Genomic DNA, 121,896 nt, shown 5'->3' with positions numbered 1-121,896 from the left:
GGCAGATGCAATGCGCGTAACAGTATTAATGGTGGTGCTGCCATCTGGTGGTCAATATCAGTCTGCTCATTTTCCCGAACATTTCATTCAAAACGATTTCAGTCGAATGAAGAATTTTGTGATACCGTCAACATTAAAAGCTTTAGACACCAGAAAATTGAAGTAAAGTAATTTAATGTTAACATCACATGCTTCAAAAGTGAACTTTTACACAAATCCATTTAAATAAAAGAGACAACGTTGCAAGACACACACAAACATTTTATTGTGAGAAACATGAACGTCATCCTTATCATCTAGAGCTCTGAAGTCATGCCATGATCTTTAATGGACAAACATCTTTCCACTCAAATCTAACTAACACATGAAACACTCCTCGCGCTAAACTATTTTCAGGCGATTGTTTTTCTACTGTGTGAAATGTTCAAGTTTCAAATAGTATTCCCAGCCACATATGTGGACTTCAAGGCAGAACGATTTATCTTAAGTTTCAACCAATTGCATTTTTGCCTCAGGCATGATAGGAAACGCAAAATGGTTTAGGCCATCAGGAAACACATGATTGTCTTATAAAATAATCGTTGAAAATAATGCCAAATTATGAGCTACGAGAAATTGATACACATGATAAAAGACAACCCAGCATTAGTACACGTACAATGTGAATATTTGCATTTAAATAATACAACTTTGGAGACTTTTAATGGCGACTGACAAATATTAATATGTAAAATTGTTTTAATTTATTTCCTGTGAGGCTAGATTACCTCAACATATTAATCTGCATCTATTAATTCATGTGTCAAAATATACATTTTTATAACATTTTTGCAAAGCAATGTCACTGTTTTCTGTATATTGTCAGTAACAAAATCACTGGCAAAGTCTCATGAACAGCAGAAAAAAAGGTTTTAAAGGGAAAAAACGAAAAAAAGGTTTTAAAGGGAAAAAACTAATAAATCATTTAAATGTAAAACACAGAAGTCACATGATTCCTTACTGCTTTCATATTATAAACCCAACATCCGCTTTTCTTATACTGTAACCCATAATGTACCACAAATGTACTATAAACACTACTTTTGCAAACACCTCAAAGTATATTTCATCCATGCATGATTTATGGCAGTCTATGCCCTTATTGGCTCTAAAAGTTCACTCATCCTCATTAAATGTTTGCAACGTCACAAAAATTTCTTGGCATCTCCTTAGCAGGTCATATGCAGTCTATCAAATGGCGTGGTACGTGCCGTTTCTTTCTGTCGATCATGCCGTATTAAAACCAATAAATCAGAAAAATCGTCTGGATCATCAGTGAGGGTTATAGAGAAAATCATCATAAATCTTCATAATAACCATAAGACCAAAAGGCATCTGGCTCAATTTTCTAGTTTCCTGCACAGAATTTAGACATCTTGGGGTAAGGATTGCTACTTTTCACTATTCAACCACCAAATTTATTACCCTGCAAGTCTCATTAATGCACAGAGAATTTAATTTCCAACTGTTTTACCTTGTTTTTACCTTGGCAGGCTTATTGCCCTCTACAGACACACAGGCCAGCCAAAATGCAGCACTTTGTTTTTATTCTAGGAAGGATGTCTGGCATATCAATGCATATCATCTACTGTTTCGGAAACAAATATAGCCAAAACCAGCTGTTTTCTAAAGGCATTTCTGAGACATAAACATATATATGGCTTCCCTGCACTCTTGGGTAGTTCTGCAGGGTTGCTGGTGGGATAAAAGAAGGCTCTGAAAAACAAGAAATATTTTTTGGCACTTTTCTTTCATTTTTCAGTCAGCATCTACTGACTGTTTACAGCATACAAATTCAATCTATACATTACCGTTTAAAAGTTTAGGATCACTCAACTAAAATGCTTCTCATGATCATAAAAACTTTTGATCTGAAGATTTTCAGTATTAGCTTTATAGACAAAAACATAACTAGGACAACTTATTAATTTCGAAAATAAAAAAAATCTATCTTCATTTACCCTCAAGCCCTCAAGTTGTTCCAAATCTGTATAAATTTCTTTGTTCTGATGAACACAAAGAAAGATATTTGGAAGAATGTTAGAAACTGACATTTCTGAGGCACCATTGACTACCTTAGCCGGAAATATTATTTTGAAGAATGTAGGGAAGCAAACAGTTCTGGGCACCTTTGACATTTTAATTTTCCCAACTATGGTAGTCAATGATGTCTCAGAACTGTCAGTTGCTTACATTCTTTCAAATATCTTTCGTTGTATTGAACAGAACAAACTAATTTATACAGGTTTGGAACAACTTGGGGGATTTTCTTTTTTGGGTGAACTATCCCTTCACATCTAATAATGGAGTCGATAAGAAGCCCGAATAGATGGGAACTCCCTCAATTTTGTTTAAAAAGCATCTCAGGGTAAAGATTCTGCAGATTTATTGTTTTAGTCACACAATAATTTTTAGAGTATTTACTTTATATAAAAAATAAAAGAATGAATGAATAAGTGACCATGAACTTTTAAACGGTACTGTATTTAAACTTAAGGCAGTATGAAATGATCCCTGGCAGACCACCCATCTCTGGTTCTATATAACATTAATTTCTGAAGTCTAAAAAGAAAATTTGTGCTTATTGAATCTGAAACCCTTTAAAGTGTTAAAGGGGACATCAAGACTGTATTTGAGAATCTTTGATGATTTTGCCTGAGGAAAATATCCCTTTCTGTCATTTTAAATGCTTGGCCTTGATCCTGAAAATAGTGTCATTTTCATTTAATTTTGGATTGTATCAATTGTCAAACTAGAATTTCTTCTTATAGAAACTGCACATACAAAGAGCCCTTTCGAAATATATCAGAGCTTGTTTGTAATAATTATGTTATAGATGTTTTCGACACTTTTAAAGTATATTTTTCAAAGTTTTAGACCCGTGAATGACAATCCCTAATATTTCCAGGTTTCTATGACCGCGGGGAGCCCGAATATAATTTATTTAAGTTGTAACTAATATATTAGAAGAAATTCTGTTACTATTATTAAACATGCTAAGAGTCAGTTATATTTGCTCACAGTAAATCTTCAATCTGGCTCAATATGGAAGGCATAAAAGTACGAAAGACATGGAAATAGACTCTTATTGTAAACTGCTATCTCAGGAACTTGGATTAGCAATAGTCCGAGACTACTTGTGTTTTTATTATCTTCAATCATTCATCTGAGCTCTAACAGGATCTCTCTGTGTTTGGAAAGTTTATCCCCCCATATAACAGCTGTCATTTGTAGCATCATGCCTAAATGATTACATTTCATCAACGCATAGCACAAACACTTCTAATAAATAGATTTTCCAAACCAAGTCAAATGTCACACATTGTCAGCAATAGATTTATAGTCAGCATACTAAAAGATTTCTTGTGCATAAAGTCTGGATCAATCACACTTTTAAGTTCACAGTCGGAATTTGAGCAATGTAAATTTCCCAGAACTGGAATGGCACACTTGGAACATGCATATCACTTCATTTAAATTGTCCCTTCCTTACAGCAACATTCTCATAGACTTGTATAGGCCACGTTGTCATGAAATCAACATGAGTAAAAAATAAATTCTTTTTGCATTCTTATAAGTCTGTTCTTTTCTCACATTGTACTATATTAGAGCTCACAGCCTTTAAAACTGAGAATACTAAATACTTCAAGACTGTAAGACATAACACAGAATGACTTCGCGATTAGGACAGAATCTCAAAATCAGTAAAAAAAAAACTGGAAAACTGACAAACCACCAACATGTCAAAACACAATGTTTTAGCTATTGAAGTCCACAGCAAATTTCCTTACTAAGGACAATATAGTATATTTCATTCATTCAAGTCCTCTATACTTTAGAAAGCTCTTGTGAACAACTGTTAATCTGTCAGAAAGCTCTGTAGCAGTTTAAGAATCCAAAATGTCATGCAATGAAATCACAGACACAAACACACCACAACCAGGAACGCTTACAACTATCATAACTGGAAAAGCCTTTCAATAATGTTGTGATTGCAAAAGCACGCAGTTATTACATAAACAATAAACTCCACAACTGACTCTAACAAGAGTATTGTAGACATATTTCTGTAATAATGTTAAATCAGCCAAAGGAATATATAGAGTATTACTATTCCCACCCCACCCATCACAAATGTGTTATAGAAGTTACGCTTTTGTTGTGCACATCCTAGTACAATTGTGTTTTACTAAGAATCTAAAAATATTTTGTCCAACTAGGCTAAACTGAAATTGTACCTTTGGAATTCAAAGTAAAAAAAATCTCCTGACACACATTCAGAATGAGACAAAAATTGTGGCTTTTGACATGGAGTCCCATTCCAGTCAACCCTGAATAAAGAAAATTCACTTCAGAATTTCCAGCACGTTTACCCGCTCTGTCGTCCGTTGTGCTCTATCTAAAGTTGGATTTCTATCTTTGGGGTGATGTGGTTCAACAGCTCTCGTGGTCAAGTCGAACGCAAAGCTCAACCACGGCACAGTGCATGCAAGCCAGTGTATTTCACCAGTAGCTTAAATATATGTGCAGAATCACTGGAAATACATATCATGACTAAATATAATGACGGAAAAAGAAAACAAGCCGCGTGAACTACAAATTAAGGAATAGTAGACATTCGAGGACTAAGTTAACCTAGTCTCTAAAGTGATCAGTGGTTATAAAGGCAGTGTAAACCAAAGCAGTGCATCAGTACCACCGCTAAAACAGCAAAAAAGGTGAGGAAACATAAATATAAGTTCTCACACAGTACATAAAAGCATCGTATTATGGTGTGGAAGCCGACACCTACACTTTCCTCTTTGTTAAACCCAAATGTGTGAGTGCCTATATTCACATATATGATCTTGAGTAAATCTTAAACATTGATACGAATGAGATTGTGAGGTTATCCACTCTGAAGAACGGAGCGCAGCTTCTCACTGCACAGTTTGGTATAAATAACCCCTCTTATAGGCACTCAGTGGGTAAAACGTAGCGACCACAAACTTGCCGTCGAACGTTCGGCCCGTCAGCAGTCTCTGGGCCTCTTTGGAGTCTCCAGCATTTGCATACTCCACAAACACCTGCCGACAGAGATAAGTGATGGATCGTGTAGGAAAAATCGGAATTTTCAACTTTCATCCTAAATTAGGGTCTTACCTGACCCTTGCCGGGATTCTCTTTAGGAATCAATAAAGACACGACGGTGCCGTACTTCTGGCATTCTTCTTTCATGTCCTCAACGATGTCTACAAAAGAAATTCAAAGTATAATTGTTATTTTGAGGACTGCTACACTTATGCACATTGAGAAAAAAAGAAAAAAAACCCTCACCTTCATACTCATCTTCGTTATACAGGTGACTGTCATCTATTACGTTTAGTAGTCTTAGAACAGGTGTAGGCAAAAGAACCAGATCTTCGATATGAGGTGCTGAAACCCAAAGCACTTTCTTACTCGTGTCGCGTGTAATGATATACCGCGATCCAAAAAATGACTTCAAAATCATAAATTGACTTTCATGATATAATGTTTAATCCAATTGGTTTAGCTGGTAACACGCGTGACTTGCAGCAACTGAATATCTTTCTTAAAGTTCATCCAAAAATTTAAATTCTTTCATTATTTACTAACCCTCTTGTGATTTCGAACCTGTATGACTTTCTTTCTTCCACGGAACACAAAAGAAGCTATTTTGAAGAATGTTGGTAAGCGGATCCCATTCACTTGCATTGGTTTTGTGTCTGTACAATAGTAGTGAATGGGGGCCAGTGCTGTTCGGATTCTTCAAAATATCTTCTTGTTTTCTGCAGAAGAAAGTCAGCCATACAGGTTTGAAATGACAAGAGGGTGAATAAATGATGACAGAATTAAAACTATCACTTGAATTCCTTTTTAATTGATACATTTGAATTCATAATTTTCTTTGGCTATTATATTGTGAACCCAGTATCATGTACTGTATATCATTACAACGCCCCTTTAAAACGTACTGAGTTATACAAACCAAAGGGAATGCTGAAGAAAGGGTCGACTAATGCCACGTCCGCTGTGCTTCTGAGTTTAGGGTCATTGTGGAGCATGCTAGGAACGAAAAGGCACATATTCCCTCAATTTAGCTGATATTTGATTGACTGCTATGTTATCACATCAGATGTTTTTTTCCTACCTTTTGATGAGATCCCTCAGATGATAGACAGGAATAGCAGGGTAAACCAATGCATTGCTTGAAAAGATGTGGTCTACTATTGCAAAACTGTTATCCTGTAGAGACACGGCACAATGCCAGAGTTTTAGCAAGCAAATGAGGAAAAGATCAAGAAAAATGCTATGAGGGTTGAGACGTGCACTATGATTCGATTTAATTCAGGGAGTCACGATCCAATTCCAAAAGTATTGTATCTTAATTTTCCGTAGTAAAGGTGCCATTTCAATTCATTACATTTACAAGATCATCCTGGTTTGCAATAGTCCTATTTTCTGTTTTACATGCTTAATCTTGTTCTGACCTTCCATTCCTGAGACTTCACAATTTCTTTTAGTTTGGTTCCTGAGAACATCTCCAGAAGAACGATGCCCAGACTCCACAGGTCCACGGCAGTTGTGCAGCCGGAGTCTCCCCCCAGACCCGCCTGAGCCAATGAGTTCTGCAGCTCAGCTTCAGGGGCCCTGTAGCCATCTGTCTGGATGTACTTCACATCCTTTAAGGAACCGACAAGAACGCTCAATGCAACGCGTGTGCGTAAGTGAAACCAAACGGCAAAGTATCTTATGCCACAGTATCTTAACTCCTCACCTGGTGTCCCTCTCTGTAGCTTAGGCCAAAATCAATGAGCTTAAAACACTCGTCATCAGCGCTCCAGAGAACATTACGGGGCTTGAGATCGGCATGCACGTAACCTTCTCTGTGCAGGAAGCTGAGGGCCTCCAAAACGTCACGGGCACAGTGCTGAATCAACCACATGGAGTGCCCCTGGTTACTGGCCCTGACCAGTAGATCTGACACGTTCACATCCAAAAGCTCTAGTAACAGGCAACGAGTGGCCACACCAAATGGGTTGTGATTGGTGAACACACCATAGAGGGTCACTGCAGAGAGAATGGCAAGCGTGAGACATCAGTTATAATCATGGGGTGGGTTTCTATCACGGTTCATTGTTTATTCAACAGAGCATGTGTTTACCGATCTTTTTGTGTCCCTGTATGCTCTCCAGCACGGATCTTTCCTTAAGGAACCCGTAATCTCCACCCTGCGTGTCTGCCTGAAACTCCTTCACCGCAGCGGTGCTCGCCCGACCGGAGCTGACCCGGTACACCGAGGCCGATACGCCCTGACCCAAACGAGCCTGCACGTTCCAGATCTCTCCGTAAATCTCGAATAACACCGGGCTCGTCTTCTGATCCACAGCCCCCGGAGTCACCGCCATCGTCGACGTGCTGACATTTGGACTGGACATTTTTGCACCGGAGCCAGAACTACAAGCCATGATATTACTGAGCATCTGAGTCAAATATCATCAGGTTAATAATAAGTAGTGTTTGCTCCATCTGGAGAACGACAGGACGGGATCCGATTTCGCAGTGTTGCCCTTTGCGAAAACTTGCTAAAGGACATTTGCATAGTACTCGTCTGCAAAACCAAGTTTACATTCACCTACCCGCTGCTGACGAACGTGGATTTAAGTGTCATATTTTAACACCAGCGCACCAACATGCGCGACACGCCACGGAGAATCGGATCTTATGGATCCGAAAACCCGAGGTGGCACCTTAAACATAAATCGGATCCCTAAAACTAAGTTTGGGATCAAGTTGACAAATACTTGCCGCTGTTTTGACGGCCATGATCCCGGAAATTACGTCACGATGATAAAAGTCAAACGTTGTAGTCCTTTAGTATTAAAGAGGTTTTTGAGTATTTTTTAATCAAATTATATATTTTGTGGTGATTCTTACGGGTTTTTATGGTCAATTACATATATATATATATATATATATATATATATTAATTAATGTATATCCAAGGTAAAAGGAATAACTTTAGGGTTTTATTGTTGATTTTTTTTGTATTTATAACAATTATATGTAATATATTACATTTTATTTTTTTATTAAAAAATTTACTTATCCGAAGATTTTTGCTGAAGAATTAGATCTTATCAAAAGCTAGGTTTTAGAAACTACCGTCTTTGTTTTATTTAAATATTTAATCAATGTATTTATTTTGTTTACATTTGTTTTATTTGGTGAATTCTGCTCTTTTGAAAATGTATGAGTATCTGTCTGGATTTCATATTATTCGCGCGTGTCTGCCAAGCTTTCATTAAAACAATAGTCCTGTATTTAATGTTGTTAAACGACCAATGGATTTATAAAATGTTGTAGTATAATATTTTTAGTAGTCTCATAATTATATCTGTATATTTATTTCTCATTTTACTTTTGTTGCGTCCTTGTCCCGCCCCTGACCTGCTCGCAATATGAAGGACTTCTCAACTGCCAATCGACGGACTGCTTAAAGTAGCCACGCCCCCTCTTCAGCCAATCATTCCACAGGAGGTGAGACTTGTCTGAATATGGGCGGGGGAAAAGACCGTGCGTCTCGTTTGACTGGTTGGGGGTTTCGGTTTGTATTCTGCCACGTCAATCTGACGGATATAGGAGGAGGCTCCCGGGTGAAGGCGGTGCTCTTTTAGAAGATGTTGCTGTGTGTCCTATCCAGTTAAAGTGAGAGGGAAGTACTGAATGACTAGAAGCAGCTCCGAAGGTAAGAATATGATAAAATGGTTTAATATGCCTTCATAAAACATTTGTAGGCTCCTCTGTAGACAGCGAAATAGTGAGTGGGAGGCTACAGTGGCAGTCCAAGCAATTTACGTCAGTGACTGACTGCTGTAATCTACAAAAATGTAAACAGATGTGATTAACCCTTTTTATATATTACTGGCTATTACGTTAAAAGTCTTTTTTTCTATATGAATGGATATGATGCTCCTTGTTACCTTGCTGCCAGTATTAAGATAACAGTTAAACCTTAGGCACAGAATAAATTGTAGATATTCATTGTAAAACCCCAACCGGATTTTATGGGGCAGGTGTAATCCTCAACAAGAGATCGTCTCTTATAAAACTTTATTGAACAATATAGATTACCAGAAATGATCTTCTTCGCATTCCTGCCAACCATAAATAAGATATTTAACGTTATCTCTTCATTGAGGTTAAAATGACTTCAGCCTCTGCCCACCCATAGTCTATTTGTCTGAACACGTAGGCAGAGCAGTTATCAGTTTATGGGTGGGCTAGTATGGATGCACGAGCCAAGACTTTCAGATAAACAGTGTCACTTCCACTTTATTCCATCACTGCACTTTCAGATCTGACAGAGACCATGGACACCAAGAAACTTGCTGAGAGACTTACTGAAGCTGGGCAGTCTCACATCCTGCAGTTTTGGGACCAGCTGAGCCCGGAGGAACAAGCCGAGATGAGTCTTGATGTGGAGAACATGAACTTCATTGAGATTAATAACTTTTTCCAAAATGCCATGAAGACCTCTGGTCAGATCTCCCAGGAGAAGGTGGATAATAGGATGGAGCCGGTCCCCCGAGAGGTTTTGGGCAGCGTAACACGTGATCACGAGTGTCTTAAAGAATGGGAAAAAGAAGGTGAGTTTAAATGATTCATCGCCGTCATATTATCTTGATAAGAGTTCAGAAAAAGGGCAGCTTAAACTAGCCAAAAGTGGTTTAGCAGGTCCTCCAGCCTCACCCAGCTTTGGCCAGTGTGACGTTCTGAATATAACGTCCTATGTTTCGTTTAATTGAACAGAAATGTGATTAAATGCGCATTAAAAAGCGAGAAACAAATGTTGCTAGGAAACCTTGCAAAACATGAGTGTTATAATACCCTCCCAACCCAACTGGACCTGTGAGAATGGGGCTTACGTCATGACACCCGAGTGAAAAACAACTATTCTCCAGAGTTAGTCTAAAGCCACTCTAATATTGAAAAAATAGACCGATATGGAATAGAAAAAATCATTGTATATGGTTTATATCCCAGTACTCATCATGGGGGATGACGCTCCAATGAGGAGTTAAAACATCTGGTTCTGGTAAGGTGTGACGCAAATTGCTTTCCTGAATCATGTTGATCTCATTCAGCATCACATCATCTTTAATCGCTTCGTATTGCTATGGCACCCGAAAGACTTTTACTGTATATGTCGTGTTTGTGTGTGATTTGTTCAACCATTAGCCTGTTTAAGGCTGCGTGTGGGTAAGGTCATAAGGAACATAACTGCAATTTATGTAAGATAAAGTGAGTCTCATAAAAGCAAAGGATAATCACCCCTCTTATCTGTAAATAATTCAATAAAAACTGCTGCTTGAAAACCTAGACATTTAATATGCTTTTTGTCATCATAACTGGGTAAATAAAATGTTAATAATGTGGCATATTTAAATTGTGTTTAATAACAAATAATTTGGCAAGAACTTACGTTTGCTGACACAATCACCTTTTTAGTGACTTATCCTTGCATTATGTCACACAGGCCTGCACTGTATATCAGAGAACAAAGTGGCAGTTCTTCTGCTGGCTGGAGGTCAGGGGACACGGTTGGGCGTGCCATATCCTAAAGGCATGTACGACGTGAGCCTCCCATCCCACAAAACCCTCTTTCAGATCCAGGCCGAACGCATTCGTAGACTACAACAGCTTGCTGAGAAGCAACACGCGAGGAAGTGCTGCATTCCATGGTAGGATGTTCATCAAACACACAATTGAAGGTGATTCGGTTACTCTGCAAGTACAGTTAAAGCAGTGGAAAGTAAATAAAAAGGAAAGGTCAGTCAAATATGGTCAATGATTGTTGAATGTAGTTACTTGGGTTACCAGACTTGTTTTGATGTTGAGGAAGTGTCCGTCCCGTTCGTAATGCAGGTTTCCCACTATACAGTAAATGTCTTGAGATAAATATTTGTCAGCATGAAATCAGGATGACATCATAACAGCACGTCAACCTCACGAAGTTAGTGGGTTAGTAAAGCTGCTATATTTGTATTTTTACAGAAAAAAAAGATTTCTGATTAAAATCTGATTTAATACAAAATTTTCCTACGAGGCCATAGAATGTACATGCTGCAGAGATATTTCTTTGTATTATTAGGAAGAGAAAGTCATTTTTATGCACTTCAGTTGACACAGACATTGTTTGTATCAGTTTGCCATATTATGTAAATTGTTGTATAGAACCAAATGGAAACACTTCCTTGAGGTAGAAAAAAATCTGCTTTATACTTAAAGGAGTAGTAATAACTTTAAATTATATAAAATCATTTTACTTCATTACTATGGAAAGTCAATGGGGGCTGATTTTAAAGTGAACTGCTCCTTTAAAAACTAGAAAGTTTGTGCTAAAATGATTTAAAACTACTGATTTTGCAATGGCATGATTCATGTTTTCATTTCGTAGGTACATCATGACAAGTGGCAGAACAATGAACATGACCAAAGAGTTCTTCTCACGAAACAAATATTTTGGTCTGAAGGAAGAAAACGTGATATTCTTTCAGCAAGGCATGCTTCCTGCTATGGACTTCAATGGAAAAATTATTCTAGAGGACAAAGGCAAACTAGCAATGGCACCAGGTGACTTTTTAACCCATTTATTTGTCCTTCAGCCAGTGTTCATGGGTCAAGTGGGCCCAAAGCATTATTTGCATTTTAAAGAACGGTTAACTTATAATAATATCATAAGATAAAGCTTCCTGTATACACATGATTGGGTGTGGGATTTTATATGCGTCTCTTATAATCTCACCACTAAATTCCTTGTATTAACAGCAGTCCTCTTGTATTTGCTATATGTAGCGAGTTCTGGATTTTTATTTAATTTTAAAAGAATAATTTACATTTATTCATTTGGAAGACGCTTTTATCCAAAGACAAAAACAGTCAAATCTACTAGCAATTTCTTTTCTTTTCTATTCCAGCATTTTGTTATATACAGTATATTTTAATAATAGCAGATCTAATTCCTCTTTGATTAATGTTTTGCATTTTATTTTTTTATAGTTCTTTATAGAAATAGATGAAGCGATAAATTTATAGCAAAAAAATGTGCAGCTCCCCTTACATATTGGAGTTGTGAATTTTGGAACGTAGCTACAGTATAACGTGTCGAATAAAAGCCTCAATACCTGTTTTATTCAACCTCTGCATTTCAGATGGAAATGGTGGACTGTACAGAGCTTTGGGCACACAGAAAATAGTTGAAGACATGGAGAAGAGAGGAATATCCTACATCCATGTCTACTGCGTGGACAACATCCTTGTAAAAGTAGCCGACCCTGCTTTCATTGGCTTCTGTTCACTCAAAGGAGCAGACTGTGGTGCAAAGGTCAGGCCTTAACACATTCAACCCTACCTAAGTATTTCCTGTTCCACCATTACATACTACACGAGTCATTGTGCAAATATGTTTCAACTCTGAGTGCTCACAGTGGACGTGTTTCCTCAAGCTTATGTACCATGACCGTGTACAATTAGTTTTTTTAGCATTAATGTTATTTATCTTTACATATATGTGACCCTGGACAACAAAACTGGACCCATTGTCTTATGGGTCAATTTTTCGAAATTGAGATTTTTACACAATCTGAAAGCTGAATAAATAAACTTTCTATAGATATACGAGTTGTTAAAATAGGACAATATCTGGCTGAGATACAACCGTTTAAAACTCAGGAATCTGAGAGCGCAAAAAAATCAAAATATTGAGAAAATTGCCTTTGAAGTTGTTAATCAGGGGCACTGTGGCAGACCATCCACTCACAAAAATAAAGTTTTATATATTTAAGGTAGGAAATTTACCAAATATCTTCATGGAACATGATCTTTACTTAATATCCTAATGATTTTTGGCATAAAAGAAAAATCGATCATTTTGACCTACACAATGTATTTTTGTCTTTTACTAAAAATGTTCCCGTGCTACTTAAGACTGGTTTTGTGATCCAGGGTCACATATTGTAAGGTGGTGCTCATTTCACATTATGTATGTGAAATCTACTTTATCGGTCCACTAGATGGAGAAGTTGGCTTAGGCTAAAATACACTACAAGACTTTTGCTCAGATTTTCAGTCTGGACTTGTTGCAGAAAGTCTGTGCCAGTCTGCAGATTTGATCAGTTAGTGTGTTTCATCTGAAACTTTCAAAACGTCTGCAAGTGAATGATGTCTAGTTTAAAAAAAATCTGTTCAGATTTTAAAAGTCTTGTAGTGTATTCGAGCCATTAGAAGTATTGTAAAACTTGGGTTTTATTACACTTAAAAGAAGTATGACTGCATATACATCTGAGAACTTGCTCCACAACTCTAACAACACACTGAACTCTCCTATAGTCTCTTTTACAACAAACTACTGGATCTATTTAATAACATAATCATGATATTTGCATTTCATATTTTTGGTCGCACATCCTATAGCAATAAAATATTAGCAATACAATTATTAACCATTACTTTTACTGTAGTAAAAGTGGAGCAACCATGTTTTTGACAGATTGATTACCTTTTGTATTATCACAGTTAAACTACAAATATCATGTTTAAACTATTGTTATTACAGTGAGACCATGGTAAATTAGTGGTTACCATGGTTGTACTACAAATAAAGCCAAAAACCTATGGTTGCTATAGTTAAACCATGGTTCATTTTCATAAGGGTTCTTGAGTAACATGTTGCTTGTGCGTTTGCAGCCTATGTACTCGACAGCAAACACTTTTTACAAGGAACAGTGGTTATGGAGGAAATTTAAATAGTCTGCAGTCAGGAGCTTAATTGCTTTTAAAGCTCTTATATAACAAGCCTGGTGATGCAGGATACCAATTAATTTAGCCATTATTCTCAGCGTAGCCTCGCAGCCTTTGACGTATTCGAGAATTTAATATGATGCTCTGAAAAAATTGGCCAAGTAACCATACTGCTAGCTTCAACCAAATAGCCAACATTCAGGGTAGTGAGAGCATTCTAATTTCGAAGCATGTATTTAGTCTTATTTGTTGACTAGCATAAGTACACTGTGCGGCCAAAATTACTATACACTGTACGTATATATATATATATATATATATATATATAAACTGGAATTGCTATGATTGTCCTCATTGGTACTCAGTGAATCACACACATCCGATACATGATGCAGAATATGATGTCGTAAATGGCATGTCGCAATGTTATGTAGGGCTGTCACGATTATGAAATTTGGCTGACGATTAATTGTCTATTAAATAATTGCTATGATGGCGATTAATTGTCTGTTTTAAGGCTTTGACAATATAACTATTAATGACCCTTAATTTATTTCATGAATTAATTTCATTTATTTCATATTTCATTGCTGTGAAGATGCAGCAAGTCTGAAACAAAACAATCAACACAAAACATTCAAAGCTAATACAGCTCAAATGATGGAGAAATGTCTTTGAATGTAACAGTGAGTGCAGATCAAGGACAGTGGATGTAAAATGCAGCAGATCACCCTTGTTTTCAAAGGATTCGCAATTATTGCGGTTATCTGAAATTATTGCGATGAGACGGTTATTTAATAATTGTGACAGACCTAATGTTATGTGGGTATGATAAGGAAACTTAGTTATCACTAGGTGTGTTCTTTATGTGTAACTATTAACATCAAAGTAAACTGACCAGTTTTTCCTGTGTGACAAATTGGAGTAATCCAGAAACTATGTAGTATCTCACAGAATCAAGAAGTACTTGTTTGGTTATCTAAAAGAACGTAATATTTCTTCATATTTTAACCATATTTATCTGTAAAGATTATTTTTCACCATTTCGTCTAAATTCAAATTTTTCACTTAGTTTTTATTAATAGTATGAGGTGAGGGATTATTTTGTATTTCTGATTTATCAATTTATCAGTTCTCCAAAGATGCATCCTATGACTCAATTTCCATTAATGTGCAACACGTGATTCATAAAACTATTTGCACGTGATATAAACACTTAACAGCTGGGTTTGAATACCACGCTCTTCTTATAAGCTGCTAGCAATTAAACAGTTCCTGCGTGACAGGGGGAGGGAGCTAAGAAAAGCCAAACCCACCCACTCCTCATCATTTCTGAAGCATGCACTTAAAGTGGCTTTTCCCCCAGTGCTATGCCTTCATCTCCGAAGTTTGTAATTTGTTACTCCGATGAATGGAAAGGGTTTTCTGCCTTTGCCTCTGCTGTAATTTAGTACAGAAATTCAGACCTCAGGCAAACACGGCAAGGGATGGAGTGTGTGGTCTTCCCCATTTAAACACACAGGGGGGCTTATTTTAATTTTTAAACTGGCACAAAAGTGACATTTTAATGTTGGTAAATTTGTCTCAATTCACATTTTAATAAATTAATTTTGAAATTGTTTAAATTTTAATCAAATTTTTTTTAGTATTATGATATCTGTTGTTATGATAAATTGTTGTCAGTTAAGATCTGTGCTGATACAAGCTTTATGACATTTGATAAACGCCACAAACAAATTTAATTATTAACACAGGTTTACACGTTTATTTAATGTGTTTTTTTTTCATTTGATTATCCAGTATTGAAATAAAACGGGATTAGCTTTTTCAGTGGATGTGTGCACTTAAATCCACACCTTCATGTTAAAAATAAACCAAAACATTAAAATCATTGTTTAAAACTGTATTCTTGCCTTGTCTCGATACACAACAGTAACACCGTGTCTACACCAGATGCGACATGACACACAGCTTGTTCTAATGGGATTGTCGCGCCGTATCCAGTGTGGACACAATTAAAAATTATAATAGGTTCTAATGCGTTCTATTGTCTTTTGTCGCGTCGCATCACACCGCGTCCAGTGTAGACACGGTGTAAGTTTTAAGTATTGGTTTATAAGTAGGGCTCAGGTACAACTTTCCAAAATATCAACAATTCAGTGCATCAGTGTTTGGATAGTTTTCTAAAAATCTGCTTCTGATTGGCAGGTTGTAGAGAAGACAAATCCCACAGAGGCAGTGGGCGTGGTCTGTAAAGTAGATGGGCGTTATCAAGTCGTGGAGTACAGCGAGATCACCTTGCCAACGGCGGAGAAGCGCAGCCCCGATGGACGTCTCATGTTCAACACCGGCAACATAGCCAATCATTTCTTCGCCCTTCCATTCCTTAAGGAGATTGTGAGGTGCTTTAACCTTTACATCAGTGTGCCGCTATTTATTTTCAGTTTAATTCAATCAGTGTTTGCAGTCAGATTTTGGCAGAGTAAATCATTTTCAATTACTCAGAGCTGAGGTATTTGAGCTTATTTAGTTGCTAGGCGATCAACTTTAAAACACAAAGTATAGCTACGTCTATGAGCTAAGGTTTGCCATCTTGTAAATAGTAGACAGGATGAAACTGACTTTAATGTGCGCTGAGAATATGAGGGAAAGTCAGGAGAGGAACATCTGCAGTTTTCGAGCGTCTGGTATTTTTAACACAGATGGCTTTGCCAGACATGTTCTCTTATTGTCATTTTCCTGAAATTTTAACCCAAAGAACATGCTTCACTTTTCGGGTCTGTCTCGGCCTGCACAGCCGTCCTCCCGTCTTCATCTCTCTATCTGTTTTCTAGGACTCACGAGCCGCAGTTGCAGCACCATGTGGCACAGAAGAAGATTCCCTATGTGAACCCGCAAGGACAGCTAATCAAACCTGACAAACCCAATGGGATTAAGATGGAAAAATTTGTCTTCGACATATTCCAGTTTGCCAAGTTAGTGCCGGGACTTTCCATCCCTGTTTTAAGTATATGGGCCATTGGCGACAAGGTCTTCCTGATTCAACCGGGTTGAGTGAAGTGTTGAAAATTGGTTGGAATGAGAGGATCAGAGATTTTGTAGTATTAAATGTATGAGGCCATGCAGCATAGTACAAACCTGATGCATTAACAGTGATCGAGCAGTTTTTTTCAGACTCTAAATGAGAGAATTATACTGAAATTCCATCTCTGCCTTTTTTTAGTAGTGTGCGTTTTCTCAGTCAGGACAGTCATTACGTCGGTTTAAAGTTATTGAGTTTTCTTTTCTTTTGCCTAAAAGGAAGATGCACGAGCCTCCCAAATCTCTTAAATACTGTAAAAGACCTATACCAGACAACAAAGAATATAGCGGTTGCCAAATGGAATCTAGCAAACTGACCGGAAAATCTTGATCAAATCCAGATTTTCTTCATTTTTAAAGTATTATGAACGGTGACTAGTGTTAAAAAAAATAAGTGTCTGTATTGTTCCTGTCTACATAGACCCTACAGTGTGAAAGATTTAAGTACATTTTTTGGTCCCCATGAGGAAAACAGCTTATAATTCAAACTAAATGATGCTTATTTGAAAATGTAAAAATGAAGAGTGGTTATGAGATATAATATACAGTTTGTACAGTATACAAATCATTTTGTATACATTTGTAACATGTGTTTCAGAACATTTGTGGTATATGAAGTTCTGAGAGAAGATGAGTTTTCTCCTTTGAAGAATGCAGACAGTCAGGATGGGAAGGACAACCCGACTACAGCTCGCCACGCCCTCATGTCCCTGCATCACCGCTGGATCTTAAATGCTGGAGGTCATTTCGTTGATGAGAACGGAACTCGCATACCTGCTATACCTAGGTAAGACACCCATCCACACATGATAATGCCATTCCAAACCTGTATGTTGGTATTCCTTTTATTGAACACAAAAAATAATTTTCAAAGATTTGCCAGAGTTGCTGCTAATACAAGGGACTATTTATACACACCATTGCTGTCAAGATCCAAAAAAGACCAAAGAATGCCAACAAGAAGAACCATTAAGTAGAATACCCAAGTAGCCTCATCCACTATATTCAGTCTTTGTAAAATATGCAAAATATGCAATATTTTTTATTTGTAAAGAGCATACCAAAATTTAAGTTCTTTTCTGAAATCGTACCATGTTTATTTAACATGCCACGCAAACAAAAGTGTTATGGCATCTGATGTGACTGTCTAAATAATTTTTAAATGGTACCTTGAATAAAATTGTTGTCAAACAACTTAATAAAAGAAGTGAAATATAGCACATAAATGGTACTTTAGTTTACTTTTGTGTTGTGTTTTCCCCCCAATGTTTTTGGAGGTTGACAGTCTTGATGTAAACTGTCCTATATATTCAAATATACAGTATATGATATATATTTTTAATATAATTACATTACATTCATTTTATTCATATTTATATACGTATTTACATTGTTACATTACATTATACAGTGTTCTCTGCAGCATACAGGTTTGGAATAACATGAGTATATGATCCCAAAATTTTCGATTTAAGTTACCTTTTTAAATCCCAGGAAGTCTCCACTCCTTCATTGTTGCATACATCTCCTTCCCACCTGTGGTGGTGTATATTCACCAAACATCTACACTGCTTCACTGAGGTCAAGTTCACAAAGATCCTTCTGAATCTGTCACATTCACATTGTTTTCTTCACTTATACATTTCTAGACATGGACCAGCAGGGACAGTCACACCTGAAGTCAGCCCGAAGTAACTATTTTCACTGTCGTATGTACATTTAGTGCATGGTGATGGGGCTTCGCTCTTAGCACAGCTGTTAGAACTCAGTTGGTGATGGTGTCAAATCCGAGACATGACCGTGGCAAAGGTTCGCATCTTTTAACAGGCTCTGACCCGGAAAGCAACTACTAACAGGCAGAATAACACGCATGCTGGGAAGTGGGCATCGGGCATGCTGAGCAATCTGGAACGATTTTAACAAATGATGGGAATAAAACGCTGATAATCAAGTGTTATGATGATGGCTATATTTAATTTAATGAATATTCAAATGCAAATTGCATACAGTTATTTAACAAATTCATTGTCTATGCTTATGCTATGATGGATAGCATTATTTCATCTGGTGAATTTTTATAACGGAAAGGAATGTAAATGCCATATTGCATAAATCATTTCATATCATTAATCTGGACAGCCATGGACAGTAGATGCATATCCCATTAACCCATTTTGATGCTCTGTCCATCACAGCCTCAAGGACGGAACAGACCTGCCAATCAAATGCGAAATCTCCCCTCTTGTATCTTATGGTGGTGAGGTAAGATTCAATTGTCATGTATATGGTTTATGTGCAACCGTGTAAGATATGTTCAACATATCTGCAGTCCTGTGATGTTGCATTTGAACTGTTATGGGGCGAAATTAAAACCCAATCGTTCCTTGTTTCTAAGGGGTTGGAACATTTGGCGAACGGACGTGCTTTCCAACCCACTCTGACGATCGATGAGAATGGCGTCCACGAGCTCGTGAAGAACGGGCTGTAAACCCGGAGCTCTCTGCTGCACCTAAAAACCAAAATGAAGTCATCTTCATCTTACTTCCTGTCAGGGTGGAGGAAACTGTGAAATTCCTGTGCAATAAAAATGAAGGAAGGGGCCACCTGGCCAGTCATAATCGAACCGTTTTATGATCAAACTATTTATTTATTTTATATCGGTGCACATTGTTTCGTTTTTTATTTCTAGAACTAAGACATAAATGATACACAATGTGTGGGTTAATTAAAATACTTACAGTTGCATGAATGGATACTGCTACGATTTTAGGTACTACCTGCTTTATTTGGTACATTCTATGTAAAACTATAGTAGAAATGTTTTGTCTGCTCTATGCATCTGTCTGTCAGTGGCAGGTATGTTTTTCTTCCAGAAAGTGACATTGAATCAGACATCGAAGCCCTTTTGGAAGTTTGTGATCTTTGACTCTCCCATATTCTCCTCTTCCTCGCTTATGCACTTGTTGTGTCTTTCTTGTTATCTTTAGCATCTTCTTTTGGATTAGTCATTCTCCTGAGCTATATAGCAGTATATTTGTGCACATGCTTGTATAAAAGAATTAATTTTGAGTCATTTTGTCAGTCACCTTTATTTATTGCAGTTTCAAATAACCATGTTAAACTTTAGCTTCAGTGTTTGGTCATTTTTTGATTTGCCCCATATTTGCACACAGGGGTTAAAAATGAACTTAGTTTCTCATAGGTATTTGAGAAATTGGAATCATCCACATTGCTGAAATGTGTTTTTCTGTATCACTTTTTACTCTACTCTCCAGAGACAGACATGAATGATGGCCAGATTCAATAATGTGATTAGTATAAACAGACATGCTTTCAAAATCTGCTACAAGCATAGAAAATACTAAGCGTAAGAATTTGTTTTTCACAATTCTTGTTTTGAATTGCTTTGGAATCACACTAATCATTCATCCTTGTGTTCCTTTTTAGCATGCATCAGTAAAAAAATGAATGAAAACTTAAAGTGACCAGGACCAAGGCAAAATATCCATACAATTAAACGTATTAAGAATTTAGAGAATTATTTCTGTTTAATTGTAAAATGTCAAGGACGAAAATTAAAAATTGAACAAGACTCTAAATGCAAGTGTTTAGAGACTGGGTGCTTGGGGTTCAGAAGAGAAGATGACTTAGCAATATGTACTTAGACAAGTTTCATAAACCCAAGTTACAGGTCTGTGCAAGAAATATTGTAAAGGTTAGCAGCATGTATGGTAAGTTGTAGGTTTTCAATTATACTTAAATTAAGTGCAGAATATTTATTTTCTCAAATAAATTTTAAATAACAGTTTTTATTGCTTATGTTTTCTCATTTAACAATAGTTCCATATCAGTTTTCCATCTATAAATTATCATTTAATATTCTGTTTCTGGCCAAAGCTAACGATAAAAAAATGGAAACATTTTTGGGACTGCTTTTCTCATTATCTGGCAGAAAGATTTCCCTCTATATAGAGGCGGAGGAAGAATTTAAAGAGAAATGCAACCTAAAGTCACAAGTCGCTCAAGAAATAACTAAAAGTTGTACATAACTTTAAAAACTAATATTGGGCTTGCTTAACTTTTTAACTTTTATTTTGGCGTTTTGGGTTAAAAATGCCAATCTGACCATTCATAAACAATTTAGCTATATCGATGTAAAACACGCTTTTATATTAGTTTGCATACTACCCAAAACCAGCCCCAACTTTAAAAAAAAGTGTTTAATAACAAAATAGTAGATGTACATAGGGAAAAATTCACTACTTCAATAGCCTACATGTTTAAATAAGTACCTCCTTCCACCACATGCCAGCGGAAAATACCTCTGATCATAGGCATAACATGCTCATCATCATAGAAAAATAATAATAAACTGAATATTGTATTCTCTTACTGCTGCTCTAAATCAGCATCTTTACTAAATTTTGTTAGGCTGTCAAAATGGGAAAAAAGAAAGAGAAGGAATATTTAAGCAAATCTCTGACTGGTCACTTGAGTCTGATTTAATTGAAACCTTCTGTATGGCATGAAGAATTCTGGGACTTTGGCAGCTTCCCAGGAATCCTCAGAATGTTCGTTTTTCGGTCTCTCTCGCTCGCTTGCTTTTGCGCTCTCTCTCTCTCTCTCTCTCTCTCTCTCTCTCTCTCTCTCTCTCTCTCTCTCTCTCTCTCTCTCTCTCTCTCTCTCTCTCTCTCTCTCTCTCGCTCTTCTATTTTTTGCCTTCATCCAGAGGTGTCTTACATCAGTTTAGTGCGCCTGAATCTGAGAAACTTCTGAGCGAAAGAAAGAGGCTTGTTTCTCCCCTCAATCATTTACGTTACTTGGAATTAGGAAAGTACGGGACAAATGGTTTAAAAAGGCAACCCAAACAGTAAGTTTGCATACTTTCTGCAAAAACAGTACTTTTCTTTAGATTATTTTTTTAAGTTAAAAATGCCATTACCCATATCTGACTTACGACATATGTCTATGATTTATAATGACGAATGAAAGAATATGTGTAAAATGTGTCTGAATGGTGTGCCGTAGTCTCTGTGTGAAAACTGTTTGCATGGCAGGCTAAAATAGCGGATAGCAGAGCAACGTGATCCTTGATACAGGGATTGAACTGATTGAACTGTCGCAAACCAGCTGTGCTGCTAAATGGACTTTTTAACAAGGTAGCCGTCAGCGCATGTCGTCGCTTGTTAGATTTCACTAAAAAGTTCTGGATTTTGCTCACATATAGTGTGCTGTTACAGTATCTTACATCAGGGGAACTGACTCAATCCACTAAAATGATCTCTACAAAAAAGTTAAAGCTCAGCAAAGCCATAAGAGCTTAAAAACTGTAAACTTTACTTAAACTATCATTTGTTTGCGGATGCTACTTTCGTTGTATAATGCAATTGCAAAGCGCTATAACGTTTTTGAGTGTACCTTCCCTTTCGATTTATGTATGTGATCTATGTTCACATATCACATGGTTCATGACCAAGAACCATTTCCAGCATTAGGCAGTTATGACCTCTTCAAGACCTCAGCTGTACAGCCAGTTTACATCTGTCTATATTCTTGTGTATTTAGTGCACATTGACATGCCAACGCATCTTGAGGTACCAGCTTCAGTGTTATAGGTGCCACTGATTTAGGTTTTAGGTTTCACTGAATTGTTCCATTAGCGTTTAGAAGAAATTTGGTTGTATTAGACGTGTGTATATCAGCCCACAATATTTGAGTAAGAAAGCACTGACAACTTTTATTGAGTCTTGTATGATTCAGCATGTCGTAATCTCTCGCTTTTCTGAAAGGAAATGGAAAAATATTTTTTTCACCGACGCAATGGTTAGATATTTCTGCGTGAAAGCTCAGGAGACGTTCCGATGTGTTTCTTGCAGGTGCACAGATAAACCAGAAAACAACTGCGTTCCAACCATGACCCACTGGAACTGAACCACAGTCCATATAGCTTTACTGTTAATAGCACTCCTGTATCAAAATCTCAATGTGACCTTCAGTTCCAGGAATTCCATCAACTGACAGCTTATTTCATTTAAAATCCTTTAAGTGTACAGATGGTAATAATTGTGTAGATCCCCAAAGCCCTATTGACTCATAAACACCTATCGATTCATTTTCTTCAGTTGGCGTTCCATATCTTGCATGTCTTATAAAATATCCTTTTGACTTTAACCCTTGTGGTCTTTGTTGCTTCCAATGGTAGTTTATTATATACTAACTAGAGTGCTTTCAATATCAGCTGTCTTTTGTAAACTCTGGAATGTGCCGTCTTTGTTAAACGTTCAAAATTCTGTTTGGAAATTTCAGTCACCTGTGCTGAAAAAGTGAAAAACAATCCCTCAACCTCATGATTCTGTAACATGTGTCGTGCTGCCTCTCCGCTGCACTTGCATCTGTTTTTACCATCACCTGGATCTCATTTTGCTGGAACTGCCACTTGATTTGGATTTATGCATTCCCATGAAAGTCAAATATCTTCAATGCTATGGCCATTGCTTTAGGGAGAACCGAAAGAGGTTTCAACTAAAAACACATGTTCTTTTCATGCCTAAATTTACAGGTGTGTGAATATCAGTCTGGCGAGTAAGAGCCATAAACTTTAGCACTACATAGTGGCTCATTTCCGATGCATTTTATTTGGCATACTACGACAAAGGGACCAGCTCTCTTGGCTTGTGAGTGTTTAGGGAAAGTTGGTGCCATCCGGGGACTTTTGGGAGCCCTGAGTGGTACAAGTGAATCCAATCCGTGCAGGACAAAGCAAAGCATCCATGCTTTACTTCATGCTGTGACGCATGATTTCCATTGGCATCGTTTTTTAAACGTGTGATTAAAGTCTCAACACTTGCGTGCAATGAGTGCATAAGGGCGAATCTAACCAAACGTGCTTTTCCTTTTCTTGAAAGGTGACAATCACAGCGCCAATTGAAAACAGATTTTTCTCGTGATGAGGAGATTTACAATCTATACAACAGATATTCTAATATTCTCCAGTTTGTAGACAAAATTTTATGTAATGAAATGAATCTTTATTCATATTTCATGAAAATATGCTAGTTTTTGAATGTTTGCTGCTACATAAGTCCCAGTATGTATATAAATTCAAAGAGCACACTGTGTCCTCACTGCAAAATCACTATTTTTGACATTCATTTCCTCCTTCCTGATACGGGCCTCATGATGTTTATGAAGTAACCCGGCTCTGTGCAAGGCCACATTTTACTTAGAAAAAGTCTTTCGCCCACTGCATGCGAATCATGTTGACCGTGGGGCTCAGAAGAGACAGTTTAATGTGTAATTGATGCGTTTTGCCAGTTTGCACTGAAGAGCCAGTGTTGTGGATTGGAATCTATTTAAATCCCTATATGTTTACATGATGCAGTCTCACAAGGGCCATTGCCTCTTTACTGTTGTGTAAGGATTTTGTTTAGAGCTTATTCCGATTATTTATTGCTTTTATACATATTCTTTGAACATTAAAGAAAGCCTTTTAAGCATGATTTTCTCAGTAATAATATTGTAACTCCCTTTGGTTTATGGTTAGGATAGGCTAATTGCTCTTTGGGATAATGTTAAATTCTTACCACAAACCGTTTTTAATTATTAATTGTTGTATATTATTTTTATTGTATTTTTTATGTGTTTTTAAACGGGTATACTCATTGTATTGTTCAGTGGTTGCTCTTTCATAGCTCTGGAGATTTTATGGAGTTCTCTCAGTTGTTTTTCATTTAAGCATCAATTAATTAAGTAACGGGTATTTCTCCCAAAAATTGCTTATGATAAATAAAAAAGGAAAAACTGTTGCTGTATGATTACGAACAAGTGGCAACCCTTGGACACACATCTGTATTTTGTTTTTCATTTTTAATGTTCAATTAATGAAACACTGTGTTTTTGCTGAACACCATTCCAAAGCTGGTATGGCAACTAGAAAGTCGTTGACACATTTGAGACACTAAAGTTGTGACATCAAGGTTCATTGATCAGCACTAGGACTAGATGTAACTTGCTGGGTTGTTTAAAATTTAATTTGGAAAAAAATAGCAGGATGGATTGCAGTATGGTAAAACATATTTGGCAGTTCTTTGTATTGGCATTCCCAACACAATCTCACATCAATTTGTGGCTATTTTACGATTTGTCTAATTCGTATTAATGCGTACGATCTTATACATTTTAGTAGGGCTGCACGATAATTTATCGCGATACCACTAAATCCTATTGTAATCGAGCTGGCTGCGATATGCAACGTGTCGATATTTTTTTAATGCGTAGCTTGTCCGTGAAGCACGTCTCTGGGATCACACTGAACAAACGGTTTCATTCAACCAATTAAAATATTTTAGGGTAAGGATTCAAATCTAAATTTTATAACTTGAGGCAATTAAAAATATATACCTTTTCTTTATTATTTTTCATTGGCTTAAGTTATAAAATATAGATGTGAATCCTTACCCTAAAAAATTTTAATTGGTTGAATGAAACCCTTTTTTCAGTGCAGTAGGAAATGCTGCTCGATCTAAAAGCAGTGCGAGTTTGAGTCGCTTATAATGTGCATTTGAAATAGCAACACCTGTCAAACATGATCATTATAAATATACTTTATTATCATATAAATACCTGATGAGGCTTGAGTAACAGTGATAAAAAGACGTCCGTAGGCATTTCCTAGATTCTAGAACATGTTATGGTCTTCTTCTGCAGTGCGTATTTGGAGTTTCCGCACGAGCGCGCCCTCTGGCTTTCGGATGCAGCAGCACTTTCCCGTACTTCACTCAAAAGCTGTGCATAAATCACATGATATTTATTGTCGGTTTATCGTGACAGCTCTACATTTTCGTACGGTTTGCTTTCATGCCAGTGATGTTAGGTTCAGGGGTGGGGCTTCAGTGTTGCTTTTTTCAAATAACCATACGTTTCTTTACAATTCACATTGTATGAATTCATATGAATTAGCCACTTCATAAAATAGTTATGAATTCCTGTGAGATCAGACTTGCATTCCATGGGAATTAAACCACTGACATTGAGGAAAATAGTAGCGTGCTTTACTATCTGAGGAAAACTGATATTAATCTGAGCTGAGAGCACCTGAAAACATCTTGAAAATATTTTTGAAAACAATATATAGCCTAACTAATGCCTTGTTTATTTTTTATTTAAATTTTTCCAATTCGGTTAAATTGTGTTTTATGTGGAGGCCTAGTCATTACTATTTTGCATTTAAGCCAAGGTTATTTTAGGCAGACTGTCCCTGAAAGATGCATCTGTGTGATGCCGAAATTAAACTGCCTTCCAGATCATGATTCACCTCGTTGCCCATTAGGTTTAAGAATTAGGTTTGGGGTAGTGTTAAGTTTAAGTAAAACTTTTCTCAACTAGGAAATAGGAGCAGTTTTCTCAACCAATTTCAGTGGTTTATGATTTTGCCCTGTCCAGTATGGCGATATTGTTGACACAACGCGGCAATGAGCGACAGCACTCAATGTGGTGTCGTTATTAGAGATGCACGATGTATCGTTCAATCATAGTATTCAATAAAAGCAATTTTTCACACTTTTGGCTATCGGCCGATAGTTTAAAACAGGTGATGATCAGGGCCGATATATCCTGTCAATCAAAAGAGGACAGGACAAATGTATTGAATTTCTGCTCTGTATGTAGAACATTTTTAGAAACATCACAGTTGTTCAGGATTAATAGTCATTATATACATTCAGAAAGAAATATTAATTTAATCCTCAGAATTGGCATAGGCAGATATTACTCGAATAATCTGCTATCGTATTGGTGGAGAAATTTTGTAGCATTGCATCTGTTGTCTATATTTCTATGGTACAACCTACACCAGTTCCCAGGGTTATGTGAGATGACAAAAAAAACACTTTTTTAATATTTTAATAAAACTCAAATGAAATCCTGTAGCTCAGTGGTTAGAGCATGGCGCTAGCAATGCCAAGGTCATGGGTTTGATCCCAGGGATTGCACATACTATCAATTGTATAGTATAGTATAATGTAATGTAAGTTGCTTTTGATAATAACGTTTGCCAAATGCATAAAATGTAAATAAAACTGTGTAAAAAATATAGCTATGCGTGCACCCTGAATGTGTACAAAAATGCGAATAACTGTTCCAGTTAAAATAGCCATTTAATAACATTACTGGTCAAGCGTGATATGTTTGCGTCATACATTCGGCATTTACAAATAACTGGATTTGTTATACATTCTCTGTCACATACCAATTTATAAAGTGTGAAAGTTTTACTGAAATGTCTAAACGGCTCTTTATATATTTTTGTGATGTACAGAATGCTCTCCTTTTAGGAAATGATGTTATAAATATATTACTGGAGAGTTCTCAGCACTTACTTACATAAAAATTAAATACAGACGTCTGCACAACCTTCTCAATTTTATTTAAAAATTCTAAAATTTGGAAAATTTCCTGTTGAAATGTCCTGTTTCCTGTTCATGTAAGAATGCTATTTTTAACAAAGTTAAATATGTTGTATGATTATAACATTTAATTGTTTAATATAAGCTATACTAACTTGGTATATTTATATGATTCATAGTATTCATTTAATTGATGCCAATTAAATAGGATTAAAGGAAATACCTACTTCTGAACTACCTCTAGATTGTCTTCTCAAGTTATTTGACTGGGTCGTGACAGCTTCACAATGCAGTATACCACTAGCATACACACACACTCACTTGCAGCATTGGTTTTAGACACAAACCCTCTTATTACTTCCCCCGTTGTGCCTCGTCGCCCGTGTCCCCCTCAATCATTTTCATCTGTCTGTTTCCAAAATCACTCAGTGCGAACGCCATGAAACGTGACATGAGGAATGGCCTCAGAGGGCTGGTACCAATTTCAAACACCACAGGCCTTTTAATCATATAGTATGCTGTAAATGTGTGGAGCACATATGAAGGGCCCAGTGGCAGCATTCCAGTATTTCCATATGTTAACTAAAGTTTCAATGTGACCTAGATAATGTACTCTGTTCACACTCTGTCTGGAATATGTTCCAGGATAAAAAGAGAAAAACCTAAACTACTACATGTTTTGTGCAGTATGAGAATATTTCAGTTGCCTTTGAAGCTAATAAACTTTCTCTATAACAAAAATCTTCATAGACTTGTCAGAATATGGAAATAATACTGTTCTTAACTGATGATCTCTCAAAAGATCTTGCTGAAATGGGCTGTTGATTAAGTGTTAAATAGTGCTTGGAAGTTAGGAATGTGACTTTGGGATACGCTGGCAAAATAACACACCAAAGAATCCTCTCCCCACTGTGCTCTAACCCCAGTATGCACTGCAGAGAGTATTTGAGGGTCCGTGTAACCCAGGTCATGACTGCTCATTCCCCTCTAGACTTGGAAGTTCACACAGAGGTTTGCAGAGTCACACATGTTAACAAAACAGGACTCTCCCTGCCTGAAAAGACAAAGAACATTATAAGAACCACCAAAAAAAAGTAACAACTGTGTACTTAAAGAGACCTAAAAAAACCCTTCCTTTCTTTTGTCTAGCCAAAATACAATGTTTTGAAGATATTAGTTCTTGAAAATATATTTTTGCATTGATACAGTATATACCTAACTGGGACGAGTTAGTTAGAAAATGACAGCAAAAATGGCAAAGAAAAGGGAAGCTGAGACAAGGCTATATAATAAATTTTAGGGCCACTCTATACGTGCATAACATTTAAATGACTAGTCACCCCATGAGGGAGGTCTTACTGTGCATTATTTCCATAGTGAATGTTCAAAAAACGTGTTGTATTACGTCTGTTTAATCTTTAACGGCCTTGAAAGATCTTTTTAAAAGCACAAACTGAAATGAGACAGAAAGGGCTGAAATATGCCTGATCTCTACATGCTCATAACACACTTATACTCGAGTGCTGTGAGGAACGTTTTGTTTGGCTGATGATGAAAACTTTTCCTGGATTTTTAAAGCATCCAACAGAGATCCAACGTCACATTTGTTCCAGCATTAAAGTCTTTAATCTGAATATGTATAACTTGAATGAATATGTGTGTTGTTGTTTAAGTTAAAGGTGTCCTGAACTGGCCTTTTTTATTGTTTTATACTGTTGTCTGAGGTCTACTTATGACGTTCGCGTGGTTTTTACATTCAAAAACATCAAAATCAATAATTAATAGGCTATTTTCTACCCCGGTTTTGAGGCTGGCTCAAGAAACACTCGGTTTTTAAAGGCGGGCCGAATTGAAGACTTGGAAGTAAACGCCCCCTGCTATGATTGGATAACAGTTCCAAAAGACAGCAGTGTGCCCTGTTATGTACATTTCTGTGTCTCATTGACAAGCTACGTGCTTAGTTGGAGCTTTCTGTAAACTTGGTTAGACACGTAGGTTACACATAATCAGGACATATAAAGCGATCTCTAACAAAGCAATAGTAACGCATCGTACATATATTTTTACTCGCATAAGATTCCAGTCGGATTCAATATTGACGGCACAGCATTGCTTTTTCATTTCAGTCTCTCTGCAAATCCAGCATCGACATGTGCCTTGTTTACAAAGGAATCCACGGTGAAATGCAGCGAACAAACGCTCAATGTTTTACCCACGTGAGCTGGAACGTCTTTAAAAATAAACTTCAACCACGCATTCCTAATATCAGAATCCGAAGGAAGCAACTGTGTTCTTCCACAACCAGGTGCTGCACAATGTTGCATGTGTGTTGCTTGGTCGCTTTAAATAAAAATAACAGTGAAAGAAGTCCTCACTTTTGCACATATGACACGGGGATAGCCGCTCTCGAGAGCACTTCACTAAAGTGACAGGGTTGCCAGATCTTCACAGAAAAAAATAAGCAAATAAAGACAAGACGAAAATAAACCTTAAAATGCAAATTGTTTTTATATTTTATAAGACCAACTGACCATAAGACCTAAGTGCCAAGGCTTTTTGATCTAAGACCAAATAATAAGCATAAAAGCGCTTAATAATAACGAACATGGCAACACTGCAAATGTCTATCAGTGGTAGTTTAGTTTAAACTGACGGACAAAACAAATATTTAGCCGAAAAATATGTCGCTATGGTAACCAGTTTGTCAATCATCACAAATGTGGGAGTGTGTACTATGTGTACATGGCTAAAGTCATTCGCCAAGCAGTGGGCGGGACTAGAGAAGCAGTCGTTGATATTCTTCTGTGGAGGCGGTGTTCAACCTATCAATGACGTCATTGAAAGGTACATTCGCTGGGCATGGTGTCAATAAAAGTTGTCATTTCATTAACAAAGACGTCTTCAGTTCTGACACTTACAGGATGTTCGTTTGAATACGATGAGCTTTTATATAACAAAAGCTCAGGTTAAAATTGATTTCTTAATTCATGACACCTTTAAGTTAAGCAAAGTACTGTTTAGTTTACTTAATAGTACCATTTCATTAACTTTTACCTTTAGTTCATTGTATATATGCAGTATGGGAGTTATGTTGTGATCAATATTTTGTCATCTTTATTGTGGTGTAGTCACCCTGAAGCCAATGTACAATAGAAATCTTGAGGTCTCACCCCTCCTATGCTATGTGATCTTATGGACTGTTTCTAAACTATTCAAAGTCGTCCATTCAAAAAGAGTTTTATTCAATAAAACCGTAGTTTTGCAATAAAATAACTTATTTCTGATATTTGCATATGCCTTTAGATCAATTTTACGAACAAGAGAAACAAATTCACTTAAGGGAGCCTAAACTCTTGAACAGCAGTGTATAAAATCTGTTCATTTTCTCCTGTCTTCCTGTTCGTGTTGCATAACCCATCATGAATCATGTGGGTCATATGCAGTTAAAAACAAGTGAGTAATCCTGCACTTGTTTACAATCCTGCAGGAACCTCCAATTTTCCCTTTATAATTAAAACCATTTTAGTCAGCTGTGGAGGTTTTTATGAGACTATTTAAGATCTATATTAGGATATAAATCATCATGGAAACAAGGATGTGCTATTAGTGAGTTCTGTCAAATGACATATGAAGTACGTAATCACCCGAGTACCATATAGAGTGTATGCAGTTAAGTTGGTCAGATTTTGTTTGATGAAGGGATCTACCGTACACTGTCAAAAATGGTCAAAAATGTAACCAAGCTGTCACACAAATTTAATGAATTTAATGTGCAACACAAATTTAGTAAATAATAAGCTCTCCTCACTCATCAAAAACATTTACAGCGCAGCTGTAACACGTCAGAGGAGAACTTGCCCTCCCGGCTGAGACTGGTTTCTCCCAAGTTTTTTTCACCATTTATTCATCATTGGAGTTTTGGCTTGCTTACCGGGAGACTGCTGATATTAGATTAGGTCAGGGTTCATAAACATTGCTTTATTAGAATGGTCTTACTCTTTCTATACCATGGCATGTACTGTATACTGTATTCTACCCTTTTCTGTGTTTTTCTTTCTGTTTTGTTTTCTTCCTGTAAAGCTCCTTTGAAACAATGCAACATTGTAAAAAGCCCTTTATAAATAAAATGGAATCGAACTGAGGTGGTACCCTTTTAAAAAGTACACTTTGTACCTAAAGAGTTTATATTAGTACCCCAGAGGTACATATTGGTGCCAAATGTGACAGCTTGGTACATTTTTTGACCATTTTTTTCTGTGTAGGATTCACCCCATGAACTAAATGACTAGATATACTGTAGAAGTAGGAATGCGAACGTCACCTGGCTAGAAGCTTTGCATGCTGGTTAGAAATGTTGTCTGACTTTAGGTTGTGTAATAACTGAGTATTCTAATTGTAAGGGAAAAGACATCTTGACTGGACTGGTCATTTTTACTGGCACTAACACATTATCTGAGGTAATGTCTGACCTACAGTCACACTCTTCATTCACGGGTCACTTGTATCAAAAAATAAACATGTATGGAAAATATTGTACCTTTCAGACAAAGAAACTAACCAGTTTTGTGTTTACTAACCTTGAAATAAATCATCTTCCTGGATGAGTGAAAACAAATGGAACCTAGTTTTGTTGTGCATAAATGTCTGCGTACAAAGGAGACCTTCATAAACAACTCTACTGATGGTCAGTTCTTGACGTAAAAGCATATTTCTTTCTTTGAAATGAGTTTTTTTGGCTCTAGCCACAATGCTTTGTGAGGTTTTCCCTACAGTTTGTTTGATGGAGTAAAGTCAGTGCATTAATGAATAAATGGAAACTCCATTATTCACTGCAGGCAATTATTGCATCTTTATTGACCGCGTTAAAACCATACCCTCATTAAACAAAATGTTTTCCTATTAAAATGTGTCATGAATTTTGACACGAAAAAAAAACAAAAAAAATGAAATAATGAGAACCAGCCATTTGAAAGCAGTTCCCATGTGACCCATAATATAAAATACGACATGAGTATTAGATTATTAGCTAAGGTGTATGGGCATGTGGTGAAATGCTGTTGGTTCAAATCTCAGTTTGGAAATATCCTTAGAAGTAACAACACTGCCCTTGAGCCTGGGCTGAACTCTTGTTGGATTGCTCGGGTATACTGGAGATGAATTATGTGGGCTACTGTTGGAGCGACTCATAGATTTCCAAGAATTTCTACATTAGGTTTTCTAATCCTCTAAAACTCTGTTCCTCATTCTCCAGGAGTGAACGTCCCGTCTCCATTTGAGATGAAGCAGCTTTGGAAGATGCTCTTTCCGCTCCTTATTCTCCTGTACCTATTGGGAGCTGTCCGATCTCAAGTAAATCCAGGTAAATATGCTGCTCTCTTTGAATGATTGTAAAGCACAACACTAGTTACCAGTTACCAGCAGATCCTTAAAGGGACAGTTCACCCAAAAAGAAAAATCCTGTCATCATTTATTTACCTTCATGTCTTGTATGTGTCTGGAAGAGAATGGAAGATATTTTGAGAAATGTCTCAGTGGGTTTGTGTCCAATGGAAGTCAATGGGTGTCAATGTTGTTTGGTTACCAAATTTTCTTCAAAATATCTTCTTTTGTGTTCAGCAGATGAAAGAAAGTCACACAGGTTTTAAATGACAACAGGGTGAGTAAATGATGACAGAATTTTCATTTTTGGTGAACTATGACTTTAACTTGTAGTTCATAATAGTATATTGATAGAACAGCCAGAGTAGTGGGGACATCGATGACAGAAATTAGCTATGAGGTTAAACTCAAAACCATGTTTGAAAATATATGAGACAAGTCACTGTGGAAATCGGTTGTTGTTGTGCTGCCACTAACAGCCAGCCTGTGGTAAAAGCATCAGATTTTATTCTTCAAAAATGTTTTTTTTAGGTCAGCATGCTGCAATCTGCATTGTTATTCTTGATGAAGTAAATCACTTGTAGAGGTTTAGTAGTTCATCTCAAACTCATAGACATCAGCATGAGAAGTTCTGAATAAGGTTTGGAAGAGACTCCATTCTTCCATTCTGGATCTCATGGTTCTTGCTTTTTTATCTGTGTCTTTCAACTCTAACTCTTTTCACTCTAGCATGGGTGGTTTGCGGGGAGGAAAGTGTGATGTCAATGTGAGGTTCAATTATATTTTACAAGAAAACCAAAAGCCAGCTCACGGTGAGAAGCCATACTGTAGAGACTTAAGCAAAAATCTGGATGGCAGATAATACCACCATGGCCAGAGGCAATTTCATCTGGGATCCCCCAGGATGAAAACCACATTGTGTTCTTGTACTACATGGGTCTTTATAGGGATAGTTCATCCAAAAATAAAAATTCTGTCATTATTTATTTATCGTCACGTCAATCCAAAGCTGTATGACGTTTTAGTATTCTGCAGAACACAAAAGAAGATATTTTGAAGAATGTTGGTAACCAAACAACATTGGGCCCCATTGACTTCCATTGTATGGACTATGGACACAAAACCACTTAGACGATCTTGAAAATATCTTCTTTTGTGTTTCACAGAAAGAAAGTCACGTTACAGGTTTTGACTAAACTGAGGGTGAATAAATGAATGATGACAAAATGTAAATATTTAGGTGAACTATCCCATTCAGCAAAAGTTTAGCTTGAAAAAGTCTGGATTTGTAGTGTTGTTTGAGGTTCAGTAGCACGCCGATGCAATAAGTCAAGGAATGCATAATGTTCTTTACTGCTTTCTTTTATAGATGTATTGTGCTTTAGTGTATATGAGAGGAGGATACCAGTCCATCCATATTATTTAATTGTCCCTTTGCTTGGTCAGACTACAAAGTAATGTTTGGCTTGTTACAAAGTCAACACATACTATGTAAAATGCTTTGTTAAAAAAATTGGTTTGTGTGGTTTATGCTCAAGGAGTCAGAATTGTTTAAAAAGTCTTTAGATGGACTGCGGTATAGACAAAAATAACAGAATTATAGTCAGCTGTGCCTTTGCTGCCTAAATGTTCTTGTTACTTACTAGAACTGTGAGTTGAGAGACAAGTGTGAAAATGGACTATAAAATTCTTGCCCACTTTAATTTCTGAGGCTAATTTTCTCATGAGCTGCATGTGGCTGCTGCACCGTACAGTACATGTTGACTAATAGATGGTGGATGATCAAATAGTGCCTTATCTTTAATCTTTAACAAACGTGCCAGGATCAACTCATGTTTCTTTATTTTTTTTCTGAAAGAGGTTGATATATGACAGTTTATAAAAAGGTGCCATTGGTTAAAGGGGTCATATGGCGCGAATACGTGTTTTTCTGTGTCTTTAGTGTGTTATAAGTTGCCCATGCATGTGTTAGACACGTAAAATTGCAAAAATTTAAGTGTCGGAACAAAAGATGCATTCTATCTAAAAGCGAATGCTCACCCAGACCTGCCTGAAACGCCTCGTGTAACCACACCCCCACAAATCTACATCAGTGCGTGGTATGATTTTACTAAGACCGCCCAAATGTATACGCAAGTAAGGTGGGCGTACCTGTCAGTACAATTGCTTTGGAACCTGATGTTCCAAATATGGTAAGAAATGTTACATTTCCATCACACGCTTGCAGTATTCGACCAATCACCACGCACTGGTTGACTGGCCAATCATAGCACACCTCGCTTTTCAGAGCGATGAGCTGTGTTAAAATCTGCGCGTTTCAGAGAGGCGGGGCAAAGAGGAGATACAAACATGCACGGACAGCGTTTTTGAACCTTAAATCGTGTATACACATTACATTACATCTAAAACAAACGATAATATTCGTTTTAGCCGTGTCATATGACCCCTTTAACATTTAAGCGTAGTAGCTACATTCTGGCTTTGTGAAAAACGTTTAACTTGGTAAACGTTTCACTTATTGAGCAATTGCTTTCTTATGACAAATCGCTTCATTGTTTTCTAATTTCTTTGTAAGTCATTTTGGATAAAAGCGTCTGCTAAACGCCTAAATGTAAATGTAGTTAACAAAAGAAGATATTTTGAAGAATGTTGGTAACCAAACAACGTTGGGCCCCATTGTCTTCCATTGTATGAACAGTGGACACAAAACCACTGAGAGGATTTTGAAAACAATACGAACTAACAATGTGCAACATGTCTACAAAATGTTTTTTTTGTGTGTGTTAATTTGACCAAATACCTAATATATGTTTTAAATCAAACGTAGTCATAATAAAGATTAACAAATGCTGTGAAAATATTGAGCTAATTGTTGGTTCATGTTAGCTAAATAACTAATGTTAATCAATGGAACCTTATTGTAAACTGTTACCATTTTATATAATTTAAAAAGGTTACAAATATTATCCTTATACACAGAATAAATGTGATATGAGTTTTTTAATTATTAAAAAAGTCCAAAATTTGTCACCCAGAACTATACTTTTTTAAACTGCTTTACTAATATTTTATCATTAAATTATGTTTACTTAACATTTTTATAAAATAATAAATTGTATAGTTATGACCTTAAGATCGGAAATAAAAAAATGTTTATCATCAGATATATTGCATTGTCTTTCTGAAACCTTGAATTATTGCCATAATTCATTGTTATTGGTCACCCTCTTTGTTTGTCACTCGGTTTCGCAAATTTCCAACCAATAAAAAACATGTAAAAGTGTTTGTCAATTTGACAACACAGTATTTAATTATTTAAAAAGTACAGTGTTTTTCCATTTCCTGGAAAACAGTGAATTTGGATATGTGAGGTTTCAGAAGGACCGCGGTGACATGAAAGTCAATATGATGACATTCATTGCCATTCTTTAACACACTCTCAGAAAAAAGGTACAAAAGCTGTTACTGGGACGGAAGTCTTTAAACAAAGTCCCAATATTTACAATTTAGGTACCAGTGTGCACCTTTGAGGTACTTATATAAACAGTTTAGGTGCAAAAGTGTTCTTTTTGAAAGGGTACCACCCCAGAGAAAGCTTTTGCACCTTTTTTTCTGTGAATAAACTTTTCAGTGTTTGCTCAAATCGACACTACTACAAAGAGTTCCTTTAGCAATACATCACGGTATCCCAAGTAAAGAAACTGAATATTATTGCTTCCCGTCCCAAATCTTCAGTTAAGAGTTGTTTTACAGGCTAGTGGTTAATAAAGAAAGAACAGCATGCAAAAGGAGTGATGAAATGTAATGGGACAGAATCCATCAGTCAGACCTCATTGAACTGCGTGTGAGATCGTTGAGGATCTGACCTTGCTTTGAGTATATTATTGAATGTAGTAGGAGAGCAAGCGTGATTGTTTACAATGGATTCAACAATCAGACTGGAGTCTGTGGCTTGTACATACCAGACATTTTGACAACAGGAAAGTAAATTGAATCGGCTATTATTTCTTTTTTCTTTCGTTTTTGCTCCAGAGTGTTTTTTCTTTTGTAGTTATTTGTTTCTTCAGTTCTTAACTCGTGTCTTTCTCACATGACCTCAACACAGAACTGCATGTATAAATATATAAAGTTTATGTTTCAGACGCTCAAAAGCTTTTCTCCAAAGGTGATGAATTTCCGATTCTTTCCGGAGAGAGAGACTGCCACACACTTTAACCCCCGTAAATATCTGTTCTGCTCCTTTATATTTCCGCTGGAAAGAAGAATTTTTTTTCCTACTTCTGGAAAAGTGTGCTGCAGAACTTTCCTCTGTTTAAAATTCCCAAAGACTGTAGTTATACCATCCTACTCTCTCCTTTTTTCCACTTTGAGTAATAGACTCCTGCTTTTTTTCTCTCATGTAAAAAAGAAAGGAACTGTAAGTGCCACTCCTAACGGTTTACACATAATTACATGTGTGTGCATGTTTGTGTACATGTGTGTAAGGTTTTGGAGCCTGCACTTAGAAAGCAAACACTGAGAAACAAACGTGCCATTCACAAGGTATTACAGATGGAAAAAATGCATTGGCGAGGGGGGAATAAGCATCACTTTGACCAATGAATTACTGCAGGAGCCTAAAGTGGCCAATAAGAAAAGAGAGAGAGGAAGAACCGTTAACCACCATCCCTCTTCAAACAGCGTTTAGTGTTTTTCCACCTTTCTGAAGTGAGGGATATTTATAGGCTCAGTAACTGAACGTTTACACTATCTGATACTGAAGTTGTAACAGTCCATGCATGAAGGGTAGGGAAAAAAACGTTAAGAGCTGTCAGTATGGTGAAAACCTTTGCTTAAAAAAAACTCTTTTTCATTTTTAATTTAATTTAAGAAGGTTGACATTTGCATAGAATTGCCTGTTATTTTTTGTGTTAACTAGTGAATTTAGCATATATAATAGTCCTCACTACTAGAAACAGATGTGCATAAAAAAGTACAAATCTTTTTCTAGACTTTAACAAGGCAACTTACACTAGACTAAACCATATATTTAGTATATATATTTTTATAGTATGTGTGGTCCTGAGGATTGAACCCACAATCTTGGAATTTTCGTTGAGCTACAGGAACACCAGGAACACCTTATAGGAATGACATAAATCTCTGACTGCTATTTTTTAGACCGTATGTCAACACACAGTTGGCTCTGTGTCTGCAGCTTCACTGTCCTGGGCCTTTGCAAGACTTCTGATTCCTTCATGTGGCACTCCTGTGCCAATTGTGTAACACTGCTTTGCCTGCATTCACAAAGCTCTGACAACTCTCCACTAAATTACGATAACACGCGCATACGCTTCAAATGTTTGAGACCACACTGGAAAATGGTGCTTTCTAAATCGGGAAATAAACAGAAAGTATTATGCTTTTGCAAAGTTATGACAAAAGATATATTTATATTTAAGACTTTTTACTATTTTGTGTCACTGTCAAACTGTGACATTCGGCAAGTTAAAGGGATAGTTCACCCAAAAATAAGAATTCTGTCATCATTTACTCACCTTCGAGTTGTCCAAATCTGTATAAATGTCTTTGTTCTGATTAACACAAAGAAGGATATTTGGAAGAATGTTTATAACCTAACAGTTCTTGGACCCCGTAGACTACCATAGTAGGAAAAAATACTTTATCATTTCTTTTCTTCTGTCGAACACAAAAGAACATATTTTGAAGAATGTAGGAAAGCAAATAGTTGTGGGCACTTTTGACTAACATTGTAATTTTTCCTACTAGTCAATGGGGTGCAAGAACTGTTTGGTTACTGACATTCTTCCAAATATCTTTCTTTCTGCTTAGCAGAACAAAGAAATGTATACAAGTTTGGAACAATATGAGGGTGAGTAAATGATGACAGAATTCTTATTTTTGGGTGAACTATCCCTTTAACTACTTTGAATGAAATCTCAGATTTTCAATTTTAAAGTTACACTGATAGTTTTGTATATTGACAAATTCAAACACACTTATGACAAATCATAACTATTTTGTAATTCATCATTTGATTTTAATACAATCTACTCACACTCCATTGACAGTTAGCTTTGGGGTGTGGTTAGGGGTGGAGCTTCATTTTTTACGTTTTGAATATAAATTGTGTGTTTTCACAAATATGTAATCACCAGCTAAAATATATTGAAAATATGTGTCTTTGAGTATAATTTTATGTGTTAAAGAACCAGAGAGAGAGAGAGAAAGAGAGAGAGAGCAAGATGGGGGAGGAGGATGTCTTTATTTTACATCTGGAAGAGCTTTTTGTTGGGCGATTCGGCTCGATTTGGATTATATCAGCTCATCATTGCCAAAACCAAGCCTCTGAGGTTTCCCCCATCTTGACTTTTAAGCAAACATTTGGAGGAGAGACAGAAAAAAAATGAAAAGGGAGACAAAAAGTCCTTCACCACTATCCTTGCTATTGCTGGCAGGTTCACAAAGGCTATTTTGTTGAAATGGAGGGGCCAATAGGAGTGTCCTTCTAAACTCACATGTCCGGACCTTCACACTGACACTCAAAGAGAGAGATATTTAGAGAGATCAAGAGAGTTTATTAAATGCCATGCCACACGATGACCGTATTAAATGATGTTTAAATCAAAATATAAAGGAATGTTTCTTAGACATATACAGTTCAATCAAAAGGATAGACGGTACCATTCAGCCGGTGGTCAAAAAACATGTTTTCTTCCGTTTAGACAAGGGCTCTTCAAGACAAATCCTATCTTCTTATTGCTTTCTCACAGAGCAATTCTGATTGTATATGTAAATTTAAGCATGTATAACTAATCATGTTTGTGTGGTATTTTTATCAAAGTTTCTGAAGATGGAAGGTTCAATATTATTTTATTGCTTCTCTGTTGCTCAACCAGTCCTGACCTACAATATTTACTATTATAAACAGAACATTTACAGTAAATAACTGTAATCGGGAAGAAACATAACAACCATTAGAACAAAACACAATCATCAGAACATCTTTTAATACTTTTATACTTGAAAAGCGTAAAAACTGAAACAGGAAGTGCTTATGTTGATTTCTTAAGGCTAATTCACATTTATTCAACAAACACATTTTGGACAATGTTCTATATTTTAATAATAATAGTAAATATAATAGTAAATATTTTGAATCATTTAAAAATAAAGAAATATCTTTATTAAATATAATAGTAAATATTTAAAATGTTTATATAACATATATTAAATATAATTTTAAATATTAGTAAATAAATACAACACTAAATAAATAACTATAATAGTAAATATTTAAAATATTTAAGCAAAACTTTTAAAAACAAACAAAAAACTCTCTTATTTCTTGCAACATATGTTTGTTATAGTCTGAGTCTGTAAATATTTTCTATTCTTCTTTGTGCATTTTTGCACCTGCATAGAATATTTTTCTCAGCACTCATGAAATTGTGTATCCAAATCTAATATATAAACAATGAATCATAATAATAAAAAGCAAGTGATTTTTTAAATTTCTTTAAAGGTCTGGTTGAACGCGCAGTTTCTGCCAATCTCGTATTAATCTTGAGTACCTCTAGAGTATTATTGCATACTTTGTATCTTCGAAGAGTATTTAGTTTGATCACATTTATAAAAGATAGATATAGCTTTACGATTATTTCTGAAAACAGACGACATCCTGGGGGTGTGCTGGCCGCGGGGGAGGAACTAAATCACGAGCACACAATACATCATCACATTATCCCTGCATAACTGTTTTGATTCACTATAAGTTTGTGTCGTTTACATTATGCACGTACGCGCCGATTGCCAACAAAACACAGACATATGACTTAGTTTCACTTACCGCGTGCGGTTCATGTCTGACATCTTTTAGTGCTGGGACCGCTCCATCTATCAGTTTCAAACGATATGCAAATCCAGCATTATATCCACCGTTTATATAACATCCATCACTGAAATGCCCTGAACAAACAAACACACCTCAACTTCTCTCACTATCGCAAGAGTAACGAGCTGCAGCTGCAGGCCAACAGGGCAGCCAATCTTGATGGTAAGCGGGTCTTCCTATCCCTCGGCGGTTGACACATGAGCACGCTATTTCATTCGCCTTGCCGTGGGCGTGCTTTTCCGGGTGAATTGCCCAATAAGGGACTAAGAAAAGTTGTTACAAAACGGTTTTTCATGTTCGAAAAAACTTTCCGAAACCTATACGAACCTTGGGGGAGTGTATCGAGACAGAAATACTACGTAATACGCCCAACTCATTTTTTGACAAGTTGACCATGTTAAGCATGAGAAGACACCACGTTTAACATAGTAAAGAACTCAGAATGCATGAAACAGCGTTAAACCCCCTCTGTAACTATCCAATCTAAGCAACAACAAAAAAAGAGAACTTTCAGAAAATGAGTTTTGGATTAATAATGTTGCCTGTTGTTGCTATAGCTAAAAGCTTTTATTTCTAATCACTGTATTTTATTTATTTATTTCCAGGTGTGTGTCGCTCTCCATTAGGAATGTCCGGAGGACAGATCTTAGATGAAGACATCTCAGCTACTAGTCAGTGGTCCGACTCCACTGCTGCAAAATATGGCAGGTATGAGCACACATGCCTTCTAAACACACACAGACACATTGTTTTTTTTCATGAGCGGCATTGCAGGTTATCTTAGTGGGAGCAAACCACATCTGAGCAAATGTGGGTGGCCTCTTCCCAGCCTCACTAGAATAATATAATTATGCTTCCCCCATAAAATGATACTGTCTTTCCCCTCAGTCTAATCCTTCCCATCAACACTCTTCTCATTCACACAACATTAACAGCTTTAGACTAATTTATGAGGGAGCACTGAGGCCAAAGACCCATCCTCGCTGTAAATGAATTCCATGTGTTTTTATTTTCCTCTATTTGCATCTCTGAATTTACTTTGTGTCGTTCATGTTAGATTGGACTGTGAGGAGGGCGATGGTGCCTGGTGTCCTGAGACACCGCCAGGTGAACCAGAGAATCTGAAAGAGTTCCTGCAGATAGACCTTCGTTCTCTGCACTTCATCACTCTGGTGGGTACGCAGGGGCGTCACGCCGGAGGCATGGGGAACGAGTTTGCCCAGATGTACAAGATCAAATACAGCCGTGATGGTAGCCGCTGGATCTCATGGCGCAACCGGCAGGGCAAAGAGGTTTGTACCGCTAATGCCCACTCTTGTGTTCCAACCAATGACAGCCCAGCAACATGTCACTTTGCATGTATAGCCACATAAAATGTACTTGACTTGAAAACAAATGATGATCTATCTAAACAACTTTTTTAAGTTCAAATACTTTTAAAATGAGATGTAAAAAGGATAGTATTTTAATTCTCTCATCATTTATTTACCCTCACGCCATTCAAAACCTTTAAATGACGCTTTCTTTGGACCAAAAAAGATGTTTTGAGAAATGGTTTTGTGTTAGAAGTCAATGGGGGCCACTGTTATCTGGTTACCAATGATCTTCAAAATATCTTCTGTGTTCAGCAGAATAAAGAAAGTCACACATGTTTGAAAGCTGAGTAAATTATAAAAGAATTTAAATTTTTGGGTAACTGTCCCTTTAACAATGGTTAGGAATGCATTACACAGTATGTCTCAGTAAAACCTCTGGTGTGTCCTCTTACAATCATTGTAAAAACATTGCTTGTGCCTAAAGTTGTTTTAACTAGAAAATCTAATATATCCTTTATACCATTAATCAAACGTTATTTACTTACAACTCCATTTTGATCTGGAGAGCACACACTAAAAATATCCAGTTAAAAAAATGATTTTATTAAAAATATTTCATTAAATAATTTTTTTTCTTGTAAAATAACATGGTTTCTCTGTTTTTCTCATACATTTGCAGAAATTGTAAGCTTTTTCAGAAATTTTACGGTTTTTGACAGTATTTCAAAAATACACCAATCCTGCAAAAAAATAAGTCAATTTTCTGGCAGCTGGGGTGCCAGAAATATACCATAAAAATAAGTTTTCCGTAACGTGTTTTTCCTGTAAATTTGCCGTCTTCTACTGCAATTTGCCGTTTTTGATCGTATTTCAACAATGTGAAAATACTGTTAATAAAATTGTAAAATTCTGTAAAATTACCTTCTACAGTGCAACAGAAAACTACATTTGTATGTGATGTCGATACAGTATGTCAATAGTATTGGATCTTCTGTTTTGAAGGTGATTGAGGGGAACAGGAATGCCCATGACATTGTTCTGAAGGACTTTGAGCCACCCATCATCGCACGTTTTGTCCGCTTCATGCCTGTCATCGATCACTCCATGAACGTTTGCATGCGTGTGGAACTGTACGGCTGTGAGTGGCTGGGTAAGTCCAAATCAATCAGTGAATTCAATTATTCATTTAAATCGCCTGACTCTATATCAAATAGTTGTTTGAATAAAGTTAAGATTGAATCTTTTTGTTATTAGTACAGCTAGAATCAGAATATTAAGTGTTAACTGTAATGCTGGGATTGCAGTAATAACTTCCATTAAAAGTTTAAAGTTTATACAAAAATATGATGAATTAGACCATATTTGTCATGATACCCTCGGGAGAGAACCCAATTGCAGGCAGCAGGGAATTAAGGGGTTAACAAATAAGATTTATTAATAAAACACAAAACAAGGGCCCACGGGGGGGGGGATGGGGTGGTGGGGGGGTAAAACAATAATACAGTAAACAGGAACACAGACTGACTACACTAAACTAACAGAGACTACAACACTTGGTAAGACTACAACAGAACTAATACTAAACTAGATTTACTTGACTTGACAGAATAATCACAAACAGGAACACGAGCGTGGGTACCAGTAAATGGCAATGAACAAGGCACAGGGGTATATCCACAGACAAGCACGAGTGAAACACACACAATGACCGAACACAGGACAATGAAACATGAGGACTATTTAAAGGGGAGCAAATCAAGAGGGAACAGGTGCGGGACATGAACTAATTAACAAGTAATAACGAGACGAAAGGTCGGAAACAGAGACGAGACCTGGAGAGAGAGAGTATGGCGGTCCAAAAGATCCAAGACTGTCTCTCTCCACATGAAACAAGGGATCCTGCCAAGATTCTGCCACAAGACCAAGAAATACCTGACATGATGAGGCAGAATCATGACAATATTTCATCAGTAAATTCGAATTATTTATTTTCATTAACATCTACCTAGTTTCTTCTAACAAACACTGAATTATAATATTTAAAGGGTCATTATGTATAGGCTAATTATGTACTGCAATTTAACAGCAACATTTTAGTAAGAGCCACAATAGCAATCATGTACAACTCTTAAACTCTCAATGTCAATCTTAGAGTCAATATGACAGCTGCTCTGGATCTCAAATGGCAATTATAACACAAGTGTTGCAAAATAGTAAAAAATTGTAGACACACGAGATATGTGGGTTATATTTCGTTCTTAGTTTGTAACTTTAGTTATTCTGCGTAATGTCATTCTGTTGCTCTTTCTAGATGGCTTGGTTTCATATAATGCTCCGCTCGGCCAGCAGATGACTTTCAATGGACAGAATGTTTTCCTCAATGACTCTGTGTATGATGGAGCCATGAGTTACAGGTTAGTAACTCCAGGAGCGGTGACGTAACAAACCAATTAATGTGTTTTCTGTAAATGTGTTGCTATAATCCTTCAGAATAGTTTAACAAGAAATAACACAATTATTTCTTACTTAAGAATATCAGTATATATCTTTTCCACTGGCAAAATAGCAACTGGCACTGGGAAAATCTGATCCCAGATCAGTAATGTAAGACACACATACAGATTGGAGCTGCCTTGTTTTTGCCTGATTGCTATGGTGACGGCAGCGCTCCAGGATGGGCAAGGGTCACAGTGGTAGAAGTTGACTCATTGCTTCCTGAACAGTACCTTCCATGACACAGTGCAAAGTGTGTTTACATTGTGTGTGTGTGTGTGTGTGTGTGTGCGTGCGTGCGTGCGTGCGTGCGCGCGCGTGTGCGTGCGTGCGTGTGTGCGTGCGTGTGTGTGTGTGTGTGTGTGTGAGAGAGAGAGAGAGAGAGAGAGAGAGAGTAAGAACTAGAAAAAGTACACAAAGTAAAACCTCACACATTTATAGTCATTAAACTACCACAACAGAAACAAGTGTCATTGCTGGGGATAAACAAGATGTTGTTTTATTAATATAATTCTGCCATCTAGTGGTGATTTTGGATAAGCAGCTCTGATACGCCAATCCAATGCAAAACCTTAAAGGGATAGTTCACTCAAAAATGAAAATTATTTCACCATTTGTTCACCCTCATGTCATTCCAAACCTGTATGACTTTCTTTCTTCTGCAGAACACAAAAGATGATATTTTGAAGAACGTTGCTAACCAAACAACACTGGGCTTCATTGATTTCCATTGTTTGGACACAAACCCACACTGAGACATTTCTTAAAATATTCTAATTTGTGTTCCACAAGTCATATACAGACATGGGGATAAATAAATGATGGCCTAATTTTTATTTTGTATTATCCCTTTAATAATTTTTTTTGTTTAGAAGTCATGATGCATTACCATAAATCTTAACTTCTTTGTTATATTTCTTTGCATTTAGAATAACACAAAATATTATTTTTTATGTAATAAAAACTGCAGCAGAAACAGAAATCAGCATGCTTTATTTTTCTCTTGCAGTATGACAGAAGGTCTTGGACAGCTGACAGATGGTATGTCTGGCCTAGATGATTTTACACACAGTCATGTGTACAACGTATGGCCTGGATATGATTACGTCGGCTGGACCAATGAGAGTTTCCCCAATGGTTTTGTTGAGATCATTTTTGAATTTGACCGCATCCGCAATTTCACCACCATGAAGGTATGTACGTAGATTTTGTGGCTGTCATGTCTTACATTTCTAGTTGCCTCTTCATTTATGTATATTTTATATATGCTTCTAGAGAGTGAAATTATATGAATTATGTATTAAAAGGTACAGTCCATAATTTCTAAAACAATGTACAAGAATAAATTAGAAATTAGGGAGTGTTGCCATTTCCTAGTTGCATAGTTTCTAAACTAAAATGAAACTTATGAATGCATTTATTTTGATCATAACATCATTTTCTGTACTGTGTAATCCCAAACAGGTACACTGCAACAACATGTTCTCACAAAGGGTGAAGACCTTTCAAAAGGGGGTGTGTTATTTCCGCTCCGAGTCGGACTGGGAGGCCACGCCCGTATCTTTCAGCCCTGTGATGGACGATGTCAATCCTAGTGCCCGCTTTGTCACCGTGTCTCTCTACAATCACATGGCCAGTGCTATTAAGTGCCAGTACTACTTTTCTGACATCTGGATGATGTTCAGTGAAATCACCTTCCAGTCAGGTCAGAGCAATTTTTGAGAATTATCTTTTACATTCAACCGTGGCTCATGTCCAGCTCCAATGTGGACACATAATATAATAAAACAAACCAACTATTCCAAATCTTATGAAGTAATTTGATATGAAGTTTAGCATATTAAAAATTTCCAAACCACTGGATTGTGAATAAATTGCTCAGTAAAATTTGTCAGACGGATCAAGCTCCCTGTCCATCTCCATGATTTTACAAAAGCGTGGTCGTTCTCACTGTTTGAACATCCTGTGATTTCAGATACAGCAATGTACAACACAACCTTGGCTCCACCTATAACTGGCCCTCCAAGACAACCTGGTCAGATTTCCCACCGTCCCTGATTCACTCATTTCTTGCATTTAAATACAAGTACCCCTCATCTCTCCTGAGTGTCCTGTCATCAATAGCTACCTTTCTCTCTATCCCCTTCTTAGGGGATAACCCCACCCACAAAGTAGATGACAGCAACACCCGGATCCTGATTGGCTGCTTGGTGGCCATCATCTTCATCTTAGTGGCCATTATTGTTATTATTCTATGGAGACAAGTGTGGCAAAAGATGCTTGAGAAGGTGAGAGAGTTTAAATGAACCTTTTGTAAACCACACATCCTCTGAACCCAGTGTGTAAATATTTGGAAATGCATTAAATAATGTGAACTAACAATGAACAATATATTTATTGCAGTATATAAATCAGTATATTTTATAATTACAGAATTTATCTTTGTTAATGTTAGTTAAAGGACTAGTTCACCAAAAAACGAAAATTCTGTCATCATTTACTCACCCTCAAGTTGTTTCGAGCCTGTATAAATGTTGTTGTTTTGCTGAACGCATAAACATAATTTGGAAGAATGCTTTTAACTTAACAGTTCTGGGGCACTATTAACTACCATAGTAGGAAAAAATCTAATATGGCAATCAATGGTGACCCAGAATTGTTTTGTTTCCCAACATCCTTTAAAATATCAAATTTTGTCTTATACATAACAAATAAATGTATACAGGTTTAAAACCAAGTGAGCGTGAGTTAAGCCCATTGCACATTGAGTCCGAAATTTCCGCACGTTAAAAAATAAATACGACCTCACGTTGTGTCAATCACATTTACACACTGCCTCCGATATTTTCGTCCGTCATAAAAAATTCGGACCGGGTTCGATTTTCTGCGTTTTTCGCATCCGTCAAGCATTTTGAGTGGCCTTTTTTAACAATTCAGAGAACACCGTACAAACGAGAGGCAAATCCGAAAAAAACGCATACGAAAATTTTGGTGCAAAGACCTTAAATGTTGACAGAATTTTTATTTTTGGATGAACTATCCCTATACAAATATAGTTAATTGTTTGTTCATGTTAGTTGTACATTGTAATGTTAACAGATACAACGTTTTATTTTTAAATTCATGTAATTTATGTTAACTAATGTTAATGAATGGAACCTTATTGTAAAGTGCAGTATTTTTTACCATATTTTGTGTACTATAATAATGCATTTTTCACAATAGTATTATTCTCAGCTTTGTTTTCCAATGATTTTCCCTCAAGATCGCCGTGGAAAATTCTATTAAAAAGTCCCTAGATTTTGTATGGACTTGTCTGAAAAGTCCTCAATTTCACTATGACTCCATATGATGTCATTGTCTCTGAATGTTCCCATATGAACTTTCCACTCTGTGCATGTCCTTTACAAAGAGAGAGGGAGTGAAGAAAAAATTGCAATGAAGAATAATCCTAACTGTTGCTATTGCATTGCAGACTAAATATATTTCACATTGGCACAGTAAAGCAGCAAACTATAAGTTGTGGCCTTCTTAACTAAACATCCTTCATTTCAGGTGTCTCGGAGGATGCTGGACGATGAACTAACTGCTAGTCTGTCAATACAGAGTGAGACCTTCACATATAACAACAACAACAACACTTCTTCAGTGTCCAGTGAGCAGGAATCTAACTCCACCTATGAGCGCATCTTCCCTCTGGGACCCGACTACCAGGAGCCGTCACGTCTGGTCCGCAAACTGCCTGAGTTCTCCCAAACATCAGAGGATGCTGGTGAGTCCAAGGCATTGTATGAATTTATTTGAATTCACCAATACTTGCTAATTACCAAATTATTATTTTAACATAAACACACAGCAGGCTTTACTGACCAATCAGCATCAATTTGTTTAACTTTTTCTGCAGCATCGACCAGTACAGCTTCCAAGACTCCTCAGGCCAGTACACAAGAGGGCGTCCCACATTACGCTGAGGCCGACATTGTCAACTTGCAGGGGGTGACGGGGGGAAACACGTATGCTGTTCCGGCACTTACCATGGATCTACTGTCAGGGAAGGATGTTGTTGTTGAAGAGTTTCCAAGGAAACTGCTCACCTTTAAAGAAAAGCTGGGAGAGGGGCAGTTTGGAGAGGTCTGTTCTATATTTGTTCTGCAGAATACTTTGATTTCTTAGAACTCGCTTTAATAAGATTTAATAGGACTCACCCTCGTGTCATTCCAAACCTGTGAGACTTACTTTCTTCTGCAGAACACAAAAGATGATGTTTTGGACAATCGTGATGAACATAATTGGCTCCCATTGACTTTCATTATACACTAAACCACTGAGACATTTCTCAAAATATCTTTTGTGTTCCACAGAAAAATAAAAATCATGCAGATTTGAGGTATTTGTATTCAATGTGTGAACTAACCCTTTAACTATCCCTTTATGACAAATGTCCTGGATGATTCTTTGTAATGGATTTATGTAACAGTGATTTTAATGCAAATGTATGAAGAATATTTTAAAAAACTGAATATCTTTTTTTGTTTGTTGTCAGGTGCATTTATGTGAAGCAGAAGGAATGCAAGATTTTATGGATGAGGACTTCTCCTTTGATGTCACTGAAAACCAAACAGTGCTTGTTGCAGTTAAGATGCTTCGAGCGGATGCAAATAAAAATGCCAGGTTTGATAAAGCAAATGTCACAGTTATTGTTCTTTTAAATGCCTGTAAGTACAAATAAAATAACACCCATTCTTACCTTGATGATCCACAGTTGTACAGTTCAGTAATATATTCAGTAATATAAATTTAGCCCCAGTTAAATTATTATCACTTTTCCCCCCTACAGGAATGATTTCTTGAAGGAGATAAAGATCATGTCGCGGTTGAAAGACCCCAACATTATCCGGCTCCTGGCGGTGTGTATGAGCTCAGACCCTCTGTGCATGATCACTGAGTACATGGAGAACGGAGATCTCAATCAGTTCCTGTCCCGCCATGAGGCCGAGGGTATGATCGCTCTACTCAGCAATGCTCCCACAGTCAGGTAGATATTCTAACAAAGCATCTACCAACAACATTGAAGAAATGGGTTAAAGTTTGTGAGTAACACTGTAAAAAAACTCCCATAAAAAACAGCTGGGGCGACAGAAATGAAACTGTAAAATAACAGTTTTCCCTGTCAAATTACATGTTTCCCTGTTTTTCTTGTAAATTTGCGATCTTTTCTGTAACTTTACGTTTTTGACCGTATTTTTAAAAATACATAAAAAATCTGTTAAAACAGAAAAATTCCTTAAAATTGAAAAAAAAACTGTAAAAAATACAGTGTAGCTAACTTCAACAAGCAACAATACTTTTTTATTCTTCATCTCAGTACATATATTTTAGTATACTTCCGAAAACCTTTAATGTCCTAAAACACAGTACATTTTAAAATGATTAAATACTGTATTGTCAAAGTTGACAAACACTTTTTGATACATTTTATTGGTTCAATATTTGCAAAACCCAGTGTCAAAAATAAAGGGTGACTAATAATGATGATTTATGTAAAAAAAAACATGAAATATGGAGATGCAAGGTTTCAGAAGGACAACAGTGACATGTTGCATTTTGTTTTCATGTACAATGACGTAACATAAACTAACTGTATTTGTAAGAACTATTATTAACAAAGACTAATAAATGCTATAAAAATATGTTGCTCATTGTTAGTTCATGTTAGCTAAAAACTAATGTTAATAATAAATAAATGAGATCTTATTGCAAAGTGTTAACAATTAAAGTTGAATCATTTATATTATATTTTAATATTTATTAAATATTACATAACTATATACAGTACATTATATAATATATTGTATTATTATGGTATAATTGTATAATGTATGTAAACATTTTGTTCTGTGGTAAGTACTTATGTAATTAAGACTTAATTAAAGAGTAAATAAAATATCAAATGGTACAATGGTATAAAGGTTCAAATAAATACTCCTATTATCTTCTTATTATAGGTTAAAATTATATAAAATTGCAGTCAGCAAGCTAAACAGGATTTTCAAGATGATGATGACACAATTTATTTTTTACTGTCTTTCTCAGCTATAGTAACATACACCACATGGCCACACAGATCGCTTCAGGCATGAAGTATCTCTCCTCGCTAAACTTTGTGCATCGGGATTTGGCCACTCGCAACTGCCTAGTGGGAAAGAATTACACGATCAAGATCGCAGACTTTGGCATGAGTAGGAACCTGTATAGCGGAGACTACTACCGCATCCAGGGCAGAGCTGTACTGCCCATCCGCTGGATGTCCTGGGAGAGCATTCTTCTGGTGAGACTCACATCCCTAACCTAGAAATACAATAAATCAAACTGTGATTCATTTGAACGATTCCTGAAAGTACATCATCATAGATGCACAGTCAGATATTACATTGCATTTTTTTATTTTAATCTGGGAAGAACAATCAAACACAGTATGTCTACATACATTGACACATTATGAATTCTGTCCACCGCAGGGGAAATTCACTACATCCAGTGACGTATGGGCTTTTGGCGTGACCCTTTGGGAGATGCTCACCTTCTGCAAAGAGCAGCCGTACTCACAGCTATCAGATGAGCAGGTCATTGAAAACACAGGGGAGTTCTTTCGGGATCAGAGGAGACAGGTACAGGAATGCTTTTTTTGATCTTATCACGCCTCAAAAGCTTAAGTTTGGTATTTAACTGCTGTGAGTATATTATTATCGTCAGATATACCTACCCCAGCCACCAATGTGTCCTGACCCCATCTACAAGCTCATGTTGAGCTGCTGGAACAGGAACACCAAAGAGCGTCCATGCTTCCAGGAGATTCATCGCACCCTACTGGAGTGCAAACCATAGTATCCACTTATGTGCCAACCGCATGGCACTTCCATAGACTTTCAGTGCCCACAGGACTCCAATTGACCAGGCACTTATATCTTCCCATCATATATCCATAATTGTTCTGTTGCAGTTTGGACAAATGATTGAATTATGCAGGGTTATTTTTTACATTGCCCCCCGAGTGACTTTGGCTGAAATGTAATGAACGGGCAGCACTAGGCCCAGAAATGTAGCAATGAATTTTGGCACCTTTAATTCAGAAGAATTGGATTTTTATACACTGTGTATTTTCTTCAAGTACCCTACTTTTAAATGATGTTAAATAGAAAAAAAGCTCAAGTAAAAAGGATAAAACAAACAGACATTGGCAATGGTGTGCCTTATGTGAGTATTTCCATGTTGTTTTCCGTATTTTAAGGCAGAAGACAGCTTGAATGTAAATAAAAATGTTTTTTAATTGACATTCAGATTTACCTTTGGTTTTGTTGTGATGTCTCAAAATTTGCATACGATCATCTCATTTTTGAAAAATCTAAACATACTTTGTTTTACCTTTTTCCTCTGTAGTAAGCGGAATTTTTTTTTCAACCAAGTTAGTTCACAATCACAGAAGTATATTTATCTGTTTTTTTACAGAATAGCAAAACCAGTTTATAAAACCAATTCAATTTTTTTAATTGATCAAAACTCATTTTTTGAGTGACATTGTAAAATGTAAAATATTGGCATTTTGCAACTACCTATATATTGTGTTAATATTTAAATGTATTGCATTGTGTACTTTTCCTCTTTTTATTCTGAATTCTTTTTGGTGAAAATAGTGTTTATTTAAAACTTGTAATATTGAAATCTGTGTTTTCTTTTCTCTTTTATTGTCTTGGGTTAAAACCATTTTTGACATTTCAGCATTCTCATTTTTATTTGTAAAATCTATGAATTTACATAATTTACAGAAATGACTTTCTTATGATATTTGCATGAACTTGGATGAAATCCAATGTAGTAATATTACTTTGTCGTTTTGTTTTATGCCATTTGTAGTAGAATTATAAAAGTAGACCAAAGGGAGCAATACTAATTATCACCAGTTTAATTTTGAGTAGGCTATGCATTGAAAATATGAAAGATGAAAATAAGCTTATTTTAAAGCTGTTTTAAAGCAGTCTTATTTTTATATCAGAGTATATTCATATAGGGTGGCGTTGATGAGTGAAGTGTTGTTGGATAAATACTGGATCAGATGCACTGTGATGGTTTACAGTATGTTGTGATATGTTTTTGCATGTGCAAAGTGCTGCAAATGGGATACACGGAAATCTTATTTGCAATTGAGTAACTTGTATACTTGTAAATCTTTTGTATGGTGATTGTATAGGCTGTAATATTGACCAATTGTGCACCTTTTGTTGTCAGTTGAGATATCTGCCAATCCTTAAGAAGTGATTCAGTTGTGGGTATAAAAATCTCTGGCAATCGTCTATGTATAGCTGAATTTTAACATTCTTGACATGGCTTATTAAGTTGCATTATAAGTATGCTTTATTTCTTTATGCACTTTTCATGGGTTTAATTGTTTTATCAGCTGGTTTTCTGGCAGCTGGGGCGCAGTTTTGAAGTTTACTTTCTTCAAACATTACATTTTATTACCCACAAGGTAAATAAACTCATTTTCTCTAAGTTCTACCGCAATGATGAGAAAAAGAACTGGACCTCTTTGTTCATAGCAAAATATTCATCTTTAACTCCTTTGTCATTGGATTCTGTCTTTATACGCTCAGAACTTTTTTCTGTACTCTTTTTATATCAACCTTGACTTTTACTAGTATTGTACATTCTAGGGAACTGTACATATAATACATTTAATAAATTGATCAATCTTGAAAATTGTTATCTAAACATTTTCGAATTAATAAAGCACTTATCTGATGCTGACAGAAACCGTATTAAAGCATATAAACAGCTGCCAAATTAAAGCGTGTGTATTTGTGTGTATGTATAAATGATTCATTACATAAGAAAGATTAAGAAGTGTTAACTGAATTGGACAATTGTGTAGAATGTTGTTATGGACGTATTAACACAGCACATATTTTACTCAAAGTTATTCTTGTTAGATACATTTGATGTATTTGTTGATTACTTACAAAACGGAAATTTCTTCATTTAAAAACATTTGGTCAACGTCGACCGTTTATGGCTAGAAGGGATACAGCTACCTCCACTGGGCATGCGCACTTCATTTTTGTCTCGCTGACAACAGTTAGTTACTATTTTGTTATTATTGTAAGGTTAGGTTCAGGGTTGGGGTAGGTGTAGGCTAATGTAATTTATTGTAATTTTATGGCGAGATTTTGCATCACTTCCGGCCGTAGCTGTGTCCCTTCTAGCCACAACATGACTGTCACATACTGTTCGACGATTGGTTGAGCTCGTCTGACTGTAGCTAAAGCTTGATTGGACTGAGCAGATGTCACGTCACAGAATGGAAGCCGGTGATTGGTCGTTATAAGTATGACCTCCAATCACACCATGGCGGCGGTGCAAACTCCATCCGTACACAGACGCATGTGAAAAACAGCGTTAGAAACGGTTGCAGAGGCAGAGTACATTATCACCAGTTGTACATCATACAATCTGTATACGAATGTAAAGACAGCATGAAGAAAGTAGTGTTGGTAACCGGTGCAAACAGGTAACGTTAATGAAACCGTGTGTGTCTTAATGTTTTCAATAGTTTTACACCACTTCTTAAAGTATACGAACATGTTTTATAAGCATGCTGTTTTCGTATGAAAACTTTGCACAGTGATTTTGAAATCAAAGATTGTCACAAACATTTTTGTGAAAAACATAAAGGCATAAAAAGTTTTTTAAAAAGCAACGTTTTTAATATTTAGTTTTTTTTTGTATTTTTTTAACCTAGTAATCAAAGTTTTTTTATTCGTAATTTATCTGTGGTAATACAAATGGTAATATCTTGCTAACCTACGTCATCTATCTGTTAAAATGACCTTCACTGGATATATAATAACCCTGTATGCATGCATGTGTGTTTGTTCATGTGTTCAGTGGTATAGGTCTTGCCCTGTGTGAGCGTCTGCTAAGTCAGGATGTGCATCTGCAGCTCTGTCTGGCCTGCAGAAACATGCAGAGAGCTGAAGCCGCCCGTCAGGCTCTTCTTGCGTCTCATCCTAGAGCTCACATTTCTCTGCTACACTTAGACGTGGGTAACATGCACTCAGTAATCCGGGCTGCTGAGGACTTCAAGACAAAGTAAGAGATCTCAGTCTGCATTTTCCGTTTCCTTCTTGTTTTGGGTGCGTTACAGGGTTAGTTTTGTCATCATTTATTTTTCCAAAGTGACTAAAACACCATAAAGTTGATTTTAAGATACTCCTTACAATACTATATTTTGAGTCTTCTGGGGCCGTACAATAGCTTGGCATAAACTGTAAGTTTAAAGCCTTTCAAGTGGTACTTGCTGCAGAGCCAAATGGACGGAGCTTGACCTCCAGCTGGCAGCTACCCCTGGCTGTACTTAGTGGGTGGGGCTTGACCTACTCCAGCTCCACCTCTGTGGACCTAGTGATGTCATCATGCAAACATGTTAATGTTGTTTTTTTGTACAATGTTCAGTCTAATAAAGTGTGCATAACAAAAACCATTGAGACCAAACACACAGCTGGAACTTACATACAAAGTTATCAAAGATCAATAGTCAGTCAACATCCTATAGGCTGATTATAAGTTTGTAAACATTCGCGCGCATCTTGGTTGCAGAAAAACCTGGAAGAGATAGCCTTTATAACGACTAGAGAATTACACGGATAAGGTATACAAAATAGTTAGACTTAGAAAGATTATAGAAAACCTTACCTGAAATAAAATAAACACAGATCCGGATGATTTCGTCAGTCCAGCCTGTTCGTTTAATGACTTGTTTAGCTTAAAATGGCATATTCAACGACGGTATTCCGTAGGAAATAATACCATAATTTTTGCCATTCCTATTCTGACATTCAACAACACAAAAACACGTTTTTGAAGGAATTGTCTCCTCCGTTTCATTCATTGCTGCCTTTTTTCCACCGCTTTTTCTTCAACCAGTATGCGCTCGCAGCTGGCAGTGACGTAACCGTGACGTCGACTCCAAATTGGTCTATAGAGTGACAAGTGCAGCACATTTGAAGAACCCAGGCTGACTTTATTTAACTTCACTTCAACTGTTTATTTGAACAGATACAACAGATTGGATTATCTGTACCTCAACGCAGGAATCATGCCTAACCCCAGAGTAGACTTCAAAGCCTTTTATAAAGGCCTGTTCTCAAGGTACATTTAATGCAAGTCTTTCTACTGTATATAGCTGTGCACTGTATGACAGAACGCTATAATATAAAACATTGTATATTTCTACCCTACAGAAATGTGGTTCGTATGTTTGCAACGGGGGAGGGTATTCTGACCCAGGAAGATAAAGTCACACCCAATGGTTTGCAAGAGGTGTTTGCCACTAATCTTTTTGGTCATTTTCTTCTGGTAAGTTGCCAAACGATATCAAAGCTAGTTTGTTTTTCACAACACGTCAATTATTAACACATCTAGACTTCTTACCATTGTTTCTGTGACAGCATAATATTGTTGTGGTAGGGGCCATCATCTGTTTCTAGATTTACCATGAAACGCACTGTCAAATGAATCACCAGTGTCATCCTTTTGCTTTGTATTTTATCCTCATATAAAATGCCACATTTCACTGTTGTCAACGTCTTGTTTCCTGGCAGCCGCCCTAATCAATAATTCATCTGAACGTCTCTGGCATCAAGTTATTTCTGAGTCCTTGCAACCCTGTGCTACCTTGTTAGCTAATTTAAGCGCTCGTTCATTGGTATGCAGTAAGACATCTGGTCAATAGGGTTGAAAGCTGCCTCTACACATGCTTCTTCATACAGTGGAGCTATTGTGGTTCGGGTGGCTCTGACATTAAAGTTGAAGTAGATGTGACACTCTGTGTCCTCGAAGGCCAGATAAGAAGTATTGATTTTCTGCTGGGACTGTACAGACTGAGGAAGCGTATGAGGGCTTGTGTTTCTAGTAGTCAAATACACCTCTAATTTAGTTTCATACTTCAGTAATTTACTCTTGTGCTTTTCGAATTATTGTCACGGTATTCATATTAATCGCTTCCTTTTTGCGCAGAGCACCTCTCAACAACAAATTAATTACATACAAATATACAGTAAATTATCAAAGTAAGCCTGTAAAATATGACAAATGGCTTATTCTGCATATAACATTAATTAATATTAAATTCATTTAAATGTAATTATTAATTAAAGTGCATAATATATCATACCTTTATATATAAATGGTTATATGCTACCTTTTAAATATTTAGAAAAACGAACTAATTTTTATTTTTTCATCCACATTTTATAATAATAATAAAGTCATCAAAACTAACACAAATGTAACTGTCGGATGAATAATATTGTGACTACAAGGTTCCAAAAAATCTCAACTTTGCTATACTTTCCATCTTAAAAGAAGCCATCCTTTGCTTTAGACTTTATAACAAATTTACTGTTGACATTTTATCAGCCAGCTTTCCATTTTATCTTGCCATGTAATGCTTTTCAAACAGTATTCGAAGGAATTACTATCTATTATGGGCTACTATTGTTTTGGTCATCAAATTCCAAAATATTTTTGAATAAAATTGTAGTTTTCTTGTAAAATAAATGAATACGTGCGCACAATTATACAGCATTGTAAAGGTATTTTCAAACTTTTAAAGCAGGGCTGACATTAAGCATTGACATGTGGTTGTCCTTCGGACAAGTAAATTTGTCATTCACTTGTCCGAGTACAAATATTACTTGTCCGAAGATAAAACTAAATAATATTTCATTTGAATTCTCATTATAATTGTTTCGGATTTAGATTGGTCAAGTTTGCTTCTAAGCATTTTAACTAGTGTTTGGCCGCCTGAATTTGGTTATAGGCCAGCAGTAATTAGTATTAGTGTCAATGCTGTAAGGTTTAAGGTTTGGTAGCACAGGCCAAACAGTAGTAGCACAAGTATAAATAATCTGTTGTCATCATTAAAAAAATATGCAAGTGCAGTTCATTATGAATGGGCAGGTAACTGACAAATTACATTAATGTTACATACAGATGGATACATTAGGGCCATATCATTTTTATCTTACCTAGATTTGTTTTAATTTTTCTTTTTTCTTAAGTTCTGTGTTTTTCATTTTTGTCTGTACAATAGTGGTATATTTTTCCACATAAATTACTGTAGTATACTATAGTATTTACTATAGTAAACTTCAGTAAAATTCTTAGATACTATAGTGTTTTTGAACTTTACTATAGTATACAGTGTTTATCAATTTACTACAAGAGCATTACAATTTTCAATACCAAATACTATAGTACACTACAGTATTTTTTGTCTGAGTGTTCAATTTAACAGGACTTTTATTTTGACGGGTACTCGGGAAGACGCTTGAGTTTTTGTGTGTTTGCCTATAGCTCCACTCAAACAGTAAAACGGTAGTATAATACACTAGCAACTCTGTAGACGAAGTTGATGTGTTCATATCCTCATACAGTCCTCGACCATCACTCGTGTTGTATGTTAAAATGTGCCCATAATTCACTCAAACACGCAGAACAGCCAGATGACTTTCAAATAACAGGATTCCGCGTCTGCATCTAGTTACATGCACTCAGTGCGGTGCACCATTGATTGTTGTCACGCACAACCACGACAAACGCACTTCACACAAACACGCATGCTCTGTCTGCACATATTCTTATTATTCTACATATATGTCGCACTGTTTTTATTTTTTGTTTCTAGTTACTAGTAAAATTCTCTCTCACTTGCCCATACAAAAGCATTCACTTGTCCCGGACAAGGGGACAAGCATTAATGTCGAGCCCTGTATAAAGGTCCAGTGTGTCATTTTTTGGGAGGATCTATTGACAGAAATGCAATATAATATAAATAACTATGTCTTCAGAGTTGTATAAAGACCTTACATAATGAAGAGTTATTGCAGAGAGTAGAGATTCCATGTGCAGGTTGTTTATTAAAAGCCAATCGGCAAACAATCCAAAGACAGCAGGCAAATCATAGTCTAGGGCATGCAGGTAAATCCAAAAACTAGTGATGTTAGCTGTGACATCAAAGCTCCGATGCGTGTGTCAAAAAAATGAAGCGATTTTCAGTGAAGCTTTGTATCGATGCTTGATTCATTCTCTAAAAATCATGTGGGCGTTGACGTCCGAAGCTTCATTTCACACACACCCACGTGACTGCTTCGTACTCCGATTCAAAGGTTTAAAAAAGTGCAACACAGGGTGTGCTCTCTTGGGTTGTTGAGGTGTACTGTATTGCTTTGCATTGAATTGAATTGTTTGATTAGCCTACTGTAGGAGTTTATTGTTGCGAGAATTTGGGACTTATGGAACCTGTTGCAAAGAGACATTCTCAGATGTAAGAACACTTTTATTTGCTTTCTCCCAATAAGGTTATTATGATACTTGCCTTTTTATGTGAATCATAAAATGTATTACTTAAATCACTATCTTTTGGAAATTCTATACTGGATATGGCTAATTATACAGCTAGACAAAGGTCATGGTTTTAGTGGACCCTAGACTACCTCATAATGAGTGCTGAAAAGAATTGGAACATGTCTTCATTTTTCATAGTATTGTTTTGAGTAGTAGTGTAATCATCTGGGAAATAGCTAGCATATAGGCCTTGCTAGACTACAGTGAATTATTTGTATTTGAAAAATGGGCCAAACTGTGTGTCTGCATTAATTTATTTTATTCATTAGTTGCAATAGTTTACAAACAAGAAAAATGTCCACACCCACAATACAAAACGTTATCTTTATTGTTTTGACTTAAAAGTATGCATTGGAACAGATTGTTGTCATGAACTTCATATACTGATTCCTTCATTTATTAATCTCATTCATTTTTGCATTGGTCTGTTGTGAAACATTTTGCGACACAGCTCATTCCCTCACTTTCACCAGCAGAGGTCCTAGTCGAGCTCTGATTTGAAAAGCTTTGAGTAATGAAGCTTTTTCCAAATCATTTTTTTAAAGCCTCAGTGGTTCAAAAAGCTTCACGTCGCCATCACTACCAAAAACCATGAGACAGTCCAACCAAACGACAAAACAAGATGGTAATCCAAAAGAGTAATCCAATAAACAGGCACAATGGTCATAACAAGAATCCTGGACATGAACAATAACAATGAACAGTGAGACGCTCGGTACGCAGATAAACTGACAATACTTTGCAATGGGTAAATGGAACAGGCATGGCTTAAATACTAAATGAACAGGAAGTGTGTGAAGAGTGAGAGGATGTGATCAGTCAATGAGGTTGAAGGGGTGCCAGCTAGTGCTATCGATGTTTGGAAAAAATGCCCATCCCGTACATTACACCACGGATCCCCTTACATGGAATTCGCCATGTTGTTTCTACAGTAGCCCTAAACGCACAAACTGCTCTACAGAGCGTGTTTTGTAAATACGTTATCTCCTTCGGCAAATAAGCGAAAACGTGACGACATTATTGTCCTGTGTAAGCCTGGTAGTCCTTCCAAAGGGAGAGGTGGACTGAGCCGTTGGTTGCAATTCGCAACCTCACCGCTAGATGCTGCTAAAATCATCACATTGCTCCTTTAAATATATACTTTCAAATGAAAGATTTTTGAGATTATAAAAAACATTTCAGTCAAGTGTTCCAACATTTTTAAACGGTAGTGTGTAACTATATAGTTATATGGAACTATTGTAAATATACACTCACCTAAAGGATTATTAGGAACACCTGTTCAATTTCTCATTAATGCAATTATCTAATCAACCAATCACATGGCAGTTGCTTCAATGCATTTAGGGGTGTGGTCCTGGTCAAGACAATCTCCTGAACTCCAAACTGAATGTCAGAATGGGAAAGAAAGGTGATTTAAGCAATTTTGAGCGTGGCATGGTTGTTGGTGCCAGACGGGCCGGTCTGAGTATTTCACAATCTGCTCAGTTACTGGGATTTTCACGCACAACCATTTCTAGGGTTTACAAAGAATGGTGTGAAAAGGGAAAAACATCCAGTATGCGGCAGTCCTGTGGGCGAAAATGCCTTGTTGATGCTAGAGGTCAGAGGAGAATGGGCCGACTGATTCAAGCTGATAGAAGAGCAACTTTGACTGAAATAACCACTCGTTACAACCGAGGTATGCAGCAAAGCATTTGTGAAGCCACAACACGCACAACCTTGAGGCAGATGGGCTACAACAGCAGAAGACCCCACCGGGTACCACTCATCTCCACTACAAATAGGAAAAAGAGGCTACAATTTGCACGAGCTCACCAAAATTGGACAGTTGAAGACTGGAAAAATGTTGCCTGGTCTGATGAGTCTCGATTTCTGTTGAGACATTCAAATGGTAGAGTCAGAATTTGGCGTAAACAGAATGAGAACATGGATCCATCATGCCTTGTTACCACTGTGCAGGCTGGTGGTGGTGGTGTAATGGTGTGGGGGATGTTTTCTTGGCACACTTTAGGCCCCTTAGTGCCAATTGGGCATCGTTTAAATGCCACGGCCTACCTGAGCATTGTTTCTGACCATGTCCATCCCTTTATGACCACCATGTACCCATCCTCTAATGGCTACTTCCAGCAGGATAATGCACCATGTCACAAAGCTCGAATCATTTCAAATTGGTTTCTTGAACATGACAATGAGTTCACTGTACTAGAATGGCCCCCACAGTCACCAGATCTCAACCCGATAGAACATCTTTGGGATGTGGTGGAACGGGAGCTTCGTGCCCTGGATGTGCATCCCACAAATCTCCATCAACTGCAAGATGCTATCCTATCAATATGGGCCAACATTTCTAAAGAATGCTTTCAGCACCTTGTTGAATCAATGCCACGTAGAATTAAGGCAGTTCTGAAGGCGAAAGGGGGTCAAACACCGTATTAGTATGGTGTTCCTAATAATCCTTTAGGTGAGTGTATTATTTCTGTAGACTTAACATTAATACCACAGCTGTCTTCACTGAGCTAAACTTAGTTTTTGCAGTTCTATTTGGTGCTTCTAGTAGGGCAGAAGTAAACAGGACTTTCTCTGATTCCTTTCTCTGTTTTTTTTCCATCTGACAGGTGAGGGAGCTGGAACCCTTATTGTGCCAGACAGACCACAACTCTCTAGTGATCTGGACATCGTCCAGTAATGCTCAACGCACAGCCTTTAGTCTAGATGACATTCAGCATCAGAAAGGCTGTGAACCCTACAGCTCCTCGAAATATGCATCTGACCTGCTAAGTCTAACACTAAACCGTCGCTACAACCGCCAAGTGAGTAAGACATCAGTGCTTAAGAGCATCCCTCACAGTTTGTTTAGAATAAATGTTACAATTTATTGTTACAATAAGTGTACATTGAAAAGGACTTGCCTTGCATTGTGAGTTTTTTTTAAATATGTGTGATCATAATGCATTATTTTATAGATGACTTAATAAACACTACTAAATAAACAGTAGTAATCCCTTTACAGGGTATGTACTCATCAGTGATATGCCCTGGATTGGTTATGACTAACCTCACTTATGGCATTCTACCCTCATTCTTCTGGACCCTCATCATGCCAATAATGTGGCTGGTATGTTACCAGTTTGCTGTTGTTTTTGAGTATCAACTACATGGCGTAGGCTAGAATTAATGTCTGCTAACCTTTTGTGTGTCCTGTTTTAAAAGATAAGGATATTCACCAATACGTTTACCCTCACGCCTTATAATGGAGCAGAAGCATTGGTATGTACCAGGACCCCCAAAATGTTCATAGCATCACTCCAAAGAACCCTTACTGACAATCAAAAATATTTTGTATTTCTTGGAACAAGTCTTGTAAAACATGTTCAACACATTATAATTGTATATAAATTTATAAACGCATGTTTCAAGTGTTGCATGCCGGTTGCAGAAATGATTCAGCTTTTTTCACGGTTGTCTGAGCGTCATAGCTCTCCTCTAGTGTCAGTTTTCATCCATTGTTTTTTATTACACAGTTTTGGCTGTTCATGCAGAAACCTGAGTCACTGGACCCGATGGCTAAATACCACAGTTTGACCTCTGGGCTTGGAAACAGTTACACTCATCCACGCAAGGTCAGAACTGACAATCGCCTGTAGCGTTGCCTCTCTTCTCTATTTATTTGAGCCTTTTTGTTACAGAATTATACTTCAGGAAAAACTGAGATTTATATTGTAAATTATAGCCTGAAATATAGACTGTGTGTTCAACTTTTAATCTAACTTTCTTTATGCCATTTATTAGCCATGGTACTTAACATCATTTCACTGTCAATTTATCTTGTTATATATATGTTTCCAGATGGATATTAATGAAAACATGTCAGAAGCCCTCTATGTAAAGTTACAAGAACTTGAAGATACAGTGCGGAGGAAACTAAAAGAGGAGCATCTCGATATCAAAGAAAAAAGCTGAGGCACACTGATGACTAATGGAACCCTAAATCTGACCTTTCTGTTCTTATACCTAAAAGGTCTTATTCCAAGTGCTTTAATAGGGGCAAAAAAACTCTTTTAACAGGCCTTATATACAGGGGTTGGACAAAACAATATGAACAAGCGATGTTATGTGGGTTGATATTAATTGTGTGGGCTACTGTGGAAAAAATGTTGCGGAAAAACTGTGGAAAAATTATCTTCTGTTACTTTATGTTGTCTAGGTTGCTTGCCAAAGCAAGGCTTTAAATGTGTTGTTCCAGAACAAGTGTTCAGACAGGTAATTACAAGAAATGGGAGACTTGTCAGATTTCCAAAGGGGACAAATTATGCAAGGCCATTTAGCAGGAACATTTGAGCAAAAGTCTCCACAATTATAAGAGGAGTGAGAAGCAGGTTCCCTGTTCTAGTGTCCCACATTGAATGTAATGTATATGGTGTTTACATTATTTTGTCCAGCCCCTGTGTGCGTGTGCGTGTGCGTGCGTGCGTGCGTGCGTGCGTGCGTGTGTGTGTGTGTGTGTGTGTGCGTGTGTGTGTGTGTGCGTATACAGTATATACAGTATACAGTGGATATAGAAATGAATCGCCCCCCTTCAAAATAATCACATTTTGTTGCTTTGCAGCTTGAAATGAAGATTTACACAGTTTTTGTTTTATCCAGCTGTATTTACTGAGTGAAACTTATAGCATCCAAGAGAAAGCCATAACACCAGCATATTATTAAAAAAACAGAATCACTGAGTTGGAAAAAGGATCACCCCCTACAAATGACTTGCAAACTCAATCAGGTGTAGCTCATCATCTTACTAAATGGCACACAAAGCCATTTAACTTACAACTGTAGTCATTTTGATAAGCTCAGCATGAAAAGAGCTTTTCCTAGAGCATTTCAGTCCTTTATAGTGCCTCAAGCAAACAATCAACTATGGGTGGCAAGGCACTGTCCAAAGATCTCCGGGATAAAGTTGTGAACAGATACAAGTCAGGAGATGGATACAAAAATATTTCCAAGGCTTTATCAATGGCTAGAAGCACAGTGAAGTCTATTATCAAGAAGTGGAAGGTGTTTGGTACAACACAGACCCTCCCCGGATCAGGACGTCACTCCAAACTGGATGAAAGAGACAGGAGGAAACTGGTCAGAGAGGCTACCTAGAGGCCCACATCAACACTGAAGCAGTTGCAGGAATTTATGACAAAGAGTGGTCACTTTGTGCATTTGACAACAATAGCACAAATTCTCCACAAATCTGGCTTCATGGGAGGGTTGCAAGAAAAAAGCCACTCCTCCAGAATGGCCACATGTGGTCATGACTGAGCTTTGCCAAAACGCACCTTGAAGATTCTGAGGCCACATGGAAAAAGGTATTTATTGGTCGGATGAGACTAAAATTGAATTATTTGGCCTCAACACTAAACGTTATGTCTGGTGGAAATCCAATACAGCTCACCATCCAAAAACACCATTCGTACCGTGAAGCATGGAGGGGGTAATATACCGTTATGGGGGTGTTTCTCTGCATCAGGGACTGGAGCACTTGTCAGGATATAGGTGAGATGGATTGTGCAAAATACTGTCAAATTCTTGAGGAAAATCTACTGCCCTCTGCCAGAAAGTTGTCTATGGGAAGAAGGTTTATCTTCCAACATGACAAAGACCCAAAGCACACAGCAAAACTGACCACAAAGTGGTTAAAGGAGAAACAGGTGAATGTCCTTGCATGGCCTAGTCAAAGCCCAGACTTGAACCGCATTGAAAATCTGTTGAATGACTTGAAGACCGCAGACCACAAAAGGTCACCATTAAATGGAACTGTTTTTGAGCAGTTTTGCAAGGAAGAGTGGGCAAAAAAAGTCTAGATGTGCAAAGTTAGTAGAGACATTAATTAATTAAAGCAAAAGGTGGTTCAACAAAATACTGACACAAGGGGGTGATCCTTTTTTCCAACTCCGTTATTCTTGTTTTGTTTTGTTTTTCTGACATGTTGGTGTTACGTCTTTCTCTTGGATGCTATAAGTTTCGCTGAGTAAAATACAGCTGGATAAAACAAAAACTGTGTCCATCTTCATTTCAAGCTGCAAAGCAACAAAATGTGATTATTTTGAAGGGGGGTGATTCTTTTCTATATCCACTGTATATAGGGTAAAATGTTGAAATCACTATAAATCAATATAAAGCTGTTATAGGGGACCTTATGCTTTGTCTTCATGTTTCTGTGAATGATACTGGCTGTGGAATTGCTGTCATCATTCTCCATTCACTTAGCAAACTGTTTGAAATTGTTTTGACATTTCAATTCGGTTTCAATTTTATTTATATAGCACTTTTCACAATTTTCATTGTTGCAAAGCAGCTTTACTTACATTCCAATTTAAAAAATAAAGAATAGATAAGTAAATAAAATAAAGATGGTATATGCTATTACAATACATGGTACTATTTCTGTCGATTTTTCAGTTTAGGTATATTATTTTTAATATACTGTGCTGTTTTAAAACATTTTTGAGACTTTTAAGTTGTTAAGTTTAAGTTGCTCCTCATTCTGTCATTCGGTTGATATTCACTGATATGTAAGAATGGCTAAGACATATTCCAAAACAAACTCATTTTTATCTAGTGCAAAGAAAATTATATAAACTGCAGCTGTAACAACTTTTCATTTAACTAACAGCATTACCAAAGACTTGGCAAAATCTATTAATTATCCTAGAGGAGAGTCTTTGAGGCAATGTAAAAGAGGGATTACTGGTGATGCTTCCCCTGTAAATAAAGAAACATTCATACATGAACCAACTTGATATTTTAATGTTTTATAAATAATTCGTCTATAGTTAAGCTATTTTTGATCGTGAAGACATAACAGAATGGCAATGTTATTACTAATATAATGGTAATTGCTGTATTAGAAATATGAGCCACACTAAGTCATAAGAATTAATTCAGATAGGTGTCCTGGCTTGTTTTAAATGACAAATTATCACTTTGGCAGAACGGATAATAAAACAAACTTACCTCTGCCTTAAGTACTCTTGATCTACAAAGTTTGTTGATATTGTTGCATAAGCTGTTTTCATAAAACATGAATTAATCCACAATATAGGACGAAGCGATGTAACACCTCTCTGTCAGTTGATCCTGATATTCAGAGAAGGCTACATTTGGCGCATAAATCACGTTAGTTGTGTTCATATCTCCAGAATCTGCAAATATTTCTTGCAGAGGGACTTGTGAAAAGCCGTTATTGTCGCACTCTGTTCCTTCTGCGATGCCACTGAGTTTTGGGTTGCAGAATGCCCAGACCATGCCACAAAAGTACACAAAAAACGCTGACATCACCAACAACATAAGCGCATAAGACTCGATCAACGCCTCCGTAACCACATTCGGCATCTCTTTGACGTGTTACACAAGCGTCTGTGCGAGTAAATATGCAGCGATTTCAGCAACCCGCGATTTGATGGCTGAATGTCCTCACATAATCACAGGCGTCTACTTCAGCCCTCAAGCTGACCTTGGGCAAGGTTTGCTCCTGCTGAAATTCAATATATGCAGAAATGCTGAATAAATGCAAAACTGAACTGGTCTCTTCGTTTTGTCCGTGTCTGAACATATACAGTATGAGGAGATCCTCCCCCCTCGATGTAAAACGCTTCGAGTACCCAGAAAAGCGCTTTATAAATGTAATGAATTATTATTATATAATATCTTGTTTATATTATGAATTTATTATTTTATTCTACTGTAACAATAGCAAATTAAATGAGAGTTATAATAAAATACATGTAGGCTATCTGGAATTGACAAGTGAGGCGAAAACTTTTGAATGTTCTTACACACAGTGAAACATGTCAACATAAAGATGTTTAACTAAAGCACTAAAGCAAATTGTACTAAAATGTACAAATGAGATTTGTAAACTAGTTATGAGTTGCAATGAGATTGCGTCAGACAGCTGACTGTATAACTGTTGTAGCGTAACTGCGAAAGACGATGACTGTTGTAAGCAGGGGCGGTCCTATGGGCTAAGGGGGCTAAAGCCCTGAAAGCTTTCAGTAAAGCCCTGAACGTTTTTTTACCATGCCCTGCAAAAATCACTTACGGGCTGTTCACATTTTGCATCTTTTGTGCGTTATTTTACACATATACTGTAGATGTGCGGCAAGTGCGCTGAAATAGACAGCGACTTTCTTTCACAGGCACCGCAGTGAGTTGAAAATTAATTTAAACATTTCTTGGTTGTTGGAAAGGGAAGGTCTCTGGTAAAGGACACTCTGCCTCGGAGTGGGTGTGTGCCGCACAGAACCCTGTATAGTGTCACTCCAACCAACCAAATAGTAGCTGGTCCTGCTCGGTACCGCCTGTAGAGGAACCATTCTGGTGGGAAGTACTTCACAGTGCCTGCAAGACCCAAAAAGGCGAAAAATGAACAAAACTGAATGCAAATGTCTCGATCCTAACAAACTGCAGGCATCAAAACACCACCAAACACTGTCAGTGTGATCTCTTTTGATCTGCAATCACCCACCTGAAATCGTATTGTAGTAAAAGTTCTTCAGCAAGTCCCCACAACCAAAATCCAGCAGCTTGATGTTATGCATGTCGGTGTGGAGGGTGATGTTCTGGTGCTTGACGTCTCAGTGCAGGACTCCCTTGGTTTCCCTTGCCCCCTTGGTCCTCATCCAAATTTCCCCGATCTCCACAGAACTCGCTGAGATCTTGGTAGGGATCAGGGCATTCCAGGATCATGATGTAATGAGTGGGCCTTTCGAACCACTCAATGAGGTGCAGGATGTTGGGACAGGCTGGATCTGAATTCACACGAATCATCAGAGCCACCTAAATGGGCATGGAACCTTGGCCTTCCTGAGCAACATTAACAATCCTGGAGACATATTATGAACGAGCCTTGCCGTAGCAGTTATGTTCTGGTCTGCCGTATGGGTTGTAGGGCTCTGCTTTCTGTGTATGTCCAGTTGGTCAGGACTTTTTCTTTTCTTTGAGTCTTGGAGGATGTTGCTTTCTTCACGGAAACCATGATCACAGCGGTGAAATGGCATGCAATGGCCTCTCAGTAGTTGGCACTGGCAGTTCAGAGAACTCTGGGGCGGAGTGTTCTGAGAAGCCTACTGGCGAGGGGAGTTCTAGGAGTCTCATAAGCAAGGGCAAGGGCTTGGAATCAGTTAAAAACTGTGGACTATGGATAAGGGGGTCAAACTCCCGAAGGAGTATTTTGTGAGGGGAAAAGGCAAGAAGCTTGTGGGGGGATTCCTTTCAGTGAAGCGCGTATCAAGGCTTGTATCGCTTTAGACCACTGATGTCATAGATGACGTTTGAAGCCTCGCTTCCGCCTGAGTGGTTCAGTAAGCGGTTTGAATCTTGCCGTGACATTTTGACAGCCATATAAACCAAGTTACACAAGCACATTCACTGCCCTCTGCCCAGTTAAGACCAGACATCTTCCAGTTTTAGAATAATAATATTGCCCCTTCTGCCTATTAGGACCAAATAATTGATTTACACACATTTGATAGCCCCATTCATTTCAGGCCAATACGTTTATTACACAGTTATGTTATACAGTACAATCATTATATACCACCAGAAAATACACATAATATTCATATAGATTAATCTATGTGGAAATTTATTTTTTTCTTCACTGTTATTTCTAAGCCTTAACTGCCGCAAAATAAAGTGTATCAGAGACCACATCAGGCACATCTGTAATGTATCTGCTTGTTTTACACTCTTTGGCAACCAGGTGGTATTGTGAACAAATGAAGCCTCGAGAAATGAACCCTTTTGTGAACCACTTGGCTGAAAAGCTTCAATGCTTCATGGGGCTTCATCTCACCACCACTAGTAATTTCAGAAACAGGTAAGTATTCCTCAAAAACGTTCAAAAACAGACTTAATTCCACAGATAATCCAATCATGTCTCCAAAACAGGTAATTCCGAAAACAGATACCGACAAGAAGTAAACAACATAAGACAATAAGACTTGACAAAGAAAAATGGGAAAAGGCAAACATATACTATATGGTCCAGGTAATGTGTGTCAGGTGCGGGTGAAATCAAGGATGGGTGATGGCGTGCAATGCATTATGGGGAATGAAGTCCATGGGAAAAAAGGTCCAATGAAAGGTAGTCCAATTGGTAAAAACACAGGGAAACTGGCTGAGAACACAAGGGGGCAGACAGAAGCGTTACAGTATCTTAATACCGTATATTCTCTTTAATTTTTTCCCTGGTATTTTTTATTATTATTATGTATGTAAAGCTGCTTTGCAACAATGATAATTGTGAAAAGCGCTATATAAATCAAATTGAATTGAATTATTGCCTGTGAAATTAGGATTTGACAGATTATTATGTTTTAGCATGTTTTCTTTTAGAATAAATAAGATAAATATTTTCTATAATGACTTAAAATTCTAAAAATCCAGATAGCATGCATAATCAGTTTCAAAACACAATTCATATAGGCAGCGCACCGCTGTCGAGCTTGCGCGCACGCCACGATCAAAGTTCAAAATAGTTCAACTTCTGATAGAATAGAAACGAGGCATCCAAGCGCAGAAAACAAAATGGATGAACAGCTACTGTGTCGGAATTTTTGGAACTGCACAACACAAATTTGCGCTTGAATAGGGACATCGGGAGAAACCTTGTGTCATGGATACATATGTCAATTCAAGTTGGCATGTTAGGTGTGTTTTAAATCAGATATCTTGTTGTAGGTAGGTAATATCAGTGTGACATGGACATGGGCAGCGGCAGAATGCCGTTTCCCCCCTCTTCTAGCCTCCTCCACTACTTTGAAATAAAGCTCTTTTGCTGTAGAAAATGTATAGAACTCCCACTGTTTTGAAAAATTCCGCCTACTAAAATTTTTTGTTCTGATGAACACAAAGAAAGATATTTGGAATAATGCTTAAAACCAAACAGATCTCGACACCCATTGACTCCCATAGTAGGAAAAGTACTTTATCATTTTTTTTGTTCTGTTGAACACAAAAGAAGACATTTTGAAGAATGTAGGACAGCAAACAGTTCTGGGGCACTTTTGACTACCATTGTATTTTTTCCTACTATGGTAGTCAATGGGGGTCGAGATCTGTTTGGCTGTAAGCATGCTTCCAGATATCTTTCTCTGTGTTCATCAGAACAAAGACATTTATACAGATTTGGAACAACTCGAAGGTGAGTAAATGATGACAGAATTTTAATTTTTGGGTGAAGTGTCCCTTTAATATGCGAAACATTGATTCATTAATGAAGAAACCGTTTTTATGAATGGTCCAGTTAATAATTAACTCCCTCGAGTCCTTGTCACTGAAGGACGGACAAAAAAGACAAAACTGTCTCTATGCACTGTCCTGACACGAAAAGATCATGATAACAAATCCGTTCATAAATCGCTCAGTGTGCGTGTGCTGACGACTGAGTTCGCTAATGTTAGATACTCAAACATGCTAATCAAACACATTTAAATTAAAAATGAATAACTTTAATTATATAATATTGTGAATAATTCGACAGATGGCGAGATATTATTACCAGATTAAAATGCAAACAAGAGGTTATACAGTAATTTACAGATACCTGATACAGCAGCATCTTGCCGTTGTTGCCGATGTTTACTTCTTTTTATTTGTTGAAGAATTTTGTCAATTTTCGGATAAATTAATCTTGTCGACTACACACCAACGAACCGTCAGTTTCCAAAAGATCGAATCTCATTGGCTGGATCGCTTAGTTCTTTCAATTTCTTAGTTATGCTTGGTCAATTTCCATGTCAGTCAGTTGTATTAGCCCGAGTGGGCGGTTGTTGTCGGGGTGAATGACAGCGTGAGAATCTCCATGTCAGTGGAGATCCGGACAAAACCTTTTTAAAATAAATAAAAACAATATTTAATTGCTAAATAAACGTTTCATCTATTGAGCCTGGATATTAAGAGATCCAATGTTTTAACGGACCAATTATTTTTCATTCAGATCCCAATAGAGCTTGTTAATCGACGTCACGCTGAATGTTGCGCCATCTTGGGAGGATGGCTGCTAGTGCGTTCAATGCAGTGTTTTGTTTTTCTAGTTTAATTAGGAAATATAACTGTGGTAGGTCGGTCTTGCTGTGTTAAAAAACTGCAATAGCATTACGCAGAGTTGTTCAGGAAAAGTCCATGGTTCTTTCACTTTCGATTTCTCCATATATCAAACAAAACAATTAACGGTGCATATCAAACAATAATAGCAGTGGAGTATTTTCCTCCCAAGATGGCGGCGCCACAGCAACCTGCAACCTAGGGTGTGACGTCAGCTTCACATTCTCTATTGTAAGCCTATGTAATGGAACAGATACTGTTGTCGTCTTAAGAGATGCCTGATTGGACTGTTTTATTATTTCAAAACAGGAATCCACTAAAAACATACAAACAACAAAATTACTTGGCTAATAGTCATTTCAAAGTTGTCTTTCCATGCATACCAGAATTCATTATATTTTTAATCAATTTTCCAAGTTGTATAAAGAAGGACCAACATGCCACAGACCTGATGTAGTTCAGATTCACAGAGTAACATTCACGAATAGTCTACAGTATGAGGGATAAGGATAATAATTTGCTGCATTTGGTTTCCTGCAGAGTTGTAGTGAAAGTATCAACATATTAGCTACTGTCCTATAAATCTTTGTTATTCTTCATTAATAAGGTCACCCTGAAAGGCATATTTAATTTGTGCAGAACAAGGTAGTTGTTGTTTTACTAAGTAAGTTATTTAGTCATATAAGAATATTTGAATTCTATTCATGAAAATAGTCAAGGCATTTTACAGATTTCAGACGCTTTTATCCAAAGCGACTTACATTGCATTGTATTATACATTTTTTTGTTTCTGACTATGTGCAATCCCCTGGGATCGAACCCATGATCTTGGCATTGCTAGTGCCATGCTCTAACCACTGAGGCACAGGAAAGCTTTTAAAATAATCTATGGTCTGGTTTAGCAGCTTCGAACTTAGAAAACCTACAGAAGACAACAATAAAGAGACGAATTACAATCAACATTTTGTTGTATAATTCTGTTTGTCAGACATTCCTGTGAAGTTTCTGTAAAGTTGTAAATGTGCAAATAAGACATGTATGTTTGACCTGTGACTAAAAATGTTCTCAGTTCTGCAGGTGTTGCACACCAGCAAGTAAACTTTATTTACTCTACTTTAGGATTTACTCTAGCCTACTTTGCCTATTTTTAGCTGTTATTGTAGACGTATAAACCCTCTCTCCCTGGTTCCCAATCTATAATTAACTTTTGACATGACACATTCAGTGACACAGACTTGTTGTTACACTGCTGTGTGGTTGCTTGCTTTGTTGGCCTGTGCACCAGAGTTATTTTAAGTTGTTTAGAGAGTACGCTCCGAGGTGTCTCGGTGTGTATATGTACTATAACAGACAATGACAAATGTTTTAAGTGGGTCCCACGTTTTTGGAGGCATGTGTTTTAATGTGATGTTGTGTGACTACATGTCCCATAAGGCCTTGCGGTCCGAGTTCCGGATGTCTATCGCGCCGGAAGAGAAGCGCGAGTCTTTCCCAGCCATCTTGTGGCAACTAGAAGCGAAGTGCTCGCTCAAGCCCCGTAGAATCGGAGGAGAATCCTGCTGAAAGGGCGCCATCATGCCCGGACATATGCAAGAAGGTTTCGGCTGTGTCGTAACCAATCGGTTCGACCAGCTATTAGATGATGAAGAGGATCCGTTTGAGGTGTTAAAGCTGGCAGAAATCAAGAAGAAGGACGCGACCGCTCCTGGTGCCGCCAAGACCGCCGCGCAGGCTGCAAAGCAGGCCAAAAAGGAGTCACAGAAAGAAAGAAGAAACCCAATTCCCGACAAAAAAGAAGAGACGCAAGCTCCCGTCCCTATCAAGAAAGAAGGTAAACCGTGCTTGCACCAGACTTGTTATTTGTCCACACTTCATCCAGCGATCAGTCTGCAAAAGGGACTGCTAACGTTAACCCATGAGGTCACGCACATCACTGTTGTTTGCGAGCTGCCTGACACCTCGACAACTCGGATCTCTTTAAGAAAAATGCCTTTATTATCACCGTCGTATCCACGCTACGCACGTAGCATAACCTGTTGGTGCATTATTGTTGTGTAGATTTGTGAGGTGAAGGCCCAAGGCTTTGCTATCCGCACCATGGGCTTCAATATCGATAAATGTTCTGTGTGGTTTAGAAACAAGCATTTAGTACTAAATACTGTGCACTGCGTCTGACAGACGGTAAATGCATAGTCTCCGGGACTTTTAAAAGCACGGCTGGTGAGGACACTGAAAGCACGCTGCTAAGAGCTCGTGCAGTAACGTTACAGCGCCCACCTCGTGTTTGGAGAAACAGGGCTTGTCCGTTTCAGACATGTCACTACCGTTAAATCACCTGATCTCGGCGTGCGACATATTTTGTTCTTTTACGTTATTGGTATTTACTAAATAAGCAAACCCACCTTTCACTTTATTACGCACTTTCATACTGAAAAGTTCAATGTAGCAATTGCGTAAGCTAATGTTAAAAGGGCTGTCAAAAATGGCAGAACGTTTTCGGGTGTCCGTGTTCCTGTTGTAGTGATCGGGATGAGAGTAAGCACTAAGCAGCGGGTGATCGAACAGGTGCGCGCGCGGGCAGGCGGGACATCAGGCGGGCGATCAGCTGTTGTGGGGAGAGTCTATTTCTGTAAGTGGCGGGTGGGATCTGTCACTCACAGGAGGACCAAACCCTTGTTATTGACTCTCACATCGTGCAGTTTAAAAAACGTGAAATATACTAACTCACAGTGTTTGATTGATGTTGGGTCAAATAAACGAGACTCTTTATTCTTATTTACATGTTTCCCCATTTAGGCCACTTTGGTGTTGCCCATAATTAAGGTTCATTATTTTTTAACTTGAGTTATTTGTACTCGATTGGCAACTTTAATGAAAACTAATTTAAAATGAATCAGACTCCTGTTCCGCCTGTCTTGTGGTTTAGTCATTATTTGTAATTTTTTTGTTACAACATGAATTAGCCTAATTTTTATTGTGTGTGTGTGTGTGTGTTTTGAAGGCGTGAGGAAAATGGGCCGCCGGCCGGAGCAGCAGGGTCAGCCAGGGTCCCAGCAGCAGGGGGGTCAGGGGGAGGCTCGTCCCCCCGCAGACAGGCGGCCTGACAGAAGGCCACCACGTGAACGACGCTTTGACAAACCCGCTGATGATAAACCTGCTGAGGGTGGAGAATTCTCTGTGGAGAAGTGAGTCAATGGACCTTGTTTATGTAGTAATACAACGTTGATGGTTGGTGTTATCAAGTTTTCTTTTGAAATTTATGATGCACTAGAAGTCTGATCTTTTCCGTTCTCGTTTTAATTTTATTATACTTATTTTAATAGATCAAAATGGGGTCTCCTCATTATAGATACTTTACAGGGATATTTCAGAGGCAAAACAATATTTCTCCATGTTTTACTCAACCTCAAGGCATCCTGACTGAATGTGACTCTTCTTGAAGAATTATGCAGTCGGAGTTATAATATCACGTTTCATTTTTCTTCCAAGCGGTAGAATGGGGGGCAATTTTTGAAGCTCCAAAAAGTGCATCCATCAATTAAAGAACTGCTCGACACGACTCCGTGGTCTTACCAAAGGTCTTCTGAAGCGAATCGGTGCGTGAAATATCCACATTCATAGCGCTATTAATGATAATGTCTAACTTGCGTTATCCCTCGGCTGCGTGTGACCTAGAGGCTTGTTTTTCCGGCAAATGACGGTGACGAAAGCTCCCGCACAGAGGAGACTGTATACTATTTGAACAAAATGAAAAATGCAGCTTTCTTCACCGGAATTTACAATGCCGGAAAAACAAGCCTCAGGTTCACGCGTAGCCGAGGGATGACGGAAGTTAGACATTAACGTTAATAGCACTCTCAATATGTATATTTCTCTTAAACAATTGCATCGATTCGCTTCAGAAGACCTGTGTTAAGACCACGGAGCCGTGTTCTTTGATCAATGGATGCACTTCTTGGAGCTTCAAAAATTGCCCCCCATTCACTCCCATTCTACCGCTTGGAAGAAAAATGATGCGTGGTATTTTAACTCCGACTGCATTATTCTTCAAGAAAGTCATATTCAGTCAAGATGCCTTGAGGGTGACTAAAACATAGGGAAAGGTTTTTTATCTTTTAATAATTGGTAATTTTGTAATTGCTGTGTGTTTTGAATCTAGATCATAATACATCTCAATTACTAAATTAAATGAAAATCGTCCTACATCAGGGCGGTTGGTGACAGGCCGTTCCGGGGCCGTGGCGGTCCCAGAGGAGGGCGTGGAGGCCGGGGCAGAGGCGTCGGCAGGGATGGCTTTGACTCGCGTGGCAAACGTGAATTTGACAGACACAGCGGCAGTGACCGATCGTAAGTGATTTGAATCCACTCGTAATGATGTAATGGAGCTTGGCTGTGACATCTCAAAGCTAAGTGTTAGTTTTTGTTTCAGCAGCCTGAAAGCAGAAGAGAAACGTGGAGGCAGCGGATCGCATAACTGGGGCACGGTAAAGGATGAGATGAGGTCAGTGACACATCAGACACATCTAGCATGATTGTTATTTAGAGTTTCATGAAACAGATGAATTTGATTCACAAACCTATTCAGATGTGTCCAGTGTTCAAACCTGTTGTCTCATGTTAATCTTTTAAAAGTTGGATGCGGTTTTTTTCTTTTTGTAGTGAGCTTGACCAATCAAATGTCACCGAGGACACCCCTGAGGGAGAGGAGCACCCACCTGCTGACTCTGAGAACAAGTGTGTACGCTCACAGCTTTTAATTAGAACGACACTGCTGAGTCATTGCTCACCATTTACTTCCTGTTAAATTAACATAAGCTGCTACCTATTGTTAAAAATAGCCTTGGGTTGATTTAGGAGCACATGCAGGTGTAGAATAGACATATTTCTTCTTCTGACTTCACGAATTGAAAGCCGTGTAGTAGCTCTAACTCAAATCATGTTTTTATGGGTTTCTCCCAGGGAAAATGAGGCTGAGGAAGTTAAAGAGGAAGGTCCTAAAGAGATGACTCTAGATGAATGGAAAGCCCAGCAGGACAAAGATCGAGCCAAGGTGGAATTCAACATCCGCAAGGCCAATGAAGGAACCGACTGGAATAAAGGATATGTTCTGCATAAATCTAAGGCTGATGATGAAGATGATGTATGTAAATCTAAAGATCTAAGAATTTTTATTAAACCATAATTTATACAATGGTTCGTACTAGGGTTGTCACGGTACCATAAACATGTCTTACGATACTATACCAGCTGAAGTATCTCGATACCAAGTAGTATCACGATGCTGTGCCATATAATTCAAATTTATACAAAAAACACAGATTTAGATTAAACATTTTGTATTTACTATAGTAAACTGTATTATACTTTGCACTAGAATATGTTGTTGTATTAACTGTAGTAATTGGATAAATTGTAGCAAATACATTTACATTTAGTCATTTGTAAATACTATAAATACTGTAGTATACTTAAATATTTACTATAAGACTCAAAAACACTAGTATCTATGAGTTTTAGTAGTTTACTGTAGTAAATACTAAAGTACACTAGATCATTTTTCACGTAGGAACTAATTCAAATGTTGGACAAATTTAATTGATACAGCAGTCTTTATAAAGGGAAATATTAGGCTTACTTTAAATGCAGAACTAAAACGGCAAGTAGGTGGCGTCAATTTTCCACTGAGTTAGTGAATCATTTAACCAACTTGTTCAAATCGCCAATTTGAATCATTAACTTGTCCCAGACATTCAAAGCACACATTCATTTTGGAGATAAACACCGCAAAAAGGCAGATGTAAGTGTTCAAATAAATATTAATGCACATATGCAACATTAACTACGGTACTACCGTTTCAAAAATACAGTGGCATCGCGGGTATTTTGAAGCTTTGGCATCGCGATGCTACCGTAGCACCGGTACACTGTGCAACCCTACTTCGTACAACAAATTGCTGCATGTTGCTGTTAGTAACTGATGCTTTATTACACAGAATTTATGATAAATTCTATATTTGTCAAACTATGTCCCCCAGTGCAGCCCCCTTTTGAGAACCCCTTTAGTGCATAAAACAAATGTTTGAATGGTTTGTAGGACCTTGGTGTTTCCACTCATGTATGTTACGATAATATTGTTCTGTGTATGTTGACTTCCTGCAGGTGTCTGCTGATGACATGTCTGGGGATCACCACTTCCGCAGGCCCGCTAATGACATCACATCTCAACTGGAGATTAACTTCGGTGACCTTGGCCGCCCAGGGCGTGGCCGCGGAGGTCCACGAGGTGGAAGAGGAGGTCGTGGGGCCGGTGCCACTAGACCACCTCGTGAACGCAGGCCAGACAAGGTACTGTTTCTTTACAGTCATTTCGCATTGGAGTGCAAGTTTGCCCTTTGAGGATTTCATACATCTTTAAAAATGTCACTTTTGTGTTTTGAATGGGCAAAAGAGAGGGTCACTTTAATGATGATTGTCAGTTGAAGTGCTCTAGCTGGATGTAAGCACTTTCTAAGCGTCTTGTTTGATGTTTATTATACAACGTGTAGTTTGTTTTTTTATTTTTGACATGATATTTTGTGGCGAGGCAAGGTGCCTGGTGCAGAGTGATCAACCATGAATTGAACTATGGCTTTTCTGATTGCCAAAAATCTAGAGACTTGTTCATTGACCTGCCCCAACTACAATTCAGAGCTGCTGTTGTGTAGTGTACGGTAATCGCTGTAATGACTTAAATGGCCTGTTTTTCTGTATCTGCTTTTAGGCAAGCGGAGCATCTGTCCCTAATGTGGATGATCCAGAGGCTTTTCCAGCCCTGGCTTAAGCTGCCCCGGTGGTGCTTAGCTCACCCAGGAGGGTCACTCCTCCACGGGTCCTTGTCTACGAGGCTTGCATGTTAACGGATCCTTCAGCAGATGAAATGATGGAAGACTGTCATCCATGCCATTCACCCTTGAGGACTGAATTTTACCCGTTTTAGAGAAAAAGGAAACGTTTTAAAAAATAAAAAAATGAAAAGAAAGGACTACTTGCTATTCTGAAGCAATTATTGGTTGAGGTTTTGTATTTAGAAACAAGGTAGCAGGGATGTTTTCATACAGTGTTTCTTTTGTTGTTTTGCTTTTTTTCCCAGAAGTTATGCATCGTTCATGGATACTTTTTTTGTACTGCTGCTTGAAAATATGCATTTCCAAAAATAGGTGTGAAAAGCTCACCGGGATCCCACGGTGTCCCCTTATCTTGCTTGATTTTGCCTTAAAACAAGGCGGCCCTTTTTAGGAAAGAAAAGTTTTGTTTTGACGATTACACATCACGAAGGAAAGTAGACAGCTGTTTTATTGAATAGAATTAAAGACCTCTGTCCTTAAAAGTGGCTTTAGAATAACATTAAATCTGAAATATTTTTGATTAAGTGAACCATTTCTGTTTTTTACCTTAATGCCAAGATTTGATTCAGATGATTCAGTTGCACTCGCCATAAGAAGTGTCTTATTGAATGACCACTGTAACGTTGACTTATTGACTCTGGTAACTCAGGATAGTATCGTACTCATTAAATTAGCATTTAAGGAAGCAAGTTTACACACCATGTTCTTTACTGATATGTGAGCCAGGTTAGAAATAAATTCTGTTAAAGACATTTTCTTTCTGCACCATTGCTTATTCCAGTAGTGCTACTGCATATTTGCTCTGAAAGAAACACCATCTTGTTCAGTGTGGAACAACTGAGTGCTATGATAATGTGTGAATTCCAACCCTGCTATTAGACCTCTGTCAATAATTAAAAGATTGTCGATTCATACCAAGTTTTTGTGTGGACTTTTAACTTGAGAGATATTTTTACGATTTGTTTGTGTTTGCTCTCAGGGCCGGTGTTGTGCCGAGAAATGCACCCCTGCCAGATTATGCACCTCCGTCAATAACACGATGTCCGATTGGCTAATTCTGACCCATCCCCACACCTAATCTTAATGCATAATCTGTCAGGAGTGCATTTCTCGTCACAACACCGGTGTCGTGCCGAAAACACACTCCCTGCCAGATTATGCACCCCCCTCCCCACAATGGTTAGGGTGTGTTTTCGGCACAACACCGGCCCTGGGCATAGGCGGTAGTGGTGGGCGGATCGATCCTTAAGTATCGATACTGAGGTTGTACAGATTTAGCATATTAATGATGCATTCATCTGATAAATCATGACATTTCATTTACAGGAAAGTAAATGTAAGTTCAAGTGAATGCTTTTTAAAAGTAAAAAGTATTGGTATCGAAATCGAAAATACTGGCCCTGCATTTACTTGGTATCGGATCGATACTAAATTTTACAGTATCGCCCACCACTAATAGGCGGAGTAGGCAAATGCTAGGGGCGCCAAAATGAGTGAAGATTTGAATTATAATTCATCATTTTAACGCGTTATTAATTATGTCACCTAGTGTGATCTGTGCAGCTAATCTCACTCCCAGACTACAATTTACATTGTTGTGTTCAGACCATCCTTGCACTTAATTACTCGCGGGAATATTTCGTTATTTTGGCGCAAGGCAAATTTTTTCAATTTGCACGGAAGACGCGATTTACGCACGTTCGCAGCCCGTTTCGCATCATTCACATCGCCTCGTTTGCGTCTACTTCTTTACGTTGACTTTGTATGTAATTCACTCGCACAAATAACTTCATTAGCGTGTTAAACCTCATATGAGTATCTGCGGCCTTGTAGTTAGAGTGTCTGTATCACAATTTGTAGTTCTCGCTGGTTATCAGTTCGAAGCCCGCTCGGAGCAGTTTTAGGTAGGATCGGTTACACATGTGCAAACAAACCATTTATACAAAACTTTTATACAAAGGTGAGTTAAAATAAAAAAAAACATCAGATGTGAAAAGGTAGGAAACAAAAAATGTTGCAATATAGAGGTGCAAATTATAAGCTACAATTGCTTATTTAGAACCACTCTACTGGTAACACTGATGCGTGCTGTATTTTACTGCTGTGTGGCACTATAGCATGTGCCATTTATTTAAGAAAATCCAAAACAGCATTTGCGCAGAGGTTGACAAAATGTATAAAAACAATTTCTCATTAACCCTTATCTAAATAATAATAACAATCAAATATTCGTTTTATGAGCTCTAATATTCAAATACAGTAGCCTATTATTGAGAAAACAATTAGTTTTGTTTTATTTGCAACATTATTTTCAAACAATGAGAAGGTAATTAGAAACATTTTTATTACAAATATTTGTAGTTGTTATTTATTTACTTTTTCTAAAATATGGTTGGTAAGATTTTTTTAATGTTGGTACAGTAAACCACACAGGGTCCAGGAAAAAAGGTTTTTTTACTTGAAAGAGTGGCATGCATATAAAGGTTAGGACAGTATACCATAGTTTACATTGTTCTTTATTAAAAAAAAACTTTTAAAAGAAAAACAGTTTGATGTATGTTTGTATTGGGTCAAAAATCTTGTATTAGAGTAGATATAATTACTGGCTCTGCCAGGATATTGATGTGATTGCGCAATTGTCCTCGAGTACCGTATTGTGAAAGTTGTAGTGGAATGAATGGTTGTCTGTACAATTTCCTGAAAATGTACATCAGATAACTACATCAGAATTATCCTCCTTTTATTTACATCTATTCATCAAGTTTGTCAGAGATACTCTCCGTTTTCACACTATCAGCATAAATAGTTGTGGGAGGGCCATGTGTCCTTTAAAGCATGTTAACTCAAACCGGCTTTTGTTACAACCTGCTATTTGTGTAGCGCACTTCTATTTGCAGGCCCTCAAAATCTCTGTAAGATCTGAAGTCAACTCACAACCCTCATGCCGAGTCTGGGCTTGTCTTTGACAGGTGTTGGACAAAATGTGTTGCGACTGCTCCAGCCAGACACCACAAATTGTCTTTCGTTTACTTTTCAGCACCCGTGCAGGACGTTACATAATCACAGTCTGGTCATATTTTAATGCCCTCGGACAGTCACGTGCCATCCAGAAATTCACAGCAGTTTATTTTCACTACGTCGAGCGTCAGCCTTTCACCAGATAAAACCAACGGTTCTAGGAAAGGGCTGCTGCATGGTAAGAATCCAAATTCATCCAATAACCTGTCCTCCTCATCTTCCTCTTCTTCCTCCCCTCCGCTTATGGCTCCATGAGTGCAGATGTAATCCTCTGTAATGTCTGTGCTCCTGGTGATCTGGGTTCCGTCAGAGGTGCTGGACTCTTGAGAGAAGCTCTTTTTGTAGGTGCAGATGAAGCTGGAGGGATAAGGAACCTCTTCTACCTCCACGATATCTGGTTCCTCACTCATGCTGGAGTCACACTGGTGGTGGTGGAACTGCATTTCAAGTGACAGAGTCAGTGGCGGGGTTACAGGTGTGGAACAATATAATATATTATGAATAGATTAAATAATGTTTCTAATTTTAAGGTCAACAGTACTATCTCAACGTTTACTGATATTGCCGTTCCATACTGTATTTGTTCCCATTTAAACATTTTTTCTTATGTCAATCCAAACCCTCATTCCTTAAGTAAAACACAGTTTCATACAATATGGTCATATGGTGACTTGGGGCTGTCAGGATTTAAAAATAAAATAAAAGTGGTCCACACGACTCATACACAACATTTCAAGTCTCTGAAGACAAATGAGAAATAGAATTAAATTTAATGTGCTTTTCATTGAACATCGAATATTTTTAATTGTGCCATTTTGATTGGTCACATACGTTTGGAAAGACATGAGGGTGAGTTTTTGTGTGTGTGTGAACAAATACAAAGTATTTTTATGATGCCTACACATGCTGTCTAACAAGCGCTTTATTTTTTGAAATACTGCATTTGTGCACATACCTGCTCAATGGCATACTCCTTTGCACATTTGCTGTTTGCTGGATCTGGAATAACAGTAGGCAGCAGGCACTGACAACAGCTTAAGAATCTATGGAAAAACATTCAAACATACATGGGAGTTTCACAGAAAATAATGCTTGTTTTTTAGATCCAAAACATTCTGCTGTTCCTGACCTTTTCTGGACGGAAGAGAACTGGCAGATGCACAGAAACATTAGGCAGATGAGAAGAACGGCTCCCCCGGCTAAGATCACTAGGGATATTAGTTTTTCAGCTGAAAGATGAGAACATGAGCTCTTATCAAACTGGGCAAAAGAAACATATTCAAGTTTAAATGAAACAAAACAGGCGTCGATTAGGAATAGTCAAGTAAAGTTGTGGATCTGTAATATACTGACAAACAAACAAACACATACAGTCTGTTGGTGTGCAGACCGGAAGGCAAATTCCTCTGGGTCCCTCCCCAGCATCCGTCCAGGCAGTAACCCACAGTTTATAACACTGTCCTGGTGACAAACCGCTGATGGTATACTGTTTCTTTGTATTCTCCACATCTACAATTAAACACAAGCACCACAACAAAGAGCTCATAATAAAGTCATGTTATTTATAATTCTGGTTTAACCAAAATGATGGAATCATTTCATATAGAAATATCTGGACTTGCTACTATCTTTAAAGTTCAGTTTTGCACTAGTACTTGTTTAATGTAATGCGTTACTTACTGTAATGTTTAATATCTTTCGAATCGTCCTCCAGGTAGATGCTGTATTTTCTCAAACAGCCTCTAATCTTGCTTTGAGGGATTTTAGACCATTTCACCTCCAAGCTTTCACTCTCTTTTAAATTTGGTTGGAGCCCGGGACCCTGTTCTGGAACTGTGAAGAGAAACATGGTTATTGTTATTATTGTAAAATGCAATATCCAGAGATTAGGGCATGCATCTTTATGTCATACACATAGGCCTCCAACCTGACTGCCATGTGGAAATGTCTTCAATGGACGCCATTACAGGGCCTGATGAGCGCAGGGCAGTAACTGCACCCTGATAGCATTTTTCAGGTTGTAGATCTGTACAGACACCAAAGCAAAATGTGCAACAAAGAGACGCTCATTATTTGTTTAGGAACTAACAACAACTGTAAATCATTCTTCACATAGATCAATGTGCAAATTTTGGTTTAAAATTAATATTAAACTTGCCTGTAATGTTAGCTGTGGTATCCACCACTCTGATCCACTGAATCTTTTCTTTAGCGCCAACTGGATACCAGTGCACTACATACTCAGTTCTATTGCCTGCAATAGCAATCATCGGCCAGAAGAGGGCAATACTTTTATTTGAGAGAATACGTGACACTATACGTAGAACTAAACCTGCAAAAACAAAGCAACAGAATTATTAATTTTGCTTGATTTATCATATGCATTGAGTCATGTTTCACATTAAAGTGATGGTTCACTCAATAAGGAAAATCCTGGCATCATTTACTCACCATCTTGTCATTTCAAACCTGTATGACTTTCTTTCTTCCACAGAACACAAAAGAAGATATTTTGAAGAATGATGTTAACTGGCACCAATTCACTTGCATTGGTTTTCTGTCCATTCAATAGAAGTGAATGGGGGCCAGTGCTGTTCGGTTACCAACTTTCTTCAAAATATTTTCTTTTGTGTTGTGTTCTGCGGAAGGAAGGAAGTCATACAGGTTTGAAATGACAAGAGGGTGAGTAGCCTAAATAATGACAGTTTGTTTTTTTCATTTTTGGGTGAACTATCCCTTTAAATCTGAGTGAAGCTACACTACACTTTTGTGACTCGATGTTCAAAATGGGTTTCTATTGCATTGCTGGAAAAAATGGCTGAATACCAAGCAAGTGTGTACTCCTCTTTGCTTACCTGGAGAGCGTAACTCAATAAATTTAGCAGGTGATTGACCCTTCAAGTTAATGGCAGACACTGAGACTGAACAGGGATGGCAACAGATAATATGACTGGTAATGTTGGAGGCCACAGTGGTTGAGTTCATCTTCTTCTGCGTCTGGACACTTATATTATATCTTTGAATCTTTCCTTTGGCTTCTGATTTGCTCAGTTTCTAAAACAAAGCATAAATGAATAATTTACTTTTTATCATAATGCACCGATTCTCACATTTGTGTTAATATTTTCATATCACATCCATCATTGTCAACTTTACTTCTTAAAACAAAAATTTTGGTTGATAAAGGATTTTGCATGTGTGATTCAACAAAATATAATCAATAAAATATAATCTGTTATTATAATGTTTCACGGTGGTGAAAATTCTAAAGATGTAGCAAAAATGTTTAATAACCTTTCTGCAGTCCTAATTCTGTGTTTGTAATAGGAGCTATATTTGCAAAAATAAATATTTAACATGACAGTACACAATATTATTGCATCTGATAGTGTCAACAAATGTATCTTTTGTTGACGCTATCAAATGTAACAAGGAAAAAGTGAGCAAAAACACATTTTATGAGAACCTGGAGGCTTAGCCAAAACATATGAATTCCCCTAAACATCAATAATTATCCAAAACAATTTTCTGTACATTCATGTCTAATGAATCAGTGCTGGATCAATTGAATTCTTCCGAATGCACATCAAACAAACCGTCACTGTGTCATTAACATGACAAAAGAAACACCTCTAAAAGAATGAGTTCTCAAATCCATCATTTCCTCTAAGCCCCTGCTCGGTTTTTTGTAAACTGAAACTTGAACGGTGGCTATCTTTTGGTTTCAGGCTAACACTGTTTGGGAAGATGCAATTCACACTGTGCAAGCCATTGGTTTGACCTTTAAAAGTGAGAAATGTTTGGGGGATGGTGTCCATAGATCTGTCCACAGAATACAATACATGTGCCCTTGAGTTAAACAATGCAGATGGTGAATATTGGTTGGTGAAGTGTTGTTGGTTACTTGCCTTCCAAAATATTCTGAAACACGTTTCAGATTTTGGCTCCTGGATGTACCAGACATCAAGTGGCTTGTCAGGAGCTAAATAAGGAGAGATCACGCAAAAACAAAACAATAGAAACATTTATTTAACATTCACTTTATATGGATTTTCCAAAAGACATGTCAATTGAGCATAACCTCTTCATTTCTACTAAATTAGCTGTTTTTAAAGATATCTGTTGTTTTTCTAAAGTTACTTTTTAAAGCAAGACATTTGAATTACCACTACGTGAGCATTACAAACTTGTGGTTATATGACACACATTCTTTTTGATAAACGCTTTAATCTTTAAACCTTTCATAAACACCTGTAACGTGCGGACAAAAAGCGTTCCAATCCTACGTCACTAGAGTCATCTTATCTAACACCATCTTAGTTCTAAAGCACTCTTACCAGAACACAACATTCATTTGACTCCCCTTACAACTTCTGCCTGTTTTTAAAGTACACACGCAAACTGCCTTTGAAATCCCACACTGCCCATTTTAACAAAATTTTACAAATTAGTTGTATGAGCAATATTATGTCATTACTTACCTTCCTCTTTGGTTTCTGCTTCTTTTGCCCGACTCCAGTCGCTCCATAGGCCCACTGTATGATTTATTTTTCTTCTGATCTGGAACTCGTATGTGGTATATGGGCGCAGTGATGATATGTTCAAACTTCTCCCAGCGTAAGTCTGTAAAGAAAAACAGTACAATTGGATGTGTTGTTAACGGACCATTTGTTAATGACTTTCATTTATCGCTCTGGCATATATATAGATATAGGACTCTCTCAATGTGGATAATATGCTTACTTCATCGTAATTGCTTTGTAAAGCATTGCATAGAATGATTGTGCACAAATATCTGCACCGACAGTGGCACCAGGTTAGCAAAAATACTTTTTCTTTAAGCAAATTTTTAAAGGTCCAGTGTATGAAATTTAGCGGCATTGCAACCAATGGCTCACTCCCCCCCTCCCTTTCGTAGCACTACGGCAACTGAAACAGCACAAAGATTTCGTCACGTTTTCGCTTCTTTGTCGAAGGAGAGAACGTATTTACGAAACGAGCTCTGTTGAGCAGTTTGTCCATTTAGGTCTACTGTAGAAACAACATGACGAATTCCATCCAAGGGGACCCGCGGTCTACTGTATGTAGATCGAAATAGCACATTCTAAGAAAATAAAAACATAACGCCTCATTATGTAAGGTCTTTATACACCTCTGCATTTCTGTACCGATAGATCCTCCAAAAAAGTACACATTGGACCTTAAAAATACTCCACCGATCCATTGGGCAAATAAACTGATAACCCATCCCTAAACTCATGTCATTGGTTGGATCTTGCCAAAATTGATCTAAACCTTTTTTCATTTTGTATTAAAACAAATGGAGATCTTAGGCAGAATGTAAACACTTCTGAAAATCTTTCTGAAACACATTCAGTCACACAGAATAATGAAAAGATACATTGTGGGAAGAAGAGCACCGAGTCAGTGGTTCAGTTTCTTAATGATAAGGGCAAAGAAAAACCCCTTTCTTGACATTTCATGTTCCAGGTTTGAGTCATCATGGAGGGCTTGCGGTCTGACAACCCAACTAATCTGTGAGGTTTTGTGGGTTTTGCCTGTCATCATGAATTATCTGCAACTCTGCATTTTGCTTTACCAACTTTACCAAAACAGATGACTGATAGATCCGGAGATAAAATTAAGCGGAATGACTATGATTTTGTAACTGAAGATGGTCTGATCAGTATCATACTTTGAACATCCAAGTTTTATTACGCATGACATTTTGCTGTACCTTATGGCAATGCAAAAGTCATGGGTTCAATTTTAGGGAAAACTTATACTAATAAAATGTGTGCTTTAAATGCACTGCAAGTCGATTTGTGTATAAGTTAATGATAAAAATTCTGGGTTATATTCAACCTAGTGTTGTGTCAAAAAGGGACAAGCCCAAGCGTTGGGTTGTATAATAACCTATGCGGAGTTTCAACCCAAAAATGCTGGGTTGGTTTAACCCATTGTTGGGTCAAATATAAACATTTTCTGGGATAATTTATCCCAGTGGTTGGGTTTGTCCCTTTTTGACCCAGTGTTGGGTGGAACATAATAATGAATAACATTTTAGAATCAGACGTTGTACCTCGAGGCTCTCCCAGATCTGATGTTTCACTCTGTATTTGACTTCAACCAAGTTCATGCTGTGATTGTCTGTGCGTAGGTGGCACCGTCGGGAGAAACATTCGACATGACTGATATTAGGCCTTGAGGGTTTTACTGTAAATAAACAGAAAAGTAATTCAGCATTTTCATTCCACTACTTAACAGCAAATATATACTAAATAGGTCAGTCAAAACAATTTTAGTGCTGTTTGTGGTAACAATAACCTCAGTAGGTTTGTGTAAACCCAACCGATTCTGTAAAGGTGACCTATTTTTTTAATGAAATCCCCCAACCCATAGCACTATCTCTTAAGCAGGTGTAAGACAACAAAACAAGCGATAAGTGAGTAAAATGTTATTTCGAGTTTTTGTATATATGAGTAAATTTTATTTGCACTTTGATTTAAAGGTGCAGTGAACTGGCCGTTTTTATTGTTTTATACTATTGTCTGATGTCTACTTATGACGTTTGCGTGGTTTTTACATTCGAAAACATCAAAATCAATAAGTAATACGCTATTTTCTACCCTGGTTTTGAGGTCAGCTGGAGAAACGCTCGGTTTTAATGGGCGTGCCGCATAGAAGACTTGGAAGTAAACGCCCACTGCTATGATTGGATAGCAGCTTGCGTAGTTGACTTAGTTGGAGCCTTCTGTGAATTTGGTTAGACACGTAACGTTACGTAACGTGATTTTACTCAAATTTACGGACTTATTTCCCGGATGTGATGGCAAGGCTTTGCGTATAGTTTGTATAGCCTATAGTTGTATGGTGTTTAGTGATATATGACTTGTTCAAGGAATCCGCGTTGAAATGAAGCGAACAAACGCTCAATGTTTTCCCCACGTGAGCTGGAATGTCTTTAAAAATGAACTTCAACCACACATTCCTACTGTCGGAATCGGAAGGAAGGTTATGCAGCGACTGTGATCTCTGTCATAGATAGGTGCATTCCAGGACCTGCCGTTCGCTGAGCCTCGTGTCAATAACAGTTGTTATTTCAGTAACAAGGGCTTTTTCAGGTCTGACACTTACAGGATGTTCGCTTGAATACGATTCCCTCTTATATAACAAAAGCTCGGGTTAAAATTGTGGTCCTAGTTCACTGCACCTTTAAACATTTCTGTGGTAACCCACTGCGTAGCCCACCGCACGAAACACTTACATGAGAACATAACCGTGGAAATTTCACACTTTACAAAGGAAAACCATAAAAGCACGCAATCCGGAGACATTTTAACCATCTACACAGTGCACAAAAAAGAGTTTGGCTTTGATTTCAAGTCGAACAGCATTTTTTGCTTTGTATGAACAAAAATTTGCTTTCGCTGTAACCGTTGCATTTAGATAGGACGTAATGCAAACTCTGCCATTTTAAAGGTTAAAAGAATACGGATTACAAATTAAAGAGAAAAAGTTATCATAAATTATTTTTAACAAATTTAAATATTTCAAATTAAGTTAATGCATTAGCTAACATGAACAAACAACAATATTTCTACAGCATTTATTAATCTTAGTTTATGTTCATTTTGAAGCATTTACTTTTACATGTTAATATCAAAAGTTGTAACATTAGTTAATGCACCATGAACTAACATGAATAATTGTACTGATATAAACTAACATGAACAAGAATTAATACATTCTGAAAAACTATTGCTCATTGTTAGTTCATGTTGTTATTTAAAGCGATACTTCACCCAAAAATGAAAATTCTGTCATTATTTACTCACCCTCAGATTGTTCCAAGCCTGTAAAAGTTTGTAATATCTTTGTTCTGCTGAACACACAGGAAGATATCTGGAAGATTGTCAAATCTCACCCCCCATTGACTCCCATAGTATTTATTTTCCCTACTATGGCAGTAGATGGTGGGTGAGATCTGACATTCTTTCAAATTTCTTTCTGTGTGTTCAGCAAAACAAAGAAATTTATACAGGTTTGTATACAATTTTTTTTACAGGAACAATCTAAGGATGAGTAATTGATGACAGAATTTTTGGTTGCACTTTATTTTACAGTACGTGTACCTACTGTATAGTGTACTTACAGTGTACTTACCTAAGAAAGAACTGGGTAGTATAAGGTAACTACATTGTATAAGTATAGGTTTAGGGGTAGGTTCAGGGTTAGTACCTAGTTATTACCCAGTTATTATATTTACTGTAATAAGTACACAGTATGTACAAGGGAAACAGGACTGTAAAATAAAGTGCTACCGAATTTTCATTTTAGGGTGAAGTACAGTATCCCTTTAATTAATTTCCTAATGTTAAAAAATTCAACCTTAATGTAAAGTGTCAATTCTGTCAATACATTTTTACCTATGTTGCTGAGGATGAAGTTGTGTGGACCTGATACATTTGATCCCAGGCCATTTGAGATATTGAGCCTCAAAGTGAGTTGTGACATTGAACCAATGATGGGGAATGTGGCAAAACAAAATCTTGAAGAGTTCATCACACTCCTGTAGAAGTGGGGAGGGCCACCTAGTACCCTGTTAAAACAAATTTACATAATTTAGCATTCAAAAGTTCAATGTAAAAGAAATATTAAAGACTCTTGTTTGTCATATGATTTGAAAACTCAAAGATCTTCCTTGGAATGGTGATCTGACGACTATTTTGAACTAACCATAACTGACATGTGGTCAGGATCTTGGTATCCCTTCCTACTTTCCAAGTGCATGTGACATTGCCAGATTCTGTTTTTCGAATGCAGGTCAGGTTTTGTGGAATGTCTGGTGGATCTGAAAAAGACATTCACATGACTGTGTCACACACGGAATTTGCTTAAATAACATCACTTTGAATGTTATGCAGGCAACTACTGTAAGTTTCAGCTTCTCATCACATTTGTCCACTAGTCCGAATAATTTCATGACAGCTGTCATGGTTTTAGTTTCAGATGACATGACACTTGGTTTTGTTTACCTCTCAGATCATATTTTGGCACGGAGGTTATGCATAAAAACTCAACTGGCTTCATTCTATGCATGTAAAAGCCTTGTTTTAAAAAATAAAGTTTCCACACATCTTACCAATTAAATGCTGAGACTTTTTCAATCATTTCAGTAAGACATTTCCCTGACATTTAAAAATATATATTTTTTTATGATTTCCTGCAAATAACTTTCACTGCTAAATCCAGCTTTGCCACGAAGAGTAAAATTAAAGAAATATTACAGAAAGTTAGAAAGTCTGTGCGCTTACATCCTGGAGCGATGTCAATTCCACAAGGTTCTGGGTCTTTCTTACATTTGCAGGTGAAGATGCTCAACTTTGTTAAATTCTTAACATTCACAGACACCACATTTAAATCTGGTGATTGTTCATGCTTAATTTGTTCACCGTCTCGAAAAATGATTTTTGGGCATATCTTGTTAAAGAAACAGGAGACTGTTAAATCGGAACCTACGAGGACTTCTTTGCCTATGTTTGAGCGGGCAGTGCACACTGGATCTGCAAGAATACAGAATACATACATAAAAACAGTACAGAAGCATCAAAATGAATTTCATGATGATAGACTCAAATGAATGTCTCAAGGCACAGAGGTGTCGTTCACTCCATTAGAAATAGACTAGTTGTTTGGTTACCAACAGTGTTCAAAATATACTTTGTATTCCGCAGAAGAAAGAAATTCATACAAATTGATACAATTCACTCAAGTTTGGAATGACATAAGGGAATATGATGAAATGAATTATTTTATTTTTAAGACATTTTTTATATTTATATAGCTTAGATAGTACAATGCTCGGGGTCCACTGAGACAACCGGTGCAGACAAGATTTTTATATTTAGATGAACTGTCCCTTTAAAGGAACAGTTTACCCTAGTTTAATATAGTAAAAGTAAAGTAACCAAGAAGTAACTTTTTTGATGGATTTGTATTACCACAGTTTGAATGCAGTCATCATGGTTAAATAATAGATACTACAGTGTCACCATGGTAAATTTATGGTTAGCTATATGTACTACAAACATAACCAATAAAAACTATGGTTACTAGTTAAATCATTTTCGTAAGGGATATTTCACAATAGCATCAACAACAAAAAAACACAGTATCCTGATACTGTGGTTAAACTATGAAACAATTACTTAAATGCAACGTAAATAAATAGCTATGTCATAGCCTAATTATGTCAATGCACATGCCATTCACTTTCTCGCTGCTTGTGCTGGTTTCAATAACACATTCGTAAGTGTAAATAATAATAATAATAATAATATCTTACTTCCATGTGCACCTGCAGCCAGGATTAAAAGAAAAACGACGAGCATCAGCCATGCACATTCAGGAGACATTGGGCTCAAGCTGCAGATCAGGCAAACTCAGAAAGTTCATCACCCCTCGTGATCTGCGGGCAATATGCGGATTCTTAGTGGATTGGTAACACACCCTCCATACTTTATTCCCATCTTTAGAAATTCAACTCGCATGATAAATAAGAAAGATCGGTAATACTATATTCAAGACCACAAACGCTCATTTAAATCAACGAAACGCCCGTAGAGTGCACACGTTCAGCTCCGCTCATTATCATGGCACGGATGTAGTTTGACGCGTCGCTATCTACAGGCTATTAAAGTAGTAGCCTACTCAGCGCTTAAAGCCAGTATGTTATCATAGTGGGGTAAAACACAACGTTGTACTTACCCCTGCCCATGGGACAGAAATGTTGAGTTTGGTCATTTGCGCTGATGGTGTGTTTTAACGCGGCGGTGAAACGCTTCAAGCGCATCTCCTCCCTCTCCTCAACTGAGAAGTGAGAGGGCAAGACAACATACGTAACGTGAAATGAGTAATGAGTCTGTATGCTCCTGCACTTTGTATACAGTTACCTGTGTCATCATGTATGCACAAATGTCATATTTTGTTTGGATCTTAAAGAAAGTCCGTTTAAACAGCCAAACGCCCTTAACATTAAATAGGCGAGGTGTAACTTTTCCGGTGTTTAAGACTAAAAACAAAAAAAACTTCATTACTCAGTGGGCAACACCATACTTATGAAACCTTAGCTATAAAACATAAATGAATTTTACATACAAAAAATATGATCTAATAGCAATACATTCCTACTCATTAATTTGTATTTCTTTTATTGTATTGTGTCGAACAAGATTCCTCGTCAAGGAAAAACAATGTAGGCCTAACTAATAGATACCACTTACTCATCTCTTTAGCCTTCTGAGAGATAAAGTTTTACCAATATCAGCCAATTATGACAAAACAGTAAGTCAAAGCAACTTATGAATAGAATTTAAAAGGAAAATGATCTATTTTGAACTATTATTGTTTCGCACGTCATTAGACTATCTGGGATGCAAAACAATGTCAATTTCCAAAAAGTCATTTGCAACAGGACAGGGGTTTCATTTTTCTACATGTAAAGGTCGAAGGTTTTTTTTTACCAAGTTGTGGTGATACGTGGTACTTCTCTCAGCCTGTACAAGTATTTCTTCCTGTTTTACACATATTGCAAATGCAATATAAATCTTAACATGAACTCACACAACATGCACGTATTTTAACATTTGGTGTCTTGTTTAGAATCAGAAAAAAGCCAAAGACTTTTGTAAGGTATAAGGCTGGCACCCTCAACCCTCTCCCCATACCCCACACATTATCTCATCATGTGTCATCAATAACACAATACTAAAGTGGAAATTTGCTATGATATCATTTATGGAGAGATCATGACACGTGCTGTGAATGAGCTCTCGAGATGTTGAACTGTATTCTTAAGAGTGATATAAGAAATTTCTCAGGAAGTTTTAAAAACAGCTTTGTGGTGCAGGTGTCTCTGCAGGGCATCATGGTGTGTCTAACTGTTTACAGAAATAAACCTCTTGAGACCCACTGGCTAATTGCACATGGCAAAAATAACATACTAGGTTAACAAGGTTCGACACGCCAAATGCAGATTTACAAGGTTTGAACTGACTCAGATTGTGATAATGATAATAAACAGAAACGTTTCTGCATGTAAAAATGCATGTAATGGATTTCATTTCAGTGATTTTCAGTGATTCCAAGAGAAAGAACAGTGAGCAAAGATGATTAAAATCACTATATTGCCTTAAACTATAGCCATAAATTAAGGTGTCTCCACTCAATGAACTTTATTTAACAGCTGCACTTCTGGCACAAACATTTTATGCTGATATTTCCTCTAAAGGCTATTTAATGAGGAGACATGTTGTCCCTTGTGACCGCTCAAGCAGTCTGTGCAGAAATCTGAACTCTGTATAAAACTATTTTTAAAAAGCAGATAAGTCACCAAATATATAAAAGTTATGATACAAGCTCTGTCAGTGTCATGGTTATTGTAGACAAGTGTACTGGCTGTTTATTAAAAGTCATTGATCCATCATAACATGTGAACTCCGAGTATTTTAAGTAAGAACATTTACACAGCGCTTACGAAAAGAAGTTTTTTCAAGTGAGCTATTAGTATCTTTTAGAACAAAAACAAGAAAGTATACTCCCGGTCTATATTTTATGTACTTCAAAGAAATATAGTTAAAATGACAATTGGGATTCTTGATCTATACTGACAGAAAAATCTAAGTATATTTGGCCAATACTTGTCCTCAATCTTTTGATGAAGTACATTGAGTATACAGTACTTGACTTGAAGTGTACTTTGATCAAATAAAAATGCACTACAAGTATTGAACTAGTAAAGTACAGTATTCATATATGTTCACTTGTAGTATAGTTGCAATACAAACAAAAAAATAGCTGTAAAGTAGCTGTGCACTCAAAGTTACACATAAAATATACTTAAAAGTCTACTTTTAAAAACTAAAAGTGGGTCAATTTAGTTCCAAGTAGTATTGAAATAGCGCACGTAAAAGTATACTAATCCATTGATATTATACTTACTACAAAAATATTCTATTTTATAATAGTATATAATATAATTTTTTACAAAAAAATATTCCTATTACTTTTTGTAAGGAAGCGCATGAATCGCTAATAGAGATATACAGATGTGAAGTACAGTAAGTCTTCAATGCCTAGATATGTTCATTGCTGTAAAAAGTAATGCTTAAGGTAATAGTCCTTGTATGTGCAACTTAGTTTGTATGTGGTCTTAATAATCTTTACATTATTGTAAACATGGTTAGTTTAAATTGCTCATCAGATTACAAGTTCACCTAAAATGAAAATTCTGTCATCATTTACTCTCCCTCATCTCATTTTAAACCTGTATGACTTTCTTTCTTCTGCAGAACACCAAAGAAGATATTTTGAAGAAAGGTGGTGACCGAACAGCACTGGCCCCCATTCTATTGTATGGACACAAAACCAATGCAAGTGAATGGGGGCCAGTTAACAACATTTCTCAAAATATCTTCTTTTGAGTTCTGCGTAAGAAGGAAAGTCATACAGGTTGGAAATGACAAGAGGGTGAGTAAATAATGACAGCATTTTTAATTTTGGGGTAAACTAACACTAATTTATTTGCCTATATGCCGTATCATTTAACATTATTACTAGCATTGGTTCAGCGATCCAAGAGTGCTTCTATTTCTTATAACAACACTAGAACAGTTCACAGTTTGAATCACTCCGCATGTCTGTTTGCAGCATTCCAACATCACTAGTGTCACCAAACTAAATATTGACTTTCAAAGAGACTCGCCCCATCGTCCGTTGACAAGCAGAAAGTTCGGCATCGTTGCTTTGTCATCTTGATCGATGCTCGGACAAATGCACCCTTCTGCTTTAGATAAAGATGTCAGTGACGGGACACTTCATTACAAAAGAGCTCCTAATCCTCTTCTTGCAAAAAACGAAAACAACCCCCTTGTGGAGAGTATGGACTAGAATTAAGGAAACAGCTCTCTAGGTCATTAGGAAGTACAGTTTGGCTTATGAATGAACTCTGCTCTACAGTTCGTGTTTCCACATTCCTCTTGTACTCTTTTATTCCTCCATCATTTTCATTTGATTGAGGGGTTGACAGGAAGCTTTCAAGAACGCTTAAGGATCCAAGACTTCCGTCCATAGGTAAGATGCTATTGAGGCGTCCAGGTATCACAGGAATGCTGCTTATATCCCAACTAAAGTCATAAAGCAGATGTAATGGAGACATCAGCGAATGGAATTGATCCTCCTCATCTTTTACCTCTTCTTCTGTAGTCTCATAGACTCCTTCTGTTCTCTGTGGCTTATAGGGACATTCGATACAACTCTGCCTCTCCACGGGTATATCTGGGACATCCTCGTGAAGAACAGTTGGATAAGAGTCTTGCCGCTCCCAGGATGGTGTAACTTCTTCAATGGGAGTTAAGGGAGGATCACTGTCCCCAGTAAGAGGTCCCCATGGATGGTAGCTCTCATCCTAACACCAAAATAAATAGCATTAGGCAATTTGGTTACCTCAAATATGCATATGGACATTACATTACGACATATATCATATCATTATATTTTATTATATTATTATTCACAAATGTTAATACAATATGGAGAGTTAACAGCTGTATTGAAGGGATAGTCCACTCAAAAATAACAATTCTGTCATCATTTATTCACCCTTATATTGTTCAAATACTGTATGAGAGTCATTTTCAGTGGAACTCAAAAGAAAATATTTTAAGTAATGTCTTAGTGGTTTTGTGTCCATACAATGGACGTAAATGGTGCCCAGTGTTGCTTGGCTACCAACATTCTTCAAAATATCTTCTTTTGTGTTCTGCAGAAGATAGTAAGTCTCACAGGTTTGGAATGAAATGAGGGTGATTAAATGAACATTTTTTTGGGTGAACTATATCTTTAAACATAGCAAACACTTACAGGCTGCCATATTCCTGTAAACTAACCCAAAAATAAAGGTGTGGCTCCTGGTCAATGGGGTTTGTCACAGATGCACTTCTGATACACAAATTTTATGAGTTCTAGTCAACTACACTGACATTTCCCCTAAAAACAATTTAGTGAGCAGACAGGTTGTCCCTTGTGACCGCTCAAGCAGTCTGTGTAAATCTGAGTTCCTCACGTGTACTTTTGTACATTGTACAAAAGCAAATAAATGTCTCTGTCTCTCCTGGACTAACAAGAACGCAGCACAGGCCAAGAAAGCACAGCAGTGTCTCTACTTCCTCCGCAAACTGAGAAGAGCCAGAGCCCCAGCCCCCATCATGTGCACCTTTTACAGAGACACCATCGAGAGCCTAGAGACTAGCTGCATCATGTGTGGTATGGCGCCTGCAACACGTCCTGCCGCAAGACCCTCCAACACATAGTGAGAGCACCTGAGAAGATCATTGGTGTCGCTCTCCCCTCACTCCAGGACATTTATGGAACCCGTCTCACCCGCAAAGCCCTCTGCATTGCAGGTGATCCCACCCACCCGACACACAGCTTCTTCAGGCTGCTGCCATCAGGGAGGAGACTGCGGAGTCACCAGGCCAGGACCAGCAGACTAAAGGAGGAGCTTCATCCACCAGGCAGTCAGGAAGCTAAACTCCCTCCCTGCCCCCCCTCCCCTCTCTTGCCCCATGCACCACTGAACTCTGACTTCATCTCTGAAGGTCCTTCCACTCCCAAACCCCCCCTCTCTCGCCCCATGCACCACTGAACTCTGACCTCATCTCTGAAGGTCCTTCCACTCCCTTTAATATTAACTGCGTAAGGCCATGTCAAAAATTGAAATCATAGTGAAATTAAAAGTTGAAATCACACTTTAATATCAAATTTTACACATGGTATGTTTGAATAGTCAATTCTGATTGGCTGGAAGGTGTGCATTAAAATTGTTTACGTAATGCACGGGTAGTTCCAGTCAATTAGATCAAAATTTGAAATTAACTGACAAAAATAACTGTAATTTTCACCTGTCTGTTCAAAAATTGCACTGTAAACATCAATAACGCCTGTAACTTGGCAAATGACCATGGTATAAGCGGGATAATCCACGGCTAGCCTTGCATTAAAGGATCTTAATCCACTTCGCGGAGGTGTCTGGTGGTTATATTTACATTTACATTTAGAAGACGCTTTTATCCAAACCGACTTACAGATGAGGGAAACAATGGAAGCAATTGGAACAACATAAGGACAACAAAAAGCATAAGTGCAATAAAAAACTGGTCTCATATAGCCTACCACAGTATACAGAGCTAAGTTTTTTTTTTTTTGAAAGAGTAGAAAAGAGATAGAAGTCAGAACTAATCAGTCAGGTGCTGACGGAAGAGATGTGTTTTCAGATGATTCTTAAAGATGGTTACAGAATCTGCTGATCTTGTAGCAGTGGGCAGATCATTCCATAAATGTGGAACCGATCCAGAGACAGTACGTGAGAGAGATTTTTTACCTTTTTGGGATGGCACCACAAGACGTCATTCGTTTGCAGAGCATAGGGATCTGGCAGGTTATAAGTCTGCATTAGCGAGTGAAGATAAGGGGGTGCCAAATCAGTGGTGGTCTTGTAGGCCAGGAGCAGAGTCTTGAATTTGATTCGAGCGACTATAGGGAGCCAATGTAACTTAATGAAGAGAGGAATGACGTGTGCTCTCTTTGGTTCATTGAAGACCACTCGTGCTGCTGCATTCTGGATCATCTGTAGAGGTTTGGTTGTGCAAGCTGGAAGTCCAGCCAGTAGCGCATTGCAGTAGTCCAGTCTGGACAGAACAAGAGCCTGGACTAGGACTTGCGTAGCATGCTCGGATAGGAAAGGTCTAATTTTCCTAATATTGTAGAGGATGAATCTACAGGACCAGGTGGTGCTGGCAACCTGATCTGTGAAATTAATCTTATCGTCGATCATAGACCGTTCTGGAAGATGTGATGGTTGATGAGCCCAGTTGAATGGAGAAGTTGTGATGAATCTTTGTGTCGGCCGGGATTACAAGCAGTTCTGTTTTTGCAAGGTTCAGCTGCAGGTGATGGTCATTCATCAAGAGCGAAATGTTGGCTAGGCATGCTGAAATGCATGCAGAAACAGTCGGATCGTCAGGCTGAAATGACAGGTGGAGTTGTGTATCATCTGCATAGCAGTGATAGGAAAAGCCATGTTTCCGAATGACAGAGCCTAGAGATGTCATGTATATAGAAAATAGCAACAGACCAAGCACTGAGCCCTGAGGCACCCCTGTGTCGAGATGTTGAGACTTCACCTCTCCAGGATACTCTAAATGACCTACCTGTGAGGTAAGACCTGAACCATTGTAGCACCACTCCAGAGACACCCATAGCCTTGAGGGTCGACAGGAGTATGTGGTGGTTATTGGTGTCAAAGGCGGCAGATAGATCCAGTAGGATAAATACAGATGAGTTAGAGGCGGCTCTTGCCAGTCTCAGGGCTTCAGTGACAGTGAGCAGCGCAGTCTCAGTGGAATGACCGCTCTTGAAACCAGTCTGGTTTCTGTCCAGGAGGTTGTTCTGGGTGAGAAAGGATGAGAGCTGGTTACATACCACACATTCAAGAGTTTTAGCAATGAAGGGTAGGAGTGATACCGGTCTGTAGTTCTCTAACAGTGCAGGATTAAGAGTGGGTTTCTTCAGTAGTGGGGTAATACGGGCCTCTTTGAAGACGTGGGAAATGTACCAGTGGTGAGAGACGAGTTGAGGTAGGTAGTTGGGTGCTTAGAATGACCTTGGAGACATCATCTTCAGATAGGAGAGAGAAAGAGGGGAACGAGCATGTGTTGGGGGTTTGGGCGTGATCAAGAGGCGGCGGCACAGAGAACTGACTGCTGATGGGAGTCGTTTTCTTTACGAAGAAAGACGCAAAATCATCAGCTGTTAAGTCAGATGGAGTTGAGGGGGCAGGCGGGCAAGGAAGAGCAGAGAAGGTTTTAAAGAGAGTACGAGAGTCAGGCGAGTTGTTGATTTTAGCGTGGTAGTACTGGGTTTTTGCAGAGGAGACATCAGCAGAGAAAGAAGAGAGGAGAGACTTACAGAGACTGAGGTCAGTAGGTTCTTTAGATTTGCGCCACTTTCTCTCAGCAGACCTGAGCATGGTGCGATGCTCACGGAGAACATCAGATAACCAGGGGGCAGAAGGGGATGCACGAGATGGCCTAGATGTTAGAGGGCATAAGCTGTCTAAGCAGTAGGTTAGTGTGGTGCAAAGAGTGTCGGTGACACTGTTAGCATCCAAGAGAGAGAGCTGTTCAGAGGGAGGGAGCGTGGCAGAGACCGCAGAGGATAAGCGGGAGAGAGTGTTCGTAGGTTGCGGCAGAATTTGACCAGTGGGGAAGCATGTGTAGTGTCTGGAGAAGTGAGGTCGAGATCAAGAGTGATGAGGAAATGATCCGATGTGTGCAGCTGGTGACCTGGGAGTGGTGAGTGGAGAAGGGGCGTGTGTAGATAAGATCTAGTTAATTACCAGACTTATGGGTTGCTGAAGTGGGAACTCGCTTGAGGTCAAACGACGCAGTCAGGTTGTTGAAGTCGGCAGCCTGTGGTTTTTCAAGGTGGATGTTGAAGTCTCTAAGTACCACCAGAGGAGTAACATCCTCAGGGAAGGATGACAGAAGTGTATCCAACTCCTACAAGAATTGTCCAAGCCTACCCGGGGGACGATAGATAACCACAACATGAGTTTTAACAGGGTGGATGATAGTAACAGCGTTTGACTCGAAGGAGATGTTGTCACACGAGGATGCCAGCGGTTTGAATTTCCAGTCGTTGGCCATAAGTAGACCGGTTCCTCCACCCCTCCCTGATATGCGTGGGCTGTGGGAGAAAGTGTAGTTATTTGAGAGAGCAGCCGGTGTGGCAGTGTCCTCTGGCATGACCCAGGTTTCAGTAAGTGCTAAAAGAGAAAGACCAGAATGTTTAGCAATAGCTGTGATGAAATCTGCTTTGTTTACAGCAGATTGGCAGTTCCATAAACCAATGGGAAATGTAATTGAGGTAGTTGTGGATGCTGAAAGAGTGCGCAGATTATTAGCATTGCGTGGCCTTCTAAGTGATTCACAAGTTGTAGTGCGGGGAATAAGGAATAACAAATAACAAGAAGAGAATAAATTGTGCAAAAAATTAATACTGAGGTGCAATACTCAAGTGCCTTGTCGGTGTCCTTGCTCGGTGGAGTCGCGCAGGTAGAGTCGATGGTCTTCACGTGATGAGGGTTGCCGCGGTGTCAATTCACTTATATACCCGTCTGAATCACGCAATTGAATTCAGCAGGACACGCCTTCCAATATCTCCCAATAACAAACAAAACCAGCACGAGAACAAACGCGACTTCAAACGTGACAAACGCGGTAGTAAACAAAGCAACGAAACTGCGTTTAAACTCAATACGACAAGATTAATCAATTACACTTACGCGCTTCAGTGAAAGGCAGAGTAGGCAATCCTGTCCAGAAATGTTATTTGTCATGCTGGTTGGAAGTCTCTTAACATCCTGATAGCAATCAACAAGTAAAGCGAAACATTGGTATTTTTATAATTATATATCGTCTGTGAAAGGCGTAGGGTCAAAAAACATTGGACCAATTACGGCCCTCGGTCCGAGGGCAATGATGCGTCATGTGTACATTTTCAGTCAGCGTATTTTGCATCCCACTGCGCACCCTGTTCATGCAGACATCATACGTCATCAGCGCGCTCATGTGTGATGTGCAGGCAGCGGGACAATGGCGGACAGAGAGCAGGTACCTGGAGATGTTAGCTATTGCAGTAATGTAATTCACTTTGTACTGTAATGCTTTCTCACAGGTGAATGTGACATGACTTCACTGGAACCGATCCAACAGCTTCTGATCTGTGCGCGCGCTCATGTGTTTTGGAGGAGATGTGGCTTTGGATGGTGATTCGCGAGAGGGAGGGATCGTATCATTGCACTGCTAGCAGGCAAACGTTAGCATTTTCCAAATTATCTACTCTGCCTTTAACTTCAGCTGCAACAAACTGCTTCTCCCACAAACTGGGCAGAGTGCACCGTTTAAATCCTGTACCTGGCTTTGGACACGCCTTCCAATATCTCCCAATAACAAACGAAACCAGCACGAGAACAAACGCGACTTCAACACGTGACAAACGCGGTAGTAAACAAAGCAACGAAACTGCGTTGAAACTCAATAAGACAAGATTAATCAATTACACTTACGCGCTTCAGTTGACTTCAGCTGCAACAAGTAAGGTAGGTTGAAAATAGATCGCGTCACTCACGCGAAAATAACTAACTTTTCCCGCGCGTAATAATGAGTGTGGAACGTGATTGTTCGCGTTTGGTGTGAACCCAGCATTAGCCTCCACGTCGTGTATTGAAATCCTATAACGCACGGCTAGCCGTGGATGATCCTTTACTAAAACTGGTTTTCAAAGGTAGGGTCACAAATGTACACCTCCAAAGGTAAGATATAAATAGCTTAGTCTGTCAATGTATTTAATATTGTAGTTGAGTAGCTTGGCTGTTTATTAAATGAACAAGAAGAATTATCTTCTTTTGTGTTCTGCAGAAGAAAGACAGTCATACTTTGAAATGACATGAGAGTGAGTAAATGATGAAATCATTTTTGGGTGAACTGTCCCTTTAAATCATGCAAACACTTTTCATCTTGCAATAACCTGGTACAATCAGTGAATAACTCTTTAGGTATAAACATTATTACCTTTAGTAGTTTTATAGCATTGCTATTATCAAATTTAGGTAAATTCTCAAAAAGCCATGTGACTCCCATGGACATGCACATCTTCATCATTCTGTAAAAAGATTTTTTAACAAACAAGATACACAGTTAAACGAACATAACGTCTTCACGTTATCACTATGGTAAATGTATTTATCATCTGTGGCTGTGACTGTAACATTATGAAGTACACTACTACAGACATTAACCACATTATGAAACGGTGTGCAGAGAAACAGTAGTGCAGACAATGAGTAAAATCATAACCCCCTCATTCAGCACATCACCTTTGCCGCACACATTTTAGATACATCAGGTTGGCTAGGATCACTATAGGAACAGCAGCCACCAAGCAAAATCCAGCTACCATTCTATCTGCAATGTTCAGAAACACAAGAGTTGGTATAATACTTCTATTAATTTACACTAATATTACACTCTAAAACTGTTAAAACTGTAAAATCTGTCATAATCTAAAGTTAATTATAATACATCTTAACTCAACTTTGTTGTCCCTTTTATGTGTTAAAAAATACTTTCCGGACAGGGATTATCTTAATCCAGGACTAGGCCTAGGACTAGATGCGACGCGACAAAAGAACATATTACAACCCGTTATAATTAAAAATTTTGTCCACACTGGATGCGGCCACACTGCGTCCGGTGTAGACACAGTGTTAGTTAAATTAGTGTATTTAAGTCATTTTTAAAACATACTTTGCAAAAATTAAAACATTACTATGTGCATCTTGAAACAAAACAATCACACTGATATCTTTTAAGATGTGTCAGTGCCAGTTGTTTTCGAGCAAGACACCTATTACGGTACATCGTGTCTACACCTGACACGGGGCCACACGACATGACATAACAAAAGGACAATAGAACCCATTATAATTTTACATTTTGTCCACACTGTATGCGGCGCGACATGACAAACCCATTAAAGGGTTTAAAAACTCTGTCATCATTTAATCAACCTCAATTTGTTCTAAACCTGAATATATACGATATTTGGAAGAATGTTAGCAACTGAGATTTCTGGGGAATCATTGACTACCATAGTAGGAATTTTTTTTGTTCTGTTTAACACAAAAGAAGATATTTTGAGGAATTCTGGGGCACCTTTGACTACCATTGTCATGATTCTGCCGCCTTTTGTCATGTTTCTGCTGGTCTAGTGACGGGATCATGGCAGAACCCCATGTTTCATGTGGAGAGAGATATTTTGGCACAGATGGCCTGCCATACTCTCCGGTCTCGTCTTTGTCCCCGCCCTCTCGTTTCCTCATTATTGATTGTTAATGATTTCATGCCCCAGACATGTCCCCTGTTGATGTAGTTCCCTATTTAATGCTCTTGTGTCTTCTGTCCTGTGCTGGTTCATTGTTATCTGTTTCATGTGGGTGAGTTCCTGTTTCTGTAAGTCTAGTCTAGTCTAGTTATTTGTATTAAATGGTAAATGTTATCTTTAGTCTTGTTAGGTGTAGTTAGTCCTTGATCCTGTGTCCTGTTATATCCTTGTTCTTGTTTTACCCCCTCGTGGGTTTTTGTTTTGTCTTTGTTTTATTTTATTATTAAAGTCTTGTTAACCCCTTACCCGCTTTCTGCACCTGGGTCTTCTGTCCTTGCACCTCACCAAATCGTGACAGAATGAACCAGCCATAAATGGACCCAGCAGACAGAGGGATCGCAGTGGGAGGGGTCGATGCCACCGGGCTCCCTTCCAGGGTCGAAGCCGCCGGACTCCCTTCCAGGGTCGAAGCCGCCAGGCTCCCCTCCGGGATCGAAGCCGCCGGACTCCCTTCCGAGGTCGGGACGGTCAGGCTCCCCTCCAGGGTCGGGACAGTCGGGCTCCCCTCCGGGGGCGAGACCGCCGGTGTCCTGTTCCCTGCCGGCATCCCAGCTGGTACCCAGGCCTGTCGAGTCGACACCCTGCCCTGTCCTGCTGGCGATCCAGCCGGTGTCCCGGGTAGCTGCCCTGCCGCCGGAGAGCGCTGCCCAGCCGCCGGAGAATGCTGCCCAGCTGCCAGAGTGCGCAGCTCAGCCACCGACTTCCTGCCCCGTCTCGTCGACATCCAGGCCTGCCCAGCTGGTGACTCAACCGGCCTCCCAGCCGGCCGTTCCAGTCCGGTGCAGCCAGCCATTCCAGTCCGGTGCAGCCGGCCATCCAGTCGGTGTCCTTGTGGACTTTTTTGGACTTCCTTGTTCCCCTGTTTTGTTTTCTCTGGTTTGTGCCTTAGGGAGCGTCAGGATGCTGCTCCTTAAGGAGGGGCTTCTGTCATGATTCTGCCGCCTTTTGTCATGTTTCTGTTGGTCTAGTGGCGGGATCATGGCAGAACCCCATGTTTCATGTGGAGAGAGATATTTTGGCACGGATGGCCTGCCATACTCTCCGGTCTCGTCTTTGTCCCCGCCCTCTTGTTTCCTCATTATTGATTGTTAATGATTTCATGCCCGCACCTGTCCCCTCTTGATTTAGTTCCCTATTTAATGCCCTTGTGTCTTCTGTCCTGTGCTGGTTCATTGTTATCTGTCATTCGTTTCATGTGGGTGAGTTCCTGTTCCTGTTAGTCTAGTCTAGTTATTTGTATTGAATGGTAAATGTTATCTTTAGTCTTGTTAGGTGTTGTTAGTCCTTGTTCCTGTGTCCTGTTATATCCTTGTTCTTGTTTTACCCCCTCGTGGGTTTTTGTTTTATTTTATTATTAGTCTTGTTAACCCTTTACCCGCTGTCTGCACCTGGGTCCTCTGTCCTTGCACCTCACCAAATCGCCACCACTATAGCCAAGGATGCCCCAGAAATGTGTCTAACATTCTTCCATATATCTTTGTGTTCAACCAAACAAACACATTTAAACAAGTTTGGAACAACTAGACAGAGTAATTCATGACAGAATTTTCTGTGGTGAACTACCACCAAGAACAAGGCATTTGTCATGTCGTTAAAATTGTGTTAATGTGATTGTTAATGTGAATTCCATAACACAAAAATGTGTTGTTATTTAACACATTATTTTAAAGAGTGTAGTGCCGATACTTGCAGCAACACAAACATTATGCACAACCCATACACCACCTGCATTGAGTTTGGTGTTTTTACATTGGTGTTGTTTTACTCTCTCATCAGGTACCTGTTGTGTAGTCTGACACAGTCTTCCCACATGTCAAACTGGGGAGTGATGTGGCGGCTTTTCCTTTGGGTCCTTCACCCGCAGAGTTCCATGCCGAGACCAGTACGTCTAAACTTTCCTGCGGATCCAGCAGCTTCCAATTTAGAGATCTTGGAAGTGTGTTGGGTAGAGTTGCTGCAGTAAGAATACACAACATAATGACACAACCATACAGAGATGAAAACATATTCTGGTGCAATATGGTATTCACGACATTAGTGACACCAAAATCATGGTCTGCAAATGCATATATGTACATTTCTTAATAATATATATATATTAAAGGGATCATATGGCGCGAATATGTGTTTTTCTGTGTCTTTGGTGTGTTATAAGTTGCCCATGCATGTATTAGACGCGTAAAATTGCAAAAATGAAAATGTCGGAACAAAAGACGCACTCTGTCTAAAGCGAATGCTCACCCAGACCTGCCTGAAACGCCTCGTGTAACCACACCCCCACAAATCCACGTCAGTTCGTGGTATGATTTGACTAAGACCGCCCAAATGTATACGCAAGTAAGATGGGCGTACCTGTCAGTACAATTGCTTTGGAACCTGATGTTCCAAATATGGCAAGGGGTGTTACATTTCCATGACACGCTTGCAGTATTCGACATATCACTACGCACTGGTTAACTGGCCAATCATAGCACACCTCGCTTTTCAGAGCAATGAGCTTTGTAAAAATCTGCGCGTTTCAGAGAGGCGGGGCAAAGAGGAGATACAAACATGCACGGTATGTGGAAAATGCAGCGTTAAATCGTATATACACATTGGATTACATCTAAAACAAACGATAATATTCGTTTTAGCTGTCATATATGACCCCTTTAACATTTGCTTTCCTAACACTGTTCAGTTTTTAAGTCTGCTTAAGATGGTTGACAGTTAGCGATTAACAGTCTCTGAATCTGAATAATGCTAATGAAGACAGTCAGTCTAAATGGCTTCAAGGTTCAGGGGCTAGAGATGAACCTGTGAGTCTGAATATAAGCCCTGGGAGTATTTGAGGTAAAGTCAAACTAATGTTAAACACTAAACTGTATAACGGCTCAGTAGGGTGGGAATATTTAACACCTTTAGAAAACTGATGTTCTTTTTTCGCCTGTTCTGTATTTCTCACCAACGTTTTTACACCACAAGACGTAAACAGACATTTTCTGACCACTTTCTGACCAAGTTCTGTTGTCTGTTTAAAAGTTTGGTTAAAGTAGCTTTACACTGGAAAAGGTACAAACATTTTGCACATAGCCACATGTCTTCCGCTGCTGCCTCTATTTCCTGTCATGCCTCAAGCCACATGTTAAGAATAGCTGCTGGGTCTCAGTCGAGCCTGCCTTATCTGTAGCTCTAAGAAGACACTAAAATAACATTGAAAGAACTTTATTTCATTGCAGTAATGACCACCTCTAGACAGTTTTTATACAAATCATTCAGACAATAGAATGTAGAATGTGTAGAATGCGCAACTACTGTACCCAGGCAGGACTACGCAGGGCATACGCACACCCACTCATTTATAAACCGCAGTATACTTTCTAATATTTCGCTTCACCACAAGTATTTTATAAATTTAGAAATTGAAAGTTACTCTCATCTGCCTAAGAATGTGGGGCCCATCAATGACTATTTTCAGTTTCACTTCAAGGTGACATGAGGGCCGGTCCCAGTGATGTACTTTTTCCACTACCCATACATTTTGTTTTGCAGTAGTAAAATAATATCTCAAAACTACTATAAATAACAACGATGTCAACCAAACTGTAAATAAAAATGAAGTCAAAAGTTTTTTATGGGAACTATTTGTCAGCTCGGTAGCCAGTCAAAGCAAAACTTCCCCGCATACTTTGACCTTAAGCAAATGCAACTTTAGATTATGAAGGCATTTTAAATCATACACTAATGCAATATCGTAGTGGTCCCCATGTTAGATGTGTCCATAACTATAAATCCCAATTTAACCAGCTAATTTACATAAAAAGTAAATGTTTTACAGTGCAAGCAAAAAAACACACGCTCTTCATCATTCTCAGACAAGTAATGTGTAGAGGAGTGGGGTTACTGGAAGAGGATGTGAACATTTTCAGTAAATGGTGGAAAACCCTGTCATCAAACTGTGGGTGTGACAGTGACGAGTCTCAAACCATAGACAGGTAGATTTTTTTCCATTTGCTAAAAGTATAAAGGTGCACTGGATCACTTGTGGGTCAGTTTGAAGACACCTGTTGCTAAACTAACAAAAACAAACTAACTAAAACATTTTTACAGCATTGTGATAACGATGGCACAAAACTGCACACCACTGCCATAACAACACCAATGTCATTAATCATTAATAAAAGTATATGCTATATGCACCATAAGTGACTTTGGATAAAAGTTTAATGCATAAATGTAAATGTAGTGCATCACACTCCTCCCCCAGTGTCATAAACAGACACATATAGACACAAACCACAAAGCTCAACAAACACAAGTATATTACTCACTGTTCTGAATGAGTGTCTTGTCAGTGTGTCTCTGAAAGTAAATGGTATAGTTTGTGATAAATCCCCTCCGTTTCTCTTGCTCTAATTCTTCCCATTGGATGAGAACGTGCTTCTCCTCTACATGAGTTATTGACACATCTGGACCAGTCAATGGCTCTGACAAAATAAAAAATAAAACAAACAAACAAACAGGAGGATTATGAGTCATCTATAAAATGCTGAACAATTTAAAACAAAATTCTCTATGGCCTACAAATTCTCTATCATTGCCCTCATGTGGAAATGTGCTTTTCTCATAAATCTCGTACGTAACTACACAAGTATTTATGTGTGATAAGTTTGACAACTAACAGCTCCCTCGACGAATTCTCTATCACTGCCCTCTTGTGGAAATGTATTTATGTGCGATATCACTGTAAATATCACAAAATATTTATAAGTGATACATTTCCCAAATACAGCGTGCCTGATATATGATAAAAAATAAGTTCGACTTTTTTTATTTACAATCACCCTTTATTACGCTTTTATGAAGGAAAAATAAAATCTTCTCCGAGTCTTTTTTTATTTTTCTCTAATATTGCCATCTAGGCTTGAAACATAAAATTATGTCTTTCTGATTCGGCTAAATCCGACCTGAGCACTCAACTGTTAAATCATTATTATAAGCTTACCGTTGTGAAACGTGGTAAGGCAATGAGACTGTTTTCAACACTGGTTGTTTTATGTACTTTTGTTAAATATATAAAAATTATTTTAAAGAAATATTAAAACCCAGTTACAGTTTGCAGCTCTAAAAATTGTTCTAATTTAGGAGGGTTGGTCTGAAACTGAATTTTATTTGACTTATGACTTAAAACCATTAAAATACTGCTTTTGTATACCGCTATTGTGGCAATTCCCTTGTGTGACAACTAGCCCCACAAACCTCATGAACTTACTCTCTTCTTTTGAATAAACTTGAGCAAATGCAGGATCTGAAACTCCACTGGCTTCTTCAATATATAAAGAAATGTTATACAAGACACCAGCTTGCATACCTGGAAGTACAGTTTAATAATAGTTTAAGGATTTTAAAATGAAATCATCATTTAACCCGCTTTCTTTTAAAGATCTGTACATCTAGAAATGGATTTGAAAAGTTTTACCTTCAAGGAATGTATAACTGCTGTCTTTTGCTAATCTCTTCCATTGTAAATGCACTGGACTCTTATGCCACTGGACTACAAAACCCATAATTCTTTCCACACCCTCGCTGTAATGAGACACGTCCCAATCTAGACGCACACTGCCCCCTGTTGCTGGAGCTAAATGTGTTATGATAGGGGCTGGTTTACCTGTAAAGCACATAAAACGAAAAAGGATCATAAATAAACTGCCATGTGGAGCAACAGATCAACCGTTTTGTCTTCAAAGCCACCCCATTGTCCACAACAATATTTGAAGCCCCCCCCCCCCATTTATAATTTCTAGCCTGCATAACAAAAAAAAAGGGGGACTCTAATGTTTTGAAATGTTTATATTTTTGTCGTTTTAGGTTATTTTAATGCTTGCTTTGTTTTGTTTAAATCCTTTTAAGTTATTTTAAGTCCCCCTTCGAAGTTTGTTGAAATTGGGTCCCGGCCACCTGTTTGAGAAACAGTGATGTATATATCTCTTAGATCATTGAAATAAATAAATAATAAATAAATAATTAAAGTTTTACCTGTATATGCCAAGCTGACAGGTGCTGAGGGGGAGGAGCCAGCAGATGTAATAGCATTGACGTTGATCTCTGCCACTTCAAGGGGAAGCTGAAGTGTGTGACGAGTGATGTCAGCTGAGCAGTTCATTTCATGGACTTTGTCCTTTTCTTCATAAGATAATTTGTATTGTAACAAATTTCCAGTGTAATTTTCTGATTTATATGGCTAAAAGATACAGTAGAAGTGAAAACTCAACGCAAATGAGATCATGCATATCATAAAGATGTAAGGTTTAAAATTGCACTCAGTCATTATCCCTTATTAAAGTAACTTACACTAGCCAATTCACTGCATCTACGAAGACATTTGTGTGATTCTGCACATCTGCCAGTAGGTGTCACTATAGTTCTATTTCGTGGTGTGAAATAGAATTATAGTGCTCATTACTTTTTACACAGGCAGTGACATTATGTAGACATACGAATGGTATGTCTATTGATTTATTTATGTACGTTTTAATGCATTTTGTTAAAAAACTATATACACATTCTAAAAAGTTTTGAAGTGAATTACCTTCCACAACACTGTAACATGCTGAAGGCCATGGGCATCCTTCTTCTTGATTATTCTCCACACATCCAGTTTGTGAGAGGGTGCTAGGGCACAGAATTGAATACAAAATAATTGTAAACACTAATGTATTTTGTCCTTACTTGATTTCATTTTAATTTATGAAATTTTGATTTACCTATTCCAGGACTGTTTATGTTGAAGGGGTGACTCCACATGCTGCAGTTTGTTAAATTGACACACACTCTCAGCTCCAGCACATACGACATAAATGGTTCTAAGCTTTCCTGCATTAGTATGAGTCCATCTTGAAGCTCTGTCACTTTTCCCAGAACCTGATTAGTTCAAACAACAAAACTTATTGTGATGGTGCCTTGATTTTTAACAAGAACTTTTCATCTTTTATTGCTTTTTAAAGCAATGACAAAAACAAACAAGATTATTACCCAGTCCTGATTATTGTGTATGCTTCTGAACCTTAAGCTTGGTTTCAGCGAATCGTCCGAGCTCTCCCAACGTATTGTAGGAGAAAAAGAGCCCTTGTTAAACTCAACCTTTGTTATCTCTGGAGTGCTTGGAATCACTAAACAAAAACAATATTTTCAATATCATTCAATTCAGACTGAAGGCAAATAACGAGATGATAAAATCAAAATGAGAATATTTGTATATCAAAGTGCCAAGGTGCTTCAGAAATGAATAACTGCATAATTTGATCTCTTACCGCAGTTCAAAACTGAGAAGGTGAAAGTGGAGTTAGCCTCTCCTAATTCATTGTACCCCTTTACATGCACTTCATATGTTAAGGTTTCATTAAACACAGATCTTGGAACAGAGACATGGCCATTCTTCATTTCATACTGAAGAGATTGAGATGTCCATTTACTTTGCATTTGAGAAAGCCATGGCAAATCAGAGAAGGAAAAAGACTTTAGAACTCGTTTTGCACACAGACTGAGATTATTCATAAAGGTTGTCATGATTGGTAAATTACTGAATTTTGACTTTCTGGTACAATCTGGTATGATAAAATATGCAACAAGAACACCTTTAAACTGAAATTCACAATCCACAAAAGGATCTTTGAATGAGGCAAACTTACTGCTCAAATGTTACTGTGTAGTTGGTAGATAAATGTGTCTCAGTTGTGACTGCCATGGAGCAGATCACATAGTCTGAATGTCTGTGCGTGACGCAGTTGAATTTTGTTGGCTTTGGTGGTGGATCTAAAACAGAACATTCATTAGAATCAGTTTCAGCAATAGCTAAATATTCATGATCAAAAATATGTTTGTTGTTAATGACCATTTTTAATCAAAGAAGAAAAATTGTTAACTAAACCTAAAAATACTAAAGCTATTATTAATAACAATGCGATATTATTACAATCAATAGCACACTGCAATATAAAATACATTCAATATACTATGAAACTATAAAATGCACAGATATAAATAGAAATGAAACTTAAAATATTGATATGTTAACTATTGATCTGTTAATCATAAACAATCATAAAGCAATGTATTTGAGTTGATTTACTTAAGTTAATTGTATTAATTAGCTTCATAAATATGCATGAAGATATGAACCTACAGCCAGCTGTGAGATCTTGACCGCAAACAATGTGCCAGTTTTCGTTCTCCTTGACACTGCAGAGGACCCAGGATCTGGGCTGATTGACGACTATCTCCGTTTGTACAAAAGAGCAATTTGTTTTTTCGAAAATGGTCTTTCCATTGAAGGTTATGGCAAAGTGTCTGCCACACCGTTCAGTGTCCGACTGGCATCGTACTGTCAAGTTTGTTCCCAGACGAATGATGTTTGATTTTACCATTACTGTTCCAGCACAAATTATTCCGTAGCATCCTAAGCAGAGAGTTAAACCAAACAAGAAAATATTATCTTACAAGATAAGATAATAAATAAGAATAAATAAATAAGGTGGTGGAAACTTAAAATAGGCTACATACAATTACAGATAAATCACAATAACTTGGAACACTGCAGTTTACTCACCACATAGTTTGCAGTTGAAAAGAAAAAGTAACACCACTTGCCAAACTCCAATGATAAAATCCATTTCATGCTTTTGTCGTCCTGAGTCTCTATGATTAATGAATAATATGTCAAGTATTTGTTTCGATATTTCATGTCTTTTATTTTTTTCTTACTGCCTTATATTTCTCACATACACATGCAAGTTGTGTAGGCAGAACAAAAAGTGGGTTACCTTTTATACATAATGGTATACCTTTCACACAATGGTGTCACATAGTTTTCCTGCACATGTCAGGCTGTAAAAAACAACCCAGATGTGATGAAGCTTACCAGAAAATTATAAGCATGTTTGTGACCTATGTAAAAACAGTCAGCGCTGTCGTGAGCGCTAACTTTGCAAGCACAACAATTATGTCGACCTGGTTTAGTCAAAGATACATCGCTCTTTGAAGGGGCAATGACCTAGATTTGTGGTATTTATGAAACTCTGAGAATCGTCTGTAACATTTAGGCATCCTACTTTTTAAACCACCTTTTTACTCAGCACTATAAGCATAACCTTAATTATTCAAAACTGAAACCTAAAACAGAAATGTATAAACCTGTAAATAAATAAAATTGACCTACAAGAATACACAGTAAAATATTATATTATATATATTTTCTAGGTATGTTGTAAAAAATCATGCAAACCTTTACTATGCCACATGTGCAAGCTTAATTTGGACTCTTTTGCTGAACTTCTTCATGGTCTGAAGAATAACTCAATGGATCGAAGTGTCACCAAGATGGGAAGACAAAAATGTTAATTTGTTATTGCCATGATTCATCCTCATCGGCTTGCTCGACAAGACTGCCAGGTTCAGAAGTGACATATGTTATGACCTTTCAAAAACCTGTGGAGGAAAAGATAATACACATTAATTCAGCTGTCTTTGAAAGCTCTTCAAATGGTTTTCATAAAAAAAATTGATATTTATAATTTAAAATCTGTTAACATCAATAAAATCATAATTACCCATGCTGTCCTCAGACCTTCCCGTTCACATGCTCAGCCCATGTGAACACATCGAGTCTTCCTGCTTGCCCCACTTTTTAATTTCCATCTTCAAAGTAACATATTTCTGGGGAAACCCCATTGTAGTAATAATAAACTTGAGATTCAGAGTGTTACAGCCACTGCCATAACACAAGGAGGGAGATAACACAAAACTTAGTCTAGGGGTTTTTATTTAAATAACATAATATAACAAACATGTGGACAGAAAATAATCAGGTAACAAAGGTATAACAAGATATCCTTTAGGGAACAAACCATCAGGAAACAAGAAGTACGAACAAGCACAGGACAATAGACACAAGGGCATTAAATAGGGAACTAACAAAGGAGATAACAATTGGGCAGGTGTGGGTAATGAGAGAACAGGCGGGAAGCTAAAAGGGGAACGAGAGGGGCAGGACCAAAGACGAGACCGGAGAGAACGCATATTATGTCGTGACCGACAAAAATATGTTTCTCTCCACACAAAACACGAGGCTTTGCCATGGTTCTGCCACAAGACCAAGAAAGACAGGACAACAAGAGGCAGAACCATGACAGAAGCCCCCCCCCCCCTTAATGAACGCTTCCAGGCGTTCACCAAGGGGCCAACTAACGAGACAAGACCGTTGTCTGGGTAACAGACAACATCCAACAAAACATGGTCAAAAGTAATAAAGGCAAACAAGAAATAACAATGAATGGGTTGGGGTGAGACAATAAAAATAACAAACATGGGAGGGGGGGTGGGGGAACAAAAGAGTCCATAGAGGGAAGTCCAAAGGGGCTGGGGCTAGGTGAGGGAGACTTGGTTCGGGGGGTGCTCTGGGGCACGGAGTCCACGGGGACTTGACGGAGGCAGGGGCAGGCTTGGCTGCCGGCTGGAGTGCCGGCAGGACTGGACAGGGTGCCGGACTGGAGGCAGGGCTGGGTACCGGCTGAGTGACTGGCTGAGTCGCCGGCTGAGTCACTGGCTGGAACGCCGACTGAAAGGCTGGCTGAGTCACAGCCTGGAAGGCCAGCTAAGTCGCCGGCTGGAAGGCCGGCTGAGTCACTGGCTGGAAGGCCGGCTGGACAGGACTGGGTGCCGGCTGGACTGCCGGCTGGATCGCCGGCTGGACAAGACAGGGTGCCGGCTGGAATGCCGGCTGCTGGACCGGACTGGAGGCCGGCTGCTGGACCGGACTGGCCGTCGGCTGCACCGGACTGGACGCCGGCTGCACCGGACTGGACGCCGGCTGCACCAGACTGGACTGCGGCTGCGCAGGGCCCCGCACCCCCCTCTGTTGCCTCTTCTTCTTAAGCCGGACCACCTGACTGGTGGCCGGCTGCAGAAAAGAGGTGAAGGGCATGGCTGGCTCTGGGTTGGAATGCGTCCGAGGAGGATCCCCAGGACTCTCTCCTCCCTCTCTTGCCACGAAGGCTGGCTGGTGGTGGAGCGGTAGCAGGGGATGAGGTGGACGGTGCGGCGGTGCCCATGACCCCGATCTGCAGGGCGCGACCCTCAGGGATCGCGGCCAACAGAGATGGATGACTCGGATGGACTGAGAACCTGGGTTCCTGTCGGTTCATGGCGAACATAATCACGCCATCGAAGTCCAGCGGTCTCAGCATCCTCATCTCCGCCGGCGATAAAGGGTCCCTGAGGCCGCGGTTAAACAACGCCGCTACCTCCCCCTCCCCAAAGACCACCTCCTCTGCAGCCTCCAGGAACCTGTCGACGTAATCCATCAGCTTGGAGTTCCCCTGGCGAAAACTGCAAAGGAGGTGAGCCTGGCAGGATCGCTCTGCCTCCATACTGCCTGCTGGGTTCTAATGTGGCTTGTTCGTTCTGTCAGGAATGGGGGAGGCTCTGCCATGGTTCTGCCACAAGACCAAGAAAGACAGGACAAGAAGAGGCAGAACCATGACAGAAAACAATGAGGTTAGTTCCACAATTACAAATACAGTGGTGAAACTGACACATATAAACCACAAGAAAAGACAGACCTCAAGTCTTAAATAATTAAAGAAAGAGAGAAAGACACAGAGAAAGTTGTTTATCTTTTATTTTATTTGAGTATATTACAGTGATATTTTTACTATAACAATTAGTCTTCCCAACTTCTTTCTTTTTCTTTATATAACTAAATTATAACAGTATTTTGCATGTTAATCCAAAGATATCTTAATAACTTTGTAACTATGCAGAGTGTCACATGAATACCATTTTAATAATCATATTGTGCCCAGAAATGTTTTTCAAAATGTGAAAATGTGACTTTTAATATAAAATACATTCTTTTTTTCTTTTTGTAGAAACAAAATACACATGTCCATTTTAGGGTATTTCTAAAGGAGTGCAAACTTTTTGTTTTACTCACAGACATTTAGTAGCAACTTTTGGAAGTAATTACTCATATCCTTTTTACTTCAAAGCTAGCTTGAGTTATATGTTATCTTTTAACTCAAGACATATAAAAACCACCACAAATATATTTCCAAACCTTATAAAATGACGACAAGTTGATGCACATTCAGAATCTATAAACACATGGATTACAAGGGCAATACAATGAAAATGTTTTTAAAAATGTAACCATATCTCTCTGTGCTCATTTTGTAACACAACTAGATTATAGCCTGTGGTATTTTGACCTCAATTTTCATTTAGAAAAAACAGCCAGCACCTGCGTAACTGAACTGCAAGGTTATCATAAAAATAGTGGTAGGGCCTATAAATCCTGTTAACCTCTTTAATTGGGTTTGCAGGTTCTTTTTATTTTAAATTAGAAAAATTAAGGATTTAGCTGCAGACATTTACATTGGTGTTTTGTCAGGGAACCCAAAATGTGGTAGCATCTTAACTTACTGCAAAAAATTGAAAACAACACTGAGCAACTAAATCAACTACTAAAGTAGTGTTATGACTTGACGTTTAGGCCACTAGCTCTCAACGTCAAACTTCCTGAATGAAAATCAATTTGCACTGTGTACTTCTGGTCAGGGCCATGCACAGACATTTTGAGGGGCAGTGGCCGAAACAAAAAAGGGCACTTAGGGTTATATCTTTCAACTTATGACACTGTAGCACTCAGTAAATATGTAAATCTATATTTTATGTTGTGCTATGTTAAGGTACAACTCTTAAAACATTTATAGTAGCCAATAGGCCTACAGCATTTTCACAATAATTTTTCAACAATATTTGCAGGTGCAAAAGCGATATACGTTTATGCATTTGGCAGACGCTTTCATCCAACGTGAATTACATTGCATTATACTATACAGTTGTTTCGGAGTATGTGCAATCCCTTGGATCGAACCCATGACATTGGCGTTGCTATAGTGCCGTGCTCTAAATAATGAGCTACAGGAAACATTGATGCATTAACATTAACAATGGTTAATGGTTTTCACATGCTCTCCTGCTATCTGGGCTACTATTAATATGGTCTTAATAAAATGCAATTTATATGATATATGTTATAGATGACTGGTTTCAACTAAGAAAATAGATAAGGGGAAATGTTTGACAGTGACAAACTGTCAGCTTTGTGAAGGCATTTTCTACAAAGTGTGCCAATAACAGCAAATTCGGTGTTATGTATGCTAACCCTTATTTCCTGCCGTGCACACTCCAGTCTCTTCAGCGTGGATAATACAAATGAAACACGGGTTAGACCGGGTAGATTTACGTTCTTTATTTCACTTTTAGGAATCATCGGCATCGGCACAACAGCCACCTAACGCAACTCAAACTCGACTCCCTCTCGCTCTCCTTTTTCCCAAGAGCCCTCGCTGCCTTAAAGGGGCAGATGCACAAAATAGCTTTTTAACTAAACATTAAACTAGAGTTCAACATACATTTCTCTTTTAACATAAAATAGAAAAGAAATAAAAATAAAATAAAATAAAATAATGAATTGACACAATTAAGGTTACAGTTATATGAGATCGATACATCAATTTGATTTGACAAGAACTCTCATTTTCTTATGAGAATGGATATTTAGTAAGTTGTTAGCAGTTAGCACCAATAATAGAAAACCAGGAGCAAAACATTAGCAACAAAGATACAAAAAACAAACTATCAAATTATTTATTCTGCTTAGCAAGCACTGTCTGTAATGTGGATAATGTCCGGGATGAACTTCTGATACTGTCGTCTTCACCCCAGCGTTCTGACAGAGACTGTCTGTGAGTGATACTAATAAAAATTGCGTAGCATAGTGCATAAGTGCGCGATTTGGCACGCGCCTTTTATTCTTTGACCATAAGGGTGGCGTTGTCTAACAATGTGCACTGTTGCTATAGTAACGCACTGACGCTTTCTGAAGCGCAGTTTGTCAGTCGAGACAAATGCAGCGGAGTGCCACCTGATAATTTGTTGCTGGTTACATTACAAAGGAATTGAAGTGAAAAATGAAGTGCCACGACAGAAAAAAGTAATTGAAGAGCAGACAGACACGGTCAAAAGTCCGGTTTGCAACAGTACAGTAAAGAGAAGACGAATCAGCGTGTTAACATTGCAAGCAAGCAGGTAATTGTGTAGACAAAAGAGTGTTAAGAAAACACGCTATGGTGAGCAAACGCCATTTTAGTCTATTGTTGTCTTATATGCGTAGCCTATAGCATTTATGAATAGAAAGATTGAATAATTGTAGCCCTACACATTTTCATATATCTGATATATCAGATATAAATATAAACTATTTAACAGCATGGCTGAGTGATAGATGTGTCTTGGACTTTCTTGATCCAATACCCCTCTCTAAAGCCAAAACTAAAACCGCATTTGTAAATGTAGAGAAACGTCTGAACATTATTAGTGCAACATTGCTTATGCCACATACTTAATTAAAAAAGCAAGAGTCTAAATATCTAAACCATGTTGACATTTTACATTTAGTAGCCTAAAAAACCACAAAGAGTGTTGCTCCTGTTGTCAGCATGAAAGACATCAGCAGCAAAGTCAGCATTCGGCCTTTCACAAGCGACAAGGATCTGGCCGAGAGGACGAGACCAGCTAATGGTGAGTCCTCCACTATCAGATCTTCTGCTAGTCAAAAATCTGCAGGTTATTTAATCAAATGTGACTTATTATTTTACAATTGGCCTAATAAAATGGATATATATTACATACACTTTCATGGTTCCGCCTCTCTTGTCATGTCTTTCTTGGTCTCATGGCAGAACCTCTTGTTATGTGTGGAGAGAAGCATATTATTGTCACGACATAATATGCTCTCCGGTGTCTCGTCTCTAAGCCCCGCCCTCTCGTTCCCTCGTTAGCTTCCTCTTAGTGTTTGATTCCTGTCACCTGCCCGTCACCCTCCCTGTGTTATCGTCCCTCGTTTGTATCCCCCTATTTAAAGCCTCTCTTTTTCCTGTCCCGTGTTGGTACATTGTTCCTCGTATGTTGTTCTATAGTCCTTGTTCAATGTACAGTGGTCCCCGTTCATGTCGCCGTAGTTTCTCGTGGTCTTGCATTGCATTGCATTGCGTTGCGTTGCCCTTTTAAAAGTGAGTTTTGTTTGTTTATGATTAGTTCTCGTTTTGCCCCCTTGAGGGAAGTTTTTGTTTTCCTTTTTTGAAAAGGAGTCTTTTGTTTATAGTGTTTGTTCCCCCATTGTGGGTTTTTGTTTTATTATTTAATAAATATTTTGAGTTAACTCGTTCCTTGCTGTCTGCATCTGGGTTCTTCCCCCATAATCGTGACATACACAGTACAAAGGTGTCTTTGTGTGCTACATATTTTTTTCCAACTAAGTTTTGCTGCTTTAAAGAGTACATAACTAGGGATTTTTAAGGTCCTACATTGGTTTATGGAGTGTCCAACAACAAGTTTATGTACATAGGTGTAAAAACACTATTATTTCGTAATAATAGAGAGTTATTCTTCAATGACTGTCACATGATTCGTTCCGAGATTCATCTGTCTAATCCCCTCTTTTCCGTTAGCCTAGTCTGATGTGATTGGTCAGATGGTCTAGTCTGCTGTGATTGGTCTACCGCGAGTGAGGCTCACGAGCTAGTGTTTGGGGGAGAACAGTGAAGTTTTCGCAGGCAGTCCTAGCAAAATGCAGGCGGGGACTATATGTAGTGACGTAAATCCGCGGCGGTTCGCGACTCGTTTGCGTGATTCAGAGTCGACTCCCTTTTTCCAAGCCAATAACTTTGTTATTCATTCACCTTCGGATTTAAAACTTGGCAGACTGCTTACTTTCGAACACGGCAACATTACACGCTGCATGAAATATAATTTTCGTGATCTCATGTTATGTAGTCTTTAAAATAAAATGTATTAAAATTGATTAAAATGTCAGCTTTATATGTCAACACATGTTTTACTAAATGTTCACGCTTTCACTATTAGTTTATACTTTTGTTTGCAGTGAAAAGGGAGAAATTAGGTTTCCTGACATTGACTTTAAAGAAGCCACGATCCCTTCGACCTTACGAACCCACCCAACATAGGATGAAGTGGCCGAAAGAGGTATTGTACTATGCAGACAGACCTCATTATATAACCTCTCTGTCTTATTTGGATGATTTTCAAAAACAGACAATCAATCTTATTCTTTGGAGCAATGTAGTTCCTTAACTCTAATTGATGAAAATATTTTTTAGCTGAAAATCTCTACCACACCATGTTTTAAACCACTAAAGACTCTTTATTTTAATGAAATTTCTACTGTTTTCCGAGAGTGTTAAAAATTCCTAACTTGAGTCGACAAGAAAAAAAAGGAAAAAATGGGGGCGGTGTATCAGTGTTGTTAATGGTTACCATCACAAAATTTAGAAAAGGAAGTGATTGAATCACAGATAGTGACTGCTGAAAAGGTCAGCATTAATGCTTGAAAGTTTACTGACTGTGGACATTTGTTTAGGTGGAAAAGATGCCTACTTTAGATATCATAAACAAAGCCAGCAGTTCAGCCTTGGTGGGTGGTGCTCTTTCTAACACTAAAACAACTCAATGGTACTCAAGCTCATCAAACAACAATAAAAACATGATCCTCGGTGCATTTAAAGGTGAGTCTGTTTCTTGTAATGTGAGAACATCAAACAATGACATTCTTTGTTGTGGTATTTAAGTCATATCTAATCTGTATTCAATCACATGTGCTCTGCTCAAATAACCTAAAGCTAAATGACTGTCACACTGTTTTATGTTTAATGCGTTATTAGAGGGTGATGAGCCCTTTATATTACCCGGCTCAACTGGAGAAGTCATCGCTCAGCAGTTTCATCGGGGAATTACGCTCAGAATTTGTACTAGTGAGCCTTACAAAAGGTGGGTCTATTAAAATAAAGATGTTTAATTTGGTCACATCTTACATTTTTTCTTGATCAACTTTTTCCCCAAAATATAATGTTTTGCATCAACCTCCTTTATCTCAAAAAGCAAGGATATTTTTATTAATTGTGGGTGTTCGGTTTACTTTGACACGTCTTTGACTTTTTTTCAGAACCAAAAACAGTCCTCCTGAAAAGAACAGTAACAAAGACTTTGTTCTTGAGCATGTTCCACTTTGCTTTGATGACGAGCTGGAGAGACAGAATGTGAATGTTCTCATAGCTAGACCTCCCACAGTTTACTCAGCTCTGCCGGTAAACACTTACAATATACACTGTATTTACTTATGCGTATGTGGATCAACCTGTAAACAACAGAACTCAGTGGTCAAATTTTTCCTCATGATTTCACAGATAGTCAGTGAGACATACCCTGTGATATACAACACAGATCAGTACCAGCACGAGCCCTTCAAAAGCCCAGGATTCCACTTTCTGGAAACACCAAAGCCCCTGCTCCAGAATTGTTGTGTCCTGAACAGTAAATCCCATTGTGCCGTCATAAGAAACATAGATTCCATGCAAGATCCACGAAGCCAGAGAAGTCAGCGAAGTATAGGAATTCTCTGTCCACAGAACAGCCCTCATATTGGGAATAAAACAATGAGGGCTCGTAGTGTACATGTGCTCTTGGCGGATGGAAATGTGACAAAATACCCCAACAACAGTCCGCTTTTCGTCCGTCGCCATGATGTTGCCTCACCAGGAGTGTTTTCCAACGCCACCAGAAGTCCACCAGTTCCTTTTCTCATGCCAAGAAAGAGAAGTACGCAGGTTCATGTTGGTCCGGTTGTCAATGGCATTAATCCCATTCCCAACCAAGATGCCAAGAGAAGCCCATCAGACAAAATGACTACAGGGAAGTTAACCCGCTGCAGTCATGTGACACCACCACAATCCCAGAGAAGTGTAGCCAAACAGAATGGAACTGATTTCCTAGTAATCTCCAAAGCATTACAAAGCCAACTAAAAAGCGATCAAAAGCCTGACTTTGATACCAAGCAACACTTTCATGAGGAATTCTGGTCCAGGGAAATAGAAAACATATCTCATAACTATGAGATGTCGCAAGTTACAGATGATAAGCATTTTGGGTTGAATGACGAGAGCCTGTCCAGACCCAGTAGCTCTGCAAAACATACATTCCAAGATCAGGCTCCAGAAATAAGTACACTGGATATGTTGCGCTCTGTGGATGATAGCAACACATGTTCAGAAACCATGGGCTCGGTAACCCCAAAATCTAACCATGACGTTCAGTGGTCACATGCAATAAACGTTCCAACAGCTGAAAGTTGCGAATAAAAATGTGAAAAGTTTCAAGTTATTTTAAGTTTTGTTTTTAATTCCAAGTGACTTAAATTATCAATAAAATGATCTTGCTGATCTCTGTCAGTTAAAAGGATGCTTGCTCAATGCTCATAGAAGACACCGTTTAACATGTATAGATTTGAGCTATAGGCTAATAAAGTGATTCTGTTGTGTGACTGTTCGTGTTTTTAATTGCTTTACAATAATTCAAGATTATTTAAAATATTTTAATGTCAAATTACAATTGTTTATTTAATTCAACTTGTTTTAATTTCAACCTAAAAATAGGAAGGGAGAGCTACTGATTTTTGCACAGGACTGTTTATTCTGTGGATCCCAACATTTATAACCCAGCCCATCCCCCCCCCCCCCCCCATGTGTGTTTTGTTTGTTTTAATTTATTTTAATGGTTGTTTTTTCTCAATTTATTTAAATGGTTGTTTTTTCGTATTTTATTCATTTTAAGTCATCTTGAGGCCACCTAGTGGATCCCGGCACCACTTTGAGAAACACGAGTACGGAGCAAACGTGTAGCCACAGGGCGGCGAAAGAGAGCTCCACTCTTTCACATGCGAATGAGAATGTCGTCACAGTATACGTAGATTTGTAAACATGGCGGAAGTTCGGAGGCGTCTACGTGAGCAGGAAGAAATGCGCTGGGCTCCGAATGAAGCAATGTGAGGAGGGGGATGAAGAGGAGGGGATGGCGGA

General features: G+C 38.1%; 9 protein-coding genes across 13 annotated transcripts in view; 6 read left to right on the top strand and 3 right to left on the bottom strand.

Annotated features, from left to right (window-relative positions):
• Nucleotides 1–241: 241 nt before the first annotated feature.
• Nucleotides 242–7,938, bottom strand: uhmk1 (U2AF homology motif (UHM) kinase 1). The gene is made up of 8 exons (XM_057338682.1): nucleotides 7,205–7,938; nucleotides 6,818–7,110; nucleotides 6,531–6,722; nucleotides 6,191–6,285; nucleotides 6,029–6,105; nucleotides 5,356–5,454; nucleotides 5,182–5,270; nucleotides 242–5,105 (listed from the first exon to the last, which is right to left on the bottom strand). Exons 1-8 carry the CDS (start codon nucleotides 7,521–7,523, stop codon nucleotides 4,959–4,961), a joined length of 1,311 nt encoding a protein of 436 aa, XP_057194665.1. The 5' UTR covers nucleotides 7,524–7,938; the 3' UTR covers nucleotides 242–4,958.
• A 706-nt stretch (nucleotides 7,939–8,644) lies between these two features.
• Nucleotides 8,645–20,731, top strand: uap1 (UDP-N-acetylglucosamine pyrophosphorylase 1). Of its 2 annotated transcripts, XM_057338976.1 has the most exons (11): nucleotides 8,645–8,788; nucleotides 9,399–9,689; nucleotides 10,580–10,784; nucleotides 11,501–11,676; nucleotides 12,255–12,427; nucleotides 16,051–16,244; nucleotides 16,677–16,817; nucleotides 17,522–17,710; nucleotides 18,573–18,614; nucleotides 19,119–19,185; nucleotides 19,319–20,731. In XM_057338976.1, exons 1-11 carry the CDS (start codon nucleotides 8,767–8,769, stop codon nucleotides 19,409–19,411), a joined length of 1,593 nt encoding a protein of 530 aa, XP_057194959.1. In that variant the 5' UTR covers nucleotides 8,645–8,766; the 3' UTR covers nucleotides 19,412–20,731. The 2 variants fall into 2 exon arrangements, with proteins under 2 accessions (XP_057194959.1, XP_057194961.1); XM_057338978.1 differs by lacking the exon at nucleotides 18,573–18,614 and having other exon boundaries at nucleotides 8,658–8,788.
• A 919-nt stretch (nucleotides 20,732–21,650) lies between these two features.
• On the top strand, nucleotides 21,651–52,028 carry ddr2a (discoidin domain receptor tyrosine kinase 2a). 2 transcript variants are annotated; one of them, XM_057337935.1, is made up of 17 exons: nucleotides 21,651–21,793; nucleotides 32,578–32,685; nucleotides 41,205–41,307; nucleotides 41,657–41,891; nucleotides 42,918–43,065; nucleotides 44,227–44,329; nucleotides 45,418–45,601; nucleotides 45,873–46,113; nucleotides 46,384–46,443; nucleotides 46,560–46,696; nucleotides 48,015–48,180; nucleotides 48,313–48,539; nucleotides 48,952–49,079; nucleotides 49,246–49,443; nucleotides 50,502–50,736; nucleotides 50,927–51,076; nucleotides 51,162–52,028. In XM_057337935.1, exons 2-17 carry the CDS (start codon nucleotides 32,604–32,606, stop codon nucleotides 51,291–51,293), a joined length of 2,529 nt encoding a protein of 842 aa, XP_057193918.1. In that variant the 5' UTR covers nucleotides 21,651–21,793; nucleotides 32,578–32,603; the 3' UTR covers nucleotides 51,294–52,028. The 2 variants fall into 2 exon arrangements, with proteins under 2 accessions (XP_057193918.1, XP_057193916.1); XM_057337933.1 differs by having other exon boundaries at nucleotides 47,964–48,180; nucleotides 51,162–52,027.
• Nucleotides 52,029–53,817: 1,789 nt separating this feature from the next.
• On the top strand, nucleotides 53,818–63,780 carry hsd17b7 (hydroxysteroid (17-beta) dehydrogenase 7). The gene is made up of 9 exons (XM_057338889.1): nucleotides 53,818–53,970; nucleotides 54,348–54,551; nucleotides 55,518–55,610; nucleotides 55,703–55,817; nucleotides 61,487–61,681; nucleotides 61,882–61,986; nucleotides 62,082–62,138; nucleotides 62,393–62,491; nucleotides 62,718–63,780. Exons 1-9 carry the CDS (start codon nucleotides 53,936–53,938, stop codon nucleotides 62,829–62,831), a joined length of 1,017 nt encoding a protein of 338 aa, XP_057194872.1. The 5' UTR covers nucleotides 53,818–53,935; the 3' UTR covers nucleotides 62,832–63,780.
• Nucleotides 63,781–72,438: 8,658 nt separating this feature from the next.
• On the top strand, nucleotides 72,439–78,759 carry serbp1a (SERPINE1 mRNA binding protein 1a). 2 transcript variants are annotated; one of them, XM_057338788.1, is made up of 8 exons: nucleotides 72,439–72,792; nucleotides 73,963–74,146; nucleotides 75,171–75,308; nucleotides 75,394–75,462; nucleotides 75,621–75,695; nucleotides 75,921–76,101; nucleotides 77,121–77,306; nucleotides 77,722–78,759. In XM_057338788.1, the coding sequence occupies exons 1-8, from the start codon at nucleotides 72,537–72,539 to the stop codon at nucleotides 77,779–77,781; spliced, it is 1,149 nt and encodes a 382-aa protein (XP_057194771.1). In that variant the 5' UTR covers nucleotides 72,439–72,536; the 3' UTR covers nucleotides 77,782–78,759. The 2 variants fall into 2 exon arrangements, with proteins under 2 accessions (XP_057194771.1, XP_057194770.1); XM_057338787.1 differs by having other exon boundaries at nucleotides 75,391–75,462.
• Nucleotides 78,760–80,152: 1,393 nt separating this feature from the next.
• il12rb2 (interleukin 12 receptor, beta 2a) lies at nucleotides 80,153–91,754 on the bottom strand. Its single transcript, XM_057338188.1, has 16 exons — nucleotides 91,634–91,754; nucleotides 91,212–91,334; nucleotides 90,181–90,429; nucleotides 89,603–89,717; nucleotides 89,293–89,465; nucleotides 86,946–87,079; nucleotides 85,345–85,486; nucleotides 84,772–84,845; nucleotides 83,719–83,917; nucleotides 83,022–83,195; nucleotides 82,791–82,889; nucleotides 82,544–82,696; nucleotides 82,235–82,372; nucleotides 81,993–82,092; nucleotides 81,819–81,906; nucleotides 80,153–81,300 (listed from the first exon to the last, which is right to left on the bottom strand). The coding sequence occupies exons 2-16, from the start codon at nucleotides 91,279–91,281 to the stop codon at nucleotides 80,941–80,943; spliced, it is 2,268 nt and encodes a 755-aa protein (XP_057194171.1). The 5' UTR covers nucleotides 91,282–91,334; nucleotides 91,634–91,754; the 3' UTR covers nucleotides 80,153–80,940.
• Nucleotides 91,755–93,074: 1,320 nt separating this feature from the next.
• Nucleotides 93,075–113,201, bottom strand: il23r (interleukin 23 receptor). Its single transcript, XM_057338918.1, has 18 exons — nucleotides 112,513–113,201; nucleotides 112,188–112,390; nucleotides 111,727–111,790; nucleotides 111,513–111,601; nucleotides 111,090–111,362; nucleotides 110,596–110,719; nucleotides 110,218–110,378; nucleotides 109,940–110,076; nucleotides 109,672–109,828; nucleotides 109,497–109,579; nucleotides 108,944–109,148; nucleotides 108,387–108,575; nucleotides 108,180–108,278; nucleotides 107,239–107,394; nucleotides 104,709–104,882; nucleotides 101,862–101,949; nucleotides 101,557–101,647; nucleotides 93,075–95,330 (listed from the first exon to the last, which is right to left on the bottom strand). Exons 3-18 carry the CDS (start codon nucleotides 111,735–111,737, stop codon nucleotides 94,758–94,760), a joined length of 2,610 nt encoding a protein of 869 aa, XP_057194901.1. The 5' UTR covers nucleotides 111,738–111,790; nucleotides 112,188–112,390; nucleotides 112,513–113,201; the 3' UTR covers nucleotides 93,075–94,757.
• Nucleotides 113,202–114,727: 1,526 nt separating this feature from the next.
• On the top strand, nucleotides 114,728–121,455 carry LOC130556260 (uncharacterized). 2 transcript variants are annotated; one of them, XM_057337059.1, is made up of 6 exons: nucleotides 114,728–117,547; nucleotides 118,911–119,011; nucleotides 119,406–119,550; nucleotides 119,707–119,812; nucleotides 119,988–120,129; nucleotides 120,229–121,455. In XM_057337059.1, the coding sequence occupies exons 1-6, from the start codon at nucleotides 117,466–117,468 to the stop codon at nucleotides 121,177–121,179; spliced, it is 1,527 nt and encodes a 508-aa protein (XP_057193042.1). In that variant the 5' UTR covers nucleotides 114,728–117,465; the 3' UTR covers nucleotides 121,180–121,455. The 2 variants fall into 2 exon arrangements, with proteins under 2 accessions (XP_057193042.1, XP_057193041.1); XM_057337058.1 differs by having other exon boundaries at nucleotides 114,730–117,547; nucleotides 119,988–121,455.
• A 319-nt stretch (nucleotides 121,456–121,774) lies between these two features.
• slc35d1a (solute carrier family 35 member D1a) overlaps nucleotides 121,775–121,896 on the top strand; it is a 6,572-nt gene continuing 6,450 nt past the window's right edge. The window contains exon 1 of the mRNA XM_057338945.1: nucleotides 121,775–121,896. This exon is cut by the window's right edge and continues 102 nt beyond it. Coding sequence (XP_057194928.1) covers nucleotides 121,853–121,896 — 44 coding nt within the window. The 5' untranslated portion in view covers nucleotides 121,775–121,852.

This window comes from Triplophysa rosa, linkage group LG7 (genome assembly GCF_024868665.1).
Source record: "Triplophysa rosa linkage group LG7, Trosa_1v2, whole genome shotgun sequence".
In the NCBI taxonomy this organism is placed as follows: Eukaryota; Metazoa; Chordata; class Actinopteri; order Cypriniformes; family Nemacheilidae; genus Triplophysa; species Triplophysa rosa.
This window is presented reverse-complemented; position numbering and strand designations above follow the sequence as displayed.

What these genes read in the sequence shown, in the direction of transcription:
- uap1 (XM_057338976.1), top strand. Translation starts at nt 8,767, where the DNA reads ATGACTAGAAGCAGCTCCGAAG. An exon ending in GACATATTCCAGTTTGCCAA is followed by an intron (nt 16,818 to 17,521) that starts GTTAGTGCCGGG and finishes CATGTGTTTCAG; the next exon opens with AACATTTGTGGTATATGAAG. An exon ending in CGCATACCTGCTATACCTAG is followed by an intron (nt 17,711 to 18,572) that starts GTAAGACACCCA and finishes ATACATTTCTAG; the next exon opens with ACATGGACCAGCAGGGACAG.
- uhmk1 (XM_057338682.1), bottom strand. Translation starts at nt 7,523, where the DNA reads ATGCTCAGTAATATCATGGCTTGTAGTTCTGGCTCCGGTGCAAAAATG. An exon ending in CTGAGGGATCTCATCAAAAG is followed by an intron (nt 6,106 to 6,190) that starts GTAGGAAAAAAA and finishes TTTCGTTCCTAG; the next exon opens with CATGCTCCACAATGACCCTA. An exon ending in AGAATCCCGGCAAGGGTCAG is followed by an intron (nt 5,106 to 5,181) that starts GTAAGACCCTAA and finishes CTCTGTCGGCAG; the next exon opens with GTGTTTGTGGAGTATGCAAA.
- il12rb2 (XM_057338188.1), bottom strand. Translation starts at nt 91,281, where the DNA reads ATGTCTCCTGAATGTGCATGGCTGATGCTCGTCGTTTTTCTTTTAATC. An exon ending in CTTCATCCTCAGCAACATAG is followed by an intron (nt 87,080 to 89,292) that starts GTAAAAATGTAT and finishes GTTTATTTACAG; the next exon opens with TAAAACCCTCAAGGCCTAAT. An exon ending in TTCTCTTCCGTCCAGAAAAG is followed by an intron (nt 81,907 to 81,992) that starts GTCAGGAACAGC and finishes GTTTTTCCATAG; the next exon opens with ATTCTTAAGCTGTTGTCAGT.
- il23r (XM_057338918.1), bottom strand. An exon ending in CATAAACAGTCCTGGAATAG is followed by an intron (nt 109,580 to 109,671) that starts GTAAATCAAAAT and finishes TCTGTGCCCTAG; the next exon opens with CACCCTCTCACAAACTGGAT. An exon ending in TGTGTCAGACTACACAACAG is followed by an intron (nt 101,950 to 104,708) that starts GTACCTGATGAG and finishes TGAACATTGCAG; the next exon opens with ATAGAATGGTAGCTGGATTT.
- LOC130556260 (XM_057337058.1), top strand. Translation starts at nt 117,466, where the DNA reads ATGAAAGACATCAGCAGCAAAGTCAGCATTCGGCCTTTCACAAGCGAC. An exon ending in GGATGAAGTGGCCGAAAGAG is followed by an intron (nt 119,012 to 119,405) that starts GTATTGTACTAT and finishes ACATTTGTTTAG; the next exon opens with GTGGAAAAGATGCCTACTTT. An exon ending in ACTAGTGAGCCTTACAAAAG is followed by an intron (nt 119,813 to 119,987) that starts GTGGGTCTATTA and finishes ACTTTTTTTCAG; the next exon opens with AACCAAAAACAGTCCTCCTG.
- ddr2a (XM_057337933.1), top strand. Translation starts at nt 32,604, where the DNA reads ATGAAGCAGCTTTGGAAGATGCTCTTTCCGCTCCTTATTCTCCTGTAC. An exon ending in ACTGCTGCAAAATATGGCAG is followed by an intron (nt 41,308 to 41,656) that starts GTATGAGCACAC and finishes CGTTCATGTTAG; the next exon opens with ATTGGACTGTGAGGAGGGCG. An exon ending in GCAACCGGCAGGGCAAAGAG is followed by an intron (nt 41,892 to 42,917) that starts GTTTGTACCGCT and finishes TCTGTTTTGAAG; the next exon opens with GTGATTGAGGGGAACAGGAA.
- hsd17b7 (XM_057338889.1), top strand. Translation starts at nt 53,936, where the DNA reads ATGAAGAAAGTAGTGTTGGTAACCGGTGCAAACAG. An exon ending in TTTTTGGTCATTTTCTTCTG is followed by an intron (nt 55,818 to 61,486) that starts GTAAGTTGCCAA and finishes TCCATCTGACAG; the next exon opens with GTGAGGGAGCTGGAACCCTT. An exon ending in GTTACACTCATCCACGCAAG is followed by an intron (nt 62,492 to 62,717) that starts GTCAGAACTGAC and finishes ATATGTTTCCAG; the next exon opens with ATGGATATTAATGAAAACAT.
- serbp1a (XM_057338787.1), top strand. Translation starts at nt 72,537, where the DNA reads ATGCCCGGACATATGCAAGAAGGTTTCGGCTGTGTCGTAACCAATCGG. An exon ending in ACGGTAAAGGATGAGATGAG is followed by an intron (nt 75,463 to 75,620) that starts GTCAGTGACACA and finishes TTCTTTTTGTAG; the next exon opens with TGAGCTTGACCAATCAAATG. An exon ending in CCTGCTGACTCTGAGAACAA is followed by an intron (nt 75,696 to 75,920) that starts GTGTGTACGCTC and finishes GGTTTCTCCCAG; the next exon opens with GGAAAATGAGGCTGAGGAAG.